The 127,928-nt window shown below is 31.9% G+C and overlaps 5 protein-coding genes across 7 annotated transcripts in view; 1 reads left to right on the forward strand and 4 right to left on the reverse strand.

The window, feature by feature from the left end:
- Positions 1 to 4,369: 4,369 nt before the first annotated feature.
- Positions 4,370 to 19,627, reverse strand: LOC127738958 (cytoplasmic protein NCK2-like). The gene is made up of 3 exons (XM_052250457.1): positions 19,315 to 19,627; positions 11,548 to 12,580; positions 4,370 to 10,968 (listed from the first exon to the last, which is right to left on the reverse strand). The coding sequence occupies exons 2-3, from the start codon at positions 12,556 to 12,558 to the stop codon at positions 10,762 to 10,764; spliced, it is 1,218 nt and encodes a 405-aa protein (XP_052106417.1). The 5' UTR covers positions 12,559 to 12,580; positions 19,315 to 19,627; the 3' UTR covers positions 4,370 to 10,761.
- Positions 19,628 to 26,656: 7,029 nt separating this feature from the next.
- Positions 26,657 to 40,041, forward strand: LOC127738957 (E3 ubiquitin-protein ligase rnf168-like). 2 transcript variants are annotated; one of them, XM_052250456.1, is made up of 5 exons: positions 26,657 to 26,749; positions 30,634 to 30,981; positions 31,851 to 31,921; positions 34,764 to 34,925; positions 35,743 to 40,041. In XM_052250456.1, exons 2-5 carry the CDS (start codon positions 30,678 to 30,680, stop codon positions 37,528 to 37,530), a joined length of 2,325 nt encoding a protein of 774 aa, XP_052106416.1. In that variant the 5' UTR covers positions 26,657 to 26,749; positions 30,634 to 30,677; the 3' UTR covers positions 37,531 to 40,041. The 2 variants fall into 2 exon arrangements, with proteins under 2 accessions (XP_052106416.1, XP_052106415.1); XM_052250455.1 differs by having other exon boundaries at positions 26,669 to 26,886.
- A 5,504-nt stretch (positions 40,042 to 45,545) lies between these two features.
- On the reverse strand, positions 45,546 to 70,986 carry LOC127738955 (integrator complex subunit 6-like). Its single transcript, XM_052250454.1, has 20 exons — positions 70,726 to 70,986; positions 70,560 to 70,637; positions 66,287 to 66,436; positions 65,427 to 65,516; positions 64,683 to 64,872; positions 63,678 to 63,806; positions 62,632 to 62,661; positions 61,873 to 62,090; positions 58,154 to 58,306; positions 57,405 to 57,537; positions 56,658 to 56,752; positions 55,033 to 55,143; positions 54,454 to 54,533; positions 52,992 to 53,141; positions 52,604 to 52,707; positions 51,648 to 51,781; positions 51,387 to 51,504; positions 50,439 to 50,564; positions 48,388 to 48,672; positions 45,546 to 47,311 (listed from the first exon to the last, which is right to left on the reverse strand). Exons 1-20 carry the CDS (start codon positions 70,834 to 70,836, stop codon positions 47,103 to 47,105), a joined length of 2,694 nt encoding a protein of 897 aa, XP_052106414.1. The 5' UTR covers positions 70,837 to 70,986; the 3' UTR covers positions 45,546 to 47,102.
- Positions 70,987 to 92,853: 21,867 nt separating this feature from the next.
- On the reverse strand, positions 92,854 to 115,085 carry LOC127738960 (uncharacterized). The gene is made up of 5 exons (XM_052250460.1): positions 115,020 to 115,085; positions 102,004 to 102,466; positions 101,118 to 101,154; positions 99,253 to 99,345; positions 92,854 to 97,358 (listed from the first exon to the last, which is right to left on the reverse strand). The coding sequence occupies exons 2-5, from the start codon at positions 102,433 to 102,435 to the stop codon at positions 96,910 to 96,912; spliced, it is 1,011 nt and encodes a 336-aa protein (XP_052106420.1). The 5' UTR covers positions 102,436 to 102,466; positions 115,020 to 115,085; the 3' UTR covers positions 92,854 to 96,909.
- Positions 115,086 to 119,691: 4,606 nt separating this feature from the next.
- Positions 119,692 to 127,928, reverse strand: part of LOC127738959 (ras GTPase-activating protein 3-like) — a 34,643-nt gene continuing 26,406 nt past the window's right edge. Inside the window, exons 22-24 of one of the 2 annotated variants that reach the window (XM_052250458.1) lie at positions 126,131 to 126,148; positions 124,513 to 124,690; positions 119,692 to 123,373 (exon numbers count right to left, since the gene is read on the reverse strand). In XM_052250458.1, coding sequence (XP_052106418.1) covers positions 123,316 to 123,373; positions 124,513 to 124,690; positions 126,131 to 126,148 — 254 coding nt within the window. In that variant the 3' untranslated portion in view covers positions 119,692 to 123,315. The remainder of the gene's footprint in view (positions 123,374 to 124,512; positions 124,691 to 126,130; positions 126,149 to 127,928) is intronic. The other variant, XM_052250459.1, reaches the window with a different exon arrangement.

Genomic DNA, 127,928 nt, shown 5'->3' on the forward strand with positions numbered 1-127,928 from the left:
AAATTACTAACTCAGGGGCAGCAACCCAACAACGGGTTGTCGGATTCGTCTGAAAATTTCAGGGCAGATAAATCTAAATCTGATGAACATTTTTGCCGCCTGTCAGATTTGCTCTAAATGCTTTAGTTTCAGAGATATAATCCAATAAAATGCTCCGCTGGGGCGCAGCTTGATACGACCGCAGAGGTCGAACCCTGAACAGTTGGGGCAAGTATGGACACAACATTCAAGCTTGATACAGCACTGAATTTGGATTGTAATTAAATATTTGACACAGCATAGGTTTCTCACACAGAATGAATGTGGTCTAAGAACTTAAATTTTTTTAATTTACCTATTCAAACCATATCATTATTATTTGCTTTTACATATAAATCAGAAATAACCAATTCAAAATGGAAAATTTTAAAGAAAAAAAAATCCCCTCCAATTTTTTGAACCCCCTTATGATTCATCACCCCCAAACTCAATCCCAGCTTTCCCTTTGTGGTATGGTACCTTGCAGTACAATTTCAGAGAGATCCATACACTTGAACACAAGTTATTGTCTGGAACCTAGAAAAATGCTTGTTTTTGGCCCCTTTTTGGCCCCAAATTCCTAAATGTTTAGGGCAATTACCCCCAACTCAAACCCAGCTTTCCCTTTGTGATATGGAACCTTGCAGTACAATTTCATAAAGATCCATACACTTACACACAAGTTATTGTCATGAAACTAGAAAAATGCTTGTTTTTTGCCGCTTTTTGGCCCCTAATTCCTAAAATTTGGAGGCAATTACCCCCAAAATCAATCCCAGCATTCCCTTTGTGATATGGAACCTTGTAGTACAATTTCATAAAGATCCATACACTTACACACAAGTTATTGTCATGAAACTAGAAAAATGCTTGTTTTTTGCCCCTTTTTGGCCCCTAATTCCTAAAATTTGGAGGCAATTACCCCCAAAATCAATCCCAGCATTCCCTTTGTGATATGGAACCTTGTGATACAATGTCAGAGAGATCCATACACTTACACACAAGTTATTGTCATGAAACTAGAAAAATGCTTGTTTTTTGCCCCTTTTTGGCCCCTAATTCCTAAAATTTGGAGGCAATTACCCCCAAAATCAATCCCAGCATTCCCTTTGTGATATGGAACCTTGTGGTACAATGTCAGAGAGATCTTTACACTTACACACAAGTTATGTCTGGAAGTTACAAAAATGCTTATTTTTGGCCCCTAATTCCTTAACTGTGGGGAACCATAACCCCCAAAATCAATCCCCACCTTCCTTTTGTGGTATTGAACCGTATGGTAAAATTTCATTGAGATCCATTCACTTAAACTAAAGTTAGAGTGCGAAAACTAATGTGTCTTCGGACGCCGACGCCGGACGACAACGAGGACGCCAACATCATACCAATATACGACCACAAAAATTTTTTTGCGGTCGTATAAAAACTGCATTTTACCCCCATGTTCTATTTTTAACCAAGTCGGCCATGATGGTTGGAAGGCGGGGTCATCGGACAAATTTTTTAAACTACATACCCTAATAATGATTATGGCCAAGTATGGTTAAATTTGTCTGAGTAGTTTCAGAGAAGATTTTTGTAGAAGATTACAAAAATTTACGAAAAATTGTTAAAAATTGACTATAAAGGGCAATAACTCCTAAAGGGGTCGACTGACAATTTTGGTCATGACGACTTATTTGTAGAACTTACTTTGCTGAACATTATTGCTGTTTACAGTTTATCTCTATCTATAATAATATTCAAGATAATAACCAACTAGAGGCTCTCAAGAGCCTGTGTCGCTCACCTGTATTTACTGATGCTTTGGAAATCATGTAAAATAAGGTTAAAATCATAATTAATAGTATTAGATATTAGATATTATAATGATATCTAAGATAATAACAAAAAACTGCAAAATTTTTGTAAAATTACTAACTCAGGGGCAGCAACCCAACAACGGGTTGTCGGATTCGTCTGAAAATTTCAGGGCAGATAAATCTAAATCTGATGAACATTTTTGCCACCTGTCAGGTTTGCTCTAAATGCTTTAGTTTCAGAGATATAAACCAAAAACTGCATTTTACCCCTATGCTCTATTTTTAACCAAGTTGGCCATGATGGTTGGAAGGCGGGGTCATCAGACAAATTTTTTAAACTAGATACCCTAATAATGATTATAACCAAATTTGTCTCAGTAGTTTCAGAGAAGAAGATTTTTGTAAAAGATAACAAAAATTTACGAAAAATTGTTAAAAATTGACTATTAAGGGCAATAACTCCTAAAGGGGTCGACTGACAATTTTGGTCATGACAACTTATTTGTAGATCTTACTTTGCTGAACATTAATGCTGTTTACAGTTTATCTCTATCTATAATAATATTCAAGATAATAACCAAAAACTGCAAAATTTCCTTAAAATTACCAATTCAGGGGCAGCAACCCAACAACAGGTTGTCAGATTTGTCTGAAAATTTCAGGGCAGATAGATCTTGACCTGATAATCAGTTTACCCTATGTCAGATTTACTCTAAATGCTTTGGTTTCAGAGATACAAGCCAAAATCTACATTTTACCCCTATGTTCTATTTTTAGCCATGGCGGCCATCTTGGTTGGTTGGCGGGGTCATCGGACACATTTTTTAAACTAGATACCCTAATGATGATTGTGGCCAAGTTTGGTTAAATTTGGCCCAGTGGTTTCAGAGGAGAAGATTTTTGTAAAAAGCTAACAACAACGGACGACGACGACGACAGACGACGGACGACAGACGCCAAGTGATGAGAAAAGCTCACTTGGCCCTTCGGGCCAGGTGAGCTAAAAACTGCAAAATTTCCTTAAAATTACCAATTCAGGGGCAGCAACCCAACAACAGGTTGTCAGATTTGTCTGAAATTTCACGGCAGATAGATCTTGACCTGATAATCAGTTTTACCCTATGTCAGATTTACTCTTAATGCTTTGGTTTCAGAGATATAAGCCAAAATCTACATTTTACCCCTATGTTCTATTTTTAGCCATGGCGGCCATCTTGGTTAGTTGGCGGGGGTCATCGGACACATTTATAAACTAGATACCCTAATGATGATTGTGGCCAAGTTTGGTTAAATTTGGCCCAGTGGTTTCAGAGGAGAAGATTTTTGTAAAAATTAACGACGACGGACGACGATGACGGACGACGGACGCCAAGTGATGAGAAAAGCTCACTTGGCCCTTTGGGCCAGGTGAGCTAAAAATGCAGAACACCTCCTTTGAAACTTTATTCAACAGAACGTGACCATATTTGTTTGTCCTTACCATGGCAGTTCATCTTTGTGTATTCATCGAAAAAATATTTAAATCCATTATAAGTCCTCATCGGATGATGATGATGATGATGATGATGAATTGGTGTTACCATTGAGTAACAATTATTACATGCAAAGAGATCATGTTGATGTGATACAAATATGAACCCTGCTTTACTACAGACAGACACAGTGTGAGTCAGACTTTTTGATATGCTAGTTCACAAGGTAACAGTTTGCAGGAAAACATGTCATTATACCCAGACATATTATTCAGATTCTGAGCTAACAAGTCTGCACTTACTCCTTAATTTTTTGTGCTTAGTGGAGAAACAGCACCAATTTTGAAGTCTTTGGATTTATTTAGCATGGAATAGCACTCATGACCTCATGTACTCAGGGTGAGCAAGTTAACTCGAGACCATTGAATTTGTTTCTGTCAATAGACTATTGGATCTTAGTCAAGCAACACATACAACTAACTTAAAGAATGGTGTCTCAAAAATTTCAGAGATCTTCAGATCTTGTAACCTCAATACATATAAGATCATCAAAATGTAATTTTAAAGGTCTATATTGGCAAAGTGGTGCTAGAGATGTGTGGAAACTGACACGGGGGAGGGGGAGTATAGGAAGTGACATTGAAACCTTTTTTACAATAATAATTTACTTACTGTCTGAAAAAATTTGCAATTACCCCTTAGTACCCCAATACAATATGTCAAATAATGACAACTTGAAGAAATTATACTAAGCAATGTTGACCTTGTGTGGATTTGGCTATTCTTTTTAGTTCTCTTTGGTCATATAGCTCCTCAAATATTTAAGTATTCATACGCCTTCAACTATCAAATTTTTGGGTTTGACCATTCCAGATAAAAGTAAATCCAGATATTGGATAGTTTTACTTTTATTAAGGACATTATTATTTTTTGATTTACATACAAATTCAGTACAATAACTGGTATTTTTCCATATTATTTTCAGCAGCAATGAAAATTGAATCTATGCATATATGTACTTTCACACTCTTGGTTACAGAACTGAAAGATCAGTAACAAAAAAACAACAATAGGTACTTTCTTTAAAACATGTTTATTCAAAAACAAATATACTTTTGCTGTGAAGTAAGAACTGTATAACTGTAGTAAATATGGACTAGTATTACAACTGAAAGTGTACAACTGTTAACAAATTTTCTTGCATGTGGTCAATTCTATATATCAAGAATTGTATTTAAAAAGGTCAATCCTTACTGTCATAAAATTTTGGAGTAAGGTTAACGTACTTAGATCCAGAAATCAACCAATCAAAATACTTGATGTTTCCAAGACAAATATTGAGTAAAGTTGAATGACTTATAGGCCAGCGGCTCTTTTCACATAAAATCTTAAGAGTAAAAGTACTTGTAAGTCATACACATTTCAGTATAACTTATGATCAATTTCAATCCTAAGATTTTTTGTGAAAAGAGTCGCTGGCCTTGAAACTAAAATTACTCAGGTGGAAGGAACTCTTGTAAATATAAGGTAAAATCACCTGAATTTAGCTAGTCCACCAGAGCATTATCAATTTTAATACCGTAAATTGTTGCAATAGCTCAACATAAAATTCAAATTGAAACTGATCAATTGCAAGAATTAGTTAATGTACATATTGCTTCTGTTGTAATAGGCCAGTTTAATTTAAGAATCCAGCAGAATATGAAATACACACTGAAATAACCATTCTAATAAATATGATTTATCATTAATAGTAAAACTATAGATTACCTTTGTAAAAAATTAGTCCAACAGAAAAGAACATTTTTCTTGCACCAATTAAAAAAATTCTGGAGAAAACACAGCATTTCAAGACCTCAGATTAGTTTGGTTCACTTATTTGCTGGGTTGTTATCGCTTTAACATTTACCCCCATGTCTGATTTCCTTAAGTTTTTTACAATTATATATGTAAGCATGTTTATAAATAAAAGATAATGTGGGGTATATGGTATACAGTATGTCAAATACAGCAACTAAATGACACAAAATAACCAAGTCATCTACAGGTCAACATATGGTCTTCGAAAAATAGAAAGTGTTAAGACCATGTGACAATTTATTCAACCTTATAAAACCGGAAATAATTTAATTCAAAACCATCAAAGATCTGTCATTAATACTGCTCTCTCCAATTAACAAACAAAAATTAAGATATGACATAAGATAACCACTGATGACATTCTTGACTTTTGACAGGCACATGAATATGTTGGTTAAAATTAGTATTTTGGATCACGATCTACTGAAAAGGCCAAGTAAATGAACAAAACTTGAATGACTGTAATAAAAATTAATTTGAATCCAAATTTGAACGATATCATTTGTCGCTTTGTTGGAAATCAGAACATTGAGTATGAAAAGATATATATGAATATTTATTGTAAATGTTCTAATTTTGTGATAAGCCACAGAAATGATTTTTTTCTGAAAAACTACAAAGAAACAAATTTCGCAAGGGGAGATAATATTTTGAAATAAATCCTATAATGTATATATTACCAGATAAGTAATAAACATTTAACCCATGTTTCACAACAACTTATGAACTTTACAACTCTAGTGTGCATGCTTTACTTTTGCTGGATTCTTAAACAACTGTAATCAACTTTATTATTGGTTAATTATTGCATAAAAAAATATTGGTATTTGAAAAATACATACATCTATTCTTTAATGGAAATACAATTTTTTTAGATTTGCAAGAGATATTAGCCAGAAACAAAAACATAACCCTGTAATATTCTAATGTCAATTAAGAGGTCTTCCTCAATTTTCACGGGACTACTTTAAGCAAAATTATCAACTGTCAATGGACGACAAAATATGAAACATTTTTTGATGCATGATATATCTATAGGCTTCTAATTTAAAACATGTAAATAAAAATGTTAGCACAAAAATATGAATCATGCCAGTCCCTTGACACAAAGGACACACACTTCATGTAAGTTTTTCAACCTTAAATCCCGGAAAGCACTATCATTAACTTAAATTAATCACTACTATAATTGTTCTTTTCCTGATTTAATGATAATGTTTATTTCAGGATCTGGAATCAATAATTAAAAATAAGAGGAGAAATTTTGAGACTTATTGGATGATTGTTTGAAAAAATAGACCAACAATTTTGTTTGAGCAAACTTATCATTTTGCACTTCTGAAAAGTGACTTGCAGACTTGTACCAAAATTCTTAAAGGGTTCAACACATTGTGATAACTGGAGAGCTATAAATAGTATGTGTAGAAATCTGGCATTTACATTTTACTCAAAAAAATTATCAAAGATGCCAGGCTGCACACTGGAGATTAGTTATTATTCTAGTACATGTATGCTGTATAATTTTCTTCAGCTCTTCCATTTTTCCGTGAAAATAAAAAAAGAAAGTTACTTCCGCCTTCAGCTGTTAGCTTTATCCATTATTCAGGGCAGATACCATAAATAAGGAGATAAAACCAGTTGAATTTTTCTTTTAAAATTATAAAAATATGACAGAGCAAACAGAAATGAGAGATTTCCCAGAATTTTCAAATTTTCAATTTAACAGAGGATATTTAGAGATCGAATGTTAATTAGATTGATCCGTTTTGTATTGATATGCATTGAAATATTGATACAAAGTGGGTGCAGACAACCTTCATCATAGTAACTAGTATGAGTAGTATATAAACATTTTGTAGTAACAGAAGTCAATGACTAAAAAAAGTATTAAACTGGATTACAACCTTTACATGTTATGTGACAATATTTGTAATAGTGGCAAGTGAAACTTCTAAAATATATATCTTCAGTAACATAAATCCTTAACATTTTTTTAAAACATTCTGGATAATAAAACAAATTATATGCATTCATTTAATAAAAATTTTATGTCAGAATTTCAATTTCCAATGATTAAAAGAAGACTTTTCCAGGAATTTAAATTCACAGATTAATATTAAAAGGAAATTAAAAATAATCAAAATTCTAGGCTTGACACTTTCAACTAGAAATGATGCTGAAACCTTTTTTCAGCAATTTAAAATAAATGGTAAACACATAGGGTTATGTGGTACAATCATGCACTGATATAGGATATATGTGCTTGGTGCAAGAATCACTGCTGATTTGCTAATTTGTATTTTAATCCTGTTAAATGTTGAGAATAAATGTTAATTATATATTAGAAATATTGTGTCACAATACAGTTACGGATGGAATTTGATTTTAAATATAACTCATATCAGATTGACTTCGGTGTATTAAATTGACAATTAATCAAAAGTGAAAATCATTACGTAATTATTCATGCGCATAAATTACAGCATTAACATACTAAAGAAACCTCTATTTTTGTGGATTTCAAAATGTGGTTTATTTTCTAAAATGATTTTGTGGGGGTTTAAAATATTTGTGGTTTCAAGTTGGAGAAAATAACGTTCTTTAAAGAAATTTTTTCTTTACGATTCTTATTTCATGAATAATATCTATCCACAGAATAAACGAAATTAAAACCCCAATGAAAATTTGCACTTTTACACTCACTAAAATTACAGTATTTATATCATAATGTAATCAATAACACAATGACACACAACTACATTTATCTCTTAGTACATGTACCATAAAAATAATGAATAAGTTTTCAATAACTACATGTATGTATGTGTTGTCCAAATTCTCAGCTAAGGTACTTAATAGTATCACAGTTTATCCTATAAGTTATAATGTTATTTTTTGTTTTAATTTTGCATTTTGCTGAGACCCCCCAAAAAATATTGTATACCATGAAAAAATGCACTTGGATTCTACCTCATTTGACATATCAACAAAAGTTACATCAAGAATATTTATTAACTGGTGAACTAAGCTGAAATATGTCTTTTATCAACAAATTGGCAATTAAAATGAAAGAGAGGATAAAAGTGTTTGTGAACATACTTTCATTTTTTAAGTCTATTTCCTATACTTATATTGACAAGCAAATACCAATGGTTATTATTCTAATGGATTTTACTGGTACATTATTTATAACAGTATTTAAATATAAATTTCAAATTTACTTGAAAAATGCAAAATCTTTAAAATATGATTAAATGTGTATCTTTTTATGGAATTGCTGGTTTAAAATTCAGAACATGGAGACTGTACTCAATGACATATGAGCCCCAGAAAAAAAAAATCTAACAAATATGCATTTTACAACCTATAAAACTTGCATGCACAATTTGGATCATGATTTAGAATATAATGAAATACAGTGAAAACTGTCTATACATGTACCAAAATCTTTTAGAAATTGAAGATCCTGTTCTTTCAACAGACGTTTAGAATATACAGGTTAGTATAATACAGACAGCTTTGACAGATTTCCTGTTTACAGAGATTTAGTATGGATATATTTTACTGTATATTGGCTATTTAAACGGGAAAAAAAAGCATTTTCTTCAAATGGCTTAATTTCATAAGGAGAGTAGAGAAATCAATTAACATGTATGATAAATATGAGAAAAATCTAAAATGTTTTATACTAAAACTTGTGTGGATTTTGCTTTTCTCACCCATCAACTTATGTTTTAATCACTTATTTTGTTTCAATTTTGCATAAAATTGCTTAATTGCTTATATCAAAGAATTCTACTTTCAAGTTATTTGATAAAACAAATGAAATGGCACATTCACTCACAGGGTGGACAAAGTGGACAGGTTAGATATATTGCCCGCTCCCAAAGTTGGAGTGGTTGAAGCTAAATTCACTAAAGCTGCATGGTAACAAACAAATAGTGAAAGAAACACAACAGGAACATTTTAATGTTTACAGCCACAATTTAAAATGAATAAGTCAACAAGGAATAATTCTTACACTTATCCAGCCAATTTTGAAATTTTTAGATGAGTTACAAATGTAGGTACAGATACCTCTGTTGAAATTTTTGGCCTGAAAACCTTATACCAGAACAACAAAATAAATTTTAATTTTTTTTCTTAATAAAAAGGGATAATAAGACAATTTTTGAGTAGAGGGTAGGACCTTAGGCTTTGATTTCTTTCCTTCTATTTACCTTAACAGTGACACAATATGACTTCAAAATCCATGACACATGTCTTCTGTGAACTTATCCTTATGAATTAACATTTGAATGTCCCTATGGTATCTTTCACCTCTCTTTTGTGATCTCACAATACAACTTTCCCAAGGGAGGTAATTCAAATTATATCCTTTTGCTTCAGTCTGGGTCACTAGCTAGGTATTTTTAAAGATAATATTTACTAGTATTTCAAAACCTTTTCTACATACAATCCAAATTATCAGACAAGTAGGTAGCATGTGCTAACATTTTTACATCCCAAACTAAGTCTTAATCTCTTTACAAAAAAGGAAGTTGGTAAATTGATTCTTTCCATGAACTACCAAAAACGGCCATTTTTTTATTAAAAAAAATTACATGAAACCTTTTAAATCTAGCATTCTACCCATGCAACGTATCCTATATTTTCTTGCATCTGATTTAATAGGGATTATGTGCCCCCTTCACTTTCTTAAGCAAGTTCAAAAGTGCAAAGAAATGAGAGCTTCAACAGTTAATCATAAAATGCCTACGTAATATTGTGCTTTGTAAGAACATAAAATATTGCATAGCGTTAAAAACAAAATTAGGTGTCCATAGGACACAATCATGTCATACCACGCTCACACCATTACGTTTCCATCTTAGTGAACTGCAAAATCTTATTATTTGAAATAGTTCACATCATAATGAACATGAACGTGTTCTAAGTTTAATGTTGATTTGACTACCACTTTCATGATAAACTACCTTTAACATTGTTAAACCAAAACTTTAAAGGATGGATATAGAGTGAAAAACACAATGCTAGCTGGGACATAAACATTATCATAATTCACTGTTTGTCAGTGTTAGAAATGAATTTAAAAAAAAAACAAAAAAACACAAAAAGGGCACATAATCCTTAAATTATTTAGACTGTTATTAAAAGGGGGACTTAAAAAAAATAAAATTGTTTGCTTTCAAAATTAGTGGAACTGTGCATGCTTCTTTCGTTTAAAATTACCTTTGTTTTACTTATATCTTGTCATTACAATTTTTATTTCAACAGTTAATAGATAAACAGTGAGAAAGAGAAAAAAAGTATGAAACAAACATAAAAATGGTCTTTGTGATAACCGTTTCATTTTGCAGAACTTGTTTCTGTGTAAATATACTATCAACATTAACCTTGTTGATTCAAAATGCATTAAACAGAAAATATAACAATTTACATGAAAATTTAGGTCAACTATTTTTTTATGGATTCTCACGTATGGGTTAAAATCTCAGAAACAAATTAGAACAATGATTAAGATGTTATGATTGACCAATACTTTTGCACTTAATAATTAATTAAAAAAATTCAAAAAAATGCTTCATAAATACAGTAATAATGTACCGTCAGAATTCTGACGGCATAATGAATGGTTTGACTAAATACAACTTTTCATTTTCCTGTTTAAAGATCGGATGTTTCTTGTAATGCTCTATTAACTGGTCAAGTGACGAGAATTTTTGTTGACCTATCTGGTACTGTTCATCGTTCACATTAACACGAAAATGCTTGTTCCTTTCTGCAGCTTTTAAAACGACGGTAAAGTTTCCACTCTGAAAAAAAGAGAGACAATAAAGATTTAGAAACTCCCACAAGTAAATTATCTTGCATATTTCATGTTGTTAACTAGCTATTTCAGTATTAGTCGTAAGGTCTTTTAGGAGCATTTAGATTACTGTCTTGTGTGTGAAATAAAATGGCAATGAAATTTAATATTCCTTCTGTAATGTTTATGACATAAGTTTGTTGATCATTCAATTGAGTGTGAAGTGGTTCTGCTTTAAGTATATTCAATGATAAAATATCTGCCATCTGATAGATACTCTGAAATGTATTCTTAGTCCATATTTTTTATTCTAAATATGGAAATGATATCCTCATGGTTTTAATATTATTTGTTATCATATTAATTTTTTTTCTTTTACTGTATTTTGTTTAATTTCTGTTTTACTGCATTTTGTTTAATTTTTGTTTTATGGTGTTTTGTTGATATGTTTGAAACTTTGTGAACAAACTAAACACTTAAGAAAATTTATGTTCTCATTCATATTTAAATTCGGTGGTATGAGGCAACCCTAAATATTGGATTCCTCATGAAGACAGACACATTCAAAACTAAAACAAATACTAACAGCAGATTCACTATCACGTATAATGAAATCTCCTTCCTGAGCAAACTTTTTCAAAAGTTCCTCACATTCTTGTCGTGTTATTTTGCCATAATACCAGTCTTTATCTGCAAGTGGACCAGAAACACGAAACTGTTTTCTACTTCCTGGACCAACAACTGAGAGATTAGAAGTGTTCGATAAACTACTAGTTGATTGGGACTGTGGTGTTGAAGAACTGTGGCTATTGGCAGTTTCACAGTCTTCTAAAACCTGAACATAATTTTGTGGGACCAGCCCAACTATTCCACGTTCATTCTGAGCACGCCACCAATCAGGGTCCTCTGACGGTTTGTCCAAAATCACAAGTCGCTCTCCCTTTTCAAACGTGAGTTCCTCTGATTGTGTACCAGTAAATGCATAAAGGGCAACAACAGTCTCTTGCTCCTGAATTCGAGGTTCCAACATTGCAGCTGTTGAATACTCCACGGGACAACTATTTTCATTTTGTTCAATAATGTCTACATAATTTGAAGGAAACCATCCTGTACTATTATCCTTCTTACGACCCTTCCACCACCCATCAATTGACTTTTCTAACACTGTCACTTGTTCAGCTTTGGTCAATCCTAATTCATCAGGCCTCTGAGGAGTATAATTGAATTTGACAATGGAAGGCTGAGGATCACAAATCTGAACGTCACTACTCGTACTATTTTGATCACTTCCTGTATCTCCGTTGCGGCTCACCACAGGACTATGTGAAGTCAATTTTGTATCACTTTTATTTCTTCTTCCAAGAGTTGCTCTGAGGCTAGAGAAAATCTTCGAAGGTTTCGACTTTTTAACATAATTTGAGGGAACAAATCCTGATTTGTGACGATTGTTTTGCACCTTCCACCATTCCCTAGTGTCATCCAACAAAACCAGCTTTTCATGTTTCTTTATATCTAATTCCTGTGCATTTTCAGCCTTGTAGTCATATTTTGCAACAACGACTTGCTGACCTTCTTCATTCATAGTTGCTGCTGGCATCCGGATGTTGTGTTTCACATCACTGAAATGATAAATATGCATTTTAATTTCTATTAGATATTTTACCTTCAGTAATGCTACAGTTGTGAAATATTGAGTGGAAATAGGCATTTTGCAACACTAAATTTACGGCAGGTTTATATTTTGTCTTTTAAAGTGTTGTTCGTTGTTTTGATTGGTGTAGCAGATTGTAAGTTTTCCTTTTTTTTTAACTGATCTTAACTCTTTTTTTAGATCTATATAAGACGGTGGATTTGCCTACTAGTATATTATCACCAGTGGAATAACAAAAAATATTTCTCGTGAAAATGCACATACATGTATTGAATATATTATGTATATTTAGTTAAAAATTTGATTGTCTGCAATATTAGTTTCTAAATTACATTTAATAACAAAATAAATATCTATTAAACATGTTAAATGCACTATTAAAGCAAAAAACTGTGATAGCTTCACTCTGGGGGTGGCATAATTACTATCTATAAAGATATAAGTATGTATAATAAGATATATATATACAAGGATTTTGACCTAAATTCCATACAACAACATTTTATGGGAAATATCAATATTAATACACTATTATCTGGTATAAAACTGTAATGCTTAAAGTACAAGATTTTCAGACTTCTCTGTTAAATACGAAAGAGATATTAGGAGATTTTATATGAGTTACCATCATTTTTTAATCTTTTGACTATTGATTTTTACTCAAGTAGAATTTCAGTGTCTTCTCTTTCTCGTTTTATTAAAAAATTTGGATATGTTAAATTCATGAAAAAATAAATGTAAAATGGTAGCATTATGTGACTGCAAGAAAAAAGGAAATTTACAGAGAAATTTAGAGAATGAAATCCTGCAAATATAAAATCAACTGCATCTAAGCAAGACAAAAGGGTGTAAATATCTTTACACACCATTAACAGTGAGTTAAAACTCCTTTCTTGAAAACAAATAATGAACTACAATGTATAAGATGTTGGTTTTGCTTATTGTTGAAGGCCGTATGTTGACCTATAATTACTATTACATCATTTGGTCTTTGGTAGAGAGTTGTCTCATTGGAAATCATACCACATCTTCTTATTTTCATATTAAGGTTAATAACCAGTTAATATATAGCATACAGCTAATGAAAAAATCTCCTCTTTAATATGAATCGATAGAATTTCTTTACAACTACAAGTCCCTTTTCTGTTGACTTCTTTTCTAACCACAAAACAGTTCCATATTACTGATTGCAGGTGTCAGAATAAAGGAAAACTCTTGGTTATAGCAGTAATTTTGTTAAAGGGGTTATAAAGGACGAAAAAGATTAGGTACATTATGATAAAGGAAGATAAAGTCTAATGGACTAATAATGAATCTGAGTAAGCTGGACTTGACATGTTCCATACTGGCACTACAATGTACCAGTAAATAAAAATTTCTGACCTTGTAGCTAAATTTTCTGGATAAAGCTAGGTGTAGTACTATGCTACTAATAAATGATTAAATCTCCATGAGAACCGGCACCATTTAATTACTGTTGCAATTAGTTTCCATTCCCCATGAAATTGTTATGATGAATAGATGTCCACTGAACGTTCATTCACTGACATTTAATAAATTGCAGCATAAAAAAGATGGAGACTTTCAGACAAAAATAAATGTACACATATGCACACAAGATTTTATCTTTTTTTCTGTTTTCTACTTAACCACACATTTTTTCTTCAATTACCAACTATCAGGTGGTTGAATTTGAAGCTTTAATCATTTGCACTATTTCTCTCCAAGATTACACAGTGATGCATAGTACAGAAAACAGGAAATGAAACAAGTTTTTATCTGTTTTTATCCCTGATTGAAATTCCAGCATATCACTGATAAGAAATTTGTCTGTGTAATCAAATACTGTTACTACTCGAGTCCTGCTGTGATCAAATATTCTATTAAAAACAACTAATGTTATGATGGGTTAGAATTCTTCAAACAAAGATGTATTTTTATAATATGTTATGAAAAAAAATATATGCCTTTAAAATACTGCATTTATTTTTTATTGGTTTACAAATAGCATCGCCACACTACTTGCACAAAAGTCTGCAAGATAATGATAGTGCTGAGTGCTACATGTATATAAAACACTGATAATTCCAAACATACCTGGATATTGCTAAGACCTTTTTTAAAGACCAGTAAAAATAAGATAACGATACTGGTCAAGCCCAGTCAAAAATCTGAAGACTTGCAATCCATGTAAAATTGTTTGACCATTTCTTTATTTTAATTTTTCCCTTCTAGTTGACAGGAAACTGTCTGATGTTTGAACTTATTTGGTGATTACATGTACATGTCTCAAATGTGTTACATGAACATGTATATTGCAAAATAATATCTAAAATTGAACAAGACCTGCTCATTTCTTCACTAAAGGTTAGACATTTTCCTTGAGGCTCTATTTCAAATAAAACCAAAGACAAGATACATTCTAAGAAAATTTCAAATTAAAGCATTAAAATCTTTTTTTATATGTTAAGCTGAGAAAAATTATTAAATTTTTTTAAGCCAAATTTCCATGATTTGTATATAGAATAATTTTTTAAGAACCAACTTTTCATGTCCTTCCAGTCCATATAAAGAGCATCAAATTGTAAAGTTGTTGCTTGTAACATGATGTTTTAGTGCTTTCAATAACCTCAAGACGAAGAAAAGCAATAATAGTGCTATTTTATATGCATAATAACTTTCCCACTTACTTAAACTTTAAATATTGTTAAGGTATAATATGAATGATGCCAATACTAAATGAATTCATAATTTTTACCTATTTTGAAAATTGTGTATTTCATAACAGTTTCTTATTTGATTTTTCTTATATGTGTGTGTTAGTTTGATTATTTGGTAAATTGTTTGTTTGTTATATTTCATTGCATTTCATGAGGGCCTCAGGGATTGATTGATTGATTGTTGGTTGCTTAACGTCCAGTGTGGGCCTCAGGGAAGATTAGTGTTATAGCTAACTGTGTAACCCTCTTTAAATAAAGAATTATTATTATTATTATTATTCCCATGATAAAGTAGTTACATACTAGCATTTAATAAGATGCTTTTAATGACTACCGGTACCTATCTCAGTTTTCAATATGATGTGTGTACTTTTTAAATTTTGTACAAAATACAAAAACGTTTTTATGTTTCATTTTAGACCAGGTTACATGTCTAGTACATTGTAGCTAAAATTCATATATATTATTATATATATTTATGTTGATGATGGATGGCTGCTTAACGTCCAGCATCAAATTAATATGCATATTCATGATGAGCACATGTTTATGTAATATGAATATTAACCTGGTTTTGTACTAGACCGACACGCTGAGCAGATTTTTAACGTGCTAGTTCACATGTACAAGGTAACAGCCGGCAGGAAGACACATCACCTTACCCAGACACATTCTGACTCTGAGCCCACCAGTCTTTGCTCTTACTCCTTATTAATGCTGTGTGCTTAGCTGAGAAGCAGCAAATACCAATTTTAGTCTTTGGTATGTCCCTGCCAGGGTTCGAACCCACTACCTCCCGCACTTAAGGCGAACAGGCTACCACGAGACTGTCAGACCATCGAGGCATATACATATATATATATAAAATGGTATAGTTATATTGAATTAAGATTGACTGATTGATGTTTGCCTAATGTCCAGTGGCAAATATTCAGAACGAAAAAACAAATTAACAATACCATAGGTACATGTACATATATAAAAATAAGGAGATGTTGTATGATCACCAATGAGACAACTATCCACCAAAGTTCAAATGAAGCTATGTAAACAATTACATATACATGTATGTTCTACATAGTAGGTTGAACCTATGATGTAAAAGTGTTAAATTCTTAGACAATCACAGACTTTAGTCCCAGAAATTGCCAAAACAGAAAAACCAAATATCACATTTCCCATTAGAGATTTTTAACAATAACAAATTTGACTATAAATGACTTGATCACTTGTTTATTTGTGAAACAGCAGTAAATATTGAAGGAGCAGTTTTTTCCACCTAACCTTGAATAGTAGACAAATTTGGGTTTACATTTCAGAAACTGCAATTCTTTCCATAATCAAGAATGACTAACTTAAGTGTCACTGTGTGGATGAAAAAGAAAAAAAAACATGTATATATTTCTGATATAAATCATTTTAGGATTTGGTTGACGTTATGCTGTTTCACAGATGACAACGGATATGTTCCAATTGTTGTAACTACAATCCTGTCCCTTTTCCACGAATGTGACCTACCAAATTACATTTCTCACGGGTTTGTACTTACATGAGCAAAATGACAGGTGCAACATGTGGAGAAGGATCTGCTTACCCTTTCAGAGCACCTGAGATCACCCCCACTTTTTGATGGGGTTTGTGTTGCTCAGTCTTTAGTTTTCTATGTTGTGTTTTGTGTACTGTTGTCTGTTGGTTTTTTTTCTTTTAGCGAAGGCGTTGTTTTTCAACTTCTGAGTTTGAATGTCCCTTTGGTACCTTTCACTTCTCTTTTATAATGATTTCAAGTAAAAATATGTTTTAAATGAATTCATCAGAGAATCCCTCCTTTCTAGTTTACATTAGTATCATTTAACTATATGTTAAACATTGCAAATTTTGATGGTTTGATGACTTTGTTAGGAAGCCCTGACTTTAAGTTACTGAGAAAAAAATCATGGGACAAAAGGAGGTAAACCAGAAGAAAAAGGAAGAAGGGTATACATTTTTGTAACAATCAAACAACATATAAAGTTAATCAAAAATTTCAATTTGTAAATGTAGCTACATCTTAATGAAAATAAATTATTTTGTATAATTACCATCAATTTGATATATGTACATGTATGTAAGGACAACAAGTTGTTGCACTTGAATATATATAATATTAATTTTTTAGCAAAATATATAAAGGAGAACAACTGTAATCATGGCAAGTTTTGATACATTAAGTCTGACACAGTGGACATGGACACCAAATTACTAAAAAAAACTTTAAACTGCACATTTTTTAACAGTAAGTGTGGTACATGTAAAATGTACATGTAGGTGTACAATATATTTGTTACATGTATCTAAGACTATTAAATTCATCCATGCTGGTGTTTACTGAACCCTTCTGTAGAAAGCTGGTATGCTTCATTACTTACATGGACATGTACATGCAACATGATATAACAAAAATACTGCACAAGAAATTTTTGGCAACGACGATTTTTAAAGTAGGCAACATTAATGGCAGAATATGATGTTATTTAAAAAGTTATTCAAGTATCAATGATCCATAATGCTGGGACTCGTCACTGAAAGCCAAGACATAATCTTGAAAATGTATTTTGGACAGACAAATTACAAACAAATTTCAAGAACTCTGCAATCCTCAAGTAACATCCTTTCATGTTACTTCTGATAAAATCTGTTGATGGGTTCATAACCTGATATTATGCATCATGTAATAGCGGATCACCAAATTTAAAGACCATCAGTACATGTGTATTCTCATATCCAAAAATGTATCCAAATGCGACTTTAAATGTACAAACAAAGAAGACTATTACAGTTTACTGAGAAAAAGAACACAGACTTTGAAAAATTAAATTACCCAGATAAAAAACAAAATACCAAAGCAAAAGCTTTAAAAGATAAAGTGGGTAATTATAAATTACAACAGAAACCACTGAAACAGAAAGTACTGACTGGTTACCACTAGTTCAGTCTTCACGCTCAACCACAGGCCCACCAGCCCAGGCTTGTAAAACTCCTGTCGGGCCAGTAAAATTCATCTCCACAGGCATATATAATTTAACTAAAATTTTCTTAAAATTCAGCTTCAGCCTTTAGATTCAAGTCTATTGTGAAGACTGCTAATTAACTGCTCAATCATTACAGCAATCTTCTACTTACAAATGTAAGATATATCCGCTATCCAACAGATTGTCAATGCTCAAAGTAGATTTGGCAATACTAAATGTTCTTTTTGGTTTGATTAGCATGATTAGCTCTTGAATGTTTCTATTAGATTTTGGATTATTGAAATATTATGTCCTTGAGCATTTGTGAAAAGACATTGATTGGTGTAGTAAATATACCCTATTTGTTATCAACAATACAAGTTTTTGGCTAACAGGAAGTAGAACATTGATGGAACTGCAAAACATGTCACACAGTATGGCATAATTAGATGAAGCTTAGTGCCAAGTATCAAGAAGCTACATGTATGACTTGCACAAATGCAGAAAAATATGTGACACAATTGCCTTATGGACAGATGGACACACAGACGCCACAGAGGTAAACCAGTACACCCGTCCTATTTAGAGCATAAGTACTTGGAATGATTATCAGACCAGACTTTAATTGGTTGATTTTGTACATTGATCAAGTATGGACCAAAGTATAGGTCGTTTGTGTGTGTTTAACCTCTTACACAGCAACTTATTGCTCTAAGTGCAGTGGTGGGACGGTACCAAATTATAGATATACACTGACACTGTACATTTACTGTACATGTTACTATAACACTTATACATACTCCATCTTCTAGGTTAACACCCAATCTATGGGTATGAAATATCCTGATAACATCTAAGAAGTTGAGTCAACAATCAACAGATGACTGGCTTTTAGAGAACATAAAACAAATGTTTATACTTGAAATAAGCTGTCATGATCAGTAAAAACTGTATAATTACAATGTATCTGTTAAATAACCTTCTATACATCTTACCTAATAACTCAGATTTTTTAGACTTTGACAGTTAGCATTGTTTTTGGTTTTCCTTCATTATCTCACTTCATTTATTATTCCATGACCGATATCTCGGAGATGAGTCACCCACAGAACAACGGTAGGAAGTATCGCGAAATGTCCTTCTGTGTCAATATTATTGGAACTTTACTCGAAGAGATTCAGTTTTCTATACCCTCTGTTGAATAGTCACTCCAATAGTTTCTTAGATAGTTCAAAAAAACTTCATATCTGCGGTATTCTTTTGACAAGTAAAGTCGGTGTTATGGTCAGCCATGTTGATTAGAGTAAAATAGTCCCACCCATTTAAAGATTCATGCGCGTGAGCAAAAATATCGCGGGAAGCTGTATGAAAAGGGGATGCCTCTATCTGCATTTTATTACGAAAAGATGTGATAATAGAAATAGATGTAGGGGCACGTTTGAGAGTGAGAAGACGGGAAAGCGCTAGATGCCAATTTCAATTCATAACGTTACGAAATAAAAAAGTGTGGACACACTTAGATGCCTCTCGGTCTTGATGTCGATTATAAAGTTATAAACCAGAGACACATATATATATATGAGTCTAAAAGATTGTGTAACAATACCGATAAATAGATGGAAAACAAAACACTAAAAAGTGTTGAATATCATCGCACAAAGATGGAAAAACTGAACAGATGATATAAATTATACAATAATTGCAAATATTTCGGCTCAACAAATGGCCTTCCTCAGTGTTAATAGTTTTAACAATACTGATATATAATGTATAAGGTGTAAACATAGATCAATAATAATACAGGTAAGTTTTGGTCGATTGATTTTAATCCAAAATCCTGAATATCATAATATAAACATTAGACTGTAAATTTAATTATTTCTTTCTATTGATTCCATCTGGATGGAGGACACCCAGTGTTTTTATCCAAAACTTCTCCCGATTCTCTCTTTGCCTATTTTGCCATGTACAATCCTGTTCGATCACAAGGATCTTCATGTGATCAAAATCTTTTAAATTGTGATCTGGTAACCTGAAGTGTTGGCTGACAGGAATATACGGTTTTTTTGTGAGGTCACTCCTGTGGCCATTAAGGCGTTTGTGAAATGGCTGCATAGATTCACCAACATATTGGAGACCACATATAGGACACTCAAGAACGTAAATCACGTTTGAGCTTTTGCAGTTGACATTGCAGAAGATCTTGTATGTCTTTTCTGTGGTCTTACTCACAGTAAGTATATATATATCCAACGCAATCATAGGTTTGAACGTTGTTTTCAATTTAGACTTGTTTATATTTTTTCGTTTGGGCTTGTATTATATTTGCCTTCGGGTTTATATGATCCGTTCATCCTATTTTGACTCTTTCAAAATTTAAGAGTCTATCCTAAATTGAGGTAAATTACATGGCCTTCCAAATACTGTTTCGATTCCTAACATCACTGATGAGACATTAATTGTCGAAATCCGGATATGGTGTACAATTTTTTGCACCTCATGTTTGGCGCAAGTTTATTGTTTTCTGTTTGGTAATAAATTAATAATAAGATCTATTTTGTTACATCTTTTGATCCGTTTATTTGGCAATCGCCAATGGCAGTCAGCAGGGTTTAAGAACATCAGTTGTTCGACCTGCTAGTCAAATGCGTTTTGTTAAAATATACTTTTTCACTCATTTGGTCTTTTGGAAAATGTTGTTTGTGCTGTATTTAAATCACTCTACCAAGAAATTTGTTTTGCATGCACACGTATAAAAATTGCGGTTTTTATCCAACGCAATCATAGGTTTGAACGTTGTTTTCAATTTAGACGTGTTTATACTTTTTCGTTTGGGCTTGTATGATATTTGCCTTCCGGTTTATATGATCCGTTCATCCTAATTTGACTACTCATAATTCAAGAGTCTATCCTAAATTGAGGTAAATTACATGGCCTTCCAAATACTGTTTCGATTCCTAACATCACTGATGAGACATTTATTGTCGAAATCCGGATATGGTGTACACAAATCTTTGCACCTTTGTTTGAGGTATACCATCTTTGCCGCAAGTTTATTGTTTTCTGTTTGGTATTAAATTTATAATTAAGATCCATTTATTACACCTTGTGATCCGTTTATTTGGCAATCGCCAATTGCAATCAACAGGGTTTAAGACTGGCAATATTAAATTAATGTTCTCATTTTCTTGCCATTAATTAAAATTTGGAATATTTTCAAAGACTTTTCCCACAAACTCATCTCTAAGTTTTTTTTGTTTTTATTATATAATCTAATATAAAATTAATTTATTATAGTGGACTATTTATATCATCTATTTTTTTTCAAGTTTATGTTCATATGTATTTTTGTAGAAATTTAAAAAGTCTCTTTAAAAAAAGTGATAACAAAAATACCGAACTCCTAGAAAAATGGAAGTCCTTTATGAAATAGCAAAATCAAAATCTCAAACAAATCAAACTGTCATATTCCTGACTTAGTACTGTAACTGGTTTTGTGTCATTTTACTGCTGTAGCCCTGGAGACTGGATACTAAGTTCTATCACGTTTTACATATTTTAAAATATGTTTGGCATATGAAAACCAGGTATAGCAACATTGTTTTTTTCAAGAGAGTAATAACGATTCATCTAAATAATAACAATGGATTTATTTCCGAAGGTAAAACTAAGTAAAATAAACTCTGAACTTTTATTTTCATTTGAGCATTTGATTTTGCCATTTGATTAGGGACTTTCCTTTTTGAATTTTCCTCGGAGTTCAGTATTTTTGTGATTTGACTTTTTGCATTTGTAGCGGATTACCTCCCTATATATGTATATCTGTTCTCACTGCTATTTTTGATCAAGATTTTCTTGTTCCCGGAATATACTTACATATATATATATGTATATATATATATATATATACCTATAAATGCAACAAATCTGCATGTAGCCATCTGTGATACAAATATTCGATAACGGTCATGCAACTTAATCATGATGGCATCCACAAAATTTGCGAAAGGATTATATCAATTTAACTTTACAACAAGGAAGTCTAAGTTCGATGCCTTTCTTGTACACAGTAATCCTTTTCATGGAAATCATGATAAGAAACGCAAGCTCTGTAATAGCGTATTAATTGACATGGACATATATACATGTATACTCCAGTTGCAGACATTCGACTGGGATCTTGATACATATAGAAATGGAAAAGCATCTCTTTTGTCGTAAAGTTATGTTCTCAGCCGACCCTCATTGTTGATTTCTAGATTTAAGTCATGATAATATGGCAGTCTTTAACTGTATCTGTTTTATCCTTTCTTTTCGACTTGATTGGATAGATGTGTTCAAAATACACTAGTCAGTGACTGAGCACTCACCTAACTTTGAATTATCTACTGAGAGGAATCATCTATATCGGAACTATATGAGTTAAAGGATGATACTAACTTTGTGTCTTCCCAAGATCCATGGCCGCTGACCTGCATGTTTGCAGTCTGTCTCATAATATAAAGAAAGAAGTCAACAAGAAGAGAACAGTTCATTCCAATTGGATTTCCGATTGTCGGTTTGAAAAAAAAAGACATCCTCCAGACCTTTCAAAAATATGTTGTCAATAAAAAATAAAGTCGCGCATCTTGATGCCAGTTCACGCGAACTTTATGTTCGAATCATAGAGCAGTTTTTACAGAGATCTTTCAATATACGAAGTCTCTTTTTTCTTTAAGATCATGATTATGGGTTTAAGTCTGAAAAAAGTATTATATTTACCAGTTCTTTGTCCTCTTCTTTGTATGTTGAAAATGTGAAATATTTAAATTTTTTACGGAATATTTGTTTAACCGACTTGATAAAAAATAAAGTTAACCTATACTTCGGAATCAGTTTCAATAGTAAGCTTTCTCAAAATGTACTTTATATTATGTATATATCAATATAGACTATATATTATTGATCATTATTAAAAAAAAATATTTTGTGTTACAAATATATTGAAGCATCTTGCAATTAGCCTTATTCCATCTTTTGTATATAGTCAAAACCAATATTTAGATAGATGTTAATGAAATAGTAATATACGGTATATTACTATTTCATTAACATGTTTTTGTCCTGGATATGCATGTAATAATTGTCACTGGACATAAATCAGTAATCAATCAACCAATTCATTTAATAATACACTATCTATACTAGTATATACTCTGTTTTGTATTGAACCTACAAAAGGCATCTACACAGCTATAAACCGCGAAAAACTATGGTAGTATAAACATTAAGCAGTATATAAGACAAGTTTCTATAACAATAATCTGTATGACGTCATTTCATCAATAGTCGTCACGGATTCAAAGACTTTCCATTTTAAATCAAGTAACTTGAAAAAAAAACGTCTTAAGGCAAGGAGTTCATTTTTATTCTTTGAAATTTATTGCAGAGCATCAATTTGTCGCAAACTTTTTTTATCTGTAACTAATATTTTTAACTAGGGCACATCATCGGGTCTTTTTTATATACATCATGAAAGAATGGGGTGGGGTTGTATAGAACAGCACAAATTTAGAATAAACTGTAAAAGCTATTGTTTTTTTGTTTTGTTTTTCATCATTTTTAATAACGCCGATATTCAATAACGGTGAGTATTCTTAGATCGGTACTATATATGTATTTTGAAATATAAAACCATGCATTGAAAAAGAACGAGGATGTATAAACAATTATTTTATATTAATTAGTATTGTAATTATCATTGTTATTGATAAATGTTATATGAGTATTATAAACCAAATCTTGAATTCTATCCTAATTCTATCCTATTTTGGGGAAATTTCAGAAATTCAAATGTGACGTCACCCTTTTTTTAGCGTTGATCTCTTTGGCTAACTCGGCTGTGATTTTTTATGTGCTGGTTTATGTTGTTTTATGTATCCGTTTTTATTCTGTAGTTAGTCACCACTTCAGTGTTATCATGTATATCTATTATATAGTCATTTTTATAAATTTACTGTTTACAAAAGTATGAATTATTCTAAATACTAAGGATTTTCTTATCCCAGACATATAACCTAAGCCGTATTTGGAACAACTTTTTGGAACTTTTGGTCCTCAATGCTTTTCAACTTTGTACTTGTTTTGGCTTTCGTACTTTTTTTATCTGAGCGTCACTAGTTAGTCTTGTGTGGACGAAACGCGCGTCTTGCGTATTAAATTTTAAACCTGGTACCTTTTGTTAGCTATTATTCGTCTGTTTCTCTGTCCTATATGTTCTTCCATTTATTTGTATTGTAGTCCTGTCATGTAATGTTGTCATTTTAATGTTATATTTAACATTGCCATAAAAGCGGGAGGTTTGGCTAGCCACAAAACCAGGTTCAACCCACCATTTTTTTTCTTAAAATGTCCTGTACCAAGTCAGGAAAATGGCCATTGTTATATTATAGTTCGTTTCTCTGTGTGTTACATTTTGATGTTGTGTTTCTGTTGTGTCGTAGTTCTCCTCTTATATTTGATGTGTTTCCCTCAGTTTTAGTTTGTAACCCGGATTTGTTTTTTTCTCAATCGATTTATGAATTTCGAACAGCGGTATACTGCTGTTGCCTTTATTCATTACTTACTGAACATGAATCACATTACCATGCATATAATTTAGGATGTAATGCAATAGAAAAACAAAGGATATGGGATATCAATACCCATTTCTAATAAGATTATTAAAAGTATAGCCGAACTACCAAACTAAAATAAAAAAAAAATAAGAAACAAAATCTGATTAAAATCATATCATGAAAAAAGCAGATCATGTACTCCAACTTCTATTAACACGACGACTATCCAAAAGTATAGAATGAACACAACTATATCATCAAAAAACGAATAAAAAATTCAAGGCCCGGGGGTGGGGGTGGGGGGGGGGGGTTAAAACTGAGACAGAATAATTATATATACAACTACCAAATATATAGAACTACCAAAATCCTCTCGTAATTTCTTCTTAGTTTCTCATACGAATTATTCTGCACAGGAATTTCGGGAATGGGAACGTTTAAGACTTATTGGTAATAAAACTTGTATTTTCTATGCTTTTTGAAAGAAGAATAAATAGACATGCGGTCACGCTTAAATTGACAATTTGTTCTTTTGAGGCCTTCATCGAAAAAAACTGCAAAGTTATTCATTTATTTATCTGCAAAAATGAAAATTATACTTCATAAATTTTATGCCGGTTTGGCGCACTTTTCTGGATTTACTTTCATGAGGAACGCTCAAAGCCGAATTTTTGAAACCAAGGACGCATTAGCCCCGAAACACGTGAAGCGCTATCAAGAGGGACCTAAAATAATAGCCAAATCCAAAGTAAGGTCAACATTACCTAAGGGAATTGGAACCTTAGTTCCTTAATATTTTATGAACTGTATAAATGGGCAATTTAGTAAAGGTATGTTATAAATCATGACTATACTGAAACACAGAATATACTGAGCTGGTGATACCCTCGCCGGGACTAATAGTCCGCGGCAAGAGTGGTATCTACCCAGTGCTATTGTAACGTGTATTTAAGCGTAACCGTTGATTTATGTCGAGAAAGGCGAGACATAGCGATCCTAGATTCCGTCGTCGGCGTCAACATTTAGGTCCAGTCTGTGCCGGTTAATGTTCTTTTTAGACATCAATAACTTTGTCAAACCTTCATGAAATTTTAAGAAATTTGGACAGAAGTTTGTTTAAGACCAAAAGACAGTCATGATCAGAGCAAAATTTTGATAATATATAAGTTTTCATTTTCTCGTATTTTACTAATAATTGGACTTAGGTTTTTTTTACAGTTAATATTCAGATTTAGTCTGAGGTTAAAGTTTTTCCGTCATCAACAACTTTGTCAAACCTTCATGGAATTTTAGGAAATTTGGACAGAAGCTTGTTTATTACCAAAAGACAGTATCCAGAGTGAAATTTTGAAAATATCTATTTTCATTTTACGGTATTTTACCGATAAATGAACATTTTTTTTGCAGTTGAAAAGTAGATGCAGTCTTGGGTTAAAGTATTTTACACATCAATTACTTTGTCAAACCTTCATAGAATTTAATGAAACTTTGACTAAAGCTTTTTTATGGGGAACGTTTTATTACTGGGCCGATTTTACTGTTACAGAACTACATTTTGCAATGACGTACATTAAAGTAACCTGGGACTATTTTACTTACAACAATATCAATATATTATGTCCCAAAAGTAACATAAATCCTTCATCGGAGTTTGAAAAATCTCTCTTTTCTGTTCGTGTCACAATGGCTACAAAAAAATCTATCCTTTCTTCATTACTTTAAAGTTTGAAGGGTATTTCCTGTTTGGCGGTAAAATGGCGGATGTTGATGTTTTGAAATAATGTTGATCTAGTTTTCCACATTTTTTAAAGCAACAGATCTCAAATAACACGTAGTACGTGTCAGTTACTGTGCAAATTTTATTCATAAATATTATTATATAAATCTATTGATCACACATTAAGACCATTGCAGTTAGAAATGTAAAATCCACAGAAGCCATGTCAGAATGTTATTTGTAACTGTAAAAAAGTACGTTGTATTTCTTAAAGATTTAGTTTTTAAACAACGAAAATGAGAGTGCATATAGCTTCCTGATTTTTTAAGGATCGATCTAAATCACTGTGGGTTTTTAGAAGCAACCACAACCTGGTGTTCTTGAACTTCTTCCACTGGTTTCACTCAAAATTTTACATCATCATCACATGATCCTCCAATTGGTATCTTTTCCTGGAAAATGTCCCAAAGCAAAAGCTTTATGTCACAATGTCATATGACGCGTCAGTGATAGTGTTGGCCTTTAATTACCCCCAAAATTTGAATGTTTCGGGGATCTCCATGACCTGTTTTATGATGGCGCACTGTTAGAAGTAAAACCTAAATCTTTCTGGCAATTTATAAAAAGTAAAAAAACAGAAACATCTGGTGTTTCACCATTAAGAGGAAAGGATGGCTTATTATATAGTGAGCCGAATACACAAGCTAACATCCTAAATGAACAATTTAAAAAGGCTTTTACTACCGAAGATACATCCTCTATGCCAAATAAAGGTACAAGTCCCCACCCCACTATGCCAGACATATTTATTAGTAATAATGGCTTATTAAAGTTACTTAAAAACTTAAATCCACACAAAGCCACTGGCCCTGATAATCTGCCAGCATATTTTTTACATAACTTTGCAGAAGAATTGTCTCCATTTTTGACATTCTTTTTCCAAAAATCTATTGATACTGGTAAAATCCCAACTGATTGGAAGCAGGCTAATGTTGTACCGATATTTAAAAAAGGTGACAAGCATAACGCTATTAATTATAGACCAGTTTCACTAACTGCAATATGTTGCAAAATTCTAGAACACATTATAACAAGCAACATAAGGAAACATCTTACAATTAATAACATATTAAATGATAGTCAACATGGGTTTAGAAGTAAAAGGTCTTGTGAGACCCAACTTATCATCAGTTTACAAGATCTTGCAAAATCATTGGGATATGGTAACCAAATAGATGTTATACTTTTAGATTTTTCCAAAGCTTTCGATAAAGTCCCCCATCAAAGATTAGCCCAGAAATTAAACTTTTATGGTATTAGGAATCAAAATTTAAATTGGATAAATGACTTTTTAGCTGACAGGCAACAGCAGGTACTATTAAATGGTGTTAAATCTTCAAAATTAGCTGTTGATTCTGGTGTCCCTCAGGGAACAGTTTTAGGCCCAACATTATTTTTACTCTTTATTAATGACCTACCCGAACATGTAACTTGCAATGCAAGACTTTTTGCAGATGACTGTTTATTGTACAGAAATGTTAATAATAGTTCTGATGCCAAATTACTTCAAAAAGATTTATCTAGTTTAGTACAATGGGAAGAGGACTGGCAAATGAATTTTAATCCTGAGAAGTGTTATGTTATTCATATTTCTAAAAAAAGTAAACCTTCAACTTTTGATTATATATTACACAATCATGTTTTAGAAGCAGTAAAAGATAGTAAATATTTAGGCGTAACTATAAGCCATGATCTTGATTGGGGAACACATATAAACAATATTACCTGTAAGGCAAATAAAACCTTAGGTTTTCTTCGTAGGAACTTAAAAAACTGCACACGTAAGGTTAAAAACCTTACGTACACATCACTTGTCCGTCCAGTCGTCGAATACTCTTCCCCTGTATGGGATCCGTACAAAAAGCAACACATCACTCAGGTTGAGCAGGTACAGCGTAAGGCAGCCAGGTTTGTCTTCAATGATTATAAAGACAGATCACCTGGAGCAGTTTCAAATTTAATTAAATCATTGGAATGGGAAAATTTAGAAATAAGAAGGAAAAAAGCTAGATTAACTATGCTATATAAAATAAATTGGGGGTTAGTGGAAGTTCCTAAGGACAATTTAACAATATCTGATAGACGTACTAGGGGAAAACATAAATTTAGGCAAATATCAACAAATAAAGATTTCTATAAATTTTCTTTTTATCCTCGCACTATTTCGGACTGGAACTCACTACCTGAAGCAATAGGTATGTCTGACACCCTGGAATCCTTCAAAAGTGGCATATCCACTCTAACATTTGAAGGAGCCACAACAACTTATTAAACTACAAAGCCACTGTACATAATGTATATATGTTATTGTTAATGATTTTTCTTTGTCATATTATTTTTAAATTAAGTCCATATGTACATAGCACACAAGTTCCGGGAAGTTTTACACTCCTACCTAGGAGTCTACTCCCGTATTCGGAAGAAGAAGAAGAAGAAGACTGCCATCGTCAAATGATCCCCTTCATCATTAAATTATCTCCCGCTATCGTCAAATGATCCCCATTATTGTCAAAATTTGTTTTCGTTTCGCTAGCAGCCGCCATTTTTGTTAGCAATTATAGTCAATTGCATGTAATTGCATAACCCTTATTGTATTATAATCCAAAGGGTCCTCCTAATTACAGAACTTCAGAAGCTCTGAGGGATATCCAATTAAAGATCGCTAATCATTTGTACAAGTAGATCGACACACCTGACAGAACACTTGATCAAGATAGACGATTAATTGCATTATTTAATTACGTTTAGCAAATGCTAATGAAAATTAAGATTAAAACATAGGTTTAAATCCAGTTACGAAGATAAAAGTTTAAAAAGTCGAACACATGCTTTTATTTTGACTTACTCAATCAACATCCCCCTTTTTAAACAGGTACAAAATAACCGTAAAACAGAACATAATTTCATGCCAAATAACAAGAGTACAACATTTATCAATAATATTGAATCACTTTACAGGTTTAAAAGTAAATACATGAATATTAACTGCAACTTTATAATCTGAAGAAATTTTTTATCGTAATTATACCCCCGCTTTATAAATGTGGGGGTATACTGTTTTACCTTTGTCTGTTTGTCCATCCCATGAATATTTTTCGTCGCATTTTTCTCTGGAACTACATTACAAGGATTTCTGAAATTTGGTTTCATGGTTTATATGAGTCAGCTATACCGTGTGAAGCGTTTTCAGATTCATCACTCACCAACTTCCTGTTTATCGAACGCTTACATCATTTTACACATGACATCCAAGTAGTTGAAAATTTTCGTTACATTTATCTCAAGAAGTACATTACAAGGATTTCTTAAATTTGGTTTCAGGGTTTATATGAGTCAGCTATACCGTATGATGTGTTTTCAGATTCATCACTCAACAACTTCCTGTTTACCGAAATATTTGCGTGGAGGTATCATCAGTGAGCAGTAGCTCACAGTTTCACTTGTTCTGAATTCATTTCATATATAGTTTACAATCAAATTAAAACATCCGGTTTTCATTCAGAATCAAAAGATGCATGATGCATAGTCTATTACCACGTAATTATCAATGCAACTTCTTGTTGTTGATGCAGCAAATCGTCGATATTGGTTCATGACTTCTGAATTTGACCATGATGAAAAAAAGATATATAAATTACAAGGACTTCAAACTGTGAAACTAATCAGTTGTGAAATTTGAGATTCCCTCAAATCTGAGGGCATTCTTCGGGCTGTACTATATTGTAGAAGACTGCAGTATTTTAGTAATTGGCAGGAAATTAAAATTTTAATATTAAACTAGCATATTTGACATTTCTGAGTATAAAATTATAATAACTTTAAACAATAAACATTATTGTTAACGATAATTCTTTCAAATGAGCTGATTTTTTTTTTGGTTTTCCTTCTCCTTTAAGATGGCCTCATTTTCCTGTTATTCAAAGTTTTTTTTTACTTTTCAGATTGATCACCAAAAGTAGTATGTAGAATAAAAAAGATATTAAAGATGGACGTGGACAAAATAACAATAGAAGACTGCATGTGCAGTATATGCATGTGCATATTTGTAGAACCAGTTACGATGCCATGCACACACACTCTATGTATGCCTTGCTTCAAACAAAATGTAGAGGCAACAAGTTTGACCTGTCCTTTGTGTAGAAAGAGGATATCTACGTGGGCAAGGAAGGCAGCTAGGGAAAAGTGTCTTGTCAATAAGGCTTTATGGGCAAAGATTCAGAGTATGTTTCCCGACAGAGTAGAAAGGAGACTTGAGGGGGAAGATCAAGAAGATGACATGTCTATTGATGGTTTGTTATTGTTTATATATATTACTGAAAAGTTTGTCTGCTCTTGTTGAACATTTATACTGGGTTAAAAATGATAAAATATTTCTAAAACACTTTTTTGATCTGGTAAATAGAAGAACATTTTTCTGTGAAAAATCTGAAATCTGGATATGTAGGTATAGTCTTTTGATTTTGAAAACTTTGCTATTTATACATTTGATTTATGATTATGTCAATAAGTTAAAGTTTTCTTGCTATTTCCACAATACATGATTTATTTTTTTTACTGTGCAAAACAACATTAAAAGAGAGACGAAAGATACCAAAGGGATATTCAAACTCATAAGTCAAAAAACAAACTGATATTTCACTGGTAAAAAAAAACAAAAAACAACTAAAAGACAAACAACAGTATACAAAACACAACAATGAAAACTGAAGACTGAGCAACAAAAACCAGGAGCTCAGGTGCTCAGGAAGGACAAGCAGATCCTGCTCTACATGTGGCACCCATCTTGTTGCTCCTGCAAGTAAAAACCCAGTGATAAGTCACATTCAAGGAAAAAAGGACAGGATTTTGGATTACAATAATTGGAACATATCTGTCGTCCATCACGAAACAGATATTCCATAACGGTTAACCAAATCGTGATGGTTTAAATTGTCTTAAATAACATAGATTACTACATATATTATAAAACTATGAAATTGGATACTTTTGTATCTGCATAAGACTGAAAGTCGAAACTTCTTATTTTGAGATCCTCACGATCAATACCTGTACAGAAATTCTAGAAATGACATATTTGATATGCATACATGTTTATATTGTTAACTTTTTCTGCTTAGCATAGAAAATTATGTTAACTTAGATTCTTCTTCTTTTTCAGTTTTTCATCCTATTATTAACTTGGCAAGGCCTGGAGAGATAAGACAAGAATATGAAGAACAGTTGAAAAGGGTATGTGTGTCATAAGGAATTAATTATACTCCACTCTTACTAGTGCAAAATTAAAGATTTATTATAGACACTCAAATTCCATTACTATTTAGGAAACTAGAGAACATAGAGAGAAAAAACTGTAAATAATTGAAATTGTGAATCAACTCCTTATAGGACTTATTTTTTTTTAAAAGATTTTTTTCTTACTTCTACCTAGAAAACTTTAAAAAAAAAGATGAAGTGAATATCTAATTATATATGTAAACAGTAAAAAAGATAAGCAAGAAAAGAACTGCAGATAAGTCAAACATGACCAAAAAATGTCAATTGACTCCTTATAGGAGTTACTGTCCTAAACTGATGTTTTTTCCCAAATTTTTTAACTTCTTAATGATTATGATGATGGGAGTTATTAACGACCTTGATAGGCTAATTAAAAAAAAAATGAATACAACTTATAATCAAAGCATAACAAGGGGGGAAATTTCAGTACAATATCCCTCCTTAAAAGAAAATTAAATACAAATTAAGGTCTTTCCACATCAATTTTCTAAATAATTGATAGGAAGCTACTTCTGGTTTACTCAAAGTTATTAATAGCGTCAAAGTATAGGTTTCTTCATACTGATTCAATAAATATGTGGTTTCTATATACTTTTTGCCTGAAATAAGGGAGATAATTGCCAACTTCCGGTTTAGAAAATGTCACTTCCGGTCTCATATGATAGCTTTATTCACACTGATTGCAAAAATATATAGTTTGTATATACTTATGCCTGTAATAAGGAAGATAATATGCTACTTCCGGTTTATAAAATGTCACTTCCGGTCTCAAATGATAGGTTAATGTATGATCATTCAAAAAAAATATAGTTTCTAGGTACTTTTCCATGAAATAAGTGCAAAAAATACTACTTCCGGTTCACTCAAGGTCACTTCCGGTTGACTTTTTTCAAGGTCATATGTCAACCAACAGTTTGCAAAAGACCCTATGGCTTTATCATGTACCAAGTTGGAGTAATAATCAATTAACCTTAAATTGAATCATTTCAGGGACAATAACTCCTATAAGATGTCATTGGTTTGTTTCAGACCAAATGTATCATATCTTAATCACAATTAGGCAAATATTTTGCACTAGTTCTTTTATATATATCTTTAAAAGTGACAGAGGAGATAAAAAAACAAGGAAAAGTCAAAATTTAGAATATGACTTTGACCTTGGCCTCAATTTCATTTAAATGAACCAAGGAACTCAAATCAATATACCTTAGGTCTCTATCACTTACCATTCATGCTATACATTTATATATCCCTTATGTCAAATACAGAAGGGGAAATAACTCTCATATGGAGTTTACGTATCGCTTCGGTCAAAATTGGACAAAACATCCTGAGGATATAACGAGCAATTTGGTAAAATAAATTTGTCGCTTTCTTTTATGGTTACGGAGGAGATGCACTCACAAGGAAAACAGTGTTCGGGGAGATAACTCCTACAAAGAAAAGTATTTGGTTAAGCAGGGTCAATTTCATATCATACACGAAACATCTAAGCAACATCTTGCGAAACAAAATTTATACGCAAGAAATAAAAGTGGCGGAAGAAGAAGAAAAAAAAAATAATTATCAGAAAACCAATAGGTCTTTCCACAGAAAAGTGGAAAGACCTAATTACAAGATAACATGAATTACTTCCATTTAAATCTGGAAAATATTTTGAAAATTGAATAATTTCTCATTGCAATAGATTACACTATTACTAAATGTATTTTATTTTTTTTCCATAATATACAAACACATAGTTTAGATAAGGTTTATTGAGGATCAAGCTGTTGACATCTTGTACTGCATATATTAATGAAATAGTTTTTTCCCTACCTTAGTTTGCTTATTTGACATTAAGGATAATTTTCCCGAACCAGCTAATTTCAGATTTATATGACTATTTAGTGAATGGTGATAACTGATACTGTGAAAAAAGAAATCAATATATGCATTTATCATATACTTGTATAAAATATTACTAAAATTTTACAGTTCAATAACATTTAAAAATATTAAAAGGCTATGAAAGGATTATTAGGTTTATTTATCAGATTAATAAGAATTTCCTCAGCGGGCTGATAAAGGAACCTTTATTGACTGCTTCCGGAATGTTATCACATGCCTTTCCGTTAATTTCCGTAACGTTTATCACATGCAACGTCGTGCATTTCCGGAAATTTGTTCGAAAACGACAACACAGTGCGGAAAACCGCAAGTGATTTAAGACTTTCCACAAAATGGTTGAGGAGCAAATTTCAAACTAAGAACATGATAATTGTTGTGACAAGATAAATAAAATGCTTGTAATATCAATAAAAACAATTAAAGTTAAGACATTTGTATTTGGTTGTCTGTAAATTATTATCTAAAATTCATGGAAAGACAAAATTTTAATTAATAGTTCTTGTTTGTATTTCTTCTGTTGAAGTATATGATAAAAAGATAATTACATGTCATTTATCATATCAGACCCTTTATCGGCCCTCGTTCATGATATCAGCCCTAGAGCCAGCGGCTCTTGGTCTATATCATGACCTAGGGCCGATAAGGGTCGGATATGAAAAATGCCATGTAATAATCTATACTTATCAATACTGATCATTGAATATTGACTGACATGCCATATTCATTAATGTGACTGATTTATCTTAATTTTGATAAAAAGTATGATTGAAATAAAAATGAACAATTTAAGTAGTGTGATCTGAACCCATATACATTTTTTGTTTGATAAATACTTCACACTAATTTCTTCGTTTACCTAATAGCAATTTTCTCTCTATCTCCCTTTTAAATACTTTGTATACTTTAGCTTGAGAAAGAACGGGAACTGGAGAGACAAAGAGAACAGGAGGCAAGCGAGGCTTTGATTAGGAAGCTAGAGGAAGAACAGAAAGTCAAGTCTGTTCACCAGCAGCTGATTGAAGAAAGAGATCTGGAATTAGCTAAAGAGTTAGAACATGTAGTCACTGAGGTATTTGTCAAATTTCTTGGAGGTTAAATAAAGTTGTTGCTTTGTCTATATAGATCTGTCTACATGTCCAAAACAAATGGTTGCCATATTAACTTCAATATCTTTTGATGAATCAAGTGAAATTTATATATATCGTATATAGAGGAAAAGGAAAAAAAAACTATTGATTTTTTGGAATAATAAAGGTCAAGGTCACTTACTTAAAAAAGAATATTTAGGCAAAAAAAATTGGTTTCTAGATGATAACTTGAATTTTCTTTGTTGGATAAAAATGAAAGTTATGAAAATGGAAGATATAGTTTAGGGGAAGCGCCTTAAAGATTTTTAGTTCAATACATCAAAATAGACTGAAAGTATAGAAATATGAGGAGAAATTTGTTGTTTCTATTATTTGAGACATTTGTTGGATTATAAAGATCCTGGAATATTTTAGGAAAATTCTACTGATATTGTGGTTAATTATTCAAAGGTCAAGGTCACAATAACAAAATACACAGCTAACTATATATAGAAATTACCCCCATAATCTTGGTTACTAGATATAGCTCTAAGCATATGTATTTGTACACATTTCAAGAACTGTAAACTCAGACATAAATACTACATTTATTTATTGCAAATCTTATTGAACAGTGATAGATCCAATTTGATAACATGTTGTATACAGGGTTAAGATGTATAGAGCACATGATAAATGTAATCTTAACCCTTCAGTGCTCACAAGCGCTTTGATTATGGTATACCTTTACACTAATGCTAGTTCCTATATTTCTTGACTTGCATATCTTTATTGTTATTTATCTTTATCATTTCACAGGCTGGTACAGATAGTCCATTCAATTTACTATTAAAGGAATCCAAGAATCGTTTAACACGCAGTAGAGGTTCATCAGCTGCAAGTTCAAAGCAGAGTCCATTAACCATAGAATCATTTATGCAAAAAATGAGGGATGCAGAGAAAATGAAAGAAGCAGATAGATCTGCTGCTAGGAATACAGACTCACCGTATCCATATACCTGCTATACTCCATCAGACAAAGGCAACCTTTCACGTCCTTCTACAGTGACGATTAGTTCAAGGTCATCAATGCGCTCGTCTACTAGTTGTACAAGTTACAATACAGACCCTGACGTTGAATGGGAACTTGTTACACACAATGAGAATTTAATTGGACAGACTGATCAGTTAGAAAACAAAGATCGGATGAATAATATATCGACTACTGCTGTCCGGAGTGAAAGCAGTCAAAGTTTGGATAGTATAAACCAAGAGTTGAATCATTTCAAACCAATCAAGTCTTGTCCTGTAACTCCTCCAAAGAGATCTGCAAGTGGTAAGATAGTGGAAACACAGGTAATAAGAACTACCCCAAGAAATTTATCAATGGTGGACTCTTTTTCACCCACCACATCAAAAACTATGTCTGACATAGACGCAGGCAGCCCTGTAATGAAAAGACGCTTGTCGGAACTTGAAGAGGAAAGAATGTCTCAAGTGGAGCAAAATTCTAAAGCAACAGAGACTGCATTATGCAATACGGAGGTGAAAAAAAATGACATTTCTAAATATTTTAATAAAAAATCCAAGTCTCCATCTCCTTCAGAGAATATTCCAAATTTTGTGAAGAATGTAGAAAACAATGGTATAATTCTGAAAAAAGTTGTGATACCACTAGAACCTATATTTGACAGTATTGATGACATCAGAGATTTTGATGATGTCATGGCGCCATTAATGGAGATAAATAATATTCAGAAAAGACCTTCTATAAAAGACAAACCATTAAAAGTTAGACAGAGGAATAATTCTAAACAGGAAAATATGAATAATAATTCAGTTTTAAGTCCTCAGAGGTCGATTACGGATTGGTTGTCAAACACAAATTGTGCTCTGAAAAGTTCATTGAATAGTAACAATAATTGTGGCCAGGATATGGAAGTTGATTCTAAAGAGGGTATATTGAACTTAGATATAGCAGGTCATGGTAAAAATAATAAGTTGAAACTAAAAAAATATCCAAAACGTAAGCATGCAGCATATCATATAAGTGATTATGTGTATCCACAACTAAGTCCCAAAAAAAGAAAGATATGCATTGAGTTAAGTAGTGATGAAGAATCGAACAATGGTGAATCGGAGGACGAAAGTATTGATTCGGTTCCTTCTAGTCTGTCTTCAATGAGGTCGACACGATCTCTAAGATCAGAGAGTGGCAGAAGGCATTTAAAGTCTAAAAGACAAAGAGAATCAACAAAATTAAGAGAAAATGGAATGAAAAAACTTAAATCTGTCGGACATTCACGGCATCTAGAGAAACAAGAACACAAAACTATGCATTCATTTCTGCAACCAAAAGTTAAAAATGTTCGGATAAAAACAAGTACACATAGTGCACAAACGGTATGTGATAGTGTATTTAGTGACAGTAATGTAAAGTCTGTTAAACTTACGCAAGAGGAGGCAGATCGTCAACTGGCATTACAGCTTGAAAAAATGTTCAGGTACGAAGAAAAGAATAAATTGACTGCCATAAGAATAAAGGGATCTGATAATGAATATAATTTTAGGAGAAAGTCAAAACATCTATCAGAAGAACTTCTATAGTTGACAGAATGGATAAAACATCTATCAGAAGAACTTTTATAGTTGACAGAATGGATTTTTAGGCTAGAATGTGAAATATGTTTATTTGCCCTTGAACAATTACAAAATATTAATATAACGTGAAAGATACATATAGTGGGGAATTTTACTTCCGATTTCTTGTGTAGAAATGAACATTTCAAAATTGATTTTATAGAGAAGGTTGAAAGAATGTAAACAGACGACTTTTATCCTGTTGTTCATTTAAGTAAACTTTGTTTGTACATGTAATATGGTAGAATATAGAATCTGTATTAAACTTCCTGAATGAATTCAAATTTAGATTCAAATTCTCAAACATTTTAATAAGCCTAGCATTAGCAAATGGATTACTCATAGTCATGTTAAGTGTTCAAGTGTTCAGAAAATGAAACAAAATACAAGTTTTGGTTCAGTAGCAAAGTGTACTTCAGATATGATATATATTTTTTTTAATGTATAATGTTCATAAATCAAGGGAAAACTATTTAAAAAATATGGTACCTAAGTGCTTTTCTTCTGCATGTTCTATATAAAGACACAAAAGATAATTCAATTTATTATAACAGAAATGTCTACAAAACACAGCTGACTGAGCTTATATATTATGTATTCTTTTTTCTTTTTGTGTAAATACATGTATTATCAAAAAGTGAGGAGAAATCGAAAATGTGATATGATTGCCAATTAGACAACTATCCACATGACCAGAGTTTAAATGAAGTAGTAGTAAACAATTAGGCCACGGTACGGCCTTCAATAATGAGAAAAAAACCATACATGTTGTCAGCTATATATAATTTACGAAAAACAAATATGACTATGATGACCGATGCATTATGTAAATTAGGTCATGTTTCATTTTTATCACCCTCAATCAACCTGATATAAACACGAGTGATTTTTCACAGTGAATACTGGGTAAATGTGAGTGATTCACTTAATAGAGATTTTATTTTCTCCCTGTTTTAATGTATACATGTACTCAATAGATGTAATACCATATAGGGTTTATGATTTATTAATTAAGGTGCTAATTTCTTCAAAAGTTAGGATTCATTCGAAAGAGTAATTTGTTTATAACTGAATTACCTTATGTGTTCTGAATGTATTTATGTACATGTATGTCTTAAGCACCTTGTCAGTACAAGATTAAAGGATACAACTAATTAAATGAATTTTTTAACCAAATTTGGTACATTAACAATGGTTCCAAAAGAGGAAAAAAATTCTATTGAAAAATCACATCACGGTCAATTATAATTTGGGGTTGCAAGGGAAGCTTTTTAGCAGCCCTTTTAGAATTAAAAAGAAGAAATATCAAATTATCTTTTAACATTTAAAGAATCTAACGTTAATCTTATTTAGACTAGTGCAGAATATTTCATCAGATTATATCTACACATGGTCCCTTCATTGGATTAAATAACCCACATTTTAAGCGTGCAGCCTTCATCAGCAGATCCAAATAAAACAGAGATACATGTACAAAGTGAGAGTTTTTGTTAAACATTTTTTGTATATCTATAAATACTCCCAATTTCTAGGGGCATTACACTTCCTTGTTAAATAATACTTGTTTATGTGTATAAAGTTTGAATTGGAAAGTTCAGCTGTTAACTGTTTATAAGAAGAATAAAATCACTTATGGTTTATTCCATTCTTCAGATGTATAAGAATCAATATACATTTAGGTACACAAATATGATGAAAAGTTTATGAATAAACTCATCATAGATACCAGTATTGAAATTACATTGTATAGCTTTTTTTCTTTAGAACATACTTGATACATCATTGTTTTATCTATTCTTATAGAGCCTTTTAATGTTAAAGTTTTGATTAGTAAATATAGTAATATCATTTTAAGAATTAAATTGGGAGGAGGCAATTTCTTTTTTATCTTTCCAATTTTAGATGATTATGTTCTGTACTTTTGTATAAAATTTTAAAAAAAATATTGTACTTTGAATTCAGGACTAAATGCAAATTTTGACTGAACAGTTCCAATGTTATAGCTAGGATTTAAAATGAAAGTTCACAAAAAAAACATTTTCAGAGGGACTCAGTTTTGAATTGAAAGGCATGTCTGCACCATTTCTTGTCTGAAAAGGGACAACTTGATAAGTTTTTAAGATAAAAAAAAATGTATTTTTAATGCATTTATAGTACTTGTAGGTTGTATAAAGCTTCACCAGAAGTATTTTTTTTTTTTCTTTTTTTTTGCATTTAAAATTTAATTTTCCTTTACAAAACAAACAAAAATGCAAAAGGCAGCTGTGCCCCGATTTTGGACTAGGTAGGACACTGAGGTCATATCTTATTGTCATGAATATACAGTAGCTTAATTATTTTTACAAGGAGAAACACACAATGTAAAATGATTTTTTAATATTAGTACAGTTTAAATTCTGTATAATAGTTTGTATTATGATTCTATTGATTATTTTAAACAAGGATCTGAAAAAATAAACAATGCATAAAATGCCTAAATTTTTTTTATTATGATTATAAGGAGTTGTTAGGTATATTTATGTCAATAAGACAACATCCCAAGAACATAATACAGATATGTAGATCTACACAAGAACCAAAAACACTTCACATAAAAAGAACTTGTTTAGAGGTCAACATGCATTTTTCTTTTTACCTAATGTCTAGCTCAAAATCAATGTAAATTCAGACAAGTGTTGAAAGAATTGAACACAGCTTACAAATGATTTGCCATCTAAACTAATTTTAAGTAGACAAAGGCACCCAGCAAGCCAGGGGTCCTACATTCTGTATGGGTCGGCATCAACATTTTAGGTTCAGGTTTGTGGTTAAGGTTGTTTTAAACTCAATAACTTTGTCAAACCTTTGTGGAATTTTACAAAACTTTGACAAGCTTTTGTTTGATTAAAGGACCGGATAGTATCCAGAGCAAAATTTTGAAAATATTTTTTTTTCATTTTTTGTCTCGCCTGCGATGAAAGTTGCAGAAAGCGAGTCAAAGGGATTGCTTTTCCCCCAGCTGCGGCGTCGACAATTGTTAAGTTTTCTGCTTAAGTCAGTTCATATCAGTTTGACGACTATTTCGAGGCACTGCCCCTAAGTCATGGACCAGTGACTGAATTTATAAGCAATTTTCAATGTTAAGTTTTCTGCTCAAGTAAGTTTGATAGGAACAACTTGTGATAGATCATTGATATGAAATATAAAGCTGCATTACTATAAGTATATATCAGTTTGACAACTATTTCGAGGCCCTGCCCCCTAGGTAATGGTCCAGCAACTTTCAATGTTAAGTTTTCTGCTTAAGTTAGTTTGATAGGAACATTGATATTTTATATAAAGTTGCATTACTATCAGTACATATCAGTTTGATGACTATTTTGAGGCCCTGCCCCCTAGGTCATTGTCCAGTGACTTTGTATTAATTAGTAATTTTCAATGTTAAGTTTTCTGCTTAAGTCAGTTTGATAAGAACTACTTGTGGCAGATCAATAATATTTTGTATTAACTTGCATTACTATCAGTACATCTCAGCTTGTCGACCATTTCTAGGCTAGGCCCTGCCCACAAGATCATGGTCCAGCGACTTTGAATTAATAATCAATGTTGCTGTCCATCAGATTTTTTTCTGAATTTTATGTGGACAGGCGAGACATATCTCTGTGTCAAGTTTATTCCTTATTTTACTGGTAAAGGGACTTGGTTTTCTGGCAACAATGATGGTAGAGTCTTCAATCCATTGATTAACATGTACTACATTAGACAGTATAAAAATTAGGAGATGAGATATGATTGCCAATGAGAACTATCCACCAAAGTTCAAATAAAGTGGATGTAAGAATTATAGGCAACCATACGGCCTTCAACAATGAGAAAAACCTATACAGTATAGTCAGCTATAAAAGGCCTGACATGAAAAATATGATACAATTCAATTGAGAAAACTAACAGCCTAATTTATAACAAAACAATTTATGTAAAACAAATATGACAGACGAACCAATGACAACCCCTGAACTACAGGCTCCTGACTTGGGACAGGCACATAAAGAATGTGGCGGGGTTAAACATGTTTGTGAGCGCTCAACCCTCCCCTAACCTGGGAAGTGGTGTAACAGCACAACATAAGAACAAACTATAAAAATCAGTGCTTGTTACGAGAGATTTGCAACAGACAGTCCTATAAAAAGATGAGTTATGGCTACAAGTACAGAACTGAGAATGAATTTTGTTGCCTTTAAATGAGAATCAAATTATTTTACATCTATGCATATTCAGGACAGTAACATGTTTATCATATGATTATGTATATACCTTTCTTTGTATCATTTCTTCTTGAACTTATATTTGTGAGTGGATGTCTCCGATATTGTATTGCAGGACTGTTTAATTTTTCTTGTGTGGGAAGCTGCCAGACTTTCCTTAATAGATCGCCTTATCAAGTGACAATACGGTCCTAAACTTAATATCAATGAACTGAACTCTGAACTTTGTGATAATTCACCAAGTTGTGGATGGATTGCTGGAGTGTTAGGGGCTTAATAATGTCCAGTGACAAACATTTCATGCAAATTACGGTACATTTAAGGGCTTATTTCAATTTTTTGTCAATTTCCACGGCCAAATTATTTGGCCGTGGAAATTGACAAAAAATTAAAAACAATATTGTTGATACCATTCTTGATTTCAAATTTCAGGAACATTTGTGATAATAAGAAGAGTATACCCGCTAAGTGTCACAATTATTGGAAAATTCACCATTTTTCTGAATTTACTGTCTTTTCATGGATGTATTTTACTCATGAAGAGCAAAGTTTTGAAATGAAAATAGCAATGTTTTAATGAAGTGAATAGATTTAAAATTAATTCTGTAAATTTGAATACAATTAATTTTTTGGCCAATAATGCCCCAAATTTTAGCTTCCTCTTTGTGATGTTTGCACTCATAGGTTCATGCATCATGAAACATAGGACTAAGTGACCTATTTCAAGTAGCAATTACGACTCCAAAATGTATTGCCTCAAGAGCTACAACTGTTTGCATAGTATCAGAGAAATTCATCTTTGACACAGAGCTTAAGCCATTTATGCATAAAATGTAGGTCACAATGACCTGTATTGTGGGTAGGAAGCTTACAGACTCTAGTAAACATTCTTACCAGGTTATATGACTGTCACACAATATCCAAAGACTTAATCACTTTAAATATTGTTAAACATATTCAAAATCAATGATACATGAAATGTATGTCAGGACAAGAATGCATGTCATGATGTGTTTTCCTGCTAAAATGGAAAACAGGAAGCAAGTGTCTGACAGATCTGAATAGAGCAAACATGTTATAACTCATCACTCTATTAATGCTGCTTACTAAATTGAGATCATTCTGTTCAGTAGTATTAGAGAAATGTGTGATGAGAAAATTAAGTTGATAAAATGTTTGATAGGTCAATCAACAGATTGATTGATTGATATTTGCTTTACCCTGCATCGCTGCAAAAATGCTTCATCACATTGATCAAGATATTAAACATGAGTGCATAGACTGAAATGTCTGGCCTGCTTTACTTATGATTGAATTTATGTTGAAAGTCTAATATGAAGGTTTTACTGCAAGTTTCAGACATTATCAATGGTCTATGAAAATGAGGAAAAGGTCAAATGAAACATTCCAGTCAGACATACATATGCACCTTACAATCATACTGTACTTCAAATATGTATGCCTATTGCTTATAGAATTTGAGAAACAAGACCTTATTATGAAAATTGAACATTGCCCGATGAACCATCAAAATGAGGTCAAGGTCAGATCAATCTTGCCAGACAGACATGTACACCTTTAAATCATTCTATACACCAAAAATAGTTGACCTATTGCTTATAGTATCTAAGAAAGAGACCATTCTTTAAAAACTTCACATTGACCAATAAACCATGAAATGAGGTCAAGGAAAAAAGATACCAGCAAGACATATATCTACACATTACTATCATCCCATACACCAAATATAGTTGACCTACTGCTTATTGTATTTTTAAAACAGAACTTCACACAGAAACTGTCCCAATGTAGAAATGCCTATGCATTTGAATATCAATTCAAAGGGTCACCTTTCGTATGAGGTCAATTTTCTCTGGTCCCATTGTTGACCTTCCCGTACAGGTTAGACTGTATAAATAAAAACAAGAAAATTCAAGTTTTCTAACATTTTAATAAGAATGTTTATTGAACTTTTCATCAATAAATAATAAAGTACAAATACATATAACAATAAGGACCAATTTATAAAGTTATCAAGAAAATAACTTTACAAGAGAAAATGTACACAGAGGAATGTTTTGATCATCACAGCTCTTTAATATGCATCAATAAAAATGACATTTACCATGCAGGAACTGAGTAATATTCAATCTCTGTATTCATTTCTTACAGCAAGAACATAAATAAAAATTTTGATGGAAATAAGCACTATTCTGCTGGCCCATGAACAATCACAAGTGCAGATAAGTTAGGTCAAAATTAACTTGCCCGATCAGTTAGTTTTACCATAGAGAACTTGCCTTGAATTATCACATTTCCATGTTCAGTGAACCACAAAATTGGGGTCACCTAATTTGCAAGTATATTTTTAATTCTTAACATCACAACGAATATGTGAATTAAGTTTCAAGTTCAACAACCTCATGGTAAACTACCTTAACCAAAAACTGAAACCTGATACAGAAAAGGTTTTAAATGGGAAAGGCTAGAAAACTGAATGCACCCTTAGTTTTTTAAGCAGAGGATAATAATTTTAAGGTTTATTTCAGAAAGATCATATATACTTGGCCAGGTGGACATGGAGAAAGTATAACATTTCTAACCCTGCTAATATACCTTGATAGTACTTGTAATGTGAAAGACATACTTGTGAAAAAAGGGGGGACAAGAAAAAAAAAAGACGTGAGGATTTATCAATTTGAGTTTTGCTGAAATACAGGTACTAACAATATGACAAAAATAGAATTCCTACATCTGGCAAAATTATTATTTGAACACAATAGAATATGATTTCTACAGTGGAATTATTTCTTTTTTCTATTAATCTGCTTCAATGTCTTTACTTTTTGCTCAATTTTATATGCTTGACCACAAAAATAAAATTATGTTTTGACAAAAATGCCTTGCCTGCATTATTTCTTTATCAGGTATGACATAGGTCATTCATCAGATAGACATATTCTTTATACAATAAATATGACAAAAGGGAGATGTGGGGCATATGACAGCAACCCAAGGATATTGATGTACACTATGTTCAAGATATAGACTGGCGAGTCTGTCAAAATTCCTGTTCAGTTTTTAGTGACACAAGGATATTCTGTATTCTTGATTTTATATATATAATAGGCCATTTTTTGTCCATTGCTTATTTTTTGCCAATTGTTTTCCATTCTTATTTTATTGCCTGATATTTTCTATTTATTCGGTAAACCCAACCCAGACAATCATGTAAAGGTACTAAGAAATAGACCTAATATCAAAATTCACCATGTTGCACCTAGTATTAATGATCTTCATTTTTGCATGTGTCACTAGAATCTAGCCGAATCAAAAAACTTTGGGCTGACCATTGGAGCAAGTAAATTCAGTTATAGTATGTCTGACCAAAATTAACTTCTAACAAAATATTCCCTTACTGAATATTGTAGACTTGCATGTAATGACCTAATGAAGAATGTCCCATTTTCAAAACCTCCATCTTGACCAACCTGACTGGGACAAATCCTTATAATGGTTGTCTCCCTTTAAGTAATTACTATATCAAATATTTATCATGAATGTGAGACAGATTTTAGTAAAGTTGACCTCTAGATGTCTTTTTTTTTTAATTTTTGTTGTTAGGTTGCTGGCTCATTGACATAAAACCAACATCTCCTTGTATTCATATTTACCAGAAATTTAGTCAAGCATGAATAAAGAGGATACATTAATTTTCGTAGATACAGAAATAATGTATTTTCATGGATACTTGATTTCCTTTATTTAAAAAATTCTGCATACAAGCCTATAGGGATTTTTTTTTATTTTATGTCATTGAACATTTGAATACCAGGTTTAAAATAAGTAACCAACCAATCAAAATTAATCCAGAGTATGTTGTTGAAGTCATGTGATAGTAAATAACAAGATCATCATAAGGGCTATTCCATTAAAATGTAATGTATGTGGGAGGGTAGGAAGGGAAGTTTAATTATTGAATGTGGGTCATGGGTCTTTTTGCAGTATGCGTCTATTACTATTATGCAAAATCATCTAAAAAATGGTTCTTGGTTGTAGGGATATTTTGAAAGTCCCTTCCTACCCTCCCACATACATTTTAATGGAATAGCCCTAAAAAAATTTAGGTTAAAATTTGAATGTTTCATGCAATATCTCCATTACATAAAATTATATACCTATGTCTCTCCCATATATATTTATTTGCAGATGACTTATTTTGCATTATAATTTTCTTTGAATAGAACAGTAATTTTGTTCATTGCAATATTTTCAATTTCATACTAGTTTTACACATTTTTTTCAGCAAGGACTAAATAATCCCTCTTGTAAACTGTCATCAACACATGAATTTTGAGTCTATTTCATGTAAATTTTGATCGTTCTTATTCAGTTAAGCATCCTATTGGTTGTCAGTGTTTGCATGTTCACACTTACTAACCCTGGCACATTCAGGTACATTCATTCCATTAAAATATTTAATATTACACATTTGTGTGTTTAATAAAGTGAAAAATATAACCTTTTTAACAGTTAAACACATGGAACAGATGTATCAACAAATGAAACCAATCAAAAGCAGTATGTAAACACTATCTCCAATTTTTATTTTTTTTAAACCAAAACTTTCAAGCTTTACAAGAAAGCTGTTCAGGACTCATGTGACGTAATCTCTATGTTTTCAAATTCCACAAAGGAACCAATTTTCTTCACTTAGCTGTGTAAAATTTTATTTCAACTACGGAAATGAATTTGCTTTCCAATGATAAAAGTTGATATTGATATAGAGGCCACTTACTGTCACAACTGTTTTCAAAATAAATCAAAATGGCCAATGCCATTTAGACAATAACAGAAATATGCTTAAAAGAAAAATAGAAGTGTTTCTATAGTAAAACTGATGTGGCAAGAATTGTTACTTGGACTTGTTTATGGTTTTGATCATGACTGAAAGGTGGGGACATTGAGAGAGCATTATGATCATGAGCAACAAAAAGTGGCAAGAGCTGGGTCATGGGCCATTGACCTATTATTTAGACAATCTCTCATTGAGAAAAAAAAGAAATAATAACAAGCACAGCCAATGCAATGACATTGTGTGGATTTCTACCAAATTGTGGTTTTTATTTTGGTACTTGACTTCAGAGACTCTAGTGTATAAAGAGAAGAAACAATAGGAACGAAAAAGAAAGGGACTGTTTTGTAATAAAATTAGCACTGATTTAAAATTCTGTATGACAAACCATACATGAAAGACACTGCCATTTTAAAATCACAATAAAATATCACTTTCTGTTACCTAGGTGAATAAGAATTATTAATAAATGTCCCATTTCTTCTTTTAGAGTCCGATTGCAATAAAGAATTTTCAAACTGTTCAAGCATTCTGATAAGCACTTTCTTTTTAAAACGTCCAGCTTCATGAATAATCTCTTTGAGGAAAGCACATTTGACTTCTGATGGCCCCTGCACAGTACTGAGTTGGGTAAATATATTATCATAATCTGCAAAAAAAGAGACAAAAGATTTAAAATTGGCAATAAATACTGAACTGATTGCACACCATCATTGACATTTTCCTCATTTTCTTTATTTAATTAAACTTATATATCACCCCCAGTTTTTGGTGGGATTCGTGTAGCTGAGTCTTTAGTTTTCTATGTTGTGTTTTGTGTACTGTTTGTCTGTTGGTCTTTTTCTTTTTTACCCATGACGTAGTCAGTTTATTTTTGACTTACGAGCTTGAATGTCCCTTTGGTATCTTTCGCCTCTCTTATATATCATTTCAAATGTTAAATATCAGATATCTTTTTTTGTTTTTGCATCATTTTTGTCTGGTTCAGTTTTAAAAATGGTTGTAATAACTTTCTAATAAAAATTTATAAGGTAACAGACTTAACACAAAGCATTCATAAAAATATGTATCATGTAACCAAAAATGCAGTTATAATAAAAATTATCAGACATATATTCAATTCAATTTTGTTTTGTTTTTTGGTCAGAAAAATGTGGTTGTTTTAAACTTCATTTACTAAAATTTGGTGCAAGTGAATTCCAAAAATTAAACCATATCTGTTGTCAGTTTATTTTCGACTTATGAGTTTGAATGTCCCTTTGTTATCCTTCACCTCTCTTTTACACTTATGTTTTATTTATGCCACATGACATTCATTCAGATGTGAATATAGTCACTATCTATATAAAAATGAGGAGATGTGGTATGATTGCCAATGAGATAACTATCCTCTAGTGACCAGAGGACGAGGATGTAAGCAAGTCATGAATGGCCTTCAACAATGAGCACAACCATAACTGAATGGTAAACTATAAAAGGTTCCTGCATTACAAAATGTGAACCAATTCAAAAGAGAAAACAAGAGGCCCGATACAATTTAGCTGATAAAAGTTTAAGAAGATTTTTCAATAATTTCTTTAAAGGCAGTGATGAATGCCAAAGATATGGCAATAGCACAATAATGTGTCGAGCTAACACAGTGAATACAGCAAAAAATGTCAAAATAATAGAAAATAAAAAATACATGGAAAAAGTTTGAAACTACTTTGATATTGTGATACTTACTTCTTCCTGGCTTTTTAATTTCCTTATAGAGATCATGTCGAAGTTGCGTATTATGCATCCACATTAACGATTCCTTTTTATCATTATGCATGGATTTAACTCTCGGAGAAACTGTCACATCGTTATTATTATGATTTACAGGTTCTATTATATTACCGTTTTCTAAATTGTTTGTCGAATGATCAATATTATTAACTGTCACATTTTTAACATTTTTCTCTTCTTTTTCTGATTCTTCCACAATTAACAACCTATCTTCATCTTCAGTATCACTGTACAAATCTTCTGCAATAAAACAAACATCCACTTTAAAATAATATAAAATCTGGAGTGTGTGAACATAAATTTTTATAAAGACTGATCATTTGAACATTTTTTGCTTTTGTCTATTTGTTTGAATCGGAAGTTTGGTAGCAAGATAACTTAAAAATGATTCTTATGGAATATGAATTTAAAAATGATTGTTCGAAACCCAACAGAAAATATTTTGTGTACTGTGGATTCATTTATTTTCATGGGTACCAATTTTCATTGATTTTTAATTTCATGGGTACCAATTTTCATTGATTTTTAATTTCATGGGTACCAATTTTCATTGATTTTTAATTTCATGGGTACCAATTTTCATTGATTTTTATTTCATGGGTACCAATTTTCATTGATTTTTAATTTCATGGCGATGGCAAAATTTGCATACATCCTATAGAAAATGTGTAACTTGTTGAAAATTTAATCTCATAGTTGGCATATACCCAAGAAACCCGAGAAAATTGTTATCCCACAAATAAAAATGAATCAACAGTATATTCAGGATGACAATTTTTGTTTTAATGACTTAATATGTAATTTTTTTTCTACTTACAACAAATACTTTAAGAAAGGATGTATATTTTTTGGAATTCTCAAAAAACCATTTTTCACATATACAGCATGTGTGCCTCATTTTCTGGCTTTCTGTTTCATACATATCTTCTATTTTATTATAATTTTCATTTACTTGAGAGAATTGCTATTTTGCATAGGTCAATCACTTGTAATCATCACAAAGTATTATTATTGTGTTTTGCTTTGTTTTCATGACATTTAATCTACCTTCGATGATTGATTGATGGTTGCTTAGCATTCAGCGGCAAATATTTCATGAATCTTCAGGACAATAACATGTTAATGTAAATTTTACCCTGCTTGGTACTTCATAAAACCAATTGAGTCAGTTTGTCAAAAAGCTAGTGAAAAATGTAACAGTCCACAGGAAAATATGGTACCCTACCCTAATCCATTACTCAGACTCTGGATCAACTAGTCTTTGCTTTGCTTTGAGAAGACTAGTTTGTTGCAGACTAAAAGCCTTGACCTCAAGCACTCAAAGTGAACATTTGTACAAGAACCAAGAAGCAAACTACCTATAACGAACCAATACCTTATCAATAGGCTCATTACTGGTGGTGTATTATGAAGCATGTCATGCTTTTGACATTTAAATAACATCAATAACTTAGGGTCACATGCTTTTATCTGGCCAAGTATTCTATGAGCATAAGGGATCAAGTTAATGTGTCTAACTTGAAAAGTCACATGACTGCTATTGCCGTGATTGATGTAGGTGGGGTGTCAAACTTACCAATGGTCACATGACTGCTAGTTTCTGATGTAGTATCTGATGCTATTGTCGTGATTGATGTAGGTGGGGTGTCAAACTTACCAATGGTCACATGACTGCTAGTTTCTGATGTAGGATCTGATGCTATTGTCGTGATTGATGTAGGTGGGGTGTCAAACTTACCAATGGTCACATGACTACTAGTTTCTGATGTAGCACATGGGTGATGTAGATGGGGTGTCAAACTTACCAATGGTTACATGACTGCTAGTTTCTGATGTAGCACATGGGTGATGTAGATGGGGTGTCAAACTTACCAATGGTCACATGACTGCTAGTTTCTGATGTAGCACATGGGTGATGTAGATGGGGTGTCAAACTTACCAATGGTCACATGACTGCTAGTTTCTGATGTAGCACATGGGTGATGTAGATGGGGTGTCAAACTTACCAATGGTCACATGACTGCTAGTTTCTGATGAAGTATCTGATGCTATGGACATGGGTGATGTAGGTGGGGTGTCTAATGATGAAAGTGAAGGGGAACGTTGTAATTTAAAATCTCTTGGTAGAGGACCTGAAATAAACAAATATGGTGGGTTAACATTCAGATAAATTTGTAACTACTAAATGTTTTTTCATCAGTTTTTATCTTGATCTTCAGATATTCAAATTATTTTTTTCTTCTAGATTAAAAAACAATTCATAAAACTCCTGAGACAAATGTTTATATGCATATTTAGGATTAGAAAAAAATTAACGATAAATCAAATAGATAACAATTTGTCTATCTTGTTATGAAATATAACAAATGTTAATTCATTCAAATACAAAATAACAGATCATTATTTGAAATCAACCAATGGAAAAACAGAAAATATTAATAATATGATTGTTTATTTTTTTATGCATTTGTATTGAACATTATAATCATGCTTAACTTTTAAACTAATGTATGCCATATATATGTTTTCATTTTTTGTTTTTCAACAATTTTTTGTTTATGCTTTTCTCTGATGAGGGCCTCAGTAGATAAGTTTTATAACTAACTGTGTAATGCTCTTAAATACAGTATTGTTGTTTTTGGTATTTCTGCCAAGTGGGTTAAGCTGGATGAAGGGCAGAAAATTAAGAGTTGTTGAAATAAAAGGGATGTGCAGACAGCTACAAGTAAATGTCATACAGAGAATAACTTAATCAATAAAATTGATCCTTTAATGTGTATTTCCCCTTATTACTCATGATTAACTAAGGTTCTTTACACAAATGTTAAACATTACTTTACATGATAATGAAAAGCACCTGGCTAAGAACACAGACTTGTCAATCATAACAAACAGTAAACCTTATTTGATAATTCGTTACTTTGGCTAGATTAAAACGCAGAAAGCTAAATTACCTGGTTTTCTCTTCCGAGGACCAGGGGAAGAAGGTGGAGATTCATGCTGCCTTTTTCTGGTTGGTGTTTGCTGACCAAAATTTGCCTCATCAGCTTCATCAACCATTTTGAAATTTTCCTGAAGAAAAATAAATATAGATTTATATACTGCAATTCCAATGAAAGAAATTTATTTATAGATATTGTAAAATATTTAGAGCTTGATATGACAAAATTATTTTTGAACACCATTTATAGTGACTTCTGCGAACTAGAACTTACTTTGACTTTAAATGGATTTCCAAATGTATGAAGACGCGCCGGTGCATTTTCAAGTTCTCGTAATGGAGGCGGTTGTTTCTTCAGATAATCCTGGTAATTACCCATTTGTTGTACAGGTATACTATGTGCTTGATCTGAAAATAAAGATATAAGGGTTTCAACATTATAACTGGTTCTCATTTAATACAATCCCAGCATATATAATATAAGGAAATATAACAAGCTAGCTAAATATAGATTCTACCACTGCATCAAGTGTGATACGATATCTATCCACTCAAGGCAGTTAAATTTTCATATTTAAAATTTAACTGTCGAGAGTGGATAAATTTCATATTGCATGATATTTGGTGTAGGAATCTTGTTTCTCTAATGACTTCTAGATGATAAACAGGCAACCTTAATCCATCAATTCGAATGATCTGCAAAAATATGTGTTCTTTCTATGTGACGTCAGCAGGCATGGTCGCCTTTATTCGTGACGTCACAATAGGAAAAAAACAAGAAAATTTGACATCATTAACGAATTCTGACCATTGAAGATCTGAGATCAAATGAACCACACATTGATTAAATAAAATCGTATAAAAACCTAAAGTCCCCTTTTGACTTCGTCGGTAGGGGACTAATAATCAACAGGTCAGGAAAAGGATAAATCAGGTAAGAATTAGAGAAATATATTTAATGGACATCAATAGTCATACCTACACTAATTTTTTAATGTTTACTTTACTGGTACTTTGATTTCAAAACAACTTATTTCAAATATATAATATTTTCCATAATATGAACATTTTTAAAAATAGCAACATATGATTGACATCCCAGTAAAAATTGTTGAATCCTTGTAAAAAATATGAATTGTAGGATTTCTTACCTTCATATACTAATTTAATTGTACTGTAGCACTTCTTACTTTTATCTACTAATTCAGATTTTACTGTATGATTTCTTACCTTCATCTACTAATTTGGTTGTACTGGAGGATTTCTGTAAATAATTTGTTCTCATTCTGGCTATTTGATCTAATAAAGTACTTCTTGGGATGTCATATGGATTTCTGAAGCACAAAAAACAAATAATTAGCCGCTAGAAATGAATAAAAAATCAAATACATTTTTAATCATAAAATTTATTCTCGGAGAGAAGAAATGAACATTGATACCAAGAGTATCCTAGGAAAGGTACAAATTTAACCATATGTTTTATATATATATATATATATATTGTGCAAAATTTATTCTCTGAGAAGGGAAATTAACATTGATACCAAAACAGTATCCTAGAAAGGTACAAATTCAACCATATAGGTTTTTATATATATAGTGCAAAAGTAATTCTCACCTATACATCTGTGGTTTGATATCTTTGTCAGGAATACCAATTGTAAATGTATTGTATTCTGTTAATTCTTGTTTTAAACACTGCATATTGTCACCAAAGTTCTGTAACAACTGGTTGAAATCTTTTCTTTGTAACACAGATGTTTTTGTTCTGAAATAAATACATGATAACATTATTTGTCAGATTACATTTCAAGTGGGTAAAAATTCATTATTATTTTTTCCATATCAAGCTATTTGGAGCTTACTAATATTGGATTTTTGTGCTTTTCTAGAATATAGGTCATTCATTCTTTCTTCACTGTTCAAATATCAATATTATACAAGTTATGCACATCATCAAAGTTGATCCTTGGTTTTTAATGTGGGTTTGTGCTACTCAATCTATATTATTTTGTGTTTTTTTGTCTGTTCATCCATATTTGTTTGGCCATGGTGTTGTTTGTCCTTTTCAGTCTTACCAGTATATATTTGACTGCCCTTGTGTATCTTATTTTCTACTAAAAATTGTCCTGTTTTGTCACTGTATTTTTTGTATATTTAAAGTTATGATTTATAAGCAAACTGTAGGATATGCACTGAAAAAGTTGTAGAAATTAATTAAGTCAAGAGACTGTAATACAGTGTTACTGTTTATCATATTTGTTTTTCCTTTGTTTTGTAGAAAAGTCAGGCTGTTAGTTTTCTCATTTGAATTGTTTTCATTTTATATGTCCGGCCTTTTATGGCTTGCTATGCTGTATGGGTTTGCTCATTGTTGAAGGCTGAACTGAGACCTATAGTTGCCAACATCTAAGTCATTTGGTCTGTGGTGGATAGTTGTCATATTGGCAATCATACCACATCTTCTTATTCTATATGAAACATCCACAATACTTTGCTTAGCCATAAAAAAATAAATAAATAAACACATTGAGAATGGGTAATCAAATATGATAAATTTGTTTCTTCCATACAGACGGACAGTAACTAATAATTACTCAGAAGAAGCAGAAAAAAAATCAAATCAAGGCTAACTATCTTGCAAACTACAGGGAAAATGTATGTGGATATCCATGATTATAATATATGCAACTGTGTTGTGTATAGGAAAACTTTCAGTAGATCTATTTTACTTTTGAATTTTAGCTTGTTAATTCTATTTCATTACTGTTTATATCTATCTAACATTCCAGAGTTGTCTCCCATGTATTTTGTTAAAAGGAAGAAAATTGCATATTTTACATTAGATTTTACTGTAAACCAGGATGTTGTTTTCTATTTATAGTTTGGATTTATGAGATTTCAGGACAACCATAGCATACTTCAGTATCCATCCTGATTATTTTACCACCTTGTAACACCAGAAAGTGTTGGTTCACTCGACTTATATATTAGATATAATGTACATATGTAAATTGCAGAAAGAAACAAGAACTTAATACTATCATTCATACAAAAGACTTTCTAAATGTAAACCATACCTTGGCTCTACTTTGATTCCTTCATTAATCTGCACTTTTTGACCAATGCCTGCAATCAATCTGTCCATTTCCATTTTTGCCTAGAATGTAAAATTAGAATAGAAATTATCTACGTATTTTTCATTTTTGCAGACAGTAAATAAATTTTTTTTCTAAGCCATTGTCCGTAAGAAAGTTCATGCATAGCATTTAAAGCTTGTTGTATAAAATTAGGAAATGACAATTATCTACAACATACCAAAATATGATAAGAAATTAACATTAACAGAAGACCTTAGTCATCAAAGTCATATCATATGAGATATTCAATAAAAAGTCCCACAAATGAAAATGTTTTAACTATTCAAAAGAGTCTATTTACATGTACCTCATATTTCATAAAATCAAAAACATTTTTAAAAAATTCCAAAAGGAAAACTTGCAATAAGCAACTGACTCGGCTTTTTCGTGACATTTCAAACTGAAATGAATGATTGTTTCTGTTCAATCTAACTTCTAACTGAATTTTGAATATAAAAAAAACCTGCGGTCTTTTTCATAAAACTTTTTCCCACTGTTTTTATACTTTAACAAACTTACTTGATTTTTTAACTTCTTGAGGTAAGTTATAACACTGTAACTGAGACTGTTGTCCATATTGTCTGGTACCAAGTTAGGAGCTCCCATTCGTGTCAACGCCCTTCGTAAAGACTGAAAGAAGAGACGAAAAGGATTAATCATGACTTAATTCTTCTGATTGGGAATTATCTTATTTACACCATGATATGGTTTATACAAAATGATAGAAATTAATTATTTCGGAGGGGGTAGTTCAGCAATTCGACCATATTTCATAGTAAAGGATACTGTGGATTCATTTATTTTTTGTGGGCATAAAACTTGCATTTTCGTGATTTTTCCAATCTCTGCATACAAAGCCTATGAAAAATTTGTAATTCATTGAACATTTGAATTCGTGTTTCACTTGTACCCAAGAAACACACAAAAATTGGTATCCAACTCCACAGTATCCAATTACATTTAATGGCATTATGGTGTATACAATTATACAAAACTTTTAATGACTTTGGTTAAGGATAAATTTGAATGCATATCTAATAAAAATTTCTGCAAGAAAAATGCTATATTTCAATAATAAACTGTTATCACAGAGATGTCTCGCCTTTTTGTAATTTTGATAATGCAAATGTTGAAATTAAAATAGCAATACTTTAACATGTAAGTTATGCAAATATTCAAAGTCGATGAACCATGACTGAAGGTACATGGCTAAACAATTTCCATGGAATGAGATGTGCCAATGCTAATACAACTGCATACCAAATACCATTGACTTATTATAAGTTGTTCCCATAAAACAAACCTAAACACAAACAATAACTTGTAAACTATGTAAAAGTTTCAAAGTCAATGAACCATGATCAGGGGTGGGGCTATATAATCTCTAAATCTGCAAATGCAAATATCATTGACTTTACATTAGCAGTTCATCTTAAACTGATCTAATCACAAACTAATACATGTAAACTAAGCAAAAGTTTCAAAGTCAATAGACCATGACTGAGGGGGCGGGGCCAAATATTCTCCATGGAAATGAGATGTGCTAATGCTTATACAACTGAACACCAATTAACATTGGCCTACCACTAATGGTTCCCCTTGAACTGACCTAATCACAAACTAATACATGTTAACTTAGCAAAATTTTGAAAGTCTATAGACCATGATTAAGGGGACGGAGCCAAATAATCTACATGGAAATGAGATATGCCAATGCTTATACAACTGCATACCAAATATCATTGACCTACCACTAGTGGTTCCCCATAAATTGACCTAATCACAAACTAATACATGTAAACTATGAAAAGTTTCAAAGTCAATAGACCTCGACTGAGGGGGCGGGGCCAAATAATCTCCATGGTAATGAGATGTGCCAATGCTAATACAACTGCATACCAAATATCACTGACCTACCACTAGTGGTTCATCATGAACTAGACCTAATCACTAACTAATACATTGTTGAGTCCAACACTGCCGACGCGGGAAACAGCATACCTATGTCTCGCTTTTTGACTCCGTCAAGGTGAGACAAAAATTAGCATCATTTTTTTTTTTTAAGCAAAAGTTGAATTATTTCAAAGAAGGTCTAATTGGACATGCTAATAAGATATATAAAAGATAAGACTGTTTCTATTTACCCCTGCATAATAGCATGGCATAGTTTTGAGGTAGTTGTCAAACTGCTGTCTCCACTTAGGTGAAGGTTTTCCTTTATGCACTTTAAAAAGTTCATCTGAAGAAAAAAACAATAAATACATACACATTATCTAATGTAACTAAAAAAAAAATGCATTCAGTTTCATGATGAACACAATGGCTAAAATAAATAGATGGTGCAATGAAAAACAAGAGTCCTAACATTTTTATACTAACCAATAAACGAACAAAACTGGTTAATATGCTGGAATATATAATTATTAAATGAATATTCACAATTATCTAAAGCAGATCAACTGACTTTGTACTTGCTTCCATTTGACCCTTTTAAATAAAAGTTGATCAGAATGATTTATGCGAAAAATGTCGATGGAAAAAGTGATACGATCTTTTATAATCTTTGCTAAAACCATCAACAGTGTCAATCAAATAGCACTCCTTTCAGATAGATGACTTGTGTTGAGAAGGCTGTACCTACCCTTTTGGAGCACCTGATATCATCCTTGTTTTTATAGTTAATACCAACATGCTAACTTTCATTACTGTCTGCTGTTTACATTTTGGCTAAACAGACACTCATACGTGTTGCAGTTTAAAACGTATTGCAACAATCTAGATGACATCTACCAAAACTGCGGATAGCTTTCACTCTTGTATCTAGATAACAGATGATCCTTAATAAATGGTTTAACTTTTTCTGTTTCTACTTTAAATAATATAAATCTTACCTAACAAGGGCAATAATACAGGATAATTATATGGCATTACAAACAGGTTAACACAGGTCAGAGCACTGCTGGCTTTCAGGTAACCAAAAGGATGACCTGTGTCACTATATTTGGCACTATTGCTGATGTAAACCTACAAAACGAAGAAGCAGCGCCATTAACAGACGAAATTAATAAATTTACAACTCACTAACTGATTTAAAATCAAGAAGCTCTTGTCACAAAAAATTATGTGTAATTTTTAACATGAGCTGAACAAAAGTGTACGATTTTATTGGTAGTGTTATTCCATAATCAAAGTGCCTTTGAGAACTGAAGGGTAAAGATTGCTATCATTTTGCAATCTTTTGAATTTAAAATAAGACATTGAAATTATTAATTTGAGTTGGAGTTATCTTCCTTTGTTCCTGATTGTACATTTGTAGCTGAACCTATTTTTATAAAAGATTCATACGCCATGCATAACTTATTTAAATCTGAATAAAAAAATGTTTTCTTGACAAGTACAGTAATTCAAATACACATCATATTGTAACTTGAATAACTAAGAATAATGGATCATTAATAAATGGCATGACATTGGCTGGATAGGATCTAAAGAATGGTCACTTCACTGCACTATTTAGTTTGAACTTTTAAAGGTAGTGATTAACCTGAAAAGATAAAGATATCAAGTCAGTACCATAAGGGTTTTGATTTTATATAAAATACATGCATAAAACTAATTGTGTGATAAAAGACATACATACCTGCCAACAAACATTTGGCATCCGTCTTTCTAATATAAACTGTGTCAAAGGTGAAGGTTCAAGTTCATATTTATCAAAAGGTAAATTTTCTATAACCATTGGTTCACAAGGGGTACAGTTAAACTTGACTACAGGTTGAGCTGTTCTTGAAGGCTATAAGAAACAAGAAATGAATGTAACAGGATGCTGTTACAAAGTCTCCCAAACGAAGCTCCCATAATTCGTAATTCCCAGGGTCGCCTGACATTGGGCAACTTCCAGTGAAAATTGGTTTGGTCCAGTAAAGTTATATGCATTAGTGATGCCTGGGGACTAACCTTGTATATCATTCAAATCATCTTGGCATGACAAACCAGAATATATATGGTTTAGGGGTGGGGATCTCGACCATTTACAAGATACTAGAACATTGGGGGTGGTGAGGAACCCCTGGGGACTGGCCCTATACGTCATTCAAATGTTCATTACATGACGAACAGGAATATATATGGTTTAGGGGTGGGGATCTCAACCATTTACAAGATATTAGAACTTTCTCAAATGGCAAGGGGTCGGGATGACCCCTGGGGACTAACCCTGTATATCATTCAAACCATCTTAGCATGACAAACCAGAATATATATGGTTTAGGGGTGGGGATCTTGACCACTTACAAGATATTAGAACTTTCTTAAATGGCAGGGGGTGGGGGTGACCCCTGGGGACTAACCCTGTATTTCATATGATGTGCTTTATCATGACAAACCAGAATATATATGGTTTAGGGGTGGGGATCTCTACCATTTACAAGATATTTGAACTTTCTCAAATGGCAGGGGGTCGGGATGACCCCTGGGGACTAACCCTGTATATCATTCAAACCATCTTAGCATGACAAACCAGAATATATATGGTTTAGGGGTGGGGATCTTGACCACTTACAAGATATTAGAACTTTCTAAATGGCAGGGGGTGGGGGTAACCCATGGGGACTAACCCTGTATTTCATATGATGTGCTTTATCATGACAAACCAGAATATATATGGTTTAGGGGTGGGGATCTCGACCATTTACAAGATATTAGAACTTTCTCAAATGGCAGGGGGTCGGGATAACCCCTGGGGACTAACCCTGTATATCATTCAAACCATCTTAGCATGACAAACCAGAATATATATGGTTAAGGGGTGGGGATCTTGACCACTTACAAGATATTAGAACTTTCTTAAATGGCAGGGGGTGGGGGTGACCCCTGGGGACTAACCCTGTATTTCATTTGATGTGCTTTGTCATGACAAACCAGAATATATATGGTTTAGGGGTGGGGATCTCGACCATTTACAAGATATTAGAACTTTCTCAAATGGCAGGAGGTCGGGATAACCCCTGGGGACTAACCCTGTATATCATTCAAACCATCTTAGCATGACAAACCAGAATATATATGGTTTAGGGGTGGGGATCTTGACCACTTAGAAGATATTAGAACTTTCTTAAATGGCAGGGGGTGGGGGTGACCCCTGGGGACTAACCCTGTATTTCATTTGATGTGCTTTGTCATGACAAACCAGAATATATATGGTTTAGGGGTGGGGATCTCGACCATTTACAAGATATTAGAACTTTCTCAAATGGCAGGGGGTCGGGGTGACCCCTGGGGACTAACCCTATATATCATTCAAACCATCTTAGCATAACAAACCAAAATATATATGGTTTAGGGGTGGGGATCTTGACCACTTACAAGGTATTAGAACTTTCTTAAATGGCAGGGGGTGGGGGTGACCCCTGGGGACTAACCCTGTATTTCATTTAATGGGCTTTATCATTTAGAACATTTTCAATTAAAAAGATTGTGTCTATCACAAACGGTTTTCAATTTATAATCATTTGAAAATTTAAAAAAATAAAATCCCATAGGGTTCTATAGTAAAACCCTCTTTTCTTTTTGCCCCTCAAAGTACCCCTTTATAAACCCCATTGCACAAACAAAACCCTGATTGCACCACTAGACATGTTAGTCTAACATATTGTGAAACCCTAAGTTAATCTGACAAGCGGTTTTGGAGAACGGGTGCGGACAAGTTCAAATTTAAAAGCGGCGGAAGAAGAAGAAGAAGAAGAAGAAGAATAATAATAATAAGAACTGAGCAAAAACAATAAGTCTTCCCAAACTTCGTTTGGGAGACTTAATAAAACATACATATTTAATTTAAATTCCTGTAAGAACTTCCAAGAAACTCCCTTTTTTCCAAGTTTTTACTCTTCCTTCTCATACCATCAGTAGTCAAAACCATTCCTCCCAAATTTTTACATATATTTGAGAATGTTAAAACTTGAATATTCATGAAATATCCTTGGTTGCACATTAAACAATGAAAATTAAACATTTCTTCCCAATTCAATCTTTTTTCCTAATTAATATAATAGCATACAAAAGATTAAATACATCAAATAAATTTTACAACAGATATAATAAATAACTCACTGACTGATGTAAAATCAAGTAGCTCTTCTTGCAATAAATTTTACAATCAAAATTGATCCTAAGAATTTTTTATTGTTAGTTTTAATGATATGTTCATGGTCTACAAGTATTTTTTCCTCATTTGATTTTTTGTGAAAACAGGTGCTGTATCATTTAAGAAGAAAACTTAGGGCTGTAACTTGTTAAGCAAATTCTACAAGAATGTGAAACATAGTAGACACAATTTTTCAAGAAAAATGGAAGGTCTTAAATTGGAAATCTTAGTTAATTCTATCAAATTCTATTGAAACAAGCATTCTGAGAGTATTGCATGGCAATACATAGTCCCCTACCGGGTAAAAATTCATTATACTGGAACAAAATGCTAACTTGTTCCATAACTTGTCATGGAGTAAACAAAAAGAAAATATCAAGTCAATATCTTCAAGCATGACTAAAAACAGTGTGGAAAACTGATCATATGAGTGAATTTTTCAAGTCCAAGGACCATAACTCTGCACAAAAGTATCAGACCGAAACAAAAATTTGAACTTGATCTGTAACTTGTCATGATATAACTATATACCAATTATCAATCAATATCTTCAACCATGATGAAAAAAGTGTGAAAAACACTTTAATATTAGATATGATTAATAGTTATCTAAAATAAGATATGATGTAATACAGTGTATATCTATTTTCAAATTGTAATCAAATATAATTAATAGTTCCAAATACTTTTTCTTTCAATTGTCACAAACTAATATATAGATTTGTAACTTATCTATAAAATGATAATATTAATGAAAATAAGATTATTATCTAATTAAAGGATTTCACTTCATAATTTTTTTTTTATATATATAGCATTCAGAAAATTAGTTTATACAAAATAACAAACAAACCTGCAAAAAAAATCTTCAATTTATCAAAGAATGTTTTTAAAAAAATGAGTTATTTCCCTTTGTACAGAAATATGGTTTAACATAGTACTCTATCATTAGATATGGTCCATAACTCTGGACTAAATCATTAGACCAGAACAAAATTCGAACTTGATCTATAACTTGTCATTATAAAACTACATACCAAATATCAAATCAATATCTTTAAGAACGAAGAAAAAAGTATGGAAAACTGATTTGGCGGACTGACGGATGGACAGAGTGCAAACCTAAAGTCCTCTTCGACTTCATTGGTAGGGGACTAAAAAGCTTAATGATACAAATAACACCATATCTTATTAAACAACAATAACAAAAATCTTACTAAAGCAGAACACTGTAGATCAGGCCAGAAAGCCTCAGGTATTGGCCAATGGCCAACTGAATATCCTTTCTGTGCAGATCTGGGTACATATATCAGTCGTCGACAGTTATGCCATGATGTATTGTTTAATAGTGGTGGTTGTTGAGGATTTTGCTGTTGGACTATCTTCTGAACATCATCATCAACAATTACAATTGGTCTGTTGATGTCTTGGTTTTCTACAACAGGGGAAAATATAAAAAAAACATGAAATAGAGAGTTGTGGTATGACAACCATTCAACTGAGACCAAATGTAGCAGTTGTTGGAAACTATATGTTTTTTTTCAAAATTAAATGTTATGCTGAAAAGAAAATGTTTACTTTCACAAAGTCTCATATAAAAGTATGTTTTTAGACCTGCATACAAATCAAAATTATAATGCATGGAAACAACATAATCAATTATCATGTGAAAACATCAATTTTATTTCACAACAGATGTCCAACAGTTTCTTTTTTTTTAAATCTGAATCTATAGTATAACATCAATTGTAATAATTAATATGTGTATACATTATTGTGTGTAATTTTGCATTGATTTAAAGGCAGAAATTGCATCATTATAACAGAAACAAAAGAAATTGCTTTATTTCCCCCCTCATAAAACATCAGTTTTAGTTAAGAGTAAAATTTCTAAAAATGGGAAGAAAAGATTTTATATAAAAAAAAAATTCTTTCATCTCCATTTCATTTTCAAAATATTCAAAATAAATATTTACCTTTTGTTTCATTTTCAATTTCCATTTTACCTACAAAATATATACATATCTTAAAACTGCAGCTAAAAAAATATTAAATAGAATATGTATAATAAATAGCAGGATATTATTGATTACCGACTATCATTGATGCAAAATTGCATACCTAATCATAAAACGTGTAATAGAAAAATCCATATTTCACTATTGATTTTTTTTATGAACAAATTTTCTTATTGTGTAATACACTTGAAACACAAGGAAAACATTTAAATCAGAATAATTCTTTTGTCAGCCATATTCTAGAGTAAAACAAGGAACTAATGTAAGGGAATGACCACAGTTTACTCATATACCGTGGATTCATTATTATTCGATGGATACCAATTTTAGTGATTTTTTGGATAATAGTAAACCAAGAATTTAAATGTTCAACTAAGCATATATTTTCTTTAGGCTTGTATGTTGACTAAGTCTGGTTTATAGAATATTTGCAAAAACTTTGAAATCAAATATCCCTGAAAATTCAGAATTCCTCAATCCACGAAAATTGGCATAAAAAAAATTAATGAATCCACAGTACTCCTTCACCACTGACTTCCAAATTTTTAATTCATGAGGTCAAATTGAAAAAATTTAAAACTTCCATACTTGAAATTTAGCTTTATGACAGAAAATTTTTTTTCAAAATATTGCAGATAACTATTTGAAATGCGTGGATATCACTAGGCTGAATCTTGGGACTTGCCAGTTATGATCCATGACTGGGTAACTCATCAAGTTTTTGAAAATGAACATCTGGACTTACTGATGAAAACCCTGCACTTGTCTCTGTCAACATTGCTAAGGATTTAAATTTGACTTCCTAAAGAATGTTTCAAAACTGAACCAAATATATCAAAAATAAAGTGATGTGGTATGATGAGTGTCAAGGAGAAAATAAAAAAAAAGGACTCCGGTTATATTTCTATTTTTAAGTGTGATCCTTTGGAAACAAGGTTTAAGAAGAATCTGAAAAAACGTGAATGGCCTGACATAAGTATTTATTAATAACTATAAGTTCATACCTTCAGTCATTGGAGCTGGGTCAGGACCAATCTTTTCAAAATTAATTACAACACCGGTTTGAACTTTCTGAACTAAACTTTCAAGTGAAGCATGAAGCATCTTCTGAGTATATATTGCATAGGAACGACCTAAAATAAAATAAACATATTTATTTTGAGGTATCTTTCAATTGTAGCATGAAGCATATTCTGAGTATATATTGTATAGGAACGACCTAAAAAAAAATAAACATAATTATTTTGAGATATAAAAATATTTGTTGCAAATTGTCCCTTTCACAGTTTCAAAGTAAAAACTATTTATGTTCTTCATAAATTTGTCATTAGTGTTGGTTGATAAAAGCTGTAGTCTGTGAAGCTGTCAGATCTGTATAGAGAAATACCTTACAAAATACCAAAATGGATGTTGAAAAGCAAAATGATTGAATTTTCCAACATCCATTGCACATCTTTTTTTTGTAATATTGACGTGTTACTCATATAGTTTTCTATTTTTTAAGTGTTTAACTAACATATTAATAAAGAAGGTTGACAAAAGGCAAAACAAATTTAATCAGACTACAGGAAATGCAGCCAGCTTACAAATAATGTTATTAAAATTTAAAACCCAAGTATTCAGAATAATGAAAGCTATCCTGTTGCAATTTTCACGATTTTCACAACAATAAAAGTCACAAAAATTTCTAAATTTACAGTAGATGGTTGATGTGATATTATTTCCTGAACACAGATTTAGAAAACTATCAACTATATAATTACCTACAAGAATTTCAAAAGCAGGATTGAATTTATACAAGGAAAATACATGCAAAATGCATATGCCAGTCAATCTAAAGTAGAATCTGCTTAAAAATTTGTTTGCAGATTTACATTCAGGATAATGCAGTAGCTCAAAAATCAAAATTCTACCCAAACTAAGTTGCATTTTATATTACATGTCATATTTTCTTATTAAAAAAAAAAAGAAGCTGAAATTCAATCTTTGATTCAAATAAGTTTTCCTACCTCCTGTAACTTCACACATTGCATCTAGTGGATGGTTATCAGCCGATGGAATAAACTGGTTTACATAAGGAGCTTCTACTGGAAAGTTCCCTGGTAATTTTAGTACCAGACCAAATATTCTCTGATCCCATCTGAAAGGTTCTTTGGTAAGTTCTGATCCTGGAACTACTGTGTTCATGGGTAAATTTAACTAAAGTATAAGAAATAACAAATCATTATAAATAATTTGGTTCAAATAAAAAAGCATTTACTAATTTTTTTTTATCAGTTCAGAGTCTGTAACAAGTTTTTGTAATGAATATATTGCATAAAGTTCAACTGGATAATATTTCAATAAAATTTTATTTTTAGTTTTTTTTCCAAATAAGTTGTTTCAGTTCAATTTCTAATCACAGCCTTGATACTGCTTCTATTATTGAGAACTGTTGCCCCAGATACTGAAAGTTACATCCACCTAGTTGTTTGCCCTTTGGCACTAGCATGATTTATAATGTACATAAGTTCTGATAAATTTTTGCACAATAACAAATAAAGTTTCAAACTCCTTCAGGTAAAGCTCTATATGATTTACATGTATACTAGTAGCCCTCCATATATAAAATATTTTTATTATATCAAAAAGTTTAGCTCAGAGCATTCCTTGTAAAGGTTCACAAAATTTTTTTTTTTATATGATTAGCAAGGAAAGTCTGAAGGTAAAATCGGATTTTAATAAATTTGCTTTTGTTCCAATAATACACATACCTCATATTGCACACCCCCGTTTGTGGTCAGTTTTCCTCCATCTGTTATTGTTATAATCACTGCAGGCTCTAAATAATATGGACATCTTCCCTACAACATAATTTTTTTTACATTAATTCAATTACAAGAGACGATAATGTTTTTCTTTGTGTTGTTGGGTGTCTGTCTAATTGATGCAAACCCCATATATCTTTTTATTTATATAATCAATTTTAACAAATATAAACAGGTGTTTCACAAATGTGAACAAAGAAATCATCAATCAATAAATCATATACAAGTGTACTGTTAAAATTTCATGCTTTGTACATGCAAGTATATTTTTCTTGAATTGTTTTTCAAGTTACGTATAATTCTAAGTCTTTTTTACACAAACATCCTAATGTAGGGTTTTCCTCATGATTTTTTCAGGGTATTCACAACCTATTTTAAGGAAGATACCAGCAGACCATTCCAAAATGCCAGGGTTTATTCCAGTCACCTTCTCTCAAAGAGGAAGGTACCTAGTAGCTCTTACCTAGCAAGAAATGCCACCAAACATACGTCCACAACTTTACCTGCTATCTGGGGAAGATTTGCCTACATAAATGTTTGCTATTTCAATTGCTTCATCATACACAGTAAAAAACACATATTATTTTTAATAGTACTAGAAACATGAAATAAACAATATGGAATTATTTCAATTATTATCAAGGAATTTATCTATAAAATACGAGAATGTTTTGGAGTTCCTCAAATTTATGTAAAGTTCCCTTTCTATTTAGGTCTGAAAAACTAGTACATGCATATAAAATGAAATTTCTTACATTCCGCAGCTTTTTTCTTTTCTTTTGAACTGAAAATTATTTTAGTATTACCTGTCCATACGTATCGATTCCAGATTGCATTCTATTGACATTTAACAAGTCAAATCCATGTTTCAGTGATGGCCCCATACTGGTCAGGCCTCCAGCTTTTAAATTCTTCAACTCAGTAATAAATGTGGCATGACTTTCCTTCCAACCAGCCTTAAATAAAACAATATATGTTTAATATGTAAGAATTCTCCTCTTTCTAGAATAAAATATTATAGGATTACAAATTTAAATTTAAGATTAAATGTGGATACTTAGTTAGTCCAAAGAAGACAAGTTAGCTCAGATTCCTTGTCTGTGTTTAGCTTTCTTGCATGGACCTTACAGTGTTATCAGCTCTTTATCATTTGCACATTGTATTAGTTTTTGGGCTTTCAACTTTTTTTTACTTTGAGTATATAAGTCATTTTTTTACAGAGACAAGTGCCTGTGCTGAAAAGACATCAATGGTGGAAATGTACATCTGGTGCAGTGAAATTGGTACTTTTATACAAGATACTTTTCAAAAGAATTTGAAAAGCGAGATAACTTTCAGATTAAAGAATCAATATCTTCAGACACTATCAAATATGCTTGCCCATAGAACCAAACTACATAAAGACAGTCATGACAACATACATTTATGATGTAAAACCAAACTGCGTATTTTTTACTCATGTTGGCTTCAATGGTGTTATAAAAAGTCAAACAATTTTCAATCTATTGGATGTCACAGATCCTGTTGCTTTTCTAATTTTATGTAGTTTAATTGTTATAAATGACACCTTTTTACCTCAAATTTTTTAATAACTTTTTGTTTAACAAATTTAATAACTTAAGATTTATGCTCCAGTGATGTTACTATTTATAATCTTGATATCTTTTGCTTAATAGTTCATTTCTTATTTCAGTTTTTGTTCTTTTCCCTTTAAATCTATTATAAGCTTTAACAAATCAGTAGGTTTACAAATATCAGTGTTTACATTTAAAAAAGATAAGAACTGCACCAACAATTTCAGTTATTTTTCATCCCATTTGTTACCCTTGATATCTAAATTCCTGCATTTCGTCCCATTTTGAACCCCTTGTTTAACTTTGCCTGACAGATTGTTAAATGGTCATTTAATATTAATGTTCAAGTAATGACTGTACCTTTGTCTTTGAGGAGATATATTATAACACTTCTTCGATAGCAAAAAGAGTTAAATGTTTCTTTAAAACTGATAGGAATAAGCCTATTCAATGACAATTAAAAGTTGAGACTTCCTTATAAACCATGTTTACAGTGTATTTACTACATTTACACCAAATACCAAAATAGAAGTAACTTAATCAGCACTTTGGTTAATTACTATATTTTTGGGGTAAAATGTAGACTTTCTGCTTTTGCATACATGTAAATGTGTATTGATTCATTATGCTCTATATGGGCCCTTTCATTAGGAATAAAGACCTTGATTTAATTTTGATTTGATTTATATGTATGAGGGTCTAAATGGGGTTTACAGAATAGATAATAATGGGTCAATACTGCAGAAAAGTGGACCATAAAAATAAAGAAAAAAGAAAAATAGTCGAAATTTATAAAGACTAGAGAACAATGGCTTAAAAAATTAGAGAATGCAGTATTGAGGGATCCCCATGCAGACCCTCAGGTATATAGCATACTTGATTTCTTCTGATAATCATCCTACCTAGATTTGACCTATAAAACATTTTTATCCCCTCTGCATATAAATATTCTTTGTGTTATTACTGTGTCTAAATATAAGAGATGTGAAATAATCAATTTCTGTTAACATACAAAAGTTCAAATTCTATTACCTATTTACAAAAAGAAAAGAAAAGGAAAGAAAGACACCACTGAAGTCATTCAATATTAAAAAAGCCTCTTTAGTCTTTTTAAATAAGATGATTTTGTTAACTGTTTCTCTAATAAACAATTTAACAAAGTTCTTGAAATTGGAATACTGATAAGATTGGGGTGGGGAATTGCTTTTTCAGAAGTGGTCCAGTCTACTTTCCTTTTCAATTCTGCACCTCATGTTGTATATTTAATGACAAAAAGAATGAAATAAATTTATGACCTAAAAACAAAATAGCACACTCAAAATGGCCTACGGCAAGCAAATTTTGTTCATGTCATGCCTGACTGCCCAGTTGATTGGTTCAATGAAGAGTTGTTTGTTATATAAACTATAACCACACAAAAGTAGTACTAAGACAAGGTGACTGGTCAACATAAAAAGTTGCTCAACTGTGCAACCTGATCATGTGTTGACCAAAAGTCAGTTGTTTTTCGAAGGACAGTGAAAGGCTGATTTTCTGGATTTAAATTTTATTTTTTTGGAAGACTAAGGACATATGGTCTATGATTGCCAATTACACAGCTTTCTACCAGAGATCATAGGATGTGGATGTAAGCAACTATATGGTCACCATACAGTCCTCAACAATGAGCAATTCCTTACGGCATTGTAGACTTTAAAAAGGCTCTTGTATGACAAAATTTGAAACAATTCAAATGAAAAAAGCAAAATCCTGATTTCAACTAAAGCAATCAACTTTTGGGTTTCTGTTTCACTATTGTATAGTCCTCACATATCTTAATACATGTCATCCTCACTATTGCATGAGGGTCTGGATGGCTGGGGTTGTCATCATTTCTTTATTCTTTGTTTCATTTTTTTCTTTTATTTGTTTTACTACAAATTATTCTCTATTTTTTTAGCACCTAATTTTTCTCTATTCTGGTTTTATTTATATTATCATACTCTATTTTGTAAACCACATCCAGACCCTCTTGCATATTTCATTTTTTTGTTTGTTTGCACAAACTGAAATGGTCATTTCAAAAACAGTATCTGTATCACCATGGATATGTTCCACTTCACTCATTCCTCTTTTCCTTGTTCATGACATCAGTGAATATCTTCTTGTTATTAGCAACATGACCAGTGCTACTATAGGAGTATGAACTCCTTATCCTTCATCCTAGGCTTACTAATTGGTTTATGTTACTCAATCTTTTTTTCTGTATAAAATGATTTGTGGATGGTTTCAGTTGGTCTTTTCATTAATAAGCTTTCTTTTGGTCTGATAATTTGCAAGGTGTTGTCTGTTTTTCTATGATTTAGGCCAGTTAAGGTTTTCTGATTCCCCCTTGGTATTTCCCCCATTTTTTTCTGCTAAGGTCAACCAATTTGAAGAATATGTAACTTCCAGTGAGTTATACCACAGACATATATACACATGTCTCTGGTTATACACATGGAACATTTAATTCCTACACCAGCATTGCAACTTAAAAACATCATTTACAAAGTCTGTAATGGTCACTGAAGCACATAAATTCTGATCTTTTAATGTCCTGCTACAAATTTCTTAGGTTCAAATGTCATCTTTAAACAATTTGATAAAGTTTGACACTATTTCTTTCAACTGCAGCATATGATTTTAATCAGAAAGTCTTAACTAAAGGTTCATATGACATTGGTAAAAGAAGAAAAATGGTATGGTCCAATAATCAAAATTCAGAAACACTTTAATGCAAATCAAGTAAAGGCTGATTTATAACTGGACAAAATATCCTTTCAAAATCACTGAATGTAGTCTTGTAATTCATAATTGGTGTTATAATTAAAATAAATCAGTAAAGTGGAGGGGAATCTTTATAGTCTCAAATTGATAAACTGTGCAAAAAAAAAAATCGTTACATTTTACTGTTTATTTTGGGTTAAACACAAAAGTTGGCATTATCCCCATTTAGTTCTATAACTATTTATCAACAATACTTTAGGATCTGATCAATATTTTAACAACTTTATCCTGAGTTATCCTTTTTTTTTCGTTTTATACATCTATTGACATTTCTTCAAAAACTTACTTAAGTTGAACTTAAATTATATTTATTTAGGCTATTGTTATTGAATGTGTAAGATTTAGGTCAAAGTGTAAATACATATATCATATATATATATATATATATATTGATTACTCAATATTCCCTTATGTGCCTCAAATTATGCTAATTACTTTGTCTATAGTTTACCCATAATTCTCTACTGGCCCCGTGACTAAGAACCGTTGCCCCAAACCAAATAAGAAACGGAAACCAGGATAATTTTATTCCCAAGGAGAAAATGGCGAATAGTTTGGAATGAGGAACAGAGCCACTGTATTTTGTTCCTTTGAGTCCACATTTCGCATGTCGCGTTATACTTTTGCACAAGCATCGGACAAATCGGCACTTTCGCTTTACTTCTGATCACCATAAACGTCTCTAAACGGGCTTTACCTTGATATTTGCAGGCGGGTCTTCAAATGTGAGGAGCATGTAGCGATCCCATCTGCTGTTCATGTCTCGGGATCTGATCTGAAGGACAAAACAAAAAAAATATAAGTTATGAAAAATAAAGATAATTGCAGTATAACATTACATTTCGTTTGAACACGGAATTTACCTTCATAAATGTCTCAACGGAAGCTTTAGCAATGTCAATCAATGAAGTCCCCAAATAAGTTCTTTGATTCATCGACGAACTCGTATCGACAAGAAATAGTATGATGGTCATTTCAAAGATTTTATATCATAGAAACGACCAGAGATAATGTTGCTAAATGGGTTAGCAACCTAACGGCCGCTATACGCGTCCGTTCCTCACACTATGGCGCACAACACTGAGCTGCTATGAAAGCAGCCAGTACGCCACGAAATTAGTCACGTGGTTTCATTCTCCATTACGTATTCTATTGGATATCACATTCAAGGAGGTTCCCATCAACTGGATTTATTGTGTTTTAACTCTACTATCCTATTCTGATTAAATTGGATCACGTTATTGTACCTGTACTTCCAAAAAAAATTAGTTTATTATGTTTTTTATTAAATACATGCCCCAGTATCTTTTTAAATTAAACGAATTGAGTGTAACTGAGAATCTATTTTTAAGCTCTACTATAAATAGCCATAACAATCGTAAACAAAAGAAAACGTCACACACCCACAAACCAGAGGTCCAACGTTGCCCATATGAGAACTATATTTGGTTGTCTTAAAATGAAAACATAGGTTCCCGGGCCTAAGTCACAGGTTTTCAAAAATAGATGCTTAATTATTTAAAACAAACGGGCCAATTCTTATATGAAATTTTAAATATAAAAAAAAATCATATTTTAAATCCTTACGATAATCAAGAATTTGTATTAGCTTTCGTTGGCAACGTATTTGCTTTAATATTTAGAAGGAATGTGTTGATAGCACAAGCGCTTAGAGATGGACCCCGTTTCCTTTGTATTTCCTTTTAAATTTTGGTGTAAAATATTTTTTACTGAATTCTCTTCTATATTTCAAATTACTTTCACTTATGGGTTCTTATTTTTATCAAAAAATCTTAGATTAAATGAAGTTTGGCTATACCCGTAGGAAACTTATCACATGCAAGTTTTACGGGGATGTTGTTAATTTATGTACACTCCATGTAACCATATCGATCCTTTGAATAAATTTATTCTAAAAGGTTTTCAATTTAACACTGTATTAAGATCTTTGAGTAGTTTTTACCGGTACTGCTAACATTTATTTTGTTATTAATAAATTAAACCCAAATGGATATGTATTCTTTGAGCACATACGGTCGATACAACATATATTTTAGCATTGCACACGGTCATGTTTTTCTCAGAATGTTTATGACGTTCTTTACACTATAAATCCATTGCATGTGTACTAGCTGATTGATGTTTTAGTTCGTGAGAGCACAACCCTCTTCCAACCTAGGACAGTGGTGTGTCAACAAAACATAATAACAAACTGTCCAAATCAGGTAGAAATGGCTTGAGTCATCAGATCGGTAAAAATATTAACAAAAATAATATGAAGATGAGGGGGTGGAAAGGGGGGTACCTTTCTCCTTTCTCCCGCCCCCTCTCTCCTTTCTCCCGCCCCTCTGCTTCCATCTCCCACCTTAACAACCGTCTTTTTTCAGATCAATCGATTTTAATACAAATTTGAATTAATATATGACCATATATAAGTGGCATAGGTCTTTATTAAAGCATATACTGATTTTACGAACAAGGCCTGCCTCCGACTCGTACGCAATTTAATACACAATGTTGGAATGTTGTCAATGGTGCATTGTGCATGCCCCAATGTCAAGAAACTCATTTTTGATATGTATGGTCATGTATGAGGATCATGAAATTAGACATAGTTTTTTTATTGTGTCATCTCTATTTTTCCCTGTCCTCGAGAACACCTTACTTTGTATGGTCAAGTGGATAACGTAAATATATTAAGGTGACCTGGAAAATGCGTTAAGTACATGTAATATTGTTTACAGGAGGGAGTGTATCTCTCTGACATTGTCAGCATCCCTTCTTTTTAAATTTGTAGAAGATCGCCAAATACTTAGAGGAAACAGATACCCCGGGCACATGTGAAGGCATAAGACAAGAAAACTAATGAACCTGTGTACATATATCTGGCCTTAAATATTCGTCTAAGTTTTGCTATAAAATATAATATAATATGTACAGAATTAATAGAAATCCATCAAGTGTCTTGGTTTTTTAACAGTTCTCCCACGTCTCGTCCTTTCACAGCTCAGTACAGTCAGTACAATTTCCTCTTCCTCAAACGTCTCGCTAACTTTTTCATTGATCGTCATTGTATCAGTCTGAAGAGAGCTGGTCAGCCTATTTGTAAATCTCCTCATCTAATGTATATACAACCTGACCAGGTAGCAAAGGGGGTATTACACTTTCTAATATACAATTAAGTGGTATATCTCTTTGCATGTCTTTATGAAATTCAAGGCCATCATTCTCTTTATACAGAATCGCTTTGCACACTTTGTCAGTTTCAAAAACACGTTCAGTGAGACTTCCGAGAGACAACTGGTCATCCAACATGACCGCCACCAAATCATTTTCATCATAAATAGAGTCTAACACTGGTCCGGCGGGTTCATTTGAACTTTGCATTTGATCAATTGTGCGTGGTTCTGTAAGTGACGGGTCTTCAGCTGTTTCGTTGATTCTAATGTCGGTAACAGACAGATCTATCGATGCATATGTAGGTGGGATATTGTTTTGGTACATGTTGAGAGGCAGCGTACCTGCATTTAACTTCGTTGTATCGGCTCTTACGCTTCGCTGTCGTACTCCTTTTCCATATCTCTCCCTAAATGCAAACAATAGTTTCACGTCTTCTTTAGAGACACTGGACGGCTTGTCACGTTGAAACTTTGGAAACTGTTCAAGGGATAGATACTGTCTTGGACTCTCATACCCTGACGTTTTCTTTGATGTGAAATAATGATATCCACAAAGCGATACTCTCTTAACACACTCAACGACACCTCTGAGAAAATCCCTTGCACAGTCAAGAACTGACGGTGTTTCTGTTTTTAACCGCAACATACTGTGCAATTGTTCATTAACTAACGTAAGAGCTGAATTAATATCAACTTTCTCCAAGTATTTTGATTCTATACCAGTAATTTGCTCGGAAAGAGACTCCAACATTGTTCGAAGCATATGAACTGACTGTATTGTTTTAGAGGCTGGTACGCCATGAGGTCCTTGCAAGCAGTTAATTTTCAAATGTAAAAGTGTCTTGGCTTCAGATGTGCAGTTTTCAAAGAAACTTTCAACGTCTTTCAACTTAGAAATTGACGTCCTGATATCGCTATGACCACTTCCCAATATTTCGGTATGCACAGAAAATGACTTGTAAATATCACGGAGTACAGACAGATATTTGTGCATTGGTGACAAAGACGTTACAAGTCTGATATTTTTCGATCCAGAGTCTATAACAAACAGACTGTTGCCTTCAGTACATATTCCTGATGGTTGTGAAAATTGGCAATCTTTACCAAGACCATCCTCATTTCCTTCCTCTCCTTTCCCAGCGAACAAAACAACATCAGGTTGGTTAAGTGATACATTTTCAATGTCTTTGATCTTGTATAATGCTCTTTTCCCAACGTCAGAGTATATTAATTCAGTTCCAACTATGGCAATTCCATGTGGTTGGTTGCAGATTTCGGTACCAGTTTTCAGAATCACAGAGACTGTGTTTGAATCCAATTCTAGGCGCAGAATACCAGCTGTATGATCGGCTAAGTACAGATAGTTTGAACAGTAGGCTAATCCAAAACATCCACTCATATCTGATTTTCGTTTTTTTACCTCTTTATTTTTTTTCAACATTAAAGTTCATCTCCCTTTGATAGTTCTCCCGCCCCCTCTCTCCTTTCTCCCGCCCCCTTTCTCCCGCCCCCTTTCTCCCGGTCTCCCAATACCCTTTCCACCTACTCGAAGATAAAAGACACGACGAACCAATCAAAGAGAAATCGCAGTTATAAAAGGCTAGTTCAAAGTCAATTACAAATAATAACTAAATAACGTTCCCCCAGATTAAGCATAAAGCAAAACACACAGATCTAACTGATTTAGTGAAAAGACGTCAAAACAGTCTGGGAAAAGCATGGCCTCGGACCATAATTTTCATAAATGTATAGCAATATAACAGTATAGTTATGTTTAAATTTATCAAAAACAAAATCAATGTTAGTACCAATAAAACAATATCCAAAGATCCTACTACAGCGTAAGATTGATATCCTTCAAGAATAAGTTTAATGAAAAGAGAGGCAAAAGATATCAAAGGGACATTCAAACACAAAAAGAAAAAAGAAAACTGACAACGCCATGGCAAAAAAAAAAAAAAAGATAAAAAAAAACAAACAACAGTATACAAAACACAACTTAGAAAATTACAGACCGAGCAACACGAACCCCACTAAAAATCAGTGGTGATATCAAGTGCAAGGATCAATGAGTGTACATAGATCGTATCTAAATTTACGGGCTTTATAAACGACATTATCGTAAAAATTAGGATGTGATATCCGGTATTTAATACGAATTCAAACAGCCAAACTTCCATACCAAACATGTGCATGTATCTATGAAAGAATGCCAACATATTTCTCAAGTGCAAACCTCAATTTAATTTTCTACTGGCTGCATATATAGCACTTGAGTTAGTTCGCCGATTCTGTGGGTATGCACCAATCTAGACAAGAGAAGTGCAGAGTAAAACATCAAAATCGATAATCAAAATTGATTTATATACATTAAAAAACTTTTGAATTGATTGAATGCATGTTTTACCGACTGCGTGTAATTCTTATCGGGAATACACGAAGAAGACCGCACATACTCATGTGACGACCTGACCTAGCTTTCCAAAAAAAATGTAGTGAAATAGTAATATTTTAATTTTAACGGATTATCATTTTTTTAATATTGACCTGTTTGTTAATCGTTATATACGCTCGTAATTATCAAGGGTAGTAATGTCATCATATTATCGAGGAGCGTTTAGTACAGTGATTTTGTCATGATTTTGGTCCAGTCGGTCATGATTTGGTTCAGTGTTTCTGAAGTGAAAAACAATGATAAAATGTAAACATTGGATTTTTTCCTAAAAGCCTTGTAAGTTGCTTTGTTTATAGCTATTATGTTTGCAAATGCTAATTTTCAAATTCTAATTACATCAGTTATACTGTAGAACATATAACGCTTGCTTACGACAATTTTAAAAGTCGAGTTATTGTTTTTCAAAAATTAAAAAATGATCTTTTTCAGCGTGTAACCACACATTATTTGTTATAATTTACAATTCCTTTCATTTATTCTAAATATTATTTATTTATTCAAATAATTTAATATTTATGAAAATTCAGTGTCATGGTTTGATGAAGTAATGTCATGGTTTGGTCCATGTTCGCCAAGGTTCAGTTCTTTGATTCCTGCGTGCATATCATACATATGAAATAAAAAAATTTAAATAGATGAACAAACGACCAAATATGATGCAATTATTTTTAATAATTTAAGTCTATAGCGTTATTAACTTGTGAAATCCATGTATAAAACGACGACAAGGATAACAGATTATGATTATGTTATTGTTTTACCTTGAAAAATGCCAGTCTTATAACAAATGAAACTACAAAAAGAAATGTTACTAATTTGCATTTCAGAATGAAATTTTGCTGTCAATATATTGAGCTGAAAAAAAAGATTTATTTTTAATTCTGGGAAACCTTTCTAAATAACGGAGACCTAAACAAACACAAAAATATCTACCAAAGAATTAATATTAAAAAAGAAGAAGATATGTAGTTTGATTGCCAATGATGCAAATATGCACCAGATTTAAAATGACGTGAATGCAAGAAACTAAAGGTCATCTTTTGGCCTTTAAAAATGATCAAACCCAATACAATACATTAATATAGTAACTTTAAAAGGTTCCGACATGACGAAGTGTGAAACAATTCAATTGAGAAATCCAACGATAAGACTGGTTACGTATTACAGCATCATCACAACATTCCTCGTATCACGATAACTATGAAAATAAAAATGAATATGCCAAGGAGATGCTAAAATACTTACAGATGTTTGTGCAGAAGAGAACTTCGACGAATATCGTTATTTGATTTAGCAAATGATGGTTTAAGAAAACAAAGATGGTATTTTTGTTATTTTTTTATGTTGTCCGTCTGTATTCGGAGTCAAGCGTCTCAGCTTTATCTTTCACGGATAGAAGTAAATGTTTTGGAATATCGGATTCCTATTATTCCCCAATAAAAACTGAAATCTATGCTTTTAAGAGAGGTCTTGGAAATCAGAACTTAGATGAAAGGATGAAATTACAGAGCAATTAATTTTGATCTGGATTATTCAAAATTAAATTTTGCTATTCCAAGCAAAGTAAGAGTTCTAAGATCTATATATAAAGGTTCTTTTATATGCATAATTCTACATATATCATTAATACTGAATCGATAGTAACTGGCGACTTTAAACATTCTTGCGTAGATTTCTAATCAAACTTAATTTCAGTTGTCGACGTTAAAAAGATAAATGTTATTCGAATTCTTCTACTTATCCGGTAATTATGATCCCAATTCAAAGCTTTGACTTTCGGACTCTTTTACTTATCTACTTTTAAGGTAGTTTTCTCAATTGAATTGTTTCATATTTTTCATGTCGGGGCCTTTTATAGCCGACTATATAGTATTTTTTCATTGTTGAAGGCTGTACGGTTGCCTGTAATTGCTTACAACCAATTTATTTGAACTTGGGTGGATAATTGTTCATTTGCAATCATACCATATCTCCTTATTTTCTTAAGGGACTAATTTACCCTGTGTTTTCACTCAAAATGACAACATCTAAATGTTGTCCAACCCTACTGGAAATTCAATATCAGTCTTTATATCATATACTGAAAATACTCCTTACATATTTCCATAATCTCTAAAATGAATGCTGTTCAGCTCTGTATGTTGCTGTTAAAAATTTTGCATGTTTTTGTAAAATTTTGCATCGAATGACATCGCTTGTCAAAATGAATTATTTTGTATCAGCAATACAATATAAATTTAACACAAATTCCAGTAGACGTTTGGTTTTGATTAACGATGATCTTCTTATACATTTTTAGGTTGAACCTCAAAATTTGTCAGATCTGTCAAAATTGCATGATTGGGGTATCGTCAGACACTTACAATGTGGTGAACTGTTTAGAAATAAGTTATCATATTGTAAGAACCCTTAAGTTCACACATTAGGCTGTGATACTATACGATAGTATATGAATTTAAGAAAAGATTGAAAGACTTTTTGAAAATGGCCCTGCAGTGAAATGAATTCAGGGGAAGTTGGCACTAACTCCTTGCTCCGTGTAGAACCGGTCAAATGACTGAAGTGGTAGTTTTCTTTTATCACAGCTGTAAAAAAAACAAAAAACAACACAAAAATACTTTATTAAATAAATAATCTTTGATATTTTCTGCCTTATTTATCCACATTATATACTCGGGACGGTTTAGAGGTTTAGATATTGTATAGAATGTGTCTATATCCATTATTGAAACCCATTTAATCGGTTTTAAAGGCTACTTTTTATTAGTCGTTTGGTACATTGTGTAATTGTTGTTTTTTAACGACACATTCGAACAACTATCAATCTTTTCGTGAAACTAATATGTTTTTATTTGTATCTAAACCATGACAAATGTGATCAAAACCATGACAACATTTGAAACACTTTACCAAACCATGCCAATTGTCGATACCAAGCTTTATGTGCGCGTTAATTTTCAACAACCACAATTTACTGTGAATATTGAAAGATTGACGTAAAACATCGAATCAAGCATCCTCTTTTTTTTACTTTTTGTATGCTTATTCATCCGATCCATTTTTTGATGCGGAGGCAGTCAAATCTCTACAAAACCAATATTTTTTTTATGACAATAAGATATTGCATCGGTTCATTCAACCTATGCCCACATTTTGAAATTAACGAAGGTATAAAATTGTATGAAAAAATGTTGGCATAGGTTGAATAATTTACAAACGGATTAAGTGTTGTATAAACATAAAGTGATTAGATGTAATCAATTTACAACCAGTTTAAATTTAGCATTTTTAGAGGTGTTCTCTAAACTACCAGCAATTTTGTAATTAGTAAATTATTTTTTTTGGTTTGGTGATTTTTTTTGAAATAGGTATAGATACATAATAAAACAAAGAAAGAAATAGGAATTTAATGTTTTAACTTTTTTATTTCTATTTTTATATAGTTATTCTGAATTATTTGTTTTTTTATTATTTAAAGTGTTTTATTTTACTATTTCATATTTACTGCAACAAAAGTATTTAAATCAAACTTGAATATGAAGAGTAGAATTAATATGATGTTTTTTATGCTTGTTTTTTTTTTTTTTTTTAATTTAGTATTTATAGATACACAGTATTTTTCTTATTTAGAACTATAGGTAAAAAATTTAATGTTAAAAAAATGACTGTATTTTACCTGTAATCAGTAGTTAATTGTTAAAACAACACCTATTGTATTTTTCATGTGGGCATAGGTTGAATGGTGTCTTCCCGATTGTCCCACTTTTTGAAATTATAGGTAAAAAAGTAATGAAATTTTGTGGGACAATCGGGAAGATGTTTGTGGGACAATTGGGAAGTTTAAATGTGGGACAATTGGGAATTGTTTTGATAGTAATTAAATTGTTTTTATAGTGTGTAGCAGGTAATTAAAGGTAACTAACTAATGTAACTTATAAAATAAGAAATATGAACAAATAATAATATTAACATATTTCTTTTTTGCATATATTAGCAACAAAGTATCATCAAACACAGACTATAATATATATTTAGTCATAAAATAACACATATCAAGCACTTCTCAATTCTACATTGATATATAATAAAAAGAGTTTCACTTAAGCACACATAATAAACAGCTAAATACAATAAAGTACGCGCAATAAACAAATTAATTCATTAAAGCACACACATGACACATGACACGAAGAACAGATACTATTAAGCACGCACAATGCATAAGGTACAACAATAAAGCACACATGATTCATAACTTAAACATCACAACACATCATATAATTGCAACAAACTTAGTCAAAATGTAACAAATAAGTCAGAAGCAATGTCAGCATACTGAAACACAATAACTTCGCTATTCTGAAGATGGTCTGAGTTCCTGTAGGCATTGGTTGACTTGTTTGTATTTTGTTCTATATGTTGGTCCTACTCCCCAATCTTGGTACTGAATGATAGTCATTTCGTTTCCTGCCTGCTCTTCTTTAAGATATTTCAGTAGCTTTTATACTATGTTTGGGTGTGGTACTTAGATCATCTTCTTCAAGCTACTGTGACATCCATCGAGGTGGTTTGTCGTCCTTGGTCTTTCGGTTTGGTAATGGTTCCATAGCTGTCTGTTGCTTTCAACCCAGTATGTTGTGACGTTATCCGTAAACGAAGTGATATTTGCTGTTGAGTCCAAATTTTCTATGTCTTCAAGTGTATGGAACCAGACGTCGTCTTTTTCTGTAGGTGGTACCAGAGGAAGAACTGCTGCCGACCGTATAAGTTGATGAATGCCTGGTTCTCCTTTATAGTTAAGAGACGAGTCTTGTTTACTGCACTTTTCGCCAAATACACTGAGTATAGTGAAACAAAATTTCCTTCAATAGTTTTTCCTGGAAAGGATACTCTGGCAGAATTCTGAACAGCAGCTTCGTAATCAATGAAGAAAGTTGTTGGGTTCAGGTAATTCTGACGTTTTAATTTAATTTTAATTTAATAATATTTTATTGTATTAATCAAGCAATAGGATTGGACACAAGTTATTACAACTTATATTAAGTCCTCTCCTTACATATACAATACACATATATGATGACAGCAAACACATACATAGTATGGCGACAGTTATAAAGGAAGGAGTCACACATTGTCTTGGCAAAAAAAAAAGCAAATAGGACAGAGAGAAAATAGAAAACTGCTGACTTAGAACGTTAAAATCTTTTTGACTGTTTAATGAAATAACGAACTTTATCAAAAATTTTAGAGTTAGTTTCGTAATTATATGCATCTTTTCCAAACAATAGCGTTTCAATATCAGTGTGTATGTTCATATGTATAAGATCATTAACCAGAGATATTCTTTGGTTATGATATAATTGGCATTCTAGAAAGTAATGAATGGCATCTTCAACAGGAGAACCGAAGGAGCATTTAGAATCATTGCATGTATCATTCTTAAATTTATTTAAAAACTTTGATAAAAAAATGTAATTAAAAATACAATACTGATATTTGTTTTACAAATAAGAGTAACATTATATTTTATAACTCAGAAATTTTATATTATTTCATCAAAAGTGCTTTAATGTGATGATTTAAAAGATCATATTTTAATTCTTGTTTATTTAGTAAAACAAACAACAACTACCTTGTTTATTTAAGAACATTTTACATAATAAAATAATGTGGGACAATCAGAACTTTTCATGTGAGACAATCAGAACTCTAAAATTTTAAAAAGTGGGACAATCGGGAATAAACCGGTTGAATATGTGTTTATCAAATGTGGTCATAGGTTGAATATGTTTTCATCAAATGTGGGCATAGGTTGAATATTTTTTTATCAAATGTGGGCATAGGTTGAATATGTTTTAATCAAATGTGGGCATAGGTTGAAGACACCATTGCATCCTCCTTAATTAAAAGTCAGATCTTTTCATTTGACGAACATTGTATGCATACAGCATATTTAATCACTGCTTAAGGTAATTCAAAGTGATTTTGTAAAACCAGTAAACATTACAGTTATCTAAATATAGGACATCGACTTTAGTGTTTCGAAAAGGGTCACTGAACATGGCTCTCTCCCTTTTTCTTGACAAACATATTTCTAAATTCCGAGATAATCTAGTGTTTGCTATTGTATTATATAACAAGAAAAAAATTGAAATTTAGATGAATCATTCACCTGGGGCGTGTTTTTTTGTTCTACGGTAGTGAGCCAGAAGAGGTCCATTTCTGTTTTTTTGCATAGGGAAGATCTTCTGGCTCTCTTCCACCTCTTCTTTTTTGATAGGTAGTTTAGACGGCAGAGGCACATAACAAACATGGCGTCGTTTAGTCTAAATGACATTAATAAATTGATGAATGCAGATATATTAGAATGTGAGCTGTGTTATAAACGCTTTAATGGTGTGACAGTCTTAGTAGGACATCCCTGTAGGACGATAAGCTGGATAAATATAAGAACTACACGGACAATAACAGTTAAGGGGCGACTATTTGATATTTTAGGGAAGGGATTTGATTTATTGGTGTTTATCGCTACTTTCAACACTAAGTTGGACTATTCCGTGGTGGTCAGTTTAAATGTATAGATTTATAGAAGAATGGGGAAGGGAAGAGGGCATTATTAACTTTTTTAATCTGTCGCTAATTATGCCTATTTTTCGGCTCTTACCAGGCAACCATATTCATATATGAAATCCGCCTGTCCCCCACCCCAATAAATGAATAAATATCAAATGGTTTTTCTTCTTATTTAACACAAGTTAAAATTGATTGATTGTTTGTTGCTAATTTTTAACGCACAGGAACAAAAAGTCATGCATGTTCAGGACTCGGTTCAGGAAAACACGAGTTTAAAAGTCAGGTATATAATATAAAAACGAAGAGATGTATGATTGCTATTGAGGCAACTATCCACCGGAGTTTAAATATGAAGTGGATGTAAGCAATTAAAGGCAACCGTAATTAGGGCCTTCAACAATGACAAAACCCGATACTGTATTAAAAGTCGTCTATAAAAGGCCCGACGTGAAAAGTGTGAGAAACAATTCAAACGAAAAAACTAACGGCCTAATTATACATAACAAAATAATTTACAAAATATCAAATATGATTCGAGACATGAACCAACGACAACCACTAAACTACAGGCTCCTGACTTGGGACAGGCACACAAAGAATATGGCAGGGTTGATATAAAAACGAAGATTGCCAATGAGACAACCCTCCACAAGAGACAAAATGACACAGCAATTAACAGCTATAGGTCACCGTACGGCCTTCAACAATAAGCAAAGCCCATACCGCATAGTCAGCTATAAAAGGCCCCGAAATCACGAATGTAAAACAATTCAAACGAGAAAACTAACGGTCTAATTAAAGTACAACAAAATGAACGAAAAACAAATATGTAACACAGCAACAAACGACAACCACTGAATTACAGGCTCCTGACTTGGGACAGGCACATACATACAGAATGTGGCGGGGTTAAACATGTTAGTGGGATCCGGTCCAACCCGCCCCCTAACCTGGGACAGTGGTGTAACAGTACAAGAACATGTTTGTGAGCGCTCAACCCTCCCCGAAGCTGGGACAGTGGTGTAACAGTACAATATAAGAACAACCTGCACAAATCAATTACAATTAGATTAACTCAAAAGATCGGTACGAGACACACAAAAGAAAAACAACTTACATTAAGACAATAGACACAAAGCACCGAAATCAGAGTATTTGCAATTACTGGAAGTTTGTTCAACGCTAATTACAACTAGTATTGAAATAAATCTTGTTCTCCCAGACTGAAGTATCAATCAGTACACAACCAACTGATTTATTAAAAAAAAAAAAAAAAAAAAAAACAGTCTGAGAAATGTCTGGTAACGTTATTATAAAAAAGAAGATGTGTTATAATTGCCAATGAGACAACTTCCACAAGAGACCAAATGACACAGAAATTAACAACTATAGGTCACCGTACGGCCTTCAACAATGAGCAAAGCCCATACCGCACAGTCCGCTATAAAAGGCCTCGAAATGACAATGTAAAACAATTCAAACGAGAAAACTAATGGCCTAATTCATGTACAAAAAATGAACGAAAAACAAATATGTAACATATAAACAAACGACAACCACTGAATTACAGGCTCCTGACTTGGGACAGGCACATACATTGTATACTTGCATATAGATCCATATACAATGAAAATTTTTGAAAAGTGGTGGTCCGAAGGTTTTGACCATCGAAATTTTGCAATAGAAATAATAGTTCTGAGGATTTCCTTCAAGGACCACCAGAGAAAAATGATTTTGAGAACTTTCCGATATCTTTGCTTTATACAAAAATAATCCAGTTTGGTTACTTAAAAAAAATTGGATAGAAAAGATGTCCTTTTTTATTATATTCGAGACAAACATTGACGAATTTTTGTGCAGTTTAAGCCGGATTATTCTTAAAAATCAAATAGTGGGGGTTTAAGCCTGATTTGTCTAGCAAAATTGAGTTAGAGGAAAGAACAAAGAAAAATGTCACGAACAGAGCATGTAAAGCAAAATTCTATCCGGATGAAATATCATCTGGGGGAAAAAATGTTACAGAAGTTGTTGTTATTTTTTTACAGTCATGTCTACCGGACGTATCTTAATTTGCTATAAAATCATCGTAAACTTCATTTATGTCATCCAACATAACAAAAATCTGCTATATTCGACGGTTAATTGAATTTTTGTTTTATTGGTCTTCCGTAGAATATCTCCAGAAGAGGTCCAGATTCATTTTTTTGGACTCTTCACCAGAAGACATTCTGGAGATGTGCAGAAGAGACCAATAAAACACGCCCCTGCTTATTTCTGATTTAAATGGTTGAAACAACCCCTCGTTGATCTCTAGCTAGTTTATATGGCTTTTCAGTGTATATTTATGTTTGTATAGCTCCGAATTTTCAGCACCGATTCTTGATGAAGGTTCATCGGATTCAAAGGGAAGTATTTCCAGTCCAAACTGATCAGCCTATAAATAAAACCAACCAATTGCCCGAGAAAGGTTGCAACTGAAATTACTTTAAAAGATGTGTTATAGCTGGGACTATTATACTAACAATATGTTATGTCCCAGGTTAAAGTAATCTCAGGTTGTAAGCACAAATAAAGAAAGACTTAGTATGTAGTGTAATGAATGTAACGAAAACATACAATTCTTACCAACCAATTCCTATATTGATAAAACCCCAAATTATCAGACACAATAAAGAACAGAACAAGTTTGTCGTCGACCAAACAGGAACTTCTATCATACTAGTAATTTATTGTATTTTTTTTCAATGGCCATTTAACAGACTATTGTTACGTATGTTCTCAACAAACTGATGAAGACATGATGTGGATGGGAATGCTACTCGCTATTTGTCATAACGTATTTATGCTGAAACATTATCTCCAGTTCCATATCAGTAATAGATTGATTATTGCATAAAAAGAAATATGTTTGTAAGAATCGCAGAGCAATAATTTATTGTTCATTAAGAAGGTTAAGAATACATTACTTATAAAATACAATTATGACAAAAGTTATTCTTATCAAGGCACTTTTTTTGTGCACTTGATAATTTCAAAGAGTTTGCTTATGGTGATTATGATGGATGACTGCTTAACGTCCAGCGGCAAATTAATATGCATATTCATGACGAGAACATGTTAATGTAATATGAATATTAACCCTGCTAAATTTGTACTCGACCGACACGCTGAGTAACGTGCTAGTTCACAAGGTAACAAACAGTCCGCAGAAAGACATGTCACCTTACCCTGAAACATTATTCTGACTCCGAGCCGACCAGTCTTTGCTCTTACTCCTTAGTGCCGCGTGCTCAGCAGAGAAGCAGCAAATACCAATTTTAAAGTCTTTGTCTTGATCCGGTCGGGGTTCGAACCCACGACCTTCCGCACTCGTTGCAAACACGCTAACACGAGACCACCGAGTATACTTATGAAACGGAATGTAAAACCTTGGAATAGAGACAGTAACTTGAAGAATATTTTCATTAACGTGGAACGGCCGAGACTACACTATAGTCTCAGGGAATGGTAAAGCCTTTTAAATAAGTTAAAGCACTGTAACTGAACTATAATTTCCATATCAGTTGACATAGTTTGTTGGTCTTTTGCTTACCTTTGCTTGTTTGATCCGCAAATTGCTAAAATAACATGATTTCCTGCATCTAAGATACGCGAATGACATTTAGGGAGTAATAACAGAAGGCTAGCTCACATGACTTTCAGTGCCGAATGTCGCATAGTGGAGGGTATTGGATGGGGGTCCTTCATAACTGTATTCCTTAATTTTTCCGCTCATTATTCTTTATCTTTAAAAATAATGGCTATTCTGTAATTACTTTATAACTGTTCTGTGGTCAAGAAGATGACAAAAAAAAAATCTGAATCCAGATTTTCCCCATACCTTATAGTGTCAAAAAAGTGTTAAATTTTGAAAAAAATAATTTGATTGATAGCGTCTAAAAACTTTTAAAAAAAAATGTTCGTGCTTTGCGTGATAAAAGTTTTCTGACTCAGACAAAAAACCATAACCCCCCACCCCCCCACCCCCCCTCCCCTTTGACGTTAAATGGTTGCTCCCTAAGTGTTTTGATCTGTACATTTACCGATTATGTCCTATTTCCAATTGTGCTATTTTCACTGAGTGTGGATTCACATGGAGATGATGCATGCTTAGGGGACGACCATTTGATATTCGGGGGGAGGGGGGGGTGGGCAGGAGGATTTTGAAAATAAATAACTCAGCCTTGATAATAACAAAAATGAATGGTTTGTTCAGTAGTAGTTTGAAAATAAATAACCGGACTTACAATGTATTGAAAATAACTTGGCAGGTCTTTTAAGACATTTTATAAATGCTATTCTGAAGTATGAGATGACACCAGATTCTTCCAAAATTCGTCTTTTTTCATATTTTTTTTGGGAAAAACTTCCCAAATCTTTTAATAATATAAATATTAATGTATTTGAAATGTTTGAAAATGGGTTTCATTTCACTTGAGGTATATTGTCTTGTGAACATTTACCTCACTTTTTTTACATGGCCGTAACTACATTGAGGCAAATGCCTCATGTTGGAAATTTCAAAACAAAAGCTTGTCTTCATATCAAATTGTTTTCACGGCAAGTGTCTTGCAAGAAACAAGTTTTGTTCACCCTTTGACGTAGCCCCTGTTTTTTGAGATCCATGTTTCTCATTTATTTTTATTTTTCAGTGTTGATTGTCTATAATGTTTGTCGTTTTGTGTTTTATCTGTTCCCGGGTTTGTCTTTTGTTCATTGATTGCCCTTCTTTATGACTATTCTCTTAGTGTTGCATTCGATTTGTAATTTAGTAATTATGTTTTAAACTTGAGTTTTATTATATTTAAGGACCTTTTGTCTATTACAAACTACTTTAAATTGTATCCCATTTAGGAACTACATCAAGTTGTAATTGAAATGTGTTATAAAAACTGACTTGACATATTTATATCAATGATAATCAGCCCCCTCTTAACTTAATTTGAAAAAAACGTAATTGACAGGTATATAAGGTTTTTCTGCAAACTGAAACATTTTTTGCTTTGTCCTACATATTGGTCTTTTGATGTTGTCCCTAAAAACTAAAAGTCTTACACTGAATCTATATATTTTGCTTTGAGACCAGAATATTGTCAAAAAATTAAAACAGAACTTGCGTTTCAGATTAAGAAAGGGTCTGGGAAACGCGCATAATGCATGATTTTGCGCCATTTTTTCTATAGCTTCTTGGGGCCTTCAGCGAACCCAAGACTCTTCGCTGATTTTTTTTCGTCTCGCTCCGCTCGGCGAAAATGTTTGACAACTTTTAAAAGAGGCTAGTTACAGCCCAGCTTTAATACCTTGTACGTATGCAATATATGCAGTTTTGCAATTCAGAAGATTAACTTCCAGAGGATGATGATTAATTCTGATTGATTTAATTGACTATGTTATTTATTTAAGAATTTAATAAAAATTGTATGTTTTCAAATATTATAAATATAATTGTGAAAATAGATAATCAGTCCCTTGTTTTAATGAAAATGAAAACTCATGCTTCAACAGTGCAGAAAATAAATAATCTGTCCTTCTGGTCCACAAAAATAAATAACCCATCCAAAACAAATCCTCCTGCCCCCCTCCCCCCCCCGAATATCAAATGGTCGTCCCCTTAGCAAGAGACGCTTACCCTGTAGACACAATTTTGTTAAATACATGGTGTGATAGGTTTAAAGCAATCAAACGCACCCATTTTCTAGAATAATAGTCCTAAATATGGTATGATTTTTGGTGTAACATTACATGTTTTCTTTAGTGTACATCTTGCACGGAGGTTACTCTAATTCAAGTGGCGAGTTGCAGAAAATCAAACACTTTTAAGTGTTGAGTTAGTGTGAAATAACATCTTGGTGATTTATAACACGATTTATGGTGTTAAACAGTCAAACACAACAATTATCTGGAATAGTTGATACAAATTCGGTGTACCTTTTGGTGAAACATTGCAAGTTTTTTTTACAGTGTACATCCAGGGGCGTAGCTGGCCTAAAATAAAGTGCAAGTATAAGTCTTTTTATGCAGAAAATAATCATTTTTCGGTCATTTTCCAGGTATGCCATGCTTATGAAATTCACATTACTCCTTATTAACATGGTTGTTTTCAAATATAAAATAAGTTTTATAAAACAGGAATTTCAGTCGACAAGTCAACCGAAGCGTTTATCAATAGAAGGGCAATCAATGGACACATGACCAACCCGGGAACAGATAAGACACAAAAGAACAAACAAAAACATTCAATATTGAAAACTAAATACAGATAAAAAAAAACACGAACCCCCCAAAAAAAATGTGACGACCTCCAGTGCTCCGAAAGGGTAGAACGGATAATGGGAATACGAAATCAAACGGCGACTTTTAAGTCTTGACTTATAAGGGGACGACCATTTGATATTCTGGGGGGGGGCCAGGAGGATTTTTTTTGGATCGGTTATTTATTTTTGTAAACTAAGAGGACAGATTATTTATTTTCTGCACTGTTGATACAAGATTTTTCATTTTCATTAAAACAAGGGACTGATTATTTATTTTCATAACTATATTAATAATATTTGAAAACATACAATTTTTAAATTCATTTATTATTATAAATAAAACATGTACAGTCAAGTCATTAATGTACCATTTAATCAGAATTAATCATCATCCTCTGCGGAAATGAATCTTCTGAATTCCAAACTGCATATATATGTATTGCATACATACACGGTATTAGAGTTGGGCTGTGACTAGCCTCTTTTAAAGTATTGCCAAATATATATTTATGCTGAGCGGAGCGAGGCAAAAAAATTTGAAGGGTTTTGAAGCCGCTGAAGTCCCATAGAAACTATAGAACAAATGATGCAAAATCGTGCTTTCTGGGCGTTCCCAGACCCTTTCTTATTCTGAAAACGCAAGTTCTGTTTTAATAATTTTTTGACAATATTTTGGTCTCAAAGCAAAATGTATAGATTCAGCATAAGACTTAAGTTTTTATGGACAACATCGAAAGACCAATATGAAGAATAAAGTAAAAATGTAATTCACATAGTTAAGTATGTGGCTGGTGTTTTTTTTGTTTGTTTCGGCATGCCGAATTTAAATCTTTTATACCTGTAAATTATGTGGGGTTTTATTCAAATTAAGTTAAGAGGGGGCTGATTATCAGTGATAGAACTATGTCAAGTAATTTTTAATAACACATTTCAATTACAACTTGATGTAGCTCTTAACTGGGATACAATTTAAAGTAGTTAAGTTGTAAAATTGGCTAAAAAGTCTTAAATAAAATAAAACTCATGATCAAGTTGAAAACAAAATTACTAAATCACAAAAGGAATGCAACACTAAGAGAATACAGAAGGGCAATCAATGAACAAAAGACAAATTTAAAGAAACATTGATCCCGAAAAAACAGGTGCTATGTCCAAGGGAGAACAGAACTTGCTTCTTGCAAACACTCGCTGTGAAAACAATTTGGTATGAACACAAGCTTTTGGTTTTAAAATTTCCTACATAAAGGCATTTGCCTCAATGTAGTTACAGCCCTGTAATAAAAGTGAGGTAAGTGTTCCTGAGCCAATATACTTCAAGTTGAATGAAACCCATTTTCAGACATTTCAAGTATATTTAAATAATATTTATACCTTTATTATTAAAAGATTTGGGAAGTGTTTCCCGAATTTTTTTTTGAAAAAAGATGAATTTTATGAAGAATATGGTGCCACCTCATACTTTCTAATAGCATTTATAAAATGGCTTAAAGACCTGCCGAGTTATTCATTTTCAATACATTGTAAGTCAGGTTATTTATTTTCGAACTACCACAGAACAAACCATTTATTTTTGTGATTATCAAGGCTGAGTTATCTATTTTCAAAATCCTCCTGCCCCCCCCCCCCCAGAATATCAAATGGTCATCCCCTAAGTGAGGGATATAAATCTAAGATGTTTTCAAGGTTATTGTATTGAGCCTGTATTACTAAATGTTAATACTGCATGTAAGACTTAAAGTATAGTTAATATCCAAAGTCCATATATCTATTTTTTGCCAAGGCAAATGATCGCAGAACTCTCTCTGTGTCGATATTCATTTCTCTGTGAACATGTATGAGCGCCAACGAAGATAGTCTGTCCTATACCATGGTTGAACGGAGATAAGTTTTCAGTCGCCGTAATGCACTAAATGACCGTTCAGTAGTTGATGTAGTTACTGGCATTGTAACTAGGATTGACACGATTGCAAACTATTGAAGGATATAGTTCCTTTTTAGTCACTGCTAGAGACGACATCAGAGATTTGGGCTACTCTATAACATCTGGACCAGCGTCTCTGCCATCTCTTTACCTCAGAGTTGAAGGTTTCTTGATTGTCCGTCAAGTCGTGTCTAAATGTTTCGTATAGTTTATCTATACACTCTGCTGTCAAAGATTCCAAACGTGCAGGTATAAGGTTCTGGCCTTGAAAACCATCGGAGTTATCCAGTAAACGTCCTAGGCTGTGAGTTCCTCAATGAAATAGTCAAGAAAGGAGAAATACAAGGCTCGCTTCCAATACTGACTTGGAGTGTCAGCTGGATAGTTAGCCCGGTTGACCTGTCTTTCTACTCATTCGTAATTTAATTTCAGAATTATTTTTTTTGTGAAAAAAATGTGCAAGCAAATGATTTTTTGCGTAAAGGCAGCTACGCGCCTGACATCTTACGTGGATTTAACACTAATCTGAATGGTGAGTTGCACAAAACCAACAATTTTAAGTGTAAAGTGAATGTGAAATCACACCTTGGTGCTTGTGGTGTTTAGGGAACGACCATTTAACTTCAAAGGTGTTGGGGGGGGGGGGGGTTATGGTTTTTCCTAAAAAAAATATTCTGATCCCCAATTTGAGGAAAAAAAGTATTGTGGTCAAGCAGATGACAAAAAAAAATATTCTGAATCCATATTTTCCCCATACCTTAGGGAGCTACTGTTTGATTTTTATTGGGGGGGGGGGGGGGTGCTAGGATGGAAAATTTTGAAAAAAATAATTTGATCGATAGCGTCGACAAACTTTTAAAAAAATGTTCGTGCAAAATTTTCTGACGGACAAAAAACCATAAACCCCCCCTTGAAGTTAAATGGTTGCTCCCTTAACGCTCAAACTCACCTATTTTTTGGAAAAGTTGTTCTAAATTTGGTGTAACATTCCATCCTTTGTTTACAGTGAACCAGCCTGTTTGGAGTTCATGCGATTCCCCATGGTTTTATTTTTTTAACTCAATTTACATGTATATGTTCTGAATGGATTGCCGACCTTAATCCCTTAATCTATTACAGAACCTACCTATTGTATTTATTGTGAACTTGTTCTCGTCCTGAATATGCATGAAATATTTGCCACTGGACGTTAAGCAACCAACAATCAATCAATCAATCTGAATGGATTGAACTTCGGTAAACAACTGCTGTCTCCAATTTACCCATCCAATGTTTTGGATATCAAAGAAGAGGCAATTTCATCGAAATATGGTTGACATTTTTTATCAGTCAGTTAATTTCTATTAATTTCTATGTGGTTTGAAAGAATTTCATATATCAGGCCAACTTTAGAAGAGGTGCATGTGGGGGTCAAGCCTTGGGTTTTTTTGGGACTTGATTCTGCTCCTGTATGCATAGCAGTTAATAGGAGCATTCTCAAATGTGATTTTAAAGATCAGTCCATCTCACTGATCACAAAACATTCTTTTGTTTTTTTTTCAATATAAAGAATCAATCTGCTCTTGGGATTAGGAGTCCATCCATATTGAAAGAATTTTGAGATGAAGAATAGCAATGAAAGCACTGTTCCTTTCCTTTTTTTTTGTCAAGTTCTGGTATGGATTTGGTGTCAATGAATTTTAATCCACACTTTTTTTTTCATCAAATAAATAGATATAAGAAGATGTGGTATGAGTGCCAATGAGACAACTCTCCATCCAAGTCAAAATTTATAAAAGTAAACCATTATAGGTCAAAGTACGGTCTTCAACACGGAGCCTTGGCTCACACCGAACAGCAAGCTATAAAGGGCCCCAAAAATTACTAGTGTAAAACCATTCAAACGGGAAAACCAACGGTCTAATCTATATAAAAAACAACAAACGAGAAACACTTATGAACCACATCAACAAACGACAACTACTGAACATCAGATTCCTGACTTAGGACAGGTAGAAACAAGTGCAGCGGGTTTAAACGTTTTAATGGTACCAAACCTTCACCCTTATCTGAAACAATAGTGTAGCATCACAACATAGAAAGACACTATAAAATATCAATTGAATAAGTGTTTTACCTTCTTTTAAAGGAAAATCACAAAGTTAAAACCTGGAATAAATTCAAACTTGAGTGTACTCTAGTGCCATTTGAACAGAATTTGTTTCCCCATCTTTTCGGAAGCCTGAACTTCTACATAATTTTTTATTAATATTTGCACTATCCCATTTTCTATTAGGCAACTGGAATCTCTCATCTTCCTTTTGGTGCAGACCTATAGCCAGAATTTCAAAGGGGTTACCTGCCTTTAGTTACATCAAGGTTGGTCTCGGTAAATGGGTGTAGAATCATGAATTCTGGTAATTACCAGGTACAGCAGTTACAGTTTAAACAAAATCTCAACTTTAATAGTGTCAATGGTTTCAAAGGAGTAAGTGCTCCTATGAAAACTCCCCTGGCTACAGGTGTGTGGTGGATATTAAAATCATAGCCATAAAAAGAATTATGCATAAAAATAAATGAAACTAAAAAAATAAATGGCTATATTTTATTCACTCTGCAAAGTGTTGTTATGTACAATAAATGACAAATAGCTGCTGTAGTAAACATTGCACTTTAACCACAAGTAGTTATTTGATTGATTTGTAAAATAGTCAGAACAAAAACCTCATATGTTTTTTTTTATTTTTTTAACCAGTCTTGGACCAATATTTCAAGAGTGTAAAATAACTTTTGTAGTGAAATAACTATCCTCTGTAAAAAGGTAAAATTGACTTATTCTAGGAATTTGAATAATCAACAAGACAAAAGTTAACATTATTTTAAAGTACAATTTTCATTTCTTTTTCTTTTTAAACAATTTATTTATAAAAGGTTAGAAATACAAATTACAAGATATCAAAATCAGATGTACCATGTGTACATTTAGAAAATTCAATAAAAACTATCAGGCACTTTTGTTTAATCATTTCTAAAAATTATACAGTTATTACAAGTCCATAGATTATTATCGGTATCAATTTCACTGCACATGGTGCACATTTCGACAATTAATGTCTTTTCAGTATTGCCAAAATATTTGAAAATCCAAAATCTAATACAAATGTTGAAGAGCTAATTAAACCGCAAAAGTTCGAACGATAAAGCCAAATTGGGACATATTACCTTCAGCTTAATAATAATGTTTTAAAGATAAATTTTATGTTGTGACTTTGTAAACTATTTCTTACCCATTAGAATGTGTCTTTCTGATAGTTGTATCATTATATTTTTTCAAATGAGTAAATTGTGTCCGGATAAAAAAAGTTGAGTTTTGACAGGTTTGATAGATTTCAAAGTATTAAAATAATTAAATATTTAAATTTAATTTGTTTAAAACCACAGGATGAAGAAAAAAGAACATGAAAAGAGTCCAAAACAATAATGTTAACTGAAGGCTTAAGCAGCTGAGTACATAATGTTTGAGTGAAATGAATTCAATTTTCTGTGTTTTATATTGAGTACAATAACTACAGAGACTTTAAAAAGTGAGTGTAATATAAGTTACAACCTTAATACTACATGTATATAAAGTTAAATGGCTAAGAAAACATAAATCAAAACACTTCAAAGTCTACAACAGTGCTATAAACTGAACTTTTGTTAGTACAACTTTTTCATTATTTTTTAAAAATTTGGCATCAAATATACATGTAAAAAAATGAAAACAACACTTTATAAATTTCATGTGTCCGAAGCACTTTTCTGGATTTACCTTCATCAGGAATTCTCAAAGCCGAATATTTGAAAGCCAATGATTTAAAAGAAACAAAACAGTTGAAGAGCTATATATGACCAAAAAGAACCAAAAAATTATAGCCAAATAAGCCATTAGTAAAAGGTTGTTGTTTTCTTTTTTGCATCCATAATTTCCAGAAAAAAATTCTTTTTTGCATCCATAATTTTCAGAAAAAAATTTAAATTACTTAATATGTCACAAATCCTGAAATTTTAACAATGTTATAAAGATAGGAAGCAATAAAAAAAATTTAAACATTAAAGATTATTATGTTAAATATATATAAAATACATTACATGTAGGAAAACTTTGCACCAAGAATATTTACAGATGTTTTTTTGGCAGCTCAAATTCAGTGGAATCAAAAAATTTTTGAAGCTCCATAGTAAAATTTATGAAATATACATCATCTCACAAAAATTCAACGTATAACAGGCAAAAGAATCCTATTGAATTGAGCTGCCAACAGTTAACAATGATAATAAAATAGGTACACCAATTATTATTAAATAAAAAAACGCATCGTAAAATATATAGATGTATGATGCTGATGTTCTAAATAACTTTATGCAAAATCTACTAAAGAGTTTCAAAGAAAATAATTTACATCCTGGTATTTTAAACAGTCGTTTTCACCGGTACGTATAAATAAACAGGTGCAATTTTACTCTGTTGTTCCTTATATTGTGCAGTTACTAATACTTTTTCACTCAAACTAACCTATGTTAAAACTACTAAAGTAAACAATTAATAAAAAGCAAAAACAAACAAGAAAACAACTAAAAATTACCAACTCTCATTTTCTATTATGCATTAAATTCATAATTTCCACTTTTGATTTGAAAACATTTATTTCACCGAACACAAATAATTAAAAGAATATTTTATTTGCAGTTACACAATTTTGCAATAAGTTTAATTGAAAATGTAATAAGAATATAATGAATATTTTATGATTTTCTTATTGCTTCTTTCCTCAAATCCTTAACAATGCATGGCAAGTAGTTTAATGAACCAGTAAATTTTAACCTTATATAGTAATTTTGTGAATTGAAATATACTAATCCTTCCACAGTTTTAAAAGCTGTAGTTAGCTTCAAAATTTTTTTTGATAAGATAAGGATTAACCAGACAATTCTCTTGATGGAAATAGAAAAGAAAGGGATTGAGAAGTACTTGAATGAAAAATCTCTTTAAAAAACTAGAATATAACTAATAAATCAAATCGGGTAAGGATAGGAATGGATTTCTAATCTTTGATTTGACAGTTAGAATATTAAATCATTATTAAAACAATTACATATAAATAATAGCAACAACAAAAATAATATGGCACTCAAATGTTATTTACACTGAAAAAAAATTATGGCACTAAATTATATATTTTCTTTTTTCCTTATGATTCATATTAAAACAATTACATCTTCTATTCTTTTGCAATTTTTTACTTTACTGCTTATAAATATATGCATTGTTTTTATATAGAGCATTTATCAAGGTGTACAAAAAAAAATCTTTTTCTGCAATAACACTAAATGCAATGATTTTATTAAATGATCTACATACACAAAAAAAAAAGAGACTGATCTAACAAGTCTCTTTAATATACCAACTATATATATACCTCAAATAGTCACTTTTCATTCTCATATCATTCAAATATATAAGCCGAAACAAAATGATATTTGTTTATACTGAAACATTTGTACTACAATGATATAATGCATGTGTCAGGTTATTTTTGTCTTCAGATTTAATCAGACACAACATAATATAATGTTGTATGAATAATATTTTAGAATATAATATAATGATCTATTCGTCTAAATTTATGCTTGCATATCTTCTGAAGTATTGCAGTAAGCTTATATTTCATAAAATTACAGTTGATACCTTTCACATTTTTTTATGTTGCTTTCATACATTTTCAATTATTAAGCAATAACAATAAAGACTTTCTATTAATTTCTTCCATTCTGCAGTATGAAATGCAGAGATTTGATTGAAAATTTTTTACAGATAGACAGAAATAATTATCACACTTCTAGTTTGTACTAATATATGAAAAAGATTTTATTAATAAAATGCTGAATTTAGGATCTCTGACTTTCCAAACAATTCTTTCAATAATAAAAACACTTCCTTAAGTATCACGCTTTTTGTAATTTTTTTGGGCATAATTAATTCATATTATGCATTTTCACAGATATATAATGAAAATAACCAACAAACAAAGGTAATTTACAATTAATGGAAATCACCATTTTTGTGAAAGCAGCAATTGATTGACAATTAAAATTAACAAAATATTTTCATTCAATGAATTGCAGTTGTATACTAGTAAGTATTTTTCTATTCCTGAAATTTTTTATCAAATCAACTGCAACATTCCAAATTGCTCCCATAAAGATGATAATCTCCCTTAAACTATGTGAGGAATCCTCAGATGCAATTGGTAACTGAAGATATACATATATTCTCAGTAAGATATTAAAATAACTACAAGTCTAAGAAATCAATAGCCAAAATCATCTATGATAAAGTAAAATTAAAAATAAAAGCAAATTAACCAATCTGGACTTCAGCACACTTTCCTAACAAGTACTGAATAATTTGAAGAATACATGAAAGGGTGGTTTAAACGCCACGCTTCATAATTTTTGGTTTTAACTAATTTAAAAAAAAATTGAAGTCCAGACCTCACATGGACCTTCACCCCAAAGATATCTCCCCAATGACCCCCTTTCAAAAATTTTGGATTTTTATTGTCCTTTAAAGCACTGTATTAATGGAAATACTACATTTCTGTCATTTAGATCAAATACAATCCAAAGTAAGATGTGGCCTTATGAATGCCACCACTGTTTGGATCTTTTGTAGCCAGATATCTAGGATTATTAACAAAGACCTTGACCTTATCTGTGGTTTCCAAATAAAAGTTTCCGAAAACAAAGGAGTTCCAGGTTGTCTCTCCAGTGGTAGGACACATAGTAGAATACCCTTCCAAAAACTTTTCTCCAATATTGTACTCCTTCCTGTATTTCAAAACCAAATGACGGATAACACTATCTGCTGGTGTGATATTTGTTGAGTTATCCTTTGGGAATTCAAATACCAGATTGCTGTAGATGTGATAATACCCTGCTCTCTGGACCTGGTAAGTTCCTTCAGTGCTGTCATACAAAATTCTCTCCAAAAATGTTTCTGGATCAAGATTACTTGGTGGATAGTCCCATCTAATTAAGTACAAGTTGTCAAGAACTGTAAATAGAAACAAGAATTAAAATAAGGGTCAAAGTCGAAAATGCCCACGTTGCAATAATTGTGACTAATCAATGTAAAATGTTTACAAAAAAGTTGCAGTTACATGAAGGGGGGAACAGAATTTTTTTTAATTTCTAACAAGCTGCAGAACAGCAGGAATAAACAGCTGCGCCATGAGCATGATACGCCAATCGCTTTTTTAAATAATTAAGTTCAATAACTTCTCAATGTCATTTCAGAAATTTATGAAAAACTAAAGGGAAGTTATCTTTATAGATATAAACCAGTCACCAAAGTTTCATGAAAACTGCTCAAAGCACTTTAAAGATATTGTCGGAAAACTGGAAAATCACCCCCTTTTTATGAATAAAATCCTATAACTCGGAAACGTAAAATCTAAAATTTATAAAAATCGAAATAGAGCTAATGTCAACAGATATAAACAATTCACCAAACTTTCATGAAAACTGCTGAAAGCATTTTTGAGTTATTGTTTGAAAACTGGAAAATCCCCCTTTTTTTAATGAATAAAACCCCACAACTCGGAAACGTAAAATCTAAAATTTATAAAAATCAAAAGGGAGCTCATGTCAATAGATATAAACAATTCACCAAAGTTTCTTGCAAATTGGTGAAAGTGTTTTTGAGTTATTGTCCGAAAACTGGAAAATCCACCTTTTTTAATGAATAAAACTCTATAACTCGGAAACTTAAAATCTAAAATTTATAAAAAAACAAAAGGGAGCTCACGTCAATCGATATAAACAATTCACAAAAGTTTCATGCAGATCGGTTTACGCGTTTTTGAGTTATTGTCCGACATGTTGACGACGGAAGGACAACGGTATACCATAATACGTCCTGTAAACGAGCATATAAAAATGAAGGAACTCAATCAACTTCATAAAAGCAGTAGTACAACTTCAAGATGTATGTGTGAAGTTTGAGGGATCTGAGTTGAAAACACTAGGAGGAGTTGATTACAAAAATTTGGTACCCTGTTATGTAATTTTTGCTGGAAAGTAGAAATACCAAAGTCCAGAAAAATGTGAAAAAATCTTCAAACAATTCCATTAATAGCAGGTGCACAACATCAACATGTGTACAATCTTTGTGTGAAGTCTTAGGGATCTTGGTTAAAAACATTAGGAGAAATTGAAAACTTCATATATATTGCTGAAAAATGACTAAGTTCCAAAGTAGGAGAAAATGAGAAAAAAATTCCTCAACAATTCCATAATAGCATGTGCACAACTTCAACATATGTAGGTTCAGGGATCTTGGTTGAAAACTGTTGATTACACGAACAGGTTACCCACTTTTCCCTGCTCTCTCGACCACTGCCCAACATCATCATACTATAAGCTGGTTTTGACTTTGTCCAACCTGGCCATATATAAGATATCTAAATTTTCTAGAAGTCATGTTCCAGTAACATTTAAGAAAAATTTATGGCAGCCTAGGGTTAACTCAAGATTTTACCATGGGTTGGCCATATTCTAATCAAAATTTTGCACAAAGAGGACATAGGTGAGGTAAAGTAATCTTGGATCAATGTAACATTTTTATGCAACGTACCAGTTCTAAATATAAAAAAATCTCCATAAATCTTGGAGAGAAATCTAGGAGCACTTTACAATCAAAAGAAGGCATCATTTAAGCATGTTACACAATAAATTTCTGTAAATTCATTCAAATAATTTGAACATTAAGATATCTTTAGACAACTGTCAGGAGCAAAAAAAAATATTCCTTGTATTTTCTGAGAAGTTATATTTTTTATAGAATATTTAAACTGTACAAGCAAGCTTCCTCATCAAATATTTGAATTTGATTTGTGTTGATTTCAACACTATTAACCCTTCTTGTCCCTTTCATTGAATATACATACTTCCTGCCTGTGCCTGGCTAACACTTTTAACCTGACCATATCCCCTTGGATGTTCTGCTGTTGTAGAATTCAGACACAATTGGAATAGAGGTTCTGCAATAAAAATTAGGTATTTTCATGTAAAGGTAAAAGAAATAAAATACAATAACAAGTTAACAAATAAACCAAAACAAACACGCACACAAATTTATATTGAATTATCTTTGTAATAACATTGTTGGTTGCTCAATGTCAAATGGAAAATATTTAAGGATAAGGACAAGTAAACAATTTGCCAATTCATATAATCTAAAAGAAGGTGAAAAATGAGATGCAACACCTAATTTTGACTGCAATTGTAAAATAAGTGCATATCTTGTAGGGTCAGAAATACATGTATACCCACCTATACAGTATACAACGTATTTTGGCTTTAGTTCAACAGGTAATTTACTTGCCCGTTTTCCAAATTTGCAAAAAAGTATCTTTTTGCCAAGATGGGATGTGAATAACTTTGGATGGCATTAAGTACTAGAGAACTTGAATATTTGGGCAGAAGATCAAGTACTCGCATTTCATACTCAGGTGTCTCAAATACTTAAATTGTTTTTGACATTTCCCTCCTCATCAATATGAGTTTACATGTTTTAATAGTTTGGTATTTTCTCTTAATCGTAACATAAAAAGTGTTCACAGTTATTCTAAATAGCAAGAACATCAGTTCATTTAAACTGCATTAAAATGCCTTGTTTGCACCTGTCCTAAGTCAGGAACCTGTTGTTCAGTGGTTGTCGTTTGTTGATGTGGTTCATAAGTGTTTCTCGTTTTTTATATAGATTATATAATTAGACCGTTGGTTTTCCTGTTTGAATTGTTTTACACTAGTCATTTTGGGGCCTTTTATAGCTTGCTGTTTGGTGTGAGCAAGAGCTCCGTGTTGAAGGCCGTACTTTGACCTATAATTGTTTACTTTTTACACATTGTGACTTGGATGGAGAGCTGTCTCATTTGCACTCATACCACATCTTCTTATTTCTTCTCATTGGCCTCCTTTGTGAATCAATCCCAACTAAACAGAAACATGTTGGCTGGACGAGTTTAAATTGAAAAAAAAAATATGTTATTGAGTAGGACAATTCAGATTCTGTTAAAGGTTGTGTGATAAAACCACAAATAATCTATAACTATCACTTATTAAAAGATGCTTGTTTGCCGTATCTGTGACACCCCTTCCTTCCCTGAATATTTCCTTATCGGGTGAACTCCTTAAAACTTAAAATAAAGAATTAATTCTGATTTGATGTAGTGGACCAAATAGTCTCCTTGTGATGAGCCTCATTTAGCTGATTACTAGACACTTTTACAAACTCTGTAGGTATTTGTACAGCAATTGACCGTTCATGTGTCATTATCTTTTATAAAAACTTTTGATTGTGGATGTATTAAATTGATCAATTATTTCAAGTGAGCAGGAAAAAACTGACTGATTGATTGTCAGTGTATAAGGCCACTTTCAGCACTATTGGTAATATCTTGGCGCCTAGTTTTTTTTGGTGGAGGAAGCTGGAGTGCCCGAAGAAAACCATGACCTTCAACAGGAAAACTGGTAATCCTAGTCAATTAAAAGTCTAACACACCTGCCATGTATGGGGTTAGAACTTGCAATCTCAGTGTTGACAGGCTAATGAAAACAGATACTGTACTGTTGAACTATTTAGACCACTCTGCCACCAAGGCCTCAAAAGAAAAGAGACAAGATCTATAACTTAATTAATTAAAGGGGATGGTAGTATTTTGTGGAATCAAATCAAGGATCAGGTATCAAGGATGATAGACAAGGATTCAGTACTCTTTGCAGTTGTTTGAAAACTAATCTATCTACTTACTTTCCCTGTATTCCTCATTCAATGTCTTTTCAACTTTCTGAAAAATATTTTGCAGTTGTCAATTGTTAAAGGAACTAAGTAAAGAGATATAATTGATCTCTAGATATCTGCATATACTTTTATAAATTTTGACTTGGATGGAGAGTTGTCTCATTGGCACTCATACCACATCTTCTTATATCTATATACTAATAATAGGTTGAACATTTTTATCAGCTGTAACCATTTATCTGTTAAGTAATTCCTTGTATCTGGTAATTTCAATCTTAACTATATTGTGAACTATATAAAAATATCATTTTAAATATACCAGGACTTGCGGTCATAAAAATTTCGAGCACAATTTTCCTACTCAGACTCAGAAATCAACCCATCAAAATACTGGATTTGGTGTTTCGAGCACAATTTTTGTACTCCAGTTTTATGACGGAGAGCCCAGGTATTGAAATCAATATTCTCAGGTGGAAACAGCTTGATTCAGGTAACTTTTTAATTAGAATTATTTAAGTTTGTATTCAGCTGTATTTGTTTTTAACACTTTAATTTTCTGACTAATATCAAATTGAAGCTTGCAAGAAAATTAATGAATACATGAAAAACATATACTAATACAGTATATCAGGAGATTTTCAGTCAGGTTTTGTATGCTATCTGCTCAATAAAATGACAAGTGAATGTTTTGCAATTTGAAAACCATTCCAAGAATACTACTACATGAATATCAGTGATTTTTTTACGCAGTGGAAAATTTGAGCAATTATCTATATAGAACTGAAAATTTCTGCAAAAATTAACTGATAAGATCCTAAATGGTTTAAAGTGTAAAAAGTGGTTTAACATTTTAAAACTTTTCTTAAAACCAATAGTTATAATAACTTATTATTACCTTTTTCAACCTATCTTTCATGTACATTTCTTTTTTGGCACAACACTGGCCACTTTCAGCATCAGGAAAATACTTTGCTTCATCCACTTTAGCAACATATTCGCATTTCATGCAATACATTTTTGGTGCAGGATCAAAATCAACAATCTCCGTCTGTGCAAAATTCAACCACATAAGGGTTACGATAAATATAACCAGTATCAAAACAATATCAACCACAACACAAGTAGTAAATAATTTATTTTCTTTTACTGATTTCATTCCATCATCAAATAGCTGCTTGGGTCTGCTTGTTGCAGTAACTTGACTTTCAGCTTTTGGTTGCTCATCTCCTTTCGGTAACAATTCAACCTCCTCATGTTTAACTTCATCACCTTCTCCTTCTCGTTTGTAAATAACTTTGTCTGTATCTATTCCACTTCCACTTGCCATCCTTGTGTTTGGAACTTATAACATCTGAAGACTGATATAGAAACATTACAAGTCCATGATCACAAATTTTGTCTATTTTCTAATAAATATGATGTAAAATCAGAATTATTACATCAACTGGTCAAATTAATTTGAATGTAGACAAGAGGCTCCCAAGAGCTTGAATTGCTATCATATATATGCCATTTTTATGTTTCTCTTTTATTGCAACCAGGTATGTTTGCTTATTTGTAAATTTTATCAAGTGGCATTCTTGTAGATATTGTATTGATAATAATTTTTTACTGTAAAGTACCTATCTATTGTTTTAAAACAGTATAAGGAGTTGGTTGACAAGTTCAGTCAGGTTGACTTATTTGTAGATCTTATTATAAATGCTGAACAGTTTTGCTATTTACTGTTCCTCTCTAGCTGTTATAGTTTTGCAAATTACGCAAAAAAGGTTAAAAATCAACTTTCAAGGACAGGGGTTGATTGACAAATTCAAACCATGCTTTGTGATTTGCAGATCTTTATTTTGCTGAAAATTTTTGCTACAAACAATATCCCTCTATTATAATAGTTTCTGCAAAATGGTAAAACACATCTTTAAAGGGAAATGACTCCTGAAATGAGTTAATTGACAAATTTGTCCATGTTGATTTATTAGTAGGCCATTATTTTCTGAATGTTTTGAAAATTTCATAGGAGCTAGACCTTGAGCTGTTGGTAATTTTTACCCATATAAGTTTGGCTCTAACGATGTTTAGTGTTAAAAGACAAAAGCTGAATTTTTTTGTTAAAATTGACATTTTAAGGGCAATACCTTAATAAAATGCTCTGCTGGGCGCAGCTTGATACGACCGCAGAGGTCGAACCCTGAACAGTTGGGGCAAGTATGGACACAACATTCAAGCTTGATACAGCTCTGAATTTGGATTGTGATTAAATATTTGACACAGCATAGGTTTCTGACACAGAATGAATGTGGTCTAAGAACTTAAAATTTTTTAATTTACCTATTATGGTCCAATATCCAAAATCTAAATACATGGTTAGATTCAGCATATCAAAGAATCCAAAGAATTCAATTTTTGATGAAATCAAACAAAGTTTAATTTTGGACCCTTTTGACCTCAATGTGGACCAATTTGATAACGGGGCCCAAAAATCAAAATACATGGTTAGATTCAGCATATCAAAGAACCCCATATATTCAATTTTTGTTGAAATCAAACAAAGTTTAATTTTGGACCCCAACTTGGACAAACTTGAAAACTGGGCCCATAATCAAAAATCTAAACACATGTTTAGATTCAGCATATCAAAGAACCCCAAGAATTCAATTTTTGTTAAAATCAAACTAAGTTTAATTTTGGACCCTTTGGACCTTAATGTAGAGCAATTTAAAAAACAGGACCCAAAATTAAAAATCTAAATACACGGTTAGATTTGGAATATCAAAGAACCCCAATAATTCAATTTTAGATGAAATCAAACAAAGTTTAATATTGGACCCTTTTGACCTCAATATGAACTAATTTGATAGCGGGGCCCACAAATAAAAAATCTAAATACATGGTTAGATTCAGCATATCAAAGAACCCCATATATTCAATTTTTGTTGAAATCAAAAAAAGTTTAATTTTGGACCCCAACTTGAACCAACTTGAAAACTGGGCCCATAATCAATAAAATGCTTCGCTGGGGCGCAGCTTGATACGACCGCAGAGGTCGAACCCTGAACAGTTGGGGCAAGTATGGACACAACATTCAAGCTTGATACAGCTCTGAATTTGGATTGTTATTAAATATTTGACACAGCATAGGTTTCTGACACAGAAAGAATGTGGTCTAAGAACTTGAATTTTTTTAATTTACCTATTATGGTCCAATGTCCAAAATCAAAATACATGGTTAGATTCAGCATATCAAAGAACCCCATATATTCAATTTTTGTTAAAATCAAACAAAGTTTAATTTTGGACCCCAACTTGGACAAACTTGAAAACTGGGCCCATAATCAAAAATCTAAACACATGTTTAGATTCAGCATATCAAAGAACCCCAAGAATTCAATTTTTGTTAAAATCAAACTAAGTTTAATTTTGGACCCTTTGGACCTTAATGTAGACCAATTTAAAAAAACGGGACCCAAAATTAAAAATCTAAATACACGGTTAGATTTGGCATATCAAAGAACCCCAATAATTCAATTTTTGATGAAATCAAACAAAGTTTAATTTTGGACCCTTTTGACCTCAATATGAACTAATTTGATAGCGGGGCCCACAAATAAAAAATCTAAATACATGGTTAGATTCAGCATATCAAAGAACCCCATATATTCAATTTTTGTTGAAATCAAAAAAAGTTTAATTTTGGACCCCAACTTGAACCAACTTGAAAACTGGGCCCATAATCAATAAAATGCTTCGCTGGGGCGCAGCTTGATACGACCGCAGAGGTCGAACCCTGAACAGTTGGGGCAAGTATGGACACAACATTCAAGCTTGATACAGCTCTGAATTTGGATTGTTATTAAATATTTGACACAGCATAGGTTTCTGACACAGAAAGAATGTGGTCTAAGAACTTGAATTTTTTTAATTTACCTATTATGGTCCAATGTCCAAAATCAAAATACATGGTTAGATTCAGCATATCAAAGAACCCCATATATTCAATTTTTGTTAAAATCAAACAAAGTTTAATTTTGGACCCCAACTTGGACAAACTTGAAAACTGGGCCCATAATCAAAAATCTAAACACATGTTTAGATTCAGCATATCAAAGAACCCCAAGAATTCAATTTTTGTTAAAATCAAACTAAGTTTAATTTTGGACCCTTTGGACCTTAATGTAGAGCAATTTAAAAAACAGGACCCAAAATTAAAAATCTAAATACACGGTTAGATTTGGAATATCAAAGAACCCCAATAATTCAATTTTAGATGAAATCAAACAAAGTTTAATATTGGACCCTTTTGACCTCAATATGAACCAATTTGATAACGGGGTCCACAAATAAAAAATCTAAATACATGGTTACATTCAGCATATCAAAGAACCCCATATATTCAATTTTTGTTGAAATCAAACAAAGTTTAATTTTGGACCCCAATTTGGACCAACTTGAAAACTGGGCCAAAAATCTAAAATCTAAATACATGTTTAGATTCAGCATATCAAAGAACCTCATATATTCAATTTTTGCTAAAATCAAACAAAGTTAAATTTTGGACCCTTTGGACCTTAATGTAGACCAATTTGAAAACTGGACCCAAAATTAAAAATCTAAATACACTGTTAGATTCGGCATAACAAATAAATAAATGTGATCAAAGATACTGTGCAATTAAAGATTACTTCTTGAAATTTTTCAATATTTGAAATTTGAAAAAAAAAAATATTTGAAGAATAATTCTTTTTAATTTCTGAAATCTGAAATGAGAAAAAATTGACCCCCCACAATTTCTTTTTATCCCCCCCCCCCTCTTTTTTCCCCCAAAAAATTCTTTCCCTCAAGATATGGTCATAATCTCAATTCAAATTTCCAATGGAGTTGGCATCCATAAATACCCATTTAAATTTACCATAGTGCTAACTTAATCTATTTTATAATAGAATTAAAAATATAGTGTCAAATCTTTCATATGGATTTTTTTTGTAAAAAAAAAAGATGCAACATTTGCAGATATTTTTACTGGTCTTCCTTTATAAATATGCATTTCTTTAAACATAATTTAAAAGCAGTGTAAGGGAAGTAACAAAAAAGTTGTATTTGGATTACCTCCCTTACACTGTTTTAAATTATCTTTATTGTTCATTAACCATTACTTTATACATAATTTAAAAGCAGTGTAAGGGAGATAATTTCAATGATGTATTTGATTTATCTCCCTTACACTGCTTTAAATTATGTTTTGTACTAAAGTGTTTGTCCATTAACCAGGACAACCTTGTTTTTCCCCCTTTTTTGCCCCTAATTCCTAAACGGTTTGAGCCATAACCCCCCAAAGCAAATCCTAACCATCCCTTTGTGGTATGGAAACTTGTAGTATAATTTCAGAGAGATCCATACACCGTTCCACAGTTATTGTCTGGAAACTAGAAAATGCTTATTTTTTGCCCCTTTTTGGCCCCTTATTCCTTAACTGTTGGAACCATAACCCCCAAAATCAATCCCAACCTTCCTTTTGTGGTATTTAACCTTATGGTCAAATTTCTAAAAGATCCATTCACTTAAACTAAAGTTAGAGTGCGAAAACCAATGTGTCTTCGGACGACTACACCGGACGACGCCAACGTCATACCAATATACGACCACAAAATTTTTTTGCGGTCGTATAAAAATCTAATCACATGTTTAGATTCATCATATCAAAGAACCCCAAGAATTCAATTTTTGTTAAAATCAAACTAAGTTAAATTTTGGACCCTTTGGACCTTAATGTAGACCAATTTGAAAACTGGACCCAAAATTAAAAATCTAAATACAGGGTTAGATTTGGCATATCAAAGAAGCCCAATAATTCAATTTTTGATGAAATCAAACTTAAGTTTAATTTTGGACCCTTTGGACCTTAATGTAGACCAATTTAAAAAACAGGACCCAAAATTAAAAATCTAAATACAGGGTTAGATTTGGCATATCAAAGAAGCCCAATAATTCAATTTTTGATGAAATCAAACGAAGTTTAATTTTGGACCCTTTTGACCTCAATATGAACCAATTTACTAGCGGGGCCCACAAATAAAAAATCTAAATACATGGTTAGATTCAGCATATCAAAGAACCCCATACATTCAATTTTTGTTGAAATCAAACAAAGTTTAATTTTGGACCCCAACTTGGACCAACTTGAAAACCGGGCCAAAAATCAAAAATCTAAATACATGTTTAGATTCAGCATATCAAAGAACCCCATATATATTTAATTTTTGTTAAAATCAAAGTTTAATTTTGGACCCTTTGGACCTTAATGTAGACCAATTTGAAAACTGGACCCAAAATTAAAAATCTAAATACACGGTTAGATTCGGCATAACAAATAAATAAATGTGGTCAAAGATTTTACAAATCTAATGCGCCATACTGTGCAATTAAAAATTACTTCTTGAAATTTTTCAATATTTGAAATTTGAAAAAAAAAATAATATTTGAAGAATAATTCTTTTTAATTTCTGAAATCTGAAATGAGAAAAAATTGACCCCCCCACAATTTCTTTTTACTCCCCCCCCCCCCCCTTTTTTCCCCCAAAAAATTCTTTCCCTCAAGATATGGTCATAATCTCAATTCAAATTTCCAATGGAGTTTGCAACCATAATTACCCATTTAAATTTACCATAGTGCTAACTTAATCTATTTTATAATAGAATTTAAAATATAGTGTCAAATCTTTCATATGGATTTTTTTGTAAAAAAAAAAAGATGCAACATTTGCAGATATTTTTACTGGTCTTCCTTTATAAATAGGCATTTCTTTAAACATAATTTAAAAGCAGTGTAAGGGAAGTAACCAAAACGTTGTATTTGGATTACCTCCCTTACACTGTTTTAAATTATCTTAATTGTTCATTAACCATTACTTTATACATAATTTAAAAGCAGTGTAAGGGAGGTAATTTCAATGATGTATTTGATTTATCTCCCTTACACTGCTTTAAATTATGTTTTGTACTAAAGTATTTGTCCATTAACCAGGACAACCTTGTTTTTCCCCCTTTTTTGCCCCTAATTCCTAAACGGTTTGAGCCATAACCCCCCAAAGTAAATCCTAACCATCCCTTTGTGGTATGGAAACTTGTAGTATAATTTCAGAGAGATCCATACACCATTCCAGTTATTGTCTGGAAACTAGAAAATGCTTATTTTTGGCGCCTTTTTGGCCCCTAATTCCTTAACTGTTGGTACCATAAGCCCCAAAAACAATCCCAAACTTCCTTTTGTGGTATTGAACCTTATGGTAAAATTTCATAGAGATCCATTCACTTTAACTAAAGTTAAGAGTGCGAAAACCAAAGTGTCTCCGGAAGACGACGATACCAGACGACGACGACGCCAACGTCATACCAATATACGACCACAACATTTTTTGGCGGTCGTATAAAAACTGAATTTTACCCCTAAGTTCTATTTTTAGCAACAGAGTTTATGTTTGATGATGGATCCAAATTCATCCAATCCCAAGATTCTAGGGATGTCAACGAGTACTCGAGTACTCGAGTATCGCTCGGTAGTACCGGGTATCGATTACCAAAATGATATTAAACTAATCGGTTTCATATTAAAAAGTTGCTTTCTTAAGCTAAAACAAAAAATATTTTTAATGAGAGCACCTCCTAGGAAATTAAATATTAATAAAAATTAATAAAAAATTAAATACCATTCGAGTGTTTGCGTTTAACTGTCATTTAAAATTCCTCCAAACAAATGTTGGACATACCAACAAGAGCACTTTTTCAAGGCTTACACAAAGTTGAGAAATCGCCTCGTCCTAAAGTTGACAAGATAATATTAAGATAAGAACAAATTCATTACACCCTGTGTCGACCCTCAGAAAATGATGAAAGACATCAGTAAGTTCTAATTATCATGCACCCCTTTATTGATCATTAAATGTTTTTTTTTACGTTTCCAAAATACTGTTGTTTGGGTAATAATTTTTCTATAGATATTAATCAATTACTTGATTAGATCATTGCCAGATTACATAATTAGTACATGTAGTAAATGAGCTATTAATTATGGTATAAAATTCCTTGGACTATTATCTAGTCCTAGGTAATAATAATAAGGGTTTTACGTTTTACGACCTATTATTTTGTACACGAGTACTCAAGTATCACTCGGTAAATCCAACGAGTAATCGATTAGTAAATCTTCACCAAGTTGACATCCCTACAAGATTCAAATTTAAACTAGATTCCCATAGGTACATTCAGGTAAAGTTTGGTTGCATTTGGTAGAAGATTTTGTGAAAAGTTTATGGCAACTGAGTTGAACTGACAGTCCAGCAATGATGCCAAGTGATGGAAAACAAGAGGCTGTCAAAGTGACAGCAACCCGGATTTTCTTGCAGAGGTCAAACCCTGTACAGTTGAGCAAGTATGGACACAACATTTAAGCTTAAAACAGCTCTGAATTTGGATTGTGATTGAATATTTAATAATGCATGGGTTTGTGACACAAAATAAATGTTGTCAAAGAACTGAAAAATTTGAAATTGAACATTTACCTATTATGGTCCAATATCCAAATGCTAAGTACATTGCTAGAATCAGCATATCAAAGAACCCCAAGAATTCAATTTTTGATGAAATATTTCTTAGTTAAACCATTTCTGCTTAAATGGAAATAACTTAAACTTTATTTCCATGAACTAATCATGTTAATCTAAAATTAAATATGATTTAACCATAAACTCTAAAATTAGATATGATGTAAAGAGATATGATGTTATATTTATTTTCTAATAAATCTGTCACTCCAATTATAATTGGGTGATTGCATTGAAAATTACCAGATGTGTGTTATCTTATCATTTAGTGTATAAATCAAAACCAAACTTTATATATATAGTTGATAGTTCCCAATATTTTTTCTTTCATCTGTAACATACTCGTATAGATCTGCAACTTATCTTATCTTAATTTTAACTTTTTAACTTATAAATAATAGATTATTATCTAATGAACCATACTTGCAAATTGAAAGGTTATTTCCCATACATGTGATGGACTGTGAAACTCAGATCAGGAGTTTGGGAAATTTTGGTCAGGAGATTAGGACTCAGATCAGGAGGTTTTTAATCGACATAAATTGTGTTGTAAATGTAACCGTGTGCTGTAGAAATTGTCTGTTAAAGTGTGTTTTATCTATCTGCAAGTATATCTTTTATGCATGGTAAGTAACTCATTCAAACTGATATCAAGTGTCATAGTTATTATATAAATTTCAATTTAAGCCTTGAAAGGAAGTATAGAACCCTCAAATAATTTTCAAATTATTATTTTTTTATTTGTCCTAAGACATTTAAAATCATTTAATTACCATCCTTTTATGATTATTTGTTCAATTTATATTTTATTTATATTCTTTTAAAAATTTACATTATTTAAAGGAAAGTTAACTTAAAACAGGATAAATCAGGGAAGTAACCCAAAATTCATTTTAAATACACAGAGTTTTATTACACAACGGCAGTTAGCCTGAGGTAAAAATCGTTGACTACTAGTATGTTTGACACCCAAGCTGACAAGTGAAGCCATATAATTATGCATGTTAATTGATTTACAGGTAAAAGATATAACTTCAGGTAATGTCAGTTACACCAGATATGTTGCGCTGAAATTTTTCATTCATGAAATATTTCATACACGGGATTTTTTTCTCTTCAACGGGAGGTCGGGAGGAGACCCCTGAAAACGGGATTATTGGACTCCTGTCAGGAGGATCACATGTATGATTTCCACTTGAACAGACCTATGGTTTAACCTTTTAACAAAGTACTCTAACATTAGGTATATAATTATTAGTAATGTAATTAACTTCAAAATGTCTATCTCTTAAAAACCTATAAAACTTATCTGTAATTATCTTCAAAGTGTCTAATAATGAACAGTAAATTTCAACCTTCATTTATACAGTCCTACTAGTAAATTTCAAACTTTATATATACAGTCCTACAGATCTTATCAGGAAACAGAAAATTTTCAAATAAATCTGTCACTCCAATTATAATTGTGAGATAAGACTTTTACCATATGCTTTACCTTAGTAATAATATGATAACAAGATAACCAATTTTGGATATTAAAAATGGCGTTAACTCAAAAAGGAGAAATACTAAAATCTTGAAAATTGAACTAGACCTTCATTAAGTCCCAGGAAACAACATATTTAAATTTGAAAAAATTTGTTAAAGCTTTTTCATGTTTTTGTGGAGACACTGTTTGGCAGCAGCCTGTCCGCCCGCTAGCCCGCCCGCCGTACATCCCCAATTTAATAACCTATATTTCCTTCGAAAATCTGGTTAAAAAGGTGAGCTGAAAAGGTTTGTCTCATTGGCACTCATACCACATCTTCTTATATCTATTAAACCTAGGTCATAATGACTTCATTTGATGGGGTTAAGACTGACAGTAACCACTAGATGCATATATCAAATATATACTAGAACACACCCGCGAAATCGCGGGCATTTAGAGCGTGGTTGAACAGCTGGTAAATAAGACAAACAAACCTAGTTTGTTCAAAAAGAATGTCAACACAAAGGTCAACTATTTGTAGTAACATGAGCGCACAAATTTTAGTAGGCAAGTTGCTTTGTCTCTTGGGATATTGCGGAAAATCACATTAAACTTAACATTTTTGTCAACTAATAACCATGTGCAATGGTGTAAGCGACATATACTTCACAATAGAAAAATACAAAACAATCATTAATTTGGCACAAATAAATTGACAGCTGGTGAATAAGACAAACAAACCTAGTTTGTTCAAAAAAGAATTTCAACGCAAAGGTCGACTATTTGTAGTAACATGAACGCACAATTTTTAGGAGGCGAGTTGCTTTGTCACCATGTTTTTTGTTTCGTTGTGCAGAAGACAATAATCAATATGTTAACCTTGACCTTCGTATTTTCACTCGAAACAGATTCCACTAATGAAATCAGATTATTAAGTGATATTTGCAAATAAGATTGGAATTATGAATTGAGCCATAATAAAATACTCCATAAACAATATGATGTGTGCACAAAACCATCATATTTTACTGAAATCTGGAAATGGCTAATAAGGTGTTGACTTTTAAGAAAGCAAACCAATTCTAATATGGGGTGCTTATTACGTCATATGAATAGAGCCATAATAAAATACTCAATAAACCACAATCACTATAAATCGACGACATCACAATGCGATTTTTGCACAAAAATCATATTTTACTGAAATGGCGTCAAGAGTTTTCAGTTCGAAACTTTACCATATTAGAATCAAAATAATTCATGCATTCTATAAATTTGTTTTCATTTTCACATGGCCTGGATTGTTATATTTATAAAAATTCTGTGTAATTTTAAACAGTCCTTAACGGAAGTCTTGTCTATGACTTAAAAGTCCGTCCCATGACGGAAACAATATCCGGACGCCTTTATTTTCGTTTTCCTCCCAAAATAACCCAAACATAATAATCATAAGTGAGGATGACAAATGCGACTATGCATGGTACCTATAGGACACATAGGCATGAAGATTAATTTATTGTGGAAGGAAGAGAAGCGACACACAAAATGAGGTCTTCTCATTTAAATGTATAGATATACTTATAAGAACTCATTAGTCTTATATAGGTATTGTAAGGGTAATTTCAATTTGGCCATTATTAATAATACTCTGATGGAAAAGGCAAGAAAATTTGTGCCTATTTCAAAATAAAGAAAACAGTTGGTCTGAATATTTCGTGTAATCTTTTGGAAAAATTGTTTGATACTTTAATAATAACCTATACTTATGTACTGTAGTAAAATCTTGGACATTTACTTGTTCTTTAAGGATTCTGAACCCTATGAAAAATAACAAATTAAATTTCTTGGCCAAATTCTAATGAAAAGTAAGATTGTATTTTCAAGCATTAATTTTTTTGGAACATGTTCTTTCTTCAGAAAATATACTCTTATACATGTATATCAAATGTTCTGACTATGCTAAAAGGTTTTCAAACCCCTGGATTAACAAACTTACGAGGTCCTATGTTATAGGACTACCCGGACCAGATATATGATACTTGAAGGCCCTGCGGTTACCTTCAATTTCAGAAGCGGATTTAGGGGAGGGAGACAGCCCGTGTCACCCTTTATAAAGGCTACATTTATGGTTAACGAGACTTTTTACATGTTCCACACCAATCGTTGTTTAGTTGGGGCTCCGGGCACCCCCCTTTTTCAAAATTTATCCTGGATCCGCATCTGAATTTGTTCGCTTATTTGTTCTTTGGTCTGTGAAAAGCTGTTTATTTATTGACAATGAAACCACATTTCCTTAATTTTATATGATGGTCCCACAAAAAATGACGAAAATGGGTATATTTCATTTTTTTTTTCTGGCTTACCTCATGTGATAGCGGTACCTTTTTTTATCACTATTTATGTGTTGCGTCTAAATATGAATTGTTACACTTGATAGTCACTGAACAGGTTGAACAAATACTTCTCAAGAAACAGAAAAAGAAGACAACTTGGAACAGCACCAGACTATGTATGAATAAAAACTCAGATCGGAATAGCAAGGATGATATGTTAGTTATACGTCCTTGGGAATAGTAAGAAAGCTCTCAATAATACTGCAGATAATGCAAATTTATTAAGTTTATCAGGTTTTTCATACTTTTTCTGTTCCAATTTTCACACAATCATTTTAAAAAAGATGAACAAACTTTACTGAAACTTTCAAACAATGACAAGTGTTTCATTCACCAATACTGCGTTTCTGCAAAAAAAAAATCATGCACGATTTTGTGAATGAAGGGAAAGTAGATCCTTTCTAGATAGATAGATTTCTATTTGGCCTTACTGACAGTCCGAGTTGACTTTTTCATCATTTTTAGTCAAAACGGGCGTCAAAACTCTTCCTTTACTCTTTGCATTATAGACGGCCCTACTTCTCTTCAGTCACAGTTTTTTCATCGAAAAACATTCATTAAATCATTCATATAGTCAAAATAGATATAAGAAGATGTGGTATGAGTGCCAATGAGACAATTCTCCATCCAAGTCACAATTTGTAAAAGTAAACCATTATAGGTCAAAAAACGGCCTTCAACATGGAGCCTTGGCTCACAACGAACAGCAAGCTATAAAGGGCCCCAAAAATGAGTAGTGTAAAACCATTCAAACAGGAAAACAACGGTCTAATCTATATAAAAAACGAGAAACGAGAAACACTTCTGAACAAGTCTCCTTTAAATTAATACTCTGTCTGAGTTGGCATTACAGACGGTCCAAGTTGAATTATAGATGGTCCAAGTTGATTTTATAGACTGTCAGAATTGACTTATAGGTGATGCAGGTCCAAGGTTGTCTAACACCCTTCAAAAGGAGGCTACGATGAATGAAAAAGGGTCTCTACACTATGTACACTATGGGCTAGAAAACTTCAACAACATGGCTGTTACAAGAAGACATAGATAAATTTATTTTCAGTTTTTGATCTTTCCTAAATTTTAATAAAATATCATAAAAGGCATATATGAATCTGAGGAGAAATTATACCTTTTCTGACAAATTGGCATATCTGATTACAGAAAACTATGTTGTTTCAGGAGCTCATTTAACACATACATAAACTGCAATACACTAAGCATTAAAGTTATAAGAGATAAAAAAAAAATGCAGTGGTCGTTTAAGTCAATATACCAGAATGTTGTGTGACATGCACAACAATTCTAAATTGCTTAACGTCATTGCGTGTATTGTCAAATTAGAAACAGTTATAACTAGTAATTACGAAGATTCATTCTCACTGGCAAAGTTCAGAAAAAAATTTATTGCAATAAATTGCTTGAAATTTGATTTCTAGAAGTTTAAATAAGCGATTACCAGTCAACAAGTCTGTAAATCACCCTTTTCTTCTTGATTTTTGGAATTTCTACTTTCGATTTTACAAATTTACTTCCGGTAAAAAGATACGGGTAGTCGATGGGAGGGGACGAAACGACAACTCGCACCTTTGCCATCTCGTACCCATTTTGAAAGTTTCACAGCAAAAAAGTAAAATAGCCCTCCAAGACGTCATTATTATTTGTAGCATTGCTATGCATCATTTAATTGATTTACAAACATGATACGGTACCCATCACTGATTATCCACAAAAATCCAAAGTCTATGAGACACAAACAATAACATGACAATTTAAGAAAATGGATAGACAAACAAACAACAGCTCACAAAATACTACAAGAAAATTAAATAATAATCAAGTATGTTATTGAAAACTGACAAGTTTCGATCATCAACCGGAAAATTTACAAAAAACTTATTCACATAAACTGTTGAACCAGATATAATTATGTCTTGCCTTTAATGTTATTTAAATAGCATAATGCAAATATTTAAATTTTTAGTATATATAAATTAAAATGGCAATACTTTAAACATTTTTGTATATATAAATTAAAATGGCAATACATTAAAATTTAAACTATGTATAGAACATTAAAAGATGAACCATGACTGAAGGTGTATGGCCAAATAAACTATAAGTGGAAATGGTAAATGCCAATATAACTGCATAATGATACCAAATACCAGACTTATCGTAAGTGGTTCCCTATAAACTATACAAAAATTTTGAAGTCAATAAACCATCATGAGGGGGCGGGAAACATAATCTCCGTTTGCAATTTCTTATATAATTGAAACACCAAATATCATTGACTTAGGGAGCTACCATTTGATTTTTATGGGGGGGGGGGGGGGGGGGGGGGGGCTAGAATTAAATTTGAAAAAAAAAGGCAGGACAGGAGTTTTGAGTAAAAAAAAAAGGCAGGATGAGCAACTTGGCAAAAAAAAAGGCAGGATGACAATTTATGTTAAAAAAGTCAGGATAAACTAATAAAAAAAAGGCAGGACCGAATAGAGTGAAAAATAAAAAGGCAGGACAGAGATTACAACTAAAAAAAAATGCAGGACAAAATTTTTCATCCTAGCCCCCCCTATAAAAATCAAATGGTAGCTCCCTTACCATTAATAATTGTTCATCTAAACTAACCTAATCACAAACTTGAACATGTAAACTATGCAAAATTTTTAAAGTCAATAATAGACCATGATTTAGGGAGTGGGGCCAAATAATATCCTTGGAAATTAGTTGTGCAAATGCTAATCCAACTTAATACCAAATATCATTGACCTACCACTTGTGGTTCCCCTTAATTTAACCTTATCATAAAATTTCACATGTAAACGTAAGCAAAAGTTTCAAAGTCAATAAACCATATGGCTGGGGGTGGGGCCAAATACTCTCCAATGAAATAAGATGTGTCAATACTTATCCAACTGCATACAAATATCATTCATCTAACACTACTGGTTCCCCTTAAACTGACCTAATCACAAACATAATTGTTGATATGCCACCACCGAAAACAGCACGCCTACATAGTCTCACTTTACGACTTTGTCCTGGTGAGATTTAAATGAGGTGCATATCATCAATGTATAAATACATTATATAAATACATTCTATGAATGCTCTGTGTTGAAAATTGTAGAAATTGATTACACAAAATAGGTTTCCTCTTTTCGCTACCCACCAGACATTCATCATACTATGATTTAGAGCTGCAACCTTGCCAAAAATAGGAAACCTTAGGAGTCAATGGCATAATGAATTATAGTTGTTAATTTCTATGTCATTTGGTCTCTGGTGGAGAGTTGTCTCATTGGCAATCATAACACATCATCTTATTTTTATAAAATAGAGGTTACAACTTTACTTATCTTTTATAAGTCTCGCACAGTTTGTGGTTTTCTATTCAGAGATGAAAGAAGAGTTGGGGACTCAGAGAGATATATATCCTCTCTGCATACATCTTACAAGAATTCAAGTTTTTTTGGTTTTAGAGTTCCGGTTGAAGGTTAATTAATAGAATTAATTAAATGATTCAGAAGCACAATTAAAACTTACAAAATGTTATTTTCATTTTCTATCACTGGGTCAATACCACTGATACAATGCTTTTATTCCATGAGGGCATCATCAGCACTTAGTCAGTGCATTTGTTTTGACATGATTTATTATATACTCCTCTTGAATTCTTTGCTGATAAATTCAGAAATTATTTAGAAACTGAGGTTGGCCTTATGTTGATTTGGCTATTCCTTTTAGGTACTTTATGACCATATAGCTCCTGAGGTTTTCACATTTTGACCAACAAATTTTAAGGTTTAAGCATTCACCTAAATCCACAAAATACACTAAAAATTGGTATCCCACGAATATTAATAAATCCACAATATGAAGCGCGCGCCATGTACACATTTTGCAGTCAATTATTTATGATTAAAGTAAATGAATCTCATATCAGTTTGACATTAGAATGCATGAGTGCTGTACAGTTTTCTGCAAGTTTGTCTGAAAAAAATAATCCCCATAGGAAAATTTTAACATTTGGACAATGCAATAAGTTAAGCCACTGAAGCATGACTGAGATGATAGTATCCCCAATTTCATGTAAAAGACAAATACACTAATGTTAATGTAAAAGCATGAAAAATAGCAAAGGTCTAGAAAAGCACTTTTAATAAATGTTATCATCGTATTATATAACATTGTAAATTTTAAGTCACTGGAGCTTATTAATAATAGGGGTGACCACATATACAGCTTGAAGTAATAAAGCAACTATATACCAAATATCATTGGTCTAACATGAGTAATTATTCTGAAATTGAGATATAAAATCTGAAACTTAAGTCAGTGTTAAGAATGAAACTATCATGAACAATAGAAAGTTACATGTATTATGAGGGTCTTGATGGGAGCTCCTTCATTTCTACATTCTTTAATTTTTATACCATTTTTCTCTATTCTTTATTTATTTTGCCCTTTATTCTGCACTTTTTGTCTATCGTTCTCTATTCTGTAAACCCCATCTAGACCCTCATTTATCTTCCCAAACAACATTCAATCCAGGTTAGACAAAATAAGAACTGAAATTTAACTGCCTGTTACAAAGTGTCCAATCTACATGTAAAATACAACAAATGTAAATATCCATAGACAAAACAAAACATACCCGGTAAGCCCAAAAATTTTTATATTCAATCCATGACTACCTTTTCCAAACATCCCATAAAATTTCCTAATTTTCCACAAGTAAAAAATAAATGGTCAAATCCATTCATAAACAAAACAAATACTGTAAGATTGACAAATCAAATTGAAGTTTCTGATAAAGTCAAATTTTAAATTCAGTTAATGCAAATCAATAAATTTATGTTATGTGAAGAGTATTGATGTTTACATTTTGTATGTGTATTCTAAACAATGGTATTATCAGTCAAACAAATTCTTAGGGCATATAATAACCAATGCAACCTGAACCAATTTCAGTGTTAACAGTATCCATTTTCCTTAAAATTAAGTAAATAACTATATAGAAATAAGTTTCTAATCATTAAAAAATACACAATTCCTCTGTCAATCCCCCCCAACCTCGACCCCTTTTGGATCAGGTGAGCTAAAAGTAATTGACATCCATCTGTGCTAAGCAAAAAAATATGTGTTCCATATATCAATATATCACTTATCCATTAGTGGCGTATTGGATTTGGTAATAAATTGAATGTATGTATTTGATTATCCTAATAAAATGTGTTCTAGTTGTACACTGCATCCCAACATGCAAGTTTACTCCCTTTCTTTTATATGTCGCATATATGAAGATCAGGATCTAAAATTTAATATTGAACATTTTACCACATCTGATTATTTTCATATGTTTTCTCTTTTCTTTTTGTATGTCATATAAATGACAATCAAGATGAAAAGTTGTTCATGTGAACTTTTTTAGGTGTTCATATGCTTTAAATTGTTGAAGGTGAAAATACAGGTGGCAGGTAAAGCAATGTAAAAACTACAGAAAAAATCACTATATTTCAAAACACCTTTACCAACTGGGATAAGATTTTTTTTTATCACAGTCTATTTGTAGCCAAAAGGTAGCAAAACCTATAATTGCAAGAATGGCAGTACCAAAACTCTTGGAATATCATGATCTATGCAGGTTATTTTTATTGGATCCATCCAACTATCTTGTGTTTTCCTGGAGTTTTTTTCCTGTGTTTTTTTGTCATTCTATCAGTACACCACTGATGACTCCCAATATGACAATTTATTTAATATTTAATAGATTTTATGCCCAATTCTTATTTTCTATAAGGAAAATAAAAATAGACACTGGTAGATTTTCATACCCACACAACTAAAAAAATCAACCATCCCATATTGTAAAACTTGGCTCCCAAACAAAGATGTCTATGATATTCTTCATGTTGTATATTACACACCTATACAGTGGCTATCTAGCATTGTGTCCGTGACTTGAGAAATTAAATGGCAAACTGCTCTCCTTTCAGATGTCCTTGAATACAACACAATAGAAGAGAGAATGATTTTCTGTCCAAACTGAATCAAAAGTAAGATTTTGATAATGTTATACCTTGCCAAATGAGTATTTAATAATTTAAAGAAATCCTTTTTGTTAAAGTTTTTATTAATCAAATTTTGTACAATATCTTTCAACAGACATATAACAAATACTAAAACAATTCAAGAAAATATGGTGAAAACAATTGTTGCACCAACTTGAAAGGAGTAAAAACAATCTAATAAAAATAATTAAGCCAGGTGCACATGAAATACCTTTAATAATAAAGAATAATTTTATCCCTTATATTGCATTATATCATAAATTAAATCAGTCCGACTTGAAGTGCAACTACCTGTTGCAAATTCTCTTCATGTGAAATGTAAAACATAAGCAAGTCAATAAACAAAACAGTCAAAGTAATGTTTTCTGAGGGAAAAAAAAACAACATATCTACCATTGAATAATGAACTTGTCCAAAGTTAATTCAACCAAAAAAGACTTTACATATCTATAAAAATGTCTTAAAAGCAAACTGTCAACAGCTAGAAATAAAAATGAAGTTTAAATACAATACAAGTATGCTTGCCAAAAAACACTCACTTTGAGATATTTAGATATGAGCCAAGAACTTAACCCAAAAGTTTATTTTGCTACAAAATTACATATTCACTGTAGATAAAATATCTTTTTAGGTAAGGCTGTGGCTTGTATCTTTTTTTGACCCCAAAACTATATGGTCATATTTGTCAATTTCGACATGTTATGACATCATAGTGACATCACAATTGATATTTCAGCATTAAGATGCCTAGATTTTTCATCCTATTTATTCCTCAATAAATCAACATCATTTTGACTGGCTTCAACAATTTAATAATTTTAAGGGACAAATAATAAAAGGGCTCTTATCATACATCCTCCTTTTTGTTTCAATTATTTTGATTAACATTTTCACTGAAATTACCAAGAAAAAAAATTCATAAGGGTTCCGCGGAACCCAGTGTCTCGCCTACTTTTGCTGTTAATCGCAGGCTCAACAAAAATGAGGAAAAAAAATAAGAACAATATTCCTTTCGATACAATCTTTTGATTGTAAGAAGCTTCTGTCCAATTTTGGTAAAAACTGTGCTACGATTCCGTTATAAAATCCTATTTTAAAAAGATAAGATCGAGTAATCCCCCTTTAAACATGTTTTACTGCTTTTACATTACACAACATCGAAAATGACGTTCTTTAAAGTCGGGCAACGACAATCATCACCCAGCGCCATTAAAAAAGTTGACTCAATAAAGGCACACTGCTGTAGAAGCAGTAAGGTTTAGACATTGTTCTGTATTTATACTGAGAATGAAGTTTTGATACTGTGGCCCATACAAGAAATGTTAGTGCCTTCCACAAATATGTTTTTAAATAGAGCAGGCTCTACTATAATGTTTACACATATTATGATAAAATCAGATGACAAAATAACAAAATAAAAGTTTTCTATTTACAAATAAACAATAACAAAGAAAAGGAATACTGACAGTAACAAATTTAAAAAATACATATAATTTGTGTCGTTAGAATAAAATATATACAAAAGGATGTCATTTGTAATGATACAAAAATATATGACAAAGCATATACATGTAAGGAATCTCTGAAGAAAAAAAATGCCATTTAATGAAAATACATCTTCATAAACCAAAATTAAGTTGATTATGCATAACAACTTCCATTTCATGCTTGAAATGCTACTACTTATAACAAAAATTACATTCTGCCATTTCAGAAAATTAGACATGTGTCAAAAGGTCAAGTTAATTTACAAAAGCATAATTTTAAGAGTGATAACAGTTGATGAATGTTGCTCTTTCAAAATAGGACCCTCCCCTTAAAGGTTTGTTTTACGGTAACTAAAAGAAAATTGAACAAGACTAGGATACAGCTTGTGTAATAAACCCAAGGGTTTTCTCATGAATGTTAATAGATGTAAAGTGACAGACATGTCATAAATACATTTTTCAATGAATAAAACAATAATTAAAATAAAGCCATTTAAATATTTTAAGATAGTACGGTCAAAATTGTAAAAACAAATTACAGTCAAAGCATTTGAAGTACCACTACTTTATAATTTGCATTTACCTTAAAAGACTCTGTACTTTTGGCTAAGGGTTTCATTTATAATGTTTGGCTTAGCATTATTAAGGTTTGGGTCAGATTATGGGTAAGGGTAGAGCTTGTGTAAGGATAAAAATAAATAGTTTTGTATAAACACATAGTTATCTTTCATGGTCTTAATAACCTAAAAAAATTTAATTATTTTTTTCTTTTTTAACAAAAATATTGGAAAGTGAAATATAAACTTAAAAAAACAACATTCTTCTTCATAGTCCTCAAAATGGCAAACTACAAATTTTGATACAAATAAATAATTAAAAATGATCTCAAAAATATATTAATTTTTTTAATTCATCCTTATTTAAAAAGTACTTGACAGTGCATTACATTAAATACACATTGGTTTGATAGTTCTAACCCTGATCTGAAACTTAAGTTTGAGTGCTACATGTATTTTAAATCCAAGTAATAACAATGCCAATAAAAAATGCAGTATTTTTTTTGTGATATTTCAACATTTCTTTATGCCATTTAAAGCTCAAAATGTTATATTTCAGTAAATGCCATTTTTAAATATTAAGTTTCTTTTTTTTAAAATTAATACATGTATTCCCTAACACAGAAAGGAAATCATTTATTTTAATAGCATTCATTACAAACAGAATTATAATGCCTTCTCGCGAACTAAAAATACATATGCATTATGTTTAAGTTCAACTAGAAAAAAACGTTTGTCATCAGTAAACAAGCATGAACACAATCTTGAAAATCTCCACAAAAATATTGACATTTTAATGTATATTCAACTTAAGAAGCCCTTTCCAGAGATGCAAAAAGGCATCTCTATTAAGTAAAAGAGAAGGTACAAAATCCAAGTTCAAGTTGGAAATAAAAAAATATCAGGAATTTATTTCATAGAAATAAGTTAAGAAAAGTTTGAATTTTCAAATGTTTCTATGAAAAACTTAGAATGAGACACAGAACAACAAAATAAATAAATTGAAAGATGGATTCCCCTTTCCAAATTTGTTTTCACACCAGTTTTAAATATTAATTGTACTTTGTTTATTGATATAAAAATTGTAAAGATTGAAAATCCACCAAAAAAATAATTAAAAAATGGCACAAAATTTATGAATTACCAGCACTTAACAAATTACATAGCACAAATGTAACACTAATTACACATGTACAGTCAGTAAGTCTCTGAGGTGTAGTTTTCTATGCAAACTTGAAGTGTACATCTCAAAACTGATTTTTTTGTAAAATCTTCAAGAAGAATGTGGAATTAAATTTTATTTTTCCATATATAAACTCTAAATGAAGCCTTAGCTTAACCTTGATGCAAGACTCATATCATCAGAAGACATTTATTTTTGGAGTAATAAAATCTTAAATTTGATTAATTATAAGCTAAAATAGCAAGATTATTTGTTTCAATCTTAAAAAAAAGTGTAGCCTTGTTTTGTCAAGGTTGCAGTTAATAGAAATATTGCAGAGTATACCCTTCATTTTGAACTTATATAATAACTATAAATATCCATTTCTGGTAATTTCAAATGGCAATTTGATCTTTGACATCTTTTGAACACATACAAAATAAAACATGAGAACATCACGGTGGGAATTACGTCATAACCGGGAATTTTCTTGGTAGGATACAACACTTTCATCACCAAACGGTGCATCTCTGAAAAGATATTTATAATAACATTAAACAAGACATTGACTTATGCAATAATTAATACTGATAAAAAAAGTTGGCAATCAACTATAAGTGGAACATATCTGTGGTCATGAAATCATGATTGTGTATATAAAATTTTCAAAGACTTCAATAAATTAAATTGAGAACTTCTGGTTCAATAATCATTTATCCTATTTCAAGGAAATCATGATAAGAAAAAGCTCTGGAATATAATATCAACTGCAGGCAGGAATACATGAATGTGCTGTTGCTAGACAATTTCACGCCAGAAACTCCTCTTACTGTCCTTACAACAAAGGTATGGGCAGACAGGATATGTTGTAACCACCCATGACCAGATCAATATGTAGCAACAATGACAAGTCAATAAAATTTGATTACACAATGTAATTTGCAAGCCATGCTTATGCCGCAACGTCAACTGCTAATCAAGTCGTCGAATGCCATGACAGACTGATTCATGCCATAAATGTTTCCCATATACTGAAATGCTAAAGAATCGACTGTAGAAAAACATTTAAAGCCCTAAAGTTTAAACTGCAAAATTGCCAAAACCCACTGTAATGGATGGAACAGAGGCCAAATCAGAAGGTTCAAAACAGAACTAAAAACATGGCCAACAGAACAGGTTGAACTTTTTGTCAATCATTTAGATGTTGGTTACAGGCAGTCATTGCCTTCGACGGTGAAACGTTCATTGATAAGGAGAAATCCAGTGTTTTAGTGCATACCACATGATTTGAACATTGACCATGACATAATCAATTCAACTTTCAAACTGCAAACATTTTTTTAGACAATGTAGACAATGTAGTAATGAATGAAATTTATTTTCATACATTTATTTTACAAAAATTGCATATGTGAACATGAGAATTAAAAAGAATAATCTAGTGTTGCATTTTTAAAGTCCGTCAGTATAGTTGACACAAAAGTAGTGCTGATATTTGTCTAGTGGTAAGACCTCTGTTTAGTGTCATTCATTTAGATGTACTTAAAAATTCATTTAAAACCTAAAGTAAATGTAAGGAAAATATTCTGTTCAATAAAGTACCTGAGCAAAAACTCTTCACAGATGTAAAGGACATGTTGATTGTGAGGCTAAATTTCCTATTACTTACATTGAACCAATGACTGTATTCCGTTGTTTATTTTTTCTGTATTGCATGTGTTCCTGTTCCAGACTTATGACACATTTAAGTACTTCATTCAGTGTAACAAAACACGTCTTTGTGTCTTCGATGTAAGGATGTTGGTAGTTATCTTCCCCTGTGTATACTTCCTGATCAGCACATGCATCTGTAATATTATTAAAATAATCGATAATATGCTTGTAAAACATATGATTTTACTTCCTATTCAAATGTTGGTTATTAGAAATTTGTTAAATCAAATCATGCTTTTAAGTAATGTTTTACTGTAAAACTGGAATTTTCAGATGGGTAATTTTTTTGCTTACTTTGCAATTAAGATAAAATCTTGAATATTTCCTCTACTGTAATTTGATCATCAGGGAAGATCAAGAATTCAAAGCTCTTAAAAAGTAAATTACTTTACATCTAAAAGAGCCAAAAACAACCTTACTTTCTGTCTCATTTATAGCCTTCAAAACAAAAGCTTAAGCATTGCAAAAAATCTTGCAGCTATGACCTGAACTAAGCCTCGAATAAAGGAAAAAATTTCCACCTTTCTCACAACATTAGATAAAGCACCAAAAACATATTTGAATTGGTTTTAAATAATGAATTAGTAAGTTACAGTATATAAAAGAATTTTTAAGTGCACATATTAGAAATTGAAATTTAATTTTTCTCCAGTAAATATGAACAATTAAGAAGAAAATAATGCAAGTTGCATAAAGCTTAATATAGATACAGTGGTCTGGTGATTTCTTGGTCCAAGTCTATTCATTTTGTTGATATTATATAACTTAAATAAATGAATTGACTTATTTACAAAGAAAATATAGGTAGCCTAGGTATCATATTTCTAATGAAAATAATAACTAAAAAAAAACAAAAAGAAAGTAAAAAGAGAACTTTCCCTGTCTGCGCTATTTAAATATTGGTAACAAGCAGTAGATGTCCTGTATCCTAACAAAAGTATGTCAAACAATATGAAATTCTTTAACTTTCTATTACATTAGTATCAGCCAAATATCTCCAAGTCATTGCAATAATAGTTAGTTCAATTAAAACTTTTGTGGAATTTATTGCACCACATTTAAATATACCATTGAAAGTCTATCATCTGATTTCAGATCAATATAACAATACCCTTGGTCCCTTGGACACTCCCGTACTGCAGTCATGTTGATTGAATTTCTATTTTCTGTTATTGATGGGCAGTTGTCAAATATATCATAACAAAATATACAAGTGTATTAAAAAACTGATACCTAGAATAAGGTTAACTAGGGGCAACAACAAATTTATACAATGTTACTTTATGAATTTCACCAGACTGGGTATGTACGATTTGAATACTATGTAATCCAAGATTATTCTTTTTTTATAGAAAAATTTTAATTCGGTACATTATTATGATTATTTCACAATCAACTAATTTAAATTCATAAACAATTTTTCTACAGTTGAATTAAACTCAATGATTAGTGTGTTCTTGTTTAAAATTATAAGAATCTTCTTTAATCACATAGCAATTTAGCTGATGACCAATCAGGTGAAATTAAGTAATACATCAAACATTATAAATCATTACACTATCAAAACATCTTACCCCTCCGTTCCATGACAGCTAAAAGCATTACCAAATTAGTATCATTTGTATTTAATGATAAAATGGAAATACTTATTGTTTATCAAATTTATTCAAAACATTTTGAAATTAACTTTCTCATCATGTAAAATTTAAATCATTAGCACATAATCATGTAATAAGTATAAACAAATTTTCTTGAATGAAAAACTAAGGATCTAACACACTTTTATTAATTATTTCTTGTCACCATATTAAGAACCAAGCACTCCAGAGAAATATTTGATTTTCTAGTGTGTTTCTAGAATATGTTAACCTGTGATCAGTTTCACAAAAAATCTCACGACCTAAGTATACTGAATTGTTCATGACTTACGATCAACTTAATTCGTAAGATTTTTTGTGAAACTGATCACTGGACATTTAAATTTTCTCAACTACTTGGAATATTTTCATTTTAAGATTTTTTTTTAAATAAAACAGGAGGTGTACACCCCTTATGCACTATCTAAACTAACTTCTATATTAAATTCAAAGACAGTTTTTCATATCTGACTCTATTTGAAACGTATAAAATTAAGAATGGAAATGGGGAATATGTCAAAGAGACAACAACCCGACCAAAGAGCAGATAACAGCCGAAGGCCACCAATGGGTCTTCAATGCAGCGAGAAAATCCCGCACCCGGAGGTGGTCCTCAGCTGGCCCCTAAATAAAATTGTGTGCTAGTTCAGTGAAAATGGACGTCACACTACTCTCCAAAACATATAAATGAACTAAAATTAAAAAACATACTAGACTAATAAAGGCCAGAGGCTCCTGACTTGGGACAGGTGCAAAAATGCGGCAGGGTTAAACATGTTTTGTGAGATCTCAACCCTCCCCGTATACCTGTAGCCAATGTAGAATAAAGAAACACATAGCAATACGCACAGTAAAACTCAGTTTAAAAGAAGTCCGAGTCCGATGTCAGAATAGGTAACAAAAGTAACTAAGCAAAATGACAATGATACATAAATGAACAAAGGACTACTAGCAGTTGCTGACATGCCAGCTCCAGACCTCAATTAAACTGATTGAAAGCTTATGTCTTCATCATATGAAAATCAAGTACAATCCCTCCAATTAGGGGTTTAGTATCATACCATCATAAAATATATGAGAAGAACATAACCTGTATGATGCCAACAACTGGTTTTAGAATAAATGTGTTTATTTCCGATGCAAAGACCCTATGAGTGAATCAATATTAATACCAAAATATGCAATCCTTAATGACTTTACAACAGTATCGTAACTATATCCTTTCCAAATAAGTCTGTTTAAAGGTTTGGTTAGCTTTTGAGGCGAATGCCGACATTTTTGTGCTTTGTAAAGAATATTACCATAAAATATTGGATGTGAAATATCTGAACGTATAAGATGTCTGCATGTTGATTTATATTTACGTATGATGTCCTTGTACCGATGATAAAATTTAGTAAATGTTTTGACTAGTTTGTGATATCGAAAACCCTGGTGTAATAACTTTTCAGTAATACAGAGATTTCTTTCGTTGAAATCAAATACGTTGTTACATACACGAGCGAATTGAACAAGGGAACGTCACCATCTAAAAATGGATAATTAACAATAGGAAATGAAAAATCATCTCTTTTATCATAAATTTTGGTATTAAGCTTCCCGTTAAAGATAAAGATATCAAGATCCAGGAAAGGGCAGTGTTCATTGTTAGTATTAGCTTTATTTAAAGTCAGTTCGGCAGGATAAATCTCTTTAGTGTACATACTGAAGTCGTCATTATTGAGAGCCAATATAT

Source organism: Mytilus californianus, unplaced genomic scaffold (assembly GCF_021869535.1).
Source record: "Mytilus californianus isolate M0D057914Y unplaced genomic scaffold, xbMytCali1.0.p SCAF_4, whole genome shotgun sequence".
Lineage (NCBI taxonomy): Eukaryota > Metazoa > Mollusca > Bivalvia > Mytilida > Mytilidae > Mytilus > Mytilus californianus.

What these genes read in the sequence shown, in the direction of transcription:
- LOC127738957 (XM_052250456.1), top strand. Translation starts at nt 30,678, where the DNA reads ATGGACGTGGACAAAATAACAATAGAAGACTGCATGTGCAGTATATGC. An exon ending in ATGAAGAACAGTTGAAAAGG is followed by an intron (nt 31,922 to 34,763) that starts GTATGTGTGTCA and finishes TGTATACTTTAG; the next exon opens with CTTGAGAAAGAACGGGAACT. An exon ending in TAGAACATGTAGTCACTGAG is followed by an intron (nt 34,926 to 35,742) that starts GTATTTGTCAAA and finishes ATCATTTCACAG; the next exon opens with GCTGGTACAGATAGTCCATT.
- LOC127738960 (XM_052250460.1), bottom strand. Translation starts at nt 102,435, where the DNA reads ATGGCAAGTGGAAGTGGAATAGATACAGACAAAGTTATTTACAAACGA. An exon ending in TGAAAGATAGGTTGAAAAAG is followed by an intron (nt 101,155 to 102,003) that starts GTAATAATAAGT and finishes AATATTTTTCAG; the next exon opens with AAAGTTGAAAAGACATTGAA. An exon ending in GAATGAGGAATACAGGGAAA is followed by an intron (nt 99,346 to 101,117) that starts GTAAGTAGATAG and finishes TTTTTATTGCAG; the next exon opens with AACCTCTATTCCAATTGTGT.
- LOC127738958 (XM_052250457.1), bottom strand. Translation starts at nt 12,558, where the DNA reads ATGCCAGCAGCAACTATGAATGAAGAAGGTCAGCAAGTCGTTGTTGCA. An exon ending in TACGTGATAGTGAATCTGCT is followed by an intron (nt 10,969 to 11,547) that starts GTTAGTATTTGT and finishes TCTTTTTTTCAG; the next exon opens with AGTGGAAACTTTACCGTCGT.
- LOC127738955 (XM_052250454.1), bottom strand. Translation starts at nt 70,836, where the DNA reads ATGACCATCATACTATTTCTTGTCGATACGAGTTCGTCGATGAATCAA. An exon ending in TCAAGAAGTTAAAAAATCAA is followed by an intron (nt 54,534 to 55,032) that starts GTAAGTTTGTTA and finishes TTTACATTCTAG; the next exon opens with GCAAAAATGGAAATGGACAG. An exon ending in ATCAAACCACAGATGTATAG is followed by an intron (nt 52,708 to 52,991) that starts GTGAGAATTACT and finishes TTTGTGCTTCAG; the next exon opens with AAATCCATATGACATCCCAA.